Source organism: Brassica napus, chromosome A8, assembly GCF_020379485.1.
Source record: "Brassica napus cultivar Da-Ae chromosome A8, Da-Ae, whole genome shotgun sequence".
Lineage (NCBI taxonomy): Eukaryota > Viridiplantae > Streptophyta > Magnoliopsida > Brassicales > Brassicaceae > Brassica > Brassica napus.
In genome coordinates this window covers 15,786,302-15,895,786 of record NC_063441.1, presented here as the reverse complement: position 1 = coordinate 15,895,786, position 109,485 = coordinate 15,786,302, and the positions used below count along the sequence as shown (strand labels likewise).

The 109,485-nt window shown below is 35.0% G+C and overlaps 19 protein-coding genes, 2 long non-coding RNA genes and 2 pseudogenes across 25 annotated transcripts; 15 read left to right on the top strand and 8 right to left on the bottom strand.

Annotated features, from left to right (window-relative positions):
* The first annotated feature begins 5,248 nt into the window (after nt 1-5,248).
* On the top strand, nt 5,249-8,609 carry LOC106361314 (protein NBR1 homolog). 2 transcript variants are annotated; one of them, XM_013801042.3, is made up of 8 exons: nt 5,268-5,344; nt 5,425-5,466; nt 5,984-6,813; nt 6,909-7,032; nt 7,129-7,383; nt 7,520-7,672; nt 7,765-8,301; nt 8,376-8,609. In XM_013801042.3, exons 2-8 carry the CDS (start codon nt 5,437-5,439, stop codon nt 8,475-8,477), a joined length of 2,031 nt encoding a protein of 676 aa, XP_013656496.2. In that variant the 5' UTR covers nt 5,268-5,344; nt 5,425-5,436; the 3' UTR covers nt 8,478-8,609. The 2 variants fall into 2 exon arrangements, with proteins under 2 accessions (XP_048593733.1, XP_013656496.2); XM_048737776.1 differs by having other exon boundaries at nt 5,249-5,466.
* Nucleotides 8,610-8,712: 103 nt separating this feature from the next.
* LOC106361316 (31 kDa ribonucleoprotein, chloroplastic) lies at nt 8,713-10,288 on the bottom strand. Its single transcript, XM_013801044.3, has 4 exons — nt 9,743-10,288; nt 9,419-9,520; nt 8,992-9,273; nt 8,713-8,908 (listed from the first exon to the last, which is right to left on the bottom strand). Exons 1-4 carry the CDS (start codon nt 10,181-10,183, stop codon nt 8,846-8,848), a joined length of 888 nt encoding a protein of 295 aa, XP_013656498.1. The 5' UTR covers nt 10,184-10,288; the 3' UTR covers nt 8,713-8,845.
* A 939-nt stretch (nt 10,289-11,227) lies between these two features.
* LOC106361318 (probable pectate lyase 18) lies at nt 11,228-13,089 on the bottom strand. Its single transcript, XM_013801047.3, has 3 exons — nt 12,836-13,089; nt 11,985-12,734; nt 11,228-11,887 (listed from the first exon to the last, which is right to left on the bottom strand). Exons 1-3 carry the CDS (start codon nt 12,943-12,945, stop codon nt 11,527-11,529), a joined length of 1,221 nt encoding a protein of 406 aa, XP_013656501.1. The 5' UTR covers nt 12,946-13,089; the 3' UTR covers nt 11,228-11,526.
* A 4,337-nt stretch (nt 13,090-17,426) lies between these two features.
* Nucleotides 17,427-20,420, bottom strand: LOC106361317 (aarF domain-containing protein kinase 1-like). The gene is made up of 12 exons (XM_013801045.3): nt 20,177-20,420; nt 19,959-20,087; nt 19,667-19,861; nt 19,448-19,495; nt 19,241-19,369; nt 19,025-19,149; nt 18,756-18,866; nt 18,515-18,623; nt 18,306-18,424; nt 17,974-18,127; nt 17,737-17,884; nt 17,427-17,659 (listed from the first exon to the last, which is right to left on the bottom strand). The coding sequence occupies exons 1-12, from the start codon at nt 20,288-20,290 to the stop codon at nt 17,604-17,606; spliced, it is 1,437 nt and encodes a 478-aa protein (XP_013656499.2). The 5' UTR covers nt 20,291-20,420; the 3' UTR covers nt 17,427-17,603.
* Nucleotides 20,421-20,508: 88 nt separating this feature from the next.
* LOC106361319 (26S proteasome non-ATPase regulatory subunit 6 homolog) lies at nt 20,509-22,843 on the bottom strand. Its single transcript, XM_013801048.3, has 8 exons — nt 22,532-22,843; nt 22,329-22,443; nt 21,902-21,992; nt 21,685-21,830; nt 21,382-21,601; nt 21,197-21,305; nt 20,942-21,110; nt 20,509-20,860 (listed from the first exon to the last, which is right to left on the bottom strand). The coding sequence occupies exons 1-8, from the start codon at nt 22,668-22,670 to the stop codon at nt 20,686-20,688; spliced, it is 1,164 nt and encodes a 387-aa protein (XP_013656502.1). The 5' UTR covers nt 22,671-22,843; the 3' UTR covers nt 20,509-20,685.
* Nucleotides 22,844-23,478: 635 nt separating this feature from the next.
* LOC106359039 lies at nt 23,479-25,392 on the top strand (annotated as a pseudogene).
* A 2,789-nt stretch (nt 25,393-28,181) lies between these two features.
* On the top strand, nt 28,182-29,657 carry LOC125577074 (annotated as a pseudogene).
* Nucleotides 29,658-32,541: 2,884 nt separating this feature from the next.
* Nucleotides 32,542-33,492, top strand: LOC125577073. The gene is made up of 4 exons (XR_007315394.1): nt 32,542-32,750; nt 32,885-32,970; nt 33,055-33,152; nt 33,233-33,492. It is a non-coding gene; the product is annotated as an uncharacterized LOC125577073 (long non-coding RNA).
* A 12,090-nt stretch (nt 33,493-45,582) lies between these two features.
* On the bottom strand, nt 45,583-47,423 carry LOC106361320 (membrane-anchored ubiquitin-fold protein 3). Its single transcript, XM_013801049.3, has 4 exons — nt 47,249-47,423; nt 46,907-47,148; nt 46,605-46,775; nt 45,583-45,989 (listed from the first exon to the last, which is right to left on the bottom strand). The coding sequence occupies exons 2-4, from the start codon at nt 47,034-47,036 to the stop codon at nt 45,934-45,936; spliced, it is 357 nt and encodes a 118-aa protein (XP_013656503.1). The 5' UTR covers nt 47,037-47,148; nt 47,249-47,423; the 3' UTR covers nt 45,583-45,933.
* A 1,262-nt stretch (nt 47,424-48,685) lies between these two features.
* Nucleotides 48,686-50,636, bottom strand: LOC106359880 (bidirectional sugar transporter SWEET14). Its single transcript, XM_013799502.3, has 6 exons — nt 50,469-50,636; nt 50,310-50,346; nt 49,995-50,208; nt 49,737-49,898; nt 49,420-49,539; nt 48,686-49,079 (listed from the first exon to the last, which is right to left on the bottom strand). The coding sequence occupies exons 1-6, from the start codon at nt 50,506-50,508 to the stop codon at nt 48,834-48,836; spliced, it is 819 nt and encodes a 272-aa protein (XP_013654956.2). The 5' UTR covers nt 50,509-50,636; the 3' UTR covers nt 48,686-48,833.
* A 5,228-nt stretch (nt 50,637-55,864) lies between these two features.
* LOC106359881 (CASP-like protein 1F1) lies at nt 55,865-57,239 on the top strand. The gene is made up of 3 exons (XM_013799503.3): nt 55,865-56,202; nt 56,563-56,677; nt 56,795-57,239. The coding sequence occupies exons 1-3, from the start codon at nt 56,027-56,029 to the stop codon at nt 57,008-57,010; spliced, it is 507 nt and encodes a 168-aa protein (XP_013654957.1). The 5' UTR covers nt 55,865-56,026; the 3' UTR covers nt 57,011-57,239.
* A 172-nt stretch (nt 57,240-57,411) lies between these two features.
* On the top strand, nt 57,412-58,543 carry LOC106359041 (acyl carrier protein 4, chloroplastic-like). 2 transcript variants are annotated; one of them, XM_048737773.1, is made up of 4 exons: nt 57,412-57,833; nt 57,937-58,023; nt 58,103-58,225; nt 58,333-58,537. In XM_048737773.1, exons 1-4 carry the CDS (start codon nt 57,552-57,554, stop codon nt 58,462-58,464), a joined length of 624 nt encoding a protein of 207 aa, XP_048593730.1. In that variant the 5' UTR covers nt 57,412-57,551; the 3' UTR covers nt 58,465-58,537. The 2 variants fall into 2 exon arrangements, with proteins under 2 accessions (XP_048593730.1, XP_013654256.3); XM_013798802.3 differs by having other exon boundaries at nt 57,537-57,848; nt 58,333-58,543.
* A 5-nt stretch (nt 58,544-58,548) lies between these two features.
* LOC125577071 lies at nt 58,549-60,753 on the top strand. Its single transcript, XM_048737775.1, has 5 exons — nt 58,549-58,813; nt 59,087-59,283; nt 59,365-59,481; nt 59,571-59,627; nt 59,742-60,753. Exons 2-5 carry the CDS (start codon nt 59,095-59,097, stop codon nt 59,790-59,792), a joined length of 414 nt encoding a protein of 137 aa, XP_048593732.1. The 5' UTR covers nt 58,549-58,813; nt 59,087-59,094; the 3' UTR covers nt 59,793-60,753.
* Nucleotides 60,754-61,903: 1,150 nt separating this feature from the next.
* On the top strand, nt 61,904-63,123 carry LOC106361323 (oleosin 18.5 kDa). Its single transcript, XM_013801051.2, has 2 exons — nt 61,904-62,331; nt 62,664-63,123. Exons 1-2 carry the CDS (start codon nt 61,967-61,969, stop codon nt 62,839-62,841), a joined length of 543 nt encoding a protein of 180 aa, XP_013656505.1. The 5' UTR covers nt 61,904-61,966; the 3' UTR covers nt 62,842-63,123.
* LOC125577072 lies at nt 62,145-63,604 on the bottom strand. The gene is made up of 2 exons (XR_007315393.1): nt 63,374-63,604; nt 62,145-63,226 (listed from the first exon to the last, which is right to left on the bottom strand). It is a non-coding gene; the product is annotated as an uncharacterized LOC125577072 (long non-coding RNA).
* Nucleotides 63,605-63,968: 364 nt separating this feature from the next.
* On the top strand, nt 63,969-64,415 carry LOC106426457. The gene has a single exon (XM_048737506.1). The coding sequence runs from the start codon at nt 63,969-63,971 to the stop codon at nt 64,413-64,415; it is 447 nt and encodes a 148-aa protein (XP_048593463.1).
* A 480-nt stretch (nt 64,416-64,895) lies between these two features.
* LOC106389173 lies at nt 64,896-66,297 on the top strand. The gene is made up of 3 exons (XM_048737774.1): nt 64,896-65,135; nt 65,255-65,360; nt 65,434-66,297. The coding sequence occupies exons 1-3, from the start codon at nt 64,977-64,979 to the stop codon at nt 65,736-65,738; spliced, it is 570 nt and encodes a 189-aa protein (XP_048593731.1). The 5' UTR covers nt 64,896-64,976; the 3' UTR covers nt 65,739-66,297.
* Nucleotides 66,298-67,602: 1,305 nt separating this feature from the next.
* LOC106361325 (E3 ubiquitin protein ligase RIN2) lies at nt 67,603-71,502 on the top strand. 2 transcript variants are annotated; one of them, XM_013801053.3, is made up of 13 exons: nt 67,603-67,781; nt 68,057-68,376; nt 68,523-68,600; nt 68,856-68,942; nt 69,051-69,172; nt 69,382-69,478; nt 69,580-69,685; nt 69,779-69,936; nt 70,017-70,154; nt 70,235-70,302; nt 70,378-70,596; nt 70,683-71,058; nt 71,156-71,502. In XM_013801053.3, exons 2-13 carry the CDS (start codon nt 68,140-68,142, stop codon nt 71,210-71,212), a joined length of 1,743 nt encoding a protein of 580 aa, XP_013656507.2. In that variant the 5' UTR covers nt 67,603-67,781; nt 68,057-68,139; the 3' UTR covers nt 71,213-71,502. The 2 variants fall into 2 exon arrangements, with proteins under 2 accessions (XP_013656507.2, XP_048593729.1); XM_048737772.1 differs by having other exon boundaries at nt 67,772-68,376.
* Nucleotides 71,503-72,255: 753 nt separating this feature from the next.
* On the top strand, nt 72,256-73,808 carry LOC106361327 (protein SRG1). Its single transcript, XM_013801054.3, has 4 exons — nt 72,256-72,612; nt 72,693-72,940; nt 73,014-73,341; nt 73,428-73,808. Exons 1-4 carry the CDS (start codon nt 72,355-72,357, stop codon nt 73,668-73,670), a joined length of 1,077 nt encoding a protein of 358 aa, XP_013656508.2. The 5' UTR covers nt 72,256-72,354; the 3' UTR covers nt 73,671-73,808.
* A 2,975-nt stretch (nt 73,809-76,783) lies between these two features.
* LOC106361328 (protein SRG1) lies at nt 76,784-80,933 on the top strand. 2 transcript variants are annotated; one of them, XM_013801056.3, is made up of 5 exons: nt 76,784-77,115; nt 79,634-79,881; nt 79,964-80,135; nt 80,190-80,291; nt 80,518-80,933. In XM_013801056.3, exons 1-5 carry the CDS (start codon nt 76,867-76,869, stop codon nt 80,758-80,760), a joined length of 1,014 nt encoding a protein of 337 aa, XP_013656510.2. In that variant the 5' UTR covers nt 76,784-76,866; the 3' UTR covers nt 80,761-80,933. The 2 variants fall into 2 exon arrangements, with proteins under 2 accessions (XP_013656510.2, XP_013656509.2); XM_013801055.3 differs by having other exon boundaries at nt 76,789-77,115; nt 79,964-80,291.
* Nucleotides 80,934-87,294: 6,361 nt separating this feature from the next.
* On the top strand, nt 87,295-91,051 carry LOC106361329 (protein SRG1-like). Its single transcript, XM_013801058.3, has 4 exons — nt 87,295-87,604; nt 89,878-90,125; nt 90,207-90,534; nt 90,619-91,051. Exons 1-4 carry the CDS (start codon nt 87,356-87,358, stop codon nt 90,859-90,861), a joined length of 1,068 nt encoding a protein of 355 aa, XP_013656512.2. The 5' UTR covers nt 87,295-87,355; the 3' UTR covers nt 90,862-91,051.
* Nucleotides 91,052-91,911: 860 nt separating this feature from the next.
* LOC106359882 (phosphate transporter PHO1 homolog 4-like) lies at nt 91,912-96,118 on the bottom strand. The gene is made up of 10 exons (XM_048737771.1): nt 94,824-96,118; nt 94,471-94,780; nt 94,311-94,382; nt 94,107-94,236; nt 93,868-93,988; nt 93,541-93,799; nt 93,365-93,469; nt 92,483-92,959; nt 92,272-92,408; nt 91,912-92,192 (listed from the first exon to the last, which is right to left on the bottom strand). Exons 1-10 carry the CDS (start codon nt 95,339-95,341, stop codon nt 92,093-92,095), a joined length of 2,229 nt encoding a protein of 742 aa, XP_048593728.1. The 5' UTR covers nt 95,342-96,118; the 3' UTR covers nt 91,912-92,092.
* A 5,765-nt stretch (nt 96,119-101,883) lies between these two features.
* LOC106426444 (transcription factor bHLH126-like) lies at nt 101,884-105,084 on the top strand. The gene is made up of 4 exons (XM_013867166.3): nt 101,884-103,628; nt 103,759-104,115; nt 104,192-104,265; nt 104,675-105,084. The coding sequence occupies exons 1-4, from the start codon at nt 103,404-103,406 to the stop codon at nt 104,682-104,684; spliced, it is 666 nt and encodes a 221-aa protein (XP_013722620.2). The 5' UTR covers nt 101,884-103,403; the 3' UTR covers nt 104,685-105,084.
* Nucleotides 105,085-109,485: the final 4,401 nt, after the last annotated feature.

Below are 109,485 nucleotides of genomic sequence, written 5' to 3'. Positions count from 1 at the left end.
AGTAAATGATTATATGGTGGCAACATCACAATCGAGTTTAATTGATTTTAAGCTAAGTTAATGGGGCCAATCCGTAATATATTAAAATTACATTTGATTTACTAAATTCGACCCGACCCAATTCTTTTACACGACCCGTGTCGACTTAAGTATCATGTTTGGATCTCCAATTCGTAAATTAGGGTTCATAACCAAAAAATTGATTTCAAAGAGATGCAATATTGAGATAGTTTTCTTTAATATTTTTTATCTTCTCTGCCATTCTTAAACCTCGTGGAACAGAATACATGAGTCAATCTTCTACAAAAGATACTTTTTTTTTCATATTCTGCAACTTTTGTATGTGAAGAAGCGTAAGAACAAGTGGGTGTGCAAACTCAAAGTTGGGGTTAAGCAAATCAAGGAGAAAACATTATTTTCTCAGAAGTTGGACCAAGTTCTTGACAATGAGAATTTGACATTTCACTTGGCTCACAGATCTCTTTTTTTTTTTTTTGCTGACCAAAGGAAAAGCGTTATGTGAAGGCTCCTTCTCTCTTTCTCGCTAGACTTTCTAACTCTTAATGTACATAACATACATTTGGCTTTGTTCCAATACAGACACTAATCAGTTGGGGTTGGGACCGTTTATAAGAAAGAACAGTAACAAAAACAAGTGGGGAAGATAAAAGTATTAAAGAAAATCTCCTCTGCATTGCATCTCTTTGAAATCAATATTTTTTTTTTGTTATGAACCCTAATTTTGAATTGGGGATCCAAACAAGAGACTTAAGGTGACACGGATCGGGTAAAGTAGTTGGGTCGGGTCGGATTTAGTAAATCAGAGTTAACTTTAATATATTACGAATTGACCCTATTAACTTAGCTTAAAATCAATTAAATCCGTTTGTGATGTTGCCACCATATAATCATTTACTTTGTATATGTGGCATGTATTAAAATAAACATAGTGTAGTTGTTGATACGTTTTCATACATTGGATGGTTTATACCATATTATAGTAAACTTCGCGTAGCTGACAAACTTTTTTCCTATTCGATAATATATGAAGATTTAAAAACAATTGAGAAAGATTGTTCCACGCCATGTTTGAGATGAGGGACTTGAAGAAGTCATGTTGCAGCGAATTCATCTAAGATCTAAAGCATCATTTTCTTTAGAACATAATTTAAGCTAAAATGTATTAATATGAAAACTATATTAAGCCTCTTTTTTTTTTGATCAACATATTAAGTCTCTCAACCCTCTTTTCTCTCTCTATATATTTTTTTAAAAAAATTAGAAAAACAAGTATATATATAACTTGTTGGATTGTTTATAATAGTGAAATTGTGAAACACATACATTGGTTATAATGAGGATGGTGATATGAGTAATGATGAATAGGTTAATTTGAAACAACTATCAAATGGTCAAGATTCAAGAATAGGTGTAATTGAAACTCAACCTCAGATTCGGAGTATTTGGTATAAAAATAAAAATTACAATTCTCACAATATTACAGTAACTCATGATTCCTGAAGAAGGAAAAGGACAAGAAGACGATCAAGTTGATAAAGAAGGAAGGATCTGATTGTGGAAAAAGACAAATTACGAAGGCCGGTTTGACAATGGAATAGCTCCACAAAAAGATGTGCGCGTAGTCAAGAGAAAGTTGATGATGAGTTTTGCAGAATCATCACGTGAATCGTTGTGTGGTTATGTCTCCCCTCCCTTCTACTCTCCTCTCCTCTCCTCTCCTCTCCTCATCCGTATATACGGTATCAGAGCATGGTTTGGTAGTTTTGGTGATCTACTAATATATATATTATTTAATATGCTCTACCCGTTGATTCAATTAATTCAGGTAAGAAACGTACTTAGCGCATTTAATATTATAGAGTGAATTTTTAAATCAACTAATTTAGTTAATTTTGGTAAAAACGCACTTGATGTTATAAGTGGACTTTTTTTTATGAATTAGCACTATACTGTTTGATCCGAATTTATGATACTTTTTGACTAACATCAAAAAGTAATTGACTCACGTGTTATCAGAGTAGCTATGGGACAGATCCATATATCCGAGAAATTTAAGATACCCGGATCCGTGGATTTAATATCCGGATTTGTGGTTTCTAGATATCCGTATTTCGGATATCCGTCTCTATATTCTATTACCCGCGAATATCCAAATCTGGATCCGTAAAAATAATTAAATTTTTTTTTAAAAAATACTAAATTTTTTTTAAAAAATGATACATAAATTAAATATTTATACAAGATTTATAAATATATATTCCATCTGTTCCTAAAAGTAAAATTTTTCAGAGTTATTTTTATTCCAAAATAATAGATTTTCTAGAATTTTAAAGTACTTTTAGTATTTAATGTTGATAAATTATGCTTTTAATGAATTGATTAAATACTATTAGTTAATAGTTATTAGAAAATGTATAGTGAAATAAAATAATTGTAAACATTTATTATATTTTTAATATGCGTGAATACTCTATAAAATCTTTCTTTCGGGAACGGAGGGAGTATATATCTCTATAATATTATAAAAACTAAAATATAATATTATTAAACTAATTTATGTATAAATATTATTATATAAAATATAAATATTAATGAAATTTAAAAATTAATATTTTTAAAAATACAGATCCGGATATCTGGACCTAAAAGTTAAGATATTCGGATCCAGATTCAGTTAGGACGGATCCAAGATTTTACTATTCAGATTCGGATCCGGGTACCCTGGATATCCTATTTTCAGAACGGATCCGGAGCGGATCTCGAATCGAATCAGAATCTCGGATAATAAGTCTTATGCCTATATCAGACTACTATATAAACTGTATAGATCAGGAATTTAAATCAAACTTCCGAAATAATTGTGATTTTGTTTAAAATGAAACTTGAACCCAAAAAAGTACATTCTCAAATTTTACCTACTACTTGACCATGAGGTAATATATATACACTATACAATATGAGAAATGTTTGTCTCTATTTTGGAAAGATGGCACACTTTCATATGTTAGATATTTTTATGTATATTTAAACGCTATCTATTAATGGCTTCTTTTATGTAGAATTTTCTTAACTTTCAATGTTCTAAAATGTATGATGCTTTAAGTAAATACATAACTATTAAAAAATACCTTAAAAGTATTACTAAACAGAATTTAAAACTTATTTAACCAACTGCAAAGTATATTACAAAATAGGATCCTGTATACAGTTTTTTACAAAGTTAAAAATTATCTAGAACAATTAAAACATCTTACACATTGAAACATCAAAACCTTATTTAAAACTCATACATTTCGAAAGGGAGGAAGTATTCATCAAACATTTGTTCTTATAGTCCATGAATCCATAACCACAATAATAACATGTATGTTTATCTTTTCCTTTGGTTAAACTGAAAAACAAATACTAAAGCCGAACCAAGTTTTATGAGCGTCATTCAGTAACCAGAATACCTTGTACCACAACTAACTTAAAACGCACCTGGAACAATGGTAGAGTTAAAACATTTTTTAAATTTTCTTGTTTACTGTCATCTTGATAAAAAAAGCACTATACATCTTTGCAAGATTAGGTAGAAGCATTTCCATGATGAGCTTTCTTTGATGGCTTAACATAATTTATGCAAACGAACAAGAAACTTGTTGATTCATGCTTGATCAACCTTAATCTGCCTATAGTTTGTTAATTAGCACAATCAAAGGTTGGAAGATAAGGTTTGTCCCGCCTTTCCCACGGATCGCAACTAAGAGACACTTCCTTTTTGTTTTGTTCTCACAAATTAAGCAAAATGTAACAAGAAAGTACCCAATACGCATCTCTGCGTGTGGCAATGAAGAGCATTACATCCTGATCAGCTATTGAAGTTATCGGCATATACTGCAGCGCCCAGTAGGCAGTATAGTACGCCAAATCATGGATCAGTATGCCTTTACTACGGTTCACTAGTGATTAGTCTGATTCTCTTAACAGCCCATCAGGCTTGTTAAAACATGTAACAAGTGTGTATGAACGGAACCTTAATTCTCCCTCGTATGACTGTGCATCTCCGCCTCATCTATATAAACCACATTTGAATTTGATGCAATATATAATCAATGGGTATGACTAGGCCTGGGCGTTTTTAACTCAACCCGAAGTACCTACCTAGACCCGAACCGGAAAAACCAAAACCGAATCCGAACTGTTATATCAAAATATCCGAACGGGACTTATGAGCTTAGTACTTTGGTGTTTGGTTATAATCCGAACCGAACCGACATCCGAACTAGGATCCGAAGATATCCGAAATTAGTTAAATATGTTAATGTTTTTATATATTTTAAGATGATTTAGATATTTTAGGATATTCAAAATATTTTTTAGTTTGTTTTAATTGTTATTTTGAATACTTTTTAGTTAATTTAGATAGTTTAACTAATTTTTAATTAGATTTGTAAACAATTTATATATTTTGAAAAAAATTGTCAATTTTTAAGCTTTAAAAATAATATATTTTTGGACGATTTTAAACATTGGTTACATCCAATCCGAACCGAACCAGGAAGGAACCGAATCGAAACCGATCCGATAATTAGTAAAACCCGAATGATACTTCTGAGCATAACACCGAAAATCCAAAAATCCGAATTACCCGGACCGATACCGAACGGACCACCGAACGCCCAGGCCTAGGTATGACTACAATCAAACCGGGTATACATGCTTCTGATATATAAATGTGAAACGAATTAATCAAGAAAGCTAGCTAGTAAGCAACAACTTGGGCATCCGATTCACATTACAGGTACATGATTTTAGAAAGAAATTTTAGGTTTGTATAGTTCACTAATTCCTTTTCATACAAAACTATAGAAAATGCGCAGATGGCCTTGAAATAGTTCACTACTTCCACTTCTTTTATTAATGGTAAGTTTATGATCAGTTGTTAATTGTAAGTTTCAACAGATAAAAATCTAACAAGAAAACATATCATGATATCACAATCATAATATCCAGTTGGGTGAAGGTGAAACCCCCTTGGATGTTCCAAAAAATAAGCTAGTTCTGTGTAAAAGTTGTTGATAATACAATCGTTTATTTAATAATTATCATAATAACATAAATTACCATTTAAAAAAATATCTAGTTAGTTAAGTAAGTGAAATTAAATATTTAAATATCTTCAATAAATAATGAATGAGAAAAAGTCAAATCATAATATCTTAGTGTTGGATAAGTCAAATAACATAATTAAATAAAAGCAATCGTCCGATCATATATAAAAACGCGAGAGGAGAGTCTATCGAGAGATATTTGGGAAGTTGACGACATAAGCGGATAACGGGTACGCTTCCTTCTCCCTTAAAAAGGATTTTAACCTCTCCGATTCTCAGCCCCTCTCTCTCGGTACTCATCGTGAATTAGGGTTTCTTCGCGATGGATTCTGCTACTTCTCTCGTCGTCAAGGTTATTATACAATCCTCTTTTCTTATTTGTAATGATCCTCACAGTTTTGTAGCTGTTGCTGTCCGTTGACCATGTGGCAGCTATCGTGTCGCTTTTGTTCTAGGTTTTACGAGATTTCTTGTTGCTTGTGATCGGTCCTTTCGTTTTTGAATTTGATTTCGCCGTAGATCGAACCGTGTAAGATACGTAACTGTATCTGCTAGAAGCATATAATCCTAAGAAAGATTCAAAATTAGGTTTGATTGTATCCAGAATCAGAACTTGGGATTCTAACTAGTTTAAAGGTTGCTTGATCGTGATTTCTAAGCTTCTTGTTATTTAAGTTTGTTTCTTCCTTAAGACACAGACCAATGTGCCACCACATCTGTTATTGGTCGGTCTTGAGGAAAACTTGTTAGAGAAACATATTAATTTATTTTTTGTTTCTGATATTAAGTGTCTAAGGCGTTGCCACCGCATCTGTTATTCAAGGGTAACTTAAGTTTCATTTAAGTGATGTGTTTTTTAATCATTACAGGTTAGCTATGGAGGTGTGCTTAGGCGCTTCAGGGTGTCTGTCAACGCTAATGGACAGCTTGATCTTGATATGGCTGTTCTTAGGTGGAAGATCATTCGTCTGTTTAACTTCCCTGTGGATGCTGACTTCTCTCTGACTTACTCTGATGAAGATGGCGATGTGGTGGCCCTGGTTGATAACAATGACCTCTTTGATGTCACGAATCAGCGCCTTAAGTTCTTGAAGATTCATGTGCAGTCCAACACTAACTCTGTTGCTCCAGAGGGTACTCGGAGTTCAACAGCTTCGGCCATGCCTAATAGCATAAACCCAGTTTCCCAAATCCAGAAGGGTATCAACGATGAAACCATATCTTCTAGCCCTGTTGTTGGTGAGCTGTTTGATTGCATCTCCAAGCTAGGGACACTCTCTGGTCCTCAGGAAGGTAGTCTTTTATCACCTGTTGCTATTCCCGTTCTTTCGGGTCCTTACCCGAGCAGGGAGGTTCCTTCCTTTGGTGAAAAGAAGAATATCTCTGAGAAGAGCCAAACCGGGAAAAAACCTGTTGATCTTAATGAACCAACTGGCTTTGCTGTTTCAAAGACTTCTGGTCCTGTACCAACCTCCTCTGGACTTGATGCTAGTTTCAACGAGTGTCCCTTCAGTGGCAGTACCGTGAATCGCTCCAGTCCAAATCCAGTGAATTTCAAAAAGCATGCCCGGCGTGTATGCCACAACAAAAAGAGCAGCAATGGTGATTACTGGACCTCACTGGGTGTCTTCCATAAGGGCATCCGCTGTGATGGATGTGGAGTTCTTCCAATTACCGGGTCAAGGTTCAAGTCTAAAGTGTAAGGAAGACCTTTTCTTATAGCAAATATAGAAACTATAGTCATCTTAGAAATTTGGTTTTGCTTATTTGTTTCTCTTGGTAAATATTTTTCAGCAAAGAAGACTATGATCTTTGCACCATCTGCTTTTCGGTGATGGGTAACGAAGGGGATTACACAAGGATGGATAAGCCAGCCTCAGTTCAACATTCACATCCTTTTAGAGGACAACTTACCCCAGTACTGCTCTTCTTCTATCTTTAAGCTTCCTTTTTATCTGTGCCGTCTCTTTCCTTAGTGTAGCTAAATGGAAATCTTACCCTTTTATCTATATAGATCTCGAACCCTTGGGTGGGCCATGTGCCACAACCACAACACGGAGGTTTACACCTCAGGTGCACTCGGCCTAAGCTTGACAGCCGCTTTGTGCTTGATGTGAATGTACTTGATGGGACAGTTTTTGCTCCATCTGCTCAGTTCACTAAGATTTGGAAAATGAGGAACAATGGTTCGCTGGTGTGGCCGCATGGTACTCAGATAGTCTGGATCGGTGGGGACAGACTCAGCAACTCATTGTCAGTTGATTTACAGGTAAGTTCCATTTACAGATCAATTATGTTGTTTGAATTACTCGCAGTTTGGCTTGAGTTATTAGCTTTTTTTCTCTGCTCAAAGTGGCAATAGTTTTTTTTTCTACTAGTTGCTTATTGGTCTAACGTCATTGCAGATTCCAGTGGAGGGAGCAGCGCCTATCGACAGTGAGCTGGACGTGAAAGTTGATTTTGTTGCACCAGAGTTACCTGGTCGATACATTTCTTATTGGAGGATGGCTTCCTCTAGTGGTGCCAAGTTTGGGCAACGTGTTTGGGTGTTGATACATGTACTTACTAGATCTTGCTGCTCTCTCCCTTGAATATTTGTTTCTCTTATCAAAAATGTCTTTGATAACCTTTTGTTTGTTTGCGTGGTCAGGTTGATGCATCCTTGGAAAATTGCGTTGTGAATAAGTTTCATGGACTGAACTTGAATGCCTCCCCTGATGAAAACTCTTCAAGCGAATTTACAGGGATCAATCATAAGCCAACTCGAGCTGGCAGCTCCAGTGTTAACTCTGAGGTAGTGAAAGGTGCTGATCTAGAAGGAGAAGCAGCTGGATCAAAAGTCCCAGAAAAGGATGACCTGCCGGTTGGTGAAGCTGAGCCTGCTACTCTTAGTCCATCTTCATCTTCGTCATCATTCAACATGATCGAGTTCCCAAACATGCCTGCTGTTGAGGCCTTGGGTGGTGGTTCGTCATCCACAAAGGACATCCCTGTTGATCTTCAAGAGGATATTGAGAAGAACGAAGTGGAGATAACCATGCTCAAGGAGCTGGAGGAAATGGGTTTCAAAGAGATTGATTTGAACAAGGAGATCTTAAGGGAAAACGAGTATGACTTGGAGCAGTCTGTTGATGCTCTTTGTGGAGTTAGCGAGTGGGATCCTATCTTAGAGGAGCTTCAGGAAATGGTGAGTGTGTGCACTTTTGTTATTTAAGATTTGAAAATGGTGTGTTGTTATTGACAATGTGGATTTTTTGCCAGGGCTTCTGTGATGATGTGACGAACAAGAAGCTGCTGAAGAAGAACAATGGAAGCATTAAAGGCGTAGTGATGGACCTCCTCACTGGGGAGAAGGAGGCTTAATGTGTCGCTTTTGATTCTGGGAACTTCTTATCTATCAGGTTAAACTATGTTTTAGTACTAATAAACCCTGATTATGCTTGTTTGATGAATGATGGATTTTATTATCGAAATAAATGTTGAGATATTATTATCTCTCTTTTTTTCGAAGAGTGATTACGAGCCAAGACTCACTAACCATACAACACCAACCTTTAGTCTTAGGTCTCAACTAATTTGTATGTCAAGGTACTACTACTGAAGGCAATGATGTGCTATAGAAGAAGCAAGAGTTCAGACAGAACAAAAAAAAATCATGAAAGAGTGTAAGAATCTCGTCTAAACAAAATGCAAAGAGATAGAGGGAGAAGGCACAAGAGAAATCTCAATCCTTAAAATCCACGCCTTGGACGCTCCTCCGCTACATTCACTCTGATTGCTCTACCTTCCATGTTCTGCAAACGTACAAAAACACAGAGAGATCGACTGAGAGATCATCACTCATAACCATGACCTATGTGAGGAAGAGGAAGGTTACCTGTCCATCAAGAGCAGCGATAGCGTCGTTGAGTTCAGTCTCGTTAGACATTGTGACAAAACCGAACCCACGTGAACGACCTGTCTCACGGTCGTAGACCACACGAGCTTCCACAACTTTGCCATGCTCGCTGAAAACTTGTTCTAGACGACCGTTGTCCACATCCCATGGTAGGTTCCCAACATAGACTCTGAATGCAGGTTCGTATACCCGAGGTTGGCGTTCTGGACGTGATCCTCTCGGTGCTGCCTTGTTTACTGTCAGAAGCCGTCCGTTCAAATCCTGACAAAACGTGAAAAAAGACCAATAAGTCGCAAACAGAATCAGAAGTTACAGCATCCCAAACTCAACTCAGTTGCCAAAATGTCTCAGACATAACATCTCCACTTATGAGCCAATATCAAGATCAGATATGCTAGAAACTTACATAACGGTTGAACTTCTCGACAGCAGTCTCAGCTTCTTCCACCGTACTCATTGTCACAAATCCAAACCCACGACTCTGGTCTGTCTCCCTATTGTAGATAACCTTCAACCACAAGAATCGAAAAAAAACACGTTAGGATTAACAACGTTATCTATACGAACATATAATGTCAATAGATGCAAATTCAATCCACACATCACTTCAGTAGTACTCTCAAGCCAGAGATGCTTCAAACACTTAAAAGCCAAGTACTTTACTTTTATCTCAACCACTTAAGCAATGCATAATGCACATAAACACATACACGCAGCAAATAACATTCACCTCAGCGATTTCAACGGTACCAGCTTGCTCAAAGAGCATAGCCAAGGCTTGACTATCAACATCATAAGCCAAGTTTCCGACAAACAGCTTCGCCTCTTCCGGTGGCTCCGGGAAGTCACCTCCTTCGCTCACATCTCCTTCCTCTTCGGAAAACGTCGCCTCTGGCTCGTTCTCCTCAACGGCGACGGAAGCGCTCACGTCCCCACCTTCTTCCCCCTCCCAATCAGAAGTCTGAGCAACGAAGGAGACGAAAGGCGACTTCTTTAGGTTGGTTTTGGCTTTGAGAGATAGGGAGACGCGGGAGAAGGAGAGCGGGAGGTTAGTGAGGAAGGAGCAGCGAGGGGAGATGGTGGAGAGTGAAGGGTGGGAGAAGATGGTGGAAGAGGAAGAGTCCGCCATGGCTAAGGGCTTGAAGCTTGAGGTTACTATTGAAGAAGCCATTGCAGAGGAAGAGAAGAGGGAGTGGGAGAGAGATAGGGATAAGGAGGGACAAGACAGCGCAAGAGAAGAGACTATTGTTCGATACCAAAAGTTAATATCATTTAAGAATAAAATATTTTGAAAATAGAAAAATAATATCTGAATGGGCTAATTATTGGGCCATTCGATTAGGATGGGCTTGGTTTAGTTAGTTTGATTTTTAAGTTCTACAGGTTCTAGCTAGGTCCTGGAATAGAATATGACCACTAAAAGTTAACATAACAGCTTCATGTGTTTGGAACAAAACGAGTCCTTGGGACAGCAAAACAAAATATCCATCTCGGACCCAGTGGTTAGTATGTAATGGGATCATTCGGTCTTCAAACTATATAATCCGATCTTTAAACCCTAATTGTTTTGAGTGTCAAAAATTTCTAACAACTTTGATGTTATATTATTATTATGACAAAAGAAAAAGAAGGGAAGACTTTCTTTGTAAGTTTGTAACTTCATATTCTGCATTACTGACTTTACCGATTTGAACTACCACATAAACAAACCAACTGCATCACATTGTTTGTTGCGACTAGTAACCACAGGATCTTATTGCTTTTTCTTTCCTTAATGAATTAATAATATGTTGCACATGGGACATGACATGGCAAAGAAAAAGGTGTATTATACTGGTTAGTTATATGGAGGAAAACGAATACATTGGTTCGTTAGTTATACTAGTTACAGATTTAAAATATATCCACAATCAGTGGACAATAGTCAATACACGAATATGACCACTCCATCCAAAGTAGGGCTGCTGAGACACATGACTACTTCAGTTTTTCTTCCTTTTGAATTATTTGTATTTAACACAGTCTATGCATCAACCATAGTGTAGAAAAGTCGTGGCTTTTGTCAGGCATTGATTGGTTCGAACAACTTTGACCCAAAAAGCTTCCCATGTTAGAGAACATTCCAAACTTTCTGAGTTATGAATGTGCATTGTGTGCCTACACTTTCCATATGAGCTGTTTGTGTTCATCGTTATGATTTTATAAGAAGATAAAAAAAACAGAAGACATATATTATAGTATATTAATATGAAGATCAACACATCTGCACTTGTTACTACACTTTAACCTAATAAAAGATACCTTAAAACAGAAAATTCCTTAGATGGGTCCTAAGAGAAGTGAAGCCAGAGGTTGTATTCTCCTTAACTTTACCCCAAAAAGAAGAAAAATCAAAAGAGACTAATTAAAAGGGGGTAATGAAAGTTATAACTTAACCCCTTAATTGATGGCTTTAATTGCCTTTTCTATATCATTTTTTAAATTGGCTAAATACACTTAAGTGAGCCACCACAATCAGCAACGGGAACCCTTACGGCAATTCAATGCACCAGAACCAACCGTCAACGGTCCAACAAGAGAAGACGGTCTAGCCCCAAGACTCGAAGCCTTGGCATAGCTAGACGAGGTAGCACCACCCGAAGGCGTAAAAAATGCACCGTTTAGCAATAAATCACCAGAGGATCTCCAGTTCCAGCTCTTCCACTCACTCTCTGGGGCGTCCTCATGCTTAGTCACTTCTTTGCTAAATCTAATATCTGGGGCCAAAAATCTGTTCCCTTGACTATTGATTGTAGGGTTAGCACTTCCACCAATAGCATACATCTCCCAATGTGTATAGTCGTTGTTCACCACATGGAAGTACCCATGTCTACACCTACACACATCAAACAAATGGTCCCAAAATTTTAATCACATATCAAAATCACATTAATTTACTAACAAAAATCTAACATTATTATATACTTTTTTACCTTGGCATTCTTTGAACAAGACCTTCGCCAAAATGGTTAAAAGCAATGGTGATTTGCATGTTCTTGTCACGAGTGTAAGTGTCACTATGACCAAGCAACATGACCTTATCATGATGCGTCATGTAATTGTTAGACAGAGTAATAGCCGTCGAGCCTATTATAGCATCAATAAGCCCGTCTTCGCAATTAGATAACGAACAATGGTCAACCCAAACATGACTTCCTCCAAAGATGGAGACACCGTCACCGTCCGATATCGTTCTCCATCCGTAATGCCGTGGTGAGCTCCGCACCATAGCGTTACCACCTGGCTTACAATCATGGATATGGATACCATGGATGATGATGTTAGTCACGTACTGGATCGTAATGCATGGCCCACCAGCTATGTGTACTGACGCGCCACGACCGTCTATGGTCTTGAAAGAGTTCATGATCAGCTCTTCTTTGAGCTGAATGGTCATGTCTCGTTGGAAAATGATCCATAGTGGCTCGTCTTGAACCACAGCGTATCTTAACGTTCCGGGTTTGGGGGTCACTGGGTCGTCGTTTCCTGAGTCTGTCACCACGTAGATACGACCATCTCGGCCACCTATAGCGTTCTTGCCGAACCCTATGGCGCAGTCTGCGAGACGTTGACGGTTGGTCTCCCAGTGTGGATCGCATCGCCAACAGTCGTCGATGGGGTTACCAGTGGTGCATGAGAGGTAACCTAGCTTCCTTCTTCCAGCAACCGACGCATTAATGCTCCTGCAAGAGTTGACAACCAAGGATATTATTATTACATGAGAAGTTGTGTTACAAGTAAAATGTGCAAGAAGAATATGGAAGAAATAAGATTTAATTTGTACTTGTGAACTTCTTCGACGATAGCTTCTGGGTCTGGTACTGGTGAAGATAAGATCAAATGAGCATAGAGAAGAAAGGAGACTATGGAGATAAAGAGCTTCGTCATCTGCATTTTTCTTTATTTTTTCTTCTCTTGGTTTAAGTAAGAGAAGAGGGAAACGAAGATGGAGGAGAGAAGGTTTGAGTGCGAATAGATGAAAGTTTGAGTGTTTATATAAAAGATATATGTACAGGAAACTCCACACTCTTTTGTTATTGGACTTTTCGGTTTAGGGTCCCACTCTTTTATATATATCTTCTTTAGTAAAGAATTTATATAATAATAATCTTTAGGAAGAACCAATAGAATGCTTTACATCCGTTACAATTGTTGACAAAAAAAAACAAAAGCCTCCAATCTAATTAGGTCGAAAATGTTATACTTTTCAAATAAGTTCCACTTGTCTGTTACTCTGTTTAGCCGAATAAAAACAATAGGAAGTTGGTTTTGAAGTAATGATTAAGGATCCAAACTTAGTAACCATTCTAGTTGATTAAATTACTCCTTTTAAAGAACGTCAAACCAACAACAAAAACACAGCCATGTGGTGAGCACAAAGCGAACTATTCTTTCGCCTTTTACTAAAATGTATCAGTTTATATAACAGTTTCACTCGAAATGAATTTAACAAAAGTTTGAGATGTTATGTAAATCACAACCTATTATAATGATGCAAAAAAAAAAGTCCATAGACTGCTAGTTTTTTTTTCATTTCTCATGCTTTAGCTTAATTTGCATTTCATCAGACTTTACATCTTATGTTTCAGGATATATAGTTGCATATATTGCAACAAACTATAATCTAAAGAGATTAGAAAGTGTCCGTATCAGAACCGTTAGCCTTTATTATTCTGAGAGCTGACTCTCCAACCATATACTATAGCACATGTTAGGGGAGATTTCAACGAAAAGCAAAGTTAAACCGACAGAACAGAACATGTCAAAGTAATCGAGTACCAAAACATAAATGGCAAACATAAAAAAGAATGAGATGATGAAAAAAAGAAAATAAAAAATTTGATAATCAAACTGTAAGCCATGTAGTTTTAGTAGGGTTATGTAATTGTTTTCTTCATTATGGTTTTCATTTTTCTCAAATTTAAGCTCATTTGCTCTTGGAGTTTTTAGTCTTCCTATTTAACTATTGACTAATTATTGCGTAAATCTTCAAATGTAGAGGTTAGTTTCAGCCATTTTCTTCATGATTGGTGTTGGTGAAAATGACGTGAAAACAGTAATATTTTTTGTTTGTTTTCACCATATTACTTTTCCACTTCTTAATGCACCAATCACGGCAGGGGATTTAAATCCAAATCTATGCTCTAAAAGTCATTAGTTAATAGGTATTCGTAATGATAGGTTAATGTGAAAAGCATTAGAGATGTAAAGAAGAAGTATAGTGGGACATGTAGTGTCCCGTGATTTGCAGGTTCTACGGGATTCATTCCATTTGTAATTGTTAGGTTGTTTTTGACAGTTTAGGCATGCTAATCTTCGGACAAACTTAATCAAATGATACGGTTGGTTTACAAGAGAAAACTAAAAACGTGAGTGAGTATTATTAAAAGGAAAAGTACAATAATAATAATAATGTCAAAAATTTGGGTCAAAATAACATCTTTATTCAAAACCAGTGTTCTAAAAATAGATCAAAGTGATAAAATGATTTTTCTGAAAGAATCGGTTTAGGCGTCGTCCAAACGTAAAACGTTCACCTAAGCATTAATCATCTATAAACACTTAATTACCGTTTAACAACTTTTTAGCATTGTTTAAAACACAAATCAAATATAAAAGTGAGTTACAATTTAACAAAAATAAACTGATGAAGGAGTGGGAATCAATCAAGGATAGGCTCAAGATATCTTCACCTTCACTCCACCAAGATAAATCTGACAACGACACTGAAGATTTGAGTAACCACAGCACATGCCTCCCAAAGACTTATTATAGTCTCTGAAAGGAAAGCAGACAGCTCTTACATGCATGCAAGCGACATATCATTCTTTTTTTCTTTTGTTTATTATTTTTTGTTTTCGTCCGTAAAGTACGCCGATAATTTGAACATCTATACTATACTAAAAGGAGGATATAAGCCATGGAGAGGGTGTCCACATAGGATAGAAAAATCAACCAATCAGAGAATCCGAAATTGCCATGTCATCTCATTTTTTTCGTAAAAAATAAAAAAACAATGCGAAGGTGAGAATCGAACCCGAGTTAGTATGATATATATATAGGACAGTTACCACTAAGCCATTGAAACTTTCTTGGACACATATACAAGAACCACTAAGTATATAATCACAAACTCTTATGTACATTTACAATAATATGAATTCAACTTTCAAGACTCCGATACTTTGTTTTGTAAAAAAAAAATAAGTAAGTGACTAAGCTAATATATTCTTAGAAAGTGTGAGAACGTTGACAAATATGAAAAAGCATAGATTTTTGTTTTGGTGACAAAGTTAAGAATTTTGTAAAAGTAAGTTTAACATATAAATTTTCGTGACAAATATGAAAAAACATAGATTTTTGTAAAATTTTGACAAAAGAACTCATAACATACTTCTCTAATGTCTTAATAAAATATTATTTAAGGGTGCAATAATTAAATATATTAATTCAATAAATTTTGTAATTTATAGACAAAACAATAACACAACAAATTTTGAAACATTTGTTTAACCTATCGATTTTTTTCATGAGAATCCAACTAAACAAGATAAAAAAATAATTAGATTTACAAATATTTAATTACCATTTTATTCAATTTTGATTAATTTCAAATTATCATAATGTATCTTTTTGAAGTTACAAATATGAAAAAGCATAGATTTTTGTACAATTTGACAAAACAACTCAAAACATATTTTTCTAATGTCTTAATAAAATATTATTTAAGGATGCAATAATTAAATATATTAATTCAATAAATTTTATAATTTATAGACAAAACAATACCACAACAAATTTTGAAACATTTGTTTAACCAATCGATTTTTTTTTCATGAGAATCCAACTAAACAATTAGATTTACAAATATTTAATTACCATTTTATTCAATTTTGATTCATTTTAAATTGTAATAATGTATCTTTTTGAAGTTACAAAAAAATAATGTTCTTTCTTTATTACATTATCCTTATATATAGATTCTATATACACAAAATAAATATAATATAACAACATAAATTTACCTTCCCCGATTCATATGAAAACTTTTTAAATTATCCACCAAAGCAAATTAATTAAATCAATGAAATTGTTAAAATACAGCAAATTAATATATAATTTTTTTTTAAATTAAATTATTTAAAAAGTGTATTTTCGTTAAAACAAAATAATAAATAAGTAAAACTGATTTGATGGTAATTTTTATGATATATATATATATATATATATCAATTCTGTGAAAGAAATAAAAGCTTAATATGAAAAAAAATCTTAAATACAAAAACCTCTAAAAATTAACAAAAAAAACTAATAAATTAAACTATGATATCACTTAAAAGCTTCTTAGACCATATTAATAAAATATTTAAGCGATAATTAGACAAATTTGATTTTTTTTCCAGCAAAAAGTTTATTATTAATTAGCATCAGTTATTTCAAGATGTTTAAGAAATGGTGGACAAAAAAATAGGATGGACATTAATGATATATGAACTATGAATAGTACTTTGTGAAGCAGACTTAGATAACATATATGCACATACATTTTCAGTCCTTTTTGATGCCTAAATTCAATTTCTTCAGAGTAATTATTCCACAAATAGATCGTATGAGATATTGTTTTGATATGTAGATTTGTTTTTTCAATGTTAAGAAGATTGATAACTGTAAAAATGTCTCATTCGTATATGATATGTCTATAACCGAGTCCCCAACATGAGACAAGTTTGTTTAAAAAGTAAATAATTTTATTTTTCTTATATTATATAATAAATAAATATTATTTATTGATAATAAAAATATAGTTATTCATCTATCACAAATATCTATGCAAATATGTGAATCAAGTACAACAATCAAACAACATAATGATTTCTACAAAGAAAATTTAAAAAATATATTTATGTTATGTAGTCATATTTTATATTTTTTAAATAATATAATACAATATTATACATTATTTTTTAGAATTGAGAAATACATATAATATCTTATCCGCGCGTAGCGCGGTTAAAAAATCTAGTAAGCATAATGTTATGGCATCCACTCACAAATACAGTACGTGGTACATATCATGTTATCCTATCTAGTTTATTTTCGTAGTTGTGGACCCAAATGCTCACTTGTGTTCAAGGGAATCTTGATTGAATTCAAGTTTTTTCTGACATAGAACTTAGAAGGACTCCAGTGTCATCCTTTATGGCTACCAATTGTCTAAATGTCATTCATTTGACATGCAGTTAATATGAAAGGCATATATTAAATCTTTGGAACCAATACACCAAATTAAAGGGATCATATTAAGTTATTTCTCTCTTGAGCATGCATCCATGTGGTTGTTTTCTTGCACTTTTAGGGTCTGAGAATTTTGCAAGGGGGATAATAAGTCTTTTCATGAATATTAACGCATGTTTTCTCTTAACTGAATATGAAACTAACGGCTGGATAGTTTCTGGGTCACTGGACATTTGCGTGTATAGACAACTTGCTGCCTTGATTGTATCATTTGCAAGAGAAAAGAAAACCATCAACTCTGTTATGTGTTTGTGTTCTTAATCTCTTGGGTATAGCCTCCTCAAAGAACTAAATCTACGCTTCTGCTTTTTACCTGAAATGTTGTCACCTTCCATTACAAAACAGATTTTGCTAAACAATAAAAAAAAGTAATACAAAAGAGTGGTAAACCTGGCGAGTGTCTTCCAGATGCAAGCAAAGCCTCTTCTGCGATAGGCTTCCACTGTTGAGCACATGAGTAATTAAGCCCAATCCCTACGCTCAGCCCTCTTAACAGAATCACCGTGCGAAGAACAGAGAATAGTTCCTCTGGAAATCCCTATCCCACAACAAACAAACAAACAAACAAACACAGTAAAGTTTTTGCATTATACCCAAACACACACACACAACAGGTTGTACAATTACCTCAACGGATATCTTTTTGATGGAAGAGTCTTCTGAGAAAGGTTGCAGAACTGATACACCGGGAGGCATCTTTGTGTCGAACATCGTTTTTGCTAACTGGAGAAGTTCTTGCTGCTCATTCTCACACTTGGCAAATGTAACTATACCCAGTTCCCTATATATTCACCACGGAAACAACCAAGGGATCATATGCTACACTAATCTGACCAAATGAATGTAACCAACATAAGTTAACAAAGTCTTATCACCAACTATTTCCTTCTCACTCCATCACAAGACTCTATCCCATAGGACAAACAAGTCCCACAGGTAATAGTGAGTTTTTGAATTACCTAAAGCTCTGTGATGCCAATGAGGCATTGTTATCAGCGATGGCAATGATCAAATTTGCATAACCAAGTCTCAAATGGTCAGGTAGTTCCTTCACTTGACCATAATCTAGCAGTGCAACCTAACAACGAGAAACAAGGTCACAAGTCAAAAATACATAAACAGCAAAACAAATCAGAAGACCCCAGTAAAGTCAATTAAGATGACTTGCCTCTGAACCTTTACAAATCAAGATGTTCCCAGGATGTGGATCAGCATGAAAGAAACCACTCTTCAATATCATTTGCCCATATGCTTTAGACAAACTGCTAAGTATATTTCTGTGGGAGTAAGAGAAAAAAAAAAAGAGAACATTATCCCGTTACACATCATGACAAGATCCAAATGCTAGTCAAGAAACAAGAGATCAAAAGCATAGAGAGAGAGAGATTGTCTGTTCCTAGAAAGCTTACAGTTTTGCTGCCTCTGCCATCCTACCACGAGGATTTATCCCTCTTTTGGCCATCTCATCACCGAGTCTCAAGATAGGGATTCCATTAATGTAATCCATCACCAGAACCCTCCTGTGTGCATTATGATTACCCTCTGATCAGCACTAATTTTTTTAAAAGAATCATGAATGAAAAGAGATTCTGTCAAAACCACATTCATGATCAGTGAAGCAAGACAAGTTAAAAAAGCCTATTGAGATAACTGGAAGGCTAATATAAAGAATAAGTACCTGGTCACCAATTGTGGCAACACCCTGGGAACCAGAACAGGACTCTTCCAGTTGTTATCATAAAGAAATCGACGGATCTTTTCCATTGCATTGGCCTCCCTTTTGAAGTCAAATTCATATCCAATCTTGAAAAAGTTGAAAACACACAAGGAGTTCTAGTGACTTGAGAGAGCAGCAAGATCCTAACCTTATAATCTTATATCTTTACAAGTGTACCTGCTTCTCCATTTCCTTTGTTATGGAGAACAAGTCAAATTTGATATCTGTTTTCTGCATGTATAATGCAAATATTTGCAAGTTCCGTATGTCTGTCATCATTAGTTTCTCAACGCCAGGATGTTGAACCTAAAACATGTGGTTCCACATTCAGACACTAATGAAAAATGCTAGAAAGCTTTCAGTTTGTCTAATGATTATTCTCACCTTTACAACAACATCTCTCTTGTCTCCCTTTACTCTTGCACGATGAACCTAAACCAGAAGCAGCAAAGATAAAAGAGTGAAACTGTAAGTTTTGCTTAAATTGCTGTTACTAAATTTCTCTCATGATGATAGTATCATCATCTTAATCTTGTTTTATAAGCATGCACAGAAGTACACTACAAAGGTTCTCAAACAGTTGTGTGATTAATCTTCTAGTACCTGAGCAATAGAAGCAGACCCAAGAGGCTTATCATCAAATGATTCAAACACTTCATCAATGCTTTTACCTAACTCTTTCTCCAGGACAAGTCTAATTGAGTCGAATGGCGTAGCAGGAGCTTGATCACACAAAGTGACGAGTTTTCTTACCCAAGCAGCTGGCGCAAGATCAGGTTTCCCTAGAATTTGCGCAACCTATTGAAGGAACCAACGGTCTCAGCACACCAGATAAGTAAAAGGCAAGTAAGAATATCACAGTTAGAGTATACTATTATATACACATTAGTATCACCTTAAGGAAGAAACCACCAAGGTCAGAGCACATAGCGTATATTTTGTGAGCAGCAAGTTCATGCTGCGTCTCCCACATTTCCTCTTGTTTCTTCACATCCTTGACGAAGCTCACTCTAAGCTGAAATACCTAAGAAACCACAACAAAGCAACACACTTTACAACTTGCATGCAACAAAGTAAAAACTGTGAAGGAAGAAGAAGAAGGAGAAAGTAAACCTTATATCCAGTGTAGATATCGGAAGCACGAGCCCAGAACTGAAATGACCTTTGCCATGGCCGGAAACCATCAGAGAGCTTTTCTTGAATCTCTTTGAAATCTATCGCATGCATTTTCTCGCACAGGCACAGGTAGTCTCAAAAATAGAAGAAAAGGAGATAATAAAAAGAGGATAAAGGCAAAGACGTGTGTGTGTGTGTGGCAGAACACCGCTTGGCTCATTCTTGGAGAGTTAAGCGCATTAAAAAAAAAATAGTCTTTATATTAGTATGAAAGAAAAGGAATCAGACACAGTTGATATCTGCAACTAACTAATGTGATGATCCCAAAATTTGATTTGACTACGATCTTGTTCAGTTCTTTGTGAAAAATGATTTTAACATATTTGTATTGCGATACAAGTGAAGAAACAGCTAAAAGATAAAAACTATCTCTAACGTTAAGAGTTTCCAAGTTGCAATTTTGAAGGAAAATACAAGGAAAAGAAACATGTGGGTGACATGCTCGCTCACAGATCGATGACTCGAGAGAGCTTCTGGATCCTGTTTAGCAAGAAATCTCCTTGCTTGATTGTTGCCTGGTAAAGTGCATTCTTTGCATCTGGACGGTTAGTCTCCAAAACACCTGCAACTTTGTCTATCTTGCAGTGAAGCTTCCCCGCAGCAATGAAGCGTGACAGCTCCCTGGATTAAAAAAAACATTATTTCATGTCAGTTCTAAAAAAAAAAGAGCTCTGTAATTGAGCGTTTGTTAGTGTTGCTTACTGATCAATGAAGTCCACTGAAACACCAAAGGCATTTGCCATGGCATCAACCGTTACGCTCTTGTAAGATTCCAGAAACTGAGAGTACACCACTGTTCTCACTTCCCTCATGTAGAACCGGAAGTGTGGGTTCAAGTACCGGTCAAACTTTATCTGCTCTGCCATTCCAGCTGAGAAAAATACACCAACAATGGAGCTATTACTTATAACCCAGAGAAAAAGGAGTAAGCTAATCTAGTCACTGTATTGTACTAACCAAATGCTGAGAAAAACGCCTTGTACTGGCACTCGTACAGGGAGTTCAAGAACTCAGAAAGGAACGGTATCTTCCCAAGGACGGTCAAGATCTCAGGTGCATCAACAACCTGTCCCAAATTAGTAGCAATTTAGCATTTTACTCAAAACGATTCACAGAGGAACTGAGACATGGATAAAAAATACCTTTTGCTTAAGAGAAACTCTGTCCAGAGTTATGATGCTGGTCAGGACGGTGTAAAAAATGAAGGTCTCGTAGGGAAAGATCTCATAAGTCGTGAAGGTTGATATAGAATCCAGAAATAAGCTGGCGGCTTTCTTAAAATTTCTGGTGGACATGCAGTACAAGCCTTCATAGACCTTTAGCCTGTTCTTCCTCTCCCAGTCACCGCCCTCTTCAAACAACCTGTCATGGGAGAACAGATCAACGGTTTCATTTTCCCTTTACATTAAGGGTAGTCACAGCCAAAGAGGCAAAGCAACACTTACTTTTTGGCTTTGTCAATGCTTTTTGAAACCAAATCGAAGTCCATGTAGAAAAACGCAAGCTGCAATGTGTAGAACACAAGGTCCATCTTTTGCCCAACAGCAACGGTTTTTCCTTCAGTGAGTTTGAGTTGCTCCAACGCTTTCTCCTGGATTCACAAAGCAAAAACTTTATTGGCCACGGAAGTCCTTTGAAGTGCGTAAAGAATAACTCAAGTACCTTATCACTGATCCTGATGAAATACAGAGCTTTAGCAAGATGAGCTTCACGGACTTCACTTTCTCCCAAATTTTCTTCTGCGTCTGCAATCCTAGACAAAGCAGACAACCGAAGGAACAAAGTAAGTGAACATCAACATTGATTATAAGACACGATGCTATCTATGATAGAAGAGCTCCATCAAAATCTTAAACACAGTCCCTCAGAATCATTACATCACCTACACACGGTAACATCCAATCCAAGACCTAACTCCAACCAATATGCCTCGTATTCTAAAACTGCACATAACTCTCTATAACATCCAATTCAAGACACCAACTTATCTAGGAAGCTGAAGACGCAACAAACTCTCCAGAATGGTCTAATTGGAAACAAGCAGAAACTTAGATAATAGAAGCAAGAGGAAGAAGGAAGCTTAGCTTACTTCTCGTCGAGCTTTTTAAGCTCTTCCTCGTTACTAGCCCGCATAGAATCCAACAAGCTCTGATCCAATTCCAGCACAGAAGACGCCGCTAGGGTTTCGTACAAAGGAGCCATACCTTATTAAAAAAAAACATCAGAAAACGAAAACCCACATAGAAAGTTTCAAACTTGAGTTCAGAGATTAGAGAAAGGAAGCTACTTTACCATCGGATTTGATGGAATCCAAGACGTCAGACTTGAGCTGGACTTTCTCGATGTCTTGAACATCGGGGTGAGTGAGGAGGAAGAGCTTGTGAGCTAGAATCAGGTGAGGCTGCTGAGTTCCTTCTGCTCCACCGTCCATGGCTGCTGTTTACACACTCAATTCAAGAAAAAAAACTTGAGACGGATCTGAGAAAGAGAGGAGATGAATAGTAGTAAAATTGAAATATGTTTTCTTGAGTAAAGAGGAAGAGCGAACCGGACGGACCGGTTATTAAGAAGGTCCGATGAATTTATTTATTATTTTCATTTTCTATATATTAAAAAAAAACTTTTAAAGCAACTAACTAAATATTAATAATTTTTTTTCCATAAAAGATCTTCATATTAAAATAATCATGATTTTTTACAGCTAAAAAATAAAATTAAAGAAAATAAAATAAAAATAAGAATAAAACCACTAAATCAACCCATCCAGACAAATATGATTTAATACCGAAAATCAATAAATCTGAAAATAAAAATCTAACACTTTGTCAAAAAAAAATAAAAAAAAAATAAACTTTAGTCCACGTGTTCTCGGATAATTTAATCATTATTAAAAGGTTTATTTGTTGCAATTGATTTAGAAACAGAGTAAAAGAGTAAAAGAAGAAAGAACGAATCTTCAATCTTTTATTGTGATCTTTTCTAGTGTCCTTATCTCTCTCCAGTTGCTATCTCATCTCTTCCTTCTTTTTCCGCGGAGGAAAGATGGTTGCAGATGCAACTTCAATGGAGGAATTGATTCAAAAGGTCACTTTGCACAACAGGCTTGTTTATGTTGTACCCACTCGTCCATGTTGATGTCATCTATCAAATGCTCAAAACAAACATGTTTAGTAAGATATATATATATATATATATATATATATATATATATATATTTTTTTTTTCTCAAGTTCTAAGGCCCCTTGAGGAGAACCTTACTTCGTCCCTAATGCAAGACGTGGGTAGACATGTGCTTTAGGAGTGACGAAATTAGCTACAGGATTTGAACCCCGAGAAGCTTTGGCTGTGGTATTCAAAAAGATCAGAACGTCCACTTGATATTGCAACTGAGAAATGATACGTACCTTCTGTTAACCACCCATACAGAATCATGTCCTGACATCTCCAAGCCCAGCTGCTCGTTGTCAAAGCTTGACATGGTCCCAAAGGACAAGTAAATCACTGATTCACATCTCTTGGAATCAAGCTATCTTAAACATTCATGCTTGCCTTTTTGCCCATCTCCGCTTTCTCCTTGAAAAAAAAACCTTATTGATAGGGTTAAATCTTATTGAGAAAAAAAGGAAAGAAACATAAAAAAAAGTATATATTATAGTTTTGTTCCTTATTCGGATCCAGAGCACCCTTTATATACAAGTTGGAACAACTACTTTCTCTTGGAAAAGAAAAAAAGAACATGATGTCAGTTTACGGGAAAGAGAGTAGATACAAAGCAAATCAAAGCACGACGAGGAGGAATTGTGGGAAGAAACAGAAGAAGAAATACTACTGTCCGCAGCAGGCCTGTAAGTTATCTATATTACCAGATGAAATCGTAATGAATTGCTTGGCGTTTGTCCCAAGATTGGACCACGGATCCTTATACCTGGTCTCCAAGCTGCACCGCTCTCTACCAAGCCCGATCCCTAATGGGTCGCACCGAACACTGCATCTATTTATGTTTAAGAAACGCTTCAGACCCGTTTGTACGCTGGTACGCCTTCTACCCAAAAGCAGCAGCCGTAAATCATCCTAGTCCGCTGGTACCGATCCAGCCACACTTGTATCAGCCTCCTGCAGCATCTTCCATGGTGGCCCATGGTTGGGGTATATATGTGATTGGTGGGATGATTGGCGGGAAGCGGTCGTCCAGGGTCTTTTTCCTGGATTGCCGATCTCATACGTGGACCAATCTCCCTTCCATGATGTTAGCTCGAGCTTGCGCTGCGGCGGGCGTGGTGGACGGGAAGATATACGTTGTTGGAGGTGTCAAGGAACCAAATCCCCGCAAATGGGTAGTAGAGGTTTTCGATCCAAAGAGGCAGACATGGAGTACCCTTTCAACACAGCCGCAACCGCAGCCACAGACGCAGCCAGATGATCTGTACTCTCCCTCCTTAATGCCCGAAAGCGGGGTGATAGAGGTGGAGAAGACGAAGAAGATTTTCGGTTTTAATGAGAAAGGTAATGTTTGGCTTTACACTCCGAGCCAACGCATATGGAAAACAGGGAATTCGGATACCAACAAACTTAGAAAGGGTTGGCATGTGATAGACAATGTCATCTACTCTTGTGTAGCCGGTGGGTGGATATTGTGGTGTGAGGCAAGTGAATTGGAGGAGTCCGCGGGGGGTGAGATGAACTGGAGACAAGTTATGGGCTTGGAGGATCTTAGGGTCGCCCTTTGTGCCTCCAGAGTGGTCAACTATAGTCGGGGTTTTACGCCATCGGAATACCTCGACGATATGCTTCCCGGTCACAAACTGAGCAACTCTGGTCCCAACATGTTACTCTTCTGGGACTGTCTTGCTGACTGGAAATGGGAGATTAGGTGTGCAGAGATCTCTTTACAAAGGCGCAAGGGAACTGGCGAGATTTGGGGGACTGTTGAGTGGTCCGAAGCCGTCACAAGGATCGATCGTCCTCTAGATCAGTATCCTTATCACTGTAAAATTTTATATTCTAAATCCTTCAATCTTTGAAATCAATCTCTCAACTCTTTTTTTTAAAAAAGTCTCCTATTATGTACTGTCTCCTATTTACAAAGAAAACACTCTACACTTGTAATGGATTTGAAAACTATGTTGTTGTTCCTGAAGCACAACATTTGTGTACTTGTTCATCTATTCTTATACCTTTCAGGTTCACTTTCTAAACGATCATCATCTCCAACAATCCCGTTGCCATTCATGTCCTCTTTTCTTTTTCTCAATCAGTGTAATATCAATAGTGGTATATATTAGCTTTGACAAATCTTTGGAAAAACATTGTTATGTGTTGCAATTCGTAGTCTACATTAGCTTCGTACAATGTTGCTTCGTACAATGTTGCTTGGTACTGTAATAATGTGTAAGATGATATTGAAGAAAATATCATAGCTAGCAAATATGAAAACGTTACAGATGATTTGGACCACCCTGTTTCTTCCTCTCTTTCCATGTTACATAGTGTTAGTTAAACTAAAACTCAGCGTGTGAGAGTAATCATTTATGATTATGGACATTTGACGATGGCATGAAACAAGGTACGTACCATCCCACTTTCCTTGTCTTGCTCAGTTACATCTGTCTTTGTAAAGAAGCTAGTGAGTTTTATTTCACCAACTATTTCTTTGCTCCACATCTTATTATTTAATATCACTAGTTGCTTCATACTCGTGGTATTAATGTCTTCTTTTACCATGTACTTCTTTGTGGCCTACTGCCAAAAAAGTTTACTTTTCACAGTGATGTATATAGATCCTTTGTTTCCGAGCCAACTGTTTATACGGCAACATATCCCCCTTCTTTACTTAACAAGTTTATGTTAGTACTCAGCACTGGAAATACTCCTCTGGTACATGAGAACCAACAAGACAAGTCCCCTGAGGTGGAGATATCTGATTAAAGTGAAGAGAAAGAATACTGTTTGGTCACTGTGTTGTGTTTTGTGCAGAAGACAAAGAGAGGCAAAATTTTAGTTAGTACAGAGATGATCTCTGCAACTAAATAAATCATCAAGTATTTTACATGATAAGTTTGTTTCAAAAAGAAACATAATGCTAATAACTTTGCAGTGTAAGAAAGAAAAATCATGAAGCTCATGTGGTGGGGTCGCAGGTATCGTGAGTGCAAAAGCCAAAACAATGCAAATGAGTCTTGCTCCAAATATTATGACCAAGTTATGATGGCCTAGCCTGTATATGTATCTGAAAACCAAGGGATTCCAAGTTTCGAAAGTACATTAGTGCTCTTGTTTAGATGTCGAGCAGAACAAAAAGCATATTAAAGATATTATACAGTACTTGTATTGTTTTGTCCTCTCTTTTTTTTTTGTCATCCGAAAGATTATATTATCACAGGTGAAATACAGTCGAAACACACCTAAGCCGGCAAGAAACATTTTTCTTCCGGAGCCATAAACCGGCAAAGATCGAAATCTTTCCAGAGCCATAAGAGAAAACTACTAGACAACTAAAAACGATTTACAAGAAACTCTAATACATAAGCCAAAATCCAAAACATAAGCGAAGGAGTAGCGTTGATGATTGCAGTCCAAAACGCAGAGCACATCGATCTCCAAACGAAGGATAGAGACAGGTCCAAAAGACTTCATAGAGAGGGGTAGGGGACCTGAAAAAGATTCCTATCCAAAGAGCCAAAACATAAGGGTGGAAGATCCTCAAAGTTCCCGCAGCAACGATCCGGTACTGTTTTGGTATCGGCTATTGTTTTGTCCTCTCTAATTAAGCTGCAGAAAAAAATTAAAATTTGCGGAATGGCGGAATGTATATTAAATTGATTAATTTTTTTATAATTTATATAAGACAAAATAAATTTCAATAATAAACTAATTACTACAAAATGTGAAAATAACGAGAATTTACTAAAAATACTTTACTTCTTATTATAATTATTTTACTTATTTTCAATACATTTTTAATAATAGATTGACATATTATAATATTATAAAAAAGTTTAATATAATTTTATCATCAAAATATTTATTAATATTTATTTCTTAATATAGATGGATTTGTTTTTAATTAAATTTTTGCAATGTAAATATCCCGCACTTTTTAAAGGAGTAATCAAATTTTCAAATTAACGTTAGTGTTTAATTAGTTGCATAACAAAACGTGTTTTTATATAGTAAAATAAAAAATAAAAATAAACTCATCGGCCTTCTTATTAACTGGTCCGGTTCGCTCTTTCAAATAGTTGTTGTAAAAAGGTAAAGTCTTAATGCAGGGACCACAATGTTCTGAACTCTTTTAATGCGGGGACCACAATGTCGCAAGTAAAAAACTTTATTAAAAAAAAACGAAAAAAGGAGTACGGTATTAAATAGGCCTAGTAGATTTCTAGTTGGATGGTATCGTTTGGCCGGCCGTAGGCGACAGCGATAGATCCGGGGTTAGAAGATTAGGTGTCTTCGGTTTTAGAAGTAGAAGGTATCGTACGGCAGGCTAAGGACAGCTGAGATATATCCAGATCATTGCTATCTATTACATGGGAATGTTGGTTGTGCTGAATCGTCCTTTACCTTTGTGTAGCTAGTTTTTGTTGGTTATGTTTTAGCTGCGGTTCCTAGCTTAGGTTTCGTTTCGCATTTGTGTTATATTCGAAAGTTGCCCCGGTGTGAGTTCTAACTGCTTATCTTTGGGTTTTTGTTTCTGGGGATTCTATGAATCTGCCAGCATCTGTAGTAAAATTTGTGTTCTAATGTTTAATGAATATCATCAGTTCAGAGGAAAAAAAATTAAATAGGCCTAGTATTAAACAACAAAAACGGATCTGGTGGTCGTAAGTTGGATAAAAGAAAAAGTTAAAAAATCTCAATTATTGATAGGGTAAATCTTATTGAGAAATAAAAAGGAAACAAACATAAAAAAAAGTATTATAGTTTTGTTCCTTGTTCGGATAGAATTAGTATTCAGAGTACCCTTTATATACAAGTTGGAGCAAGTGCTTTCTCTTGGAAAAAATAAATAAACATGATGTCAGTTTATGGGAAAGAGGGTAGATACACACCAAAACAAAGCATGATGAAGAGGAACTGTAGGAAGAAACACAAGAACTACTGTCCGCAGCAGGCATGTAAGTTATCTGTGTTGCCAGATGATATCGTAATGAATTGTTTGGCCTTTGTCTCAAGATTGGACCACGGATCCTTATACCTGGTCTCCAAGCTGCACCGCTCTTTAATGCTTTCCCCGGAGTTATACCAAGCCCGATTCCTAATGGGTTGCACCGAACACTGCATCTATTTATGTTTAAGCATCCCTTCAGACCCGTTCGCACGCTGGTTCGCCTTCTACCCGAAAGCCGCCGTAAATCATCCTAGTCGGCTGGTTCCGATCCGGCCACACTTGTATCAGCCTCCTGAAGCATCTTCCGTGGTGGCCCATGGTTGGGGTATATATGTGATCGGTGGGATGATTGGCAGGAAGCGGTCGTCCAGGGTCTTTTTCCTGGATTGCCGATCTCATACGTGGACTAATCTCCCCTCCATGGGGTTCGCTCGAGCTTCTGCTGCAGCTGGCGTGGTGGACGGGAAGATATACGTTTTTGGAGGTTGCAAGAAACCAAATTGGGTAGTAGAGGTTTTCGATCCCAAGACGCAGACTTGGGATGCCTTGTCGAACAAGCCTCCTCCGCCAGATGATCTGAACTCCTCTTCGTCCTTGATGCACGAAATCGCGGTGATAGAGGAGGAGAAGACGAAGAAGATTTTCGGTTTGAATGAGAAAGGTGATGGACTGGTTTACATTCCGAGTCAAGGCATATGGAAAACAGGGAACTCGGATACCAACGAACTTAGAAAGGGTTGGCATGTGATAGACAATGTCATCTACTCTTGTGTAACCGGTGGGTGGATCGATATTGTGGTGTGAGGCAAGTGATTTGGAGTCCGCGGGTGGGACGAAGTGGAGACAAGTTATGGGCTTGGAGGATCTAAGGGGCACCCTTTGTGCCTCCAAAGTGGTCAGTTATGGTTGGAGTTTGCCATCCCTAGACCTTGACGGTATATTTCCCGGTCACAAACTGAGCAACTCTGGTCCAAACATGTTACTCTTCTGGGACTGTCCTGCTAATAAGAAATGGGAGATTTGGTGTGCAGAGATCTCTTTACAAAGGCGCAAGGAAACTGGCGAGATTTGGGGGACTGTTGAGTGGTCCGAAGCCGTCACAACGATCGATTATCCTCTACATCGGCCTCGTCACTGTAAAATTTTATATTCTCTATCCTTCAATCTTTGAAATCTCCCTCTCAACTCTACTTTTTTTTTTTAAGTTTCCTATTATGTACCATTGTTGTTCCTGAAGCACACAACATTTCTGTACTTGTTCATCTATTCTTATACCTTTTAGGTTGACTTTCTAAACGATCATCATCTCCAACATTCATGTCCTCTTTTCTGTTTTTTAATCAGTGTAATAATATCAATAGTTGTTCTATAACATCATTTAGTTTGCTGTAGTTTCCATCTTTCCTTCTCCTGGGTGTTGTCTCCACTATTAGAAGATCCAATTGAAAGCCCATTTTATATCTTGTGAGAAGTCCATTAGCCCATGTAACTAGGGTTTGCCACATGAGTTCTCATATAAATAGTCATGTTATGTAATGAAAACCTTAACTTTCAGAATATCAATATCATTTTATAAATCTCTTTGTTCTTGGTGACAAACTCAATCTCTTCTAGTTTCTTTACTTTCATTTGCATAATAAAGCTCCTTTGAACTATTCATATTTTGCATCAATAAAGCTTTATAAAGCTTCAATCTTTCTTAGTTTAGAAATGTCTACATGGTATCAGAGCACCAGGGATTAGATCTTGGTGTCTCTCAACTTCATCTCAACTTCTCACAAGTTCCATCAGTCATCTCTTTCTCCTCTTAAAAAAAAAAAAAAAAAAAAAAAAAAAAACAAAAAAAAAAAGAAAGAAGAACCAGCGACCAAGACAGATCCTATCAACACTGTCCTGACCAAAACCAAGACTTGCGCTTTTATTTGAAGAAGCTGGCTTGCCAAGTTGTCTCATTTCTCTTTCTGTCGTATGGCACAAGCAAGGAGTTCAAGGTCGAAGCTTTCATCAGATCTGAACACAAGCTGAGACAACAGTGGATGGTTTCTGGGTTCAGAGACACGTGACAGCAAGGGTGATAATTCTTCTGAAGATGCAATCATCAGACATAAGTCACGGTAACGGTTTCTTTTCATCAAAAAAAAAAAAAATGAAACTGCTGTTTGGTAGATGGAGAAGAATATGCTTTATCTTGTGGTTCTGCTGGCTTGGTTAGATATTAGGATTGAACTCGGGAAGTATAGATTGCAACAGGAACCTCACGGGCTTGATAATGATGGGATTTAAGGCTGTGAATTTCTGGTCTGATGAATGCACTCAACGTGTTTGATGGAATGCCAAAGAGAAAGGCACAATGATAGTAAGCAGTTTGTAGTTGGTTTAGTGATGGGAAGCTGAGAGTAGAAAGGATTTTTAGTTGTGGAAGAAGACTCACATTCATTATGAGACAGCTTAGGGGAGTTAAACGAGGTAAAGAAACCCGGACTCTTCGTGAGATAAATAGGCTACAAAGATAGACCTGAATAGATCTCACACTATTGACTGATCTTATGGTGAAGTGAAGTTATTGACTACTTCAAAGGAACACTTCGAGCTCTCTCGTCCCTTTATAAAGCTGCTGCACTTGAGCTTCAAACTTAGCTCCGCACCCTACACTAAGTTTGCGGGGGAGTATTAGAAGATCCAATTGAAAGCCCATTTTATATCTTGTGAGAAGTCCATTAGCCCATGTAACTAGGGTTTGCCACATGAGTTCTCATATAAATAGTCATGTTATGTAATGAAAACCTTAACTTTCAGAATATCAATATCATTTTATAAATCTCTTTGTTCTTGGTGACAAACTCAATCTCTTCTAGTTTCTTTACTTTCATTTGCATAATAAAGCTCCTTTGAACTATTCATATTTTGCATCAATAAAGCTTTATAAAGCTTCAATCTTTCTTAGTTTAGAAATGTCTACATGGTATCAGAGCACCAGGGATTAGATCTTGGTGTCTCTCAACTTCATCTCAACTTCTCACAAGTTCCATCAGTCATCTCTTTCTCCTCTTAAAAAAAAAAAAAAAAAAAAAAAAAAACAAAAAAAAAAGAAAGAAGAACCAGCGACCAAGACAGATCCTATCAACACTGTCCTGACCAAAACCAAGACTTGCGCTTTTATTTGAAGAAGCTGGCTTGCCAAGTTGTCTCATTTCTCTTTCTGTCGTATGGCACAAGCAAGGAGTTCAAGGTCGAAGCTTTCATCAGATCTGAACACAAGCTGAGACAACAGTGGATGGTTTCTGGGTTCAGAGACACGTGACAGCAAGGGTGATAATTCTTCTGAAGATGCAATCATCAGACATAAGTCACGGTAACGGTTTCTTTTCATCAAAAAAAAAAAAAAAATGAAACTGCTGTTTGGTAGATGGAGAAGAATATGCTTTATCTTGTGGTTCTCCTGGCTTGGTTAGATATTAGGATTGAACTCGGGAAGTATAGATTGCAACAGGAACCTCACGGGCTTGATAATGATGGGATTTAAGGCTGTGAATTTCTGGTCTGATGAATGCACTCAACGTGTTTGATGGAATGCCAAAGAGAAAGGCACAATGATAGTAAGCAGTTTGTAGTTGGTTTAGTGATGGGAAGCTGAGAGTAGAAAGGATTTTTAGTTGTGGAAGAAGACTCACATTCATTATGAGACAGCTTAGGGGAGTTAAACGAGGTAAAGAAACCCGGACTCTTCGTGAGATAAATAGGCTACAAAGATAGACCTGAATAGATCTCACACTATTGACTGATCTTATGGTGAAGTGAAGTTATTGACTACTTCAAAGGAACACTTCGAGCTCTCTCGTCCCTTTATAAAGCTGCTGCACTTGAGCTTCAAACTTAGCTCCGCACCCTACACTAAGTTTGCGGGGGAGTATTAGAAGATCCAATTGAAAGCCCATTTTATATCTTGTGAGAAGTCCATTAGCCCATGTAACTAGGGTTTGCCACATGAGTTCTCATATAAATAGTCATGTTATGTAATGAAAACCTTAACTTTCAGAATATCAATATCATTTTATAAATCTCTTTGTTCTTGGTGACAAACTCAATCTCTTCTAGTTTCTTTACTTTCATTTGCATAATAAAGCTCCTTTGAACTATTCATATTTTGCATCAATAAAGCTTTATAAAGCTTCAATCTTTCTTAGTTTAGAAATGTCTACATCCACTTGCCACAAAAAAAAAAATTCCGAGTTTCCAGGTACTTCTAAACACTAAATTTTCCGAGTTTTCAGGTACTTCTAAACACTAAATTTTGCTAACATAAGAGGTAAGGAGGTGGTTCATTTGCCACAGGAAGCTATATCAGTACCTTGGAAAGTGATTCCTCGGAGAACACCAAAGCTCTACTTCGTTATGAGAGAGGTGGTTACTACTAACTAGTTACTACAGCTAATAATTGTTACTAATCATAAACAATTGAGAATGGGAATCTAAGAGAGATAGATAGATAGTTAGATACATACAACACACACTAATCTTTGGTGCTAATATTGCAGTTATAGAAGTGCTTGAGGAGAGTGAATGCTCACTGCTTGATCTTGCCACAGTGTTGGAAATCAAAAAGAAACTCTGTGAGGCTAACGTGAGTGCTTCTTTCTGTTTCTGTTTTCAATTCTTTGTAAACGTCACACAAAGCTCACTGTGAAACTGAATATTGCTGCGACAGTCTGTGAGCTAGAGCCAGATAGTCTCTTGGAGAGGCTTATCAGTTGTACAATCGAATTCCCACCAGCTTGTGCCATTGTAGGAGGAATATTAGCACAGGTTTCTCTCTCTCTTTTTGGCATATTTGTATATCTTCTAACTAGAAACTTGTGATTTGGCTGACATGAGAGGGGTTGCAGGAAGTGATCAAAGCAGTATCAGGCAAAGGAGACCCAGTAAAGAACTTCTTCTACTATGATGCTCAAGATGGGAAAGGTGTGATGGGAGACATCTCCAACTCTTTTTTTTACCTCTTAACCATTGAGTTCTGAACTTTCATCTAACTCTGATGATCTATGAGAATCTATTTGTGTCTGAATCGTTTGTTTGCATTTATGTTAATATAATGTGCAATGCTTGTAGAATGTTTGAATAGTCAAATTTGGAATTTTATAATTCAGTTAAGGAGTAAAATCAAAATTGGTTAGTGAGATCTAATCAGATTTGTCCATTTTATAAACCAAGTTCTGTCTTCATTCTACTCTTTTAGTTGTTAGTGAAGTAAATTAGACGAAGGAGAGAAAAGTCCACACGAGCAACTGAAGCAGCAGATGAGTGAGCTTGAGAAAGAATGGATCCACCGCTAGTGAAAACATGCAAAATCACATCAACAGTTTCGTGTATCAGTATGGAAGTTGTTGAATTTGTGGAGAACTCTCCAAGAAAGCTATGCTCTCTCTTCAACACGATCAGTCCTGTAGAGGCAGAGATGATGCAAATGAGATCATGAAGGAGAAAACCCTTTCAAGACTCTGATGATGATGAACAATACGACACATTTTCTCATTCGACTTGTCGTTCTTGGAATGGTTGTGATAAAGTTATTGGTTTTGGTTGTGGTGATGGATGGTTTTGATCATCACTCATGAACAGACAGAACAAAAGGGTTCCTAATTGATTTGTGTTTGAGATGCTCATCGAACTCAGTGAATCAAAAGGTTAGTTTTCAGTAAAAAAAATAATAGATATTTGGTTTGGTTTATAATTTAACCCAGCGGAAGGTCCATCTGCACAAGAAGACTTATATACTGAGTTGGGAAAACAGCTGCTGTGGATACTCTGAAAATGGTATAGCTTCTGTTCTCCTTCTTTGAGATTCAACCTATAGTAATAAGTTGCATTAGCCTGATCCTTAAGTTTATGCAACTGTGGTTGGTAAGGATGTCTACTTGTCATCTGTGTTTCATTGTAGCGAACATAGTTAATTGTTGTATAAGATGGAACTGATTAGTACTTCTTTAGTCTATCTAATTTGTTTGTCAGTTTACACATTGGTATATAACTCTTGCTTGCAACACAAGTTTGTACTTCATATCCTTCTCCCTATCTCGTTCAACCTACTTAATTTTCAATTGGTTTTAGGCCCCAAAGAAGCTGCTCAGAGATTTACACATTAAGAGATTGAATCCATGTGATGTACCAACTACCACGTCCCTTTATCATTTGTAACATTTTTGCTTGAATCGCTTATTTTGACTGAGGCTTTACAAAATTACTTGTTGACAAGCAACATTTATATAATTAATTATTTACCACATACAATATGCATGCACGTTAGTTAATTAATTAGTTGTATGCATGCATGGTAATACGGAACAAAACCATCTTATAGATGGCTCGTGTGTGTGTTGAAGGCCTTAAGAGCATCTTTATCCCTCTTAAAAAAGGTTGTTTATGGCTTGAGGTCCCACCAAAAACACAAGCAACATCCTTTCAATACCCAAAATAACACTTCCTTTTCTTTGTTACTTCTACTGTTTGCGGGTCCCACCAACACGTTGTAACCCGCGAATGGTGTATTTTTTAATTTTTTATTTTGACAAAAAAAAAAGAAAAAGAAAAAATTTAAGCAACTTTAATGATTGTTGGGATAATGATGCTCTAAGCAACGGCTTCTGCTGCTAATGCTATAGGGCCCGGCTCAATGACTAAATCTAAAAATTTCCAAATTTCTCTAGCTAATATTCCTAAATGACAAAATGTAAAACTTCAATATTCCACCGATTCATTTACAAAAATCACCTAAACTATACATGTATAGTATACATATTTTTTTTTGGGTAAAACATGTATAGTATACATGTCAAGGTATATATATAGTTTGCACCCAAGAAAAAGAAGAAGATAGTTACAATTTTACAAAGAATAAACTTTGGTGTGTGTTTGTGTGCAGGTTGAGACACAGTATGGCTATGGGGACTATCTTCGTAGCCTTAGGCCTGGCAGCCGCCATCGTTGGGTCGATCATTATCAGCGGTTTTTGTGTATGGCTTTGCTATAACGCCAACCCACAAGCACGGATTCAGCCCGATAATGGTCTTGATGATTTCTAATATCATGCATGTACTATTTTATGTTTGTTTTTTTTTAGATTATTAACCTATATAGAATAAGCAGATTGTCAATGCGACACGGCATGCAATAATATTCATCACTTATGTTGGTTTAATGGTGTTGTAACTCTATTCTACTTATTTAATTGATTCTTTCAATGGTTTTATCATACATTGCAGTGTTTACATTACATGATTACTAGTATATATACTTTTTGAGTTACATATTTGATGTGAAGGGAATAATCGTTTTGATCAACAAAAGAAATCAATATGTCGATTCATTGTTCCAGCCTAAACTCAAGATGTTCAGTCTATAAACGACAGAAAAAGAGAAACAAGACTTGAGTTTGAGTTGATATATACCGCACACTTTACTCAGAAAGTTTGATTTTAAAATATACTCTTAGTTTTCTAAAAACCCTAATGCCGTTGACCAAGACCACAAATCCTAAAAGCCCTATAGCACAAGAAGTTTTAAGATATTGTTTTCTCTTCTTGCCACTGCGAAAGAAAAAAAAAATATTCCGCTGTAGTTAGATCGATCTATGGCGATTTCAAACCACATCAGGATTTTCTCACCTCTCTTTCGGTTGTTTCTTGTGTCCCACGTCAACTAAAGTCATTAGGTTTGTTCTTTAGCCGTCTGTTGATATTGATAACGGTGATGCAGTAGAGGATCTAAATAGCTATGCGAGTTTACTTTCTGTAACATGAATTATTAACGGTGTTTCCATCGTTGGACTTGGATATAGGCCAACTTCAACGACAAGTTTGACGAGTACCGGAAGAAGTGGGGAGGTGGAATCATGGGATCCAAGTCTCAGGCCTAGACTATGGAGAGGGTTATAGAAAAGGAGGCTGCTCAGAGGATGAATTAGCCCTTCTCAAGGGTTACAGTTTTGGAGAAAACTTATTTTTATTACATTTACACATTAAGAGTTTGAATCCAAGCATCTCGATAACATTGTTGCTTAATTCGCTTATCTTGACTGAGGCTTTACAAACTTACTTGTTTACAAGATTGAATCTAGCTTGAGACCATTTTTGTGTACATTTGTGTCTGACTTGTATATTGAGGGGTCTAATTGTACATCACATAAAAAGAACTTGGCTATAATTAAGCACATATACTTCTCACATTATATGCTTTACTACACAGCTTCTCACTCCTTTTCTTAAACACACACCTAATGAAAATATCAAAATTATAGAATGTTTTTAAGGAAAATGTTAAGAAAAATATATTGAAAGTAGGCTTAAATTACTACGTGCATATCGTATGTACATTTTATGGTATGACAATCAACATAAAATGTAAAAAAAAATCCATTTTCTTTTTACACTTTCCAGCTACTAATATCAGTCACATTTGCTCCTTAATGACTAAATCTAATACTTTCCAATTTTCTCTAAGCTAATATTCATTAATGATAAAATGTAAAACTTCAATATTCCACTGATTCATTTTCAGAAATTACCTAAAAGATACGTGTATATTATACATGTCAAGGCATATATATAGTTTGCACCCAAGAAAAAGAAGAATATAGTTACAAAGAATAAACTTTGGTGTTTGTGTGTGTGTGTGCAGGTTTGAGACACAGTATGGAGGTTAATATGTTCACAGTCATAGGCCTCAGCGCAGCCGCCATCCTTGTGGCGTGCGCAATCATCGCGCTTTGTGTATGGCTTTACAAAATCGTTATCATACGCCAAGCACAGATTCAGCCCGATAATAGTGCTTGATTTCTAATATCATGCATGTACTATATTTGCTTATTTTATGTTTGGTTTATTGGTTTTGGATAAGTTTTTTTTTCAGATTAGTAACCTATAAGCAGATTGTCAATGCGACACTGCAATAATATTTATCATTTATGTTGGTTTAATGGAATTGTAACTCTATTCTACATATTTAATTGATTTTCTTATAATAATTTTATCATACGTTGCAGTGTTTACATTACATGATTACTAGTATGCTTTGTCAGTTACATATTTGATGTGAATGGACGTTATTTTACGGAAATAATCGTTTTGATCAACAAAAACTCAAAATATGTCGATTCACTGTTTTTTTTTTTTTTTGAACATAGCTTTCATATTAAAATGCAGGAGAAATAAAAAAAATACAAGCCATAAGCTAGTGTTTTAGAGCCCAGAAGACCAGTTAGTTAGACACACAATAAAGGACCAAGAACCTTTTTTTTTTTAAAAAAACCCATTAAACTAGAGATTGAACGGTTTCTGGAGCAATGATCACGATGCAGAGGAACGTAGGGGTGGAGGAGGAAACGACTACGCCAGCCATTGCTGCATGAGAGAAGAAGCTACTGCAGGGTTTGAATCTCTTAGAGAAGAGATCCTATCTGTGATCTGCCTCACTAAGGTCCGCGAGACACTTTCTGGTGTCCGGAAAGTCTGTCGATGCAAACGGCCGTTTCTCTCTGTCCAAGTCCAGTAGATGCAAGCCTGCCAGCAGAGACGAAGCAGAGTTCCCGTCAACGAATTTCTGCTCTGCGCCTGAAGTTGTCCCAATACACAATCCCACGACCTTTCTGGCTGAAATCCACATCGCGAGGCTAAGGTTCCCCAAATACTCCAGGCATAATGACAGTCAAAGAAGAGATGGTTACGACTTTCTGGAAAACAGTTGCAGAGAACACATGTAGGAGACGTTTGGAGACCCCAGCCCAAGATTCTGTCCTTAGTCGGACAGCGATTCAGTACAAATAACCAAGCCAAGAAGTTATGTCTAGGGATTCCACCTTTGTTCCAAACAGAGTAGAGCCAAGATACTAAGGTTCCTGCATCACAGAGTTGTTCGTAAACAATGCCTGTACTATAAGTGGAACTCTTTTTTCCATCCACTTCCCATTCATAGTAATCTTGTGAATCGGTGAGAGTAGTGGCTGTGAGTAGAACATGGATGTTAACGAGATTCTCTGACCTTGCAGGTGGAATTCGCCAGTGATTACCTCGATGTAGTGAAGCTAGTGTCGCATCTAAAGGAATACCCAGGCCCGAGTCTCCATTGATGCCCAAGTATGATCGCAAGTCTCCATAGGGTGACCAATTATCAGTCCAGAACCTGCAGGACCGACCATTCTCTACACGCAGCTTGATCCAACCATACAAGGACTGGCTCAGTTTAAGAAGCTTATTAACCTGCCAAGAGAAGCGTCTGCTCGGGGCTGTGATCCAAAGGTTACTTAAGCAGCCATCTATTACCTCCTCCTTGAACCAAGCAACCCATACTGATCCCGCTTGAAAGAACAATAACCATATTAACTTCAGACAGCACGCCTTGTTCCACACTTTAAAGTTTTTTATTCCTAAGCCTCCTTCCCGCTTCGGTTTAGTTACAAGGTCCCATGACACTCTCGCTGAATGATGTTCTTCTATGTCCCCTTTCCAAAGGAAAACACCACATAAGGAGTTGATGCGCTTCACACAAGCTTGAGGTAGGATGAAAGTGGAGCACCAAAACGTCATGATGCCAGTAATGACCGTTTTGATCAGCAGTAGCCGACCAGCAAATGATAGAGATTTGGTACTCCAAGATGACAACCTGCTTTTTATCTGTTGCATCAGGACCTCGCAGTGGAGCATTGACAGTTTTTTTGTGCATAAAGGAACACCGAGATACCGAACCGGCAAAGCACCCATAGGCATGCCTGTTGAGAATTGGATAAGGTCTGTTTCAGCAGTGGTGAGGCCTGATGCGAAGAAGGAAGACTTTTGCACACTCACGGCTAGACCAGAACGAAGCTCAAACTCGCGTAGTACTTGAAGCACGGCTTGGACAGAGCTGAGAGAACCATCTATAAAGATAAGCAAATCATCAGCAAAACATAAATGAGTAAGTTTAGAGCCTTCGCATTTCTGATGATAGTTGAATTTCATGTCTCTAGCAGCCTGGTTGAGCATGAAGGAGAGAACGTTCATGGCAATTACGAACAGATAAGGCGAAAGAGGATCTCCCTGACGAAGCCCCCTAGTACCTTTGAAGTAGCCATTTACATATCCGTTGTAACCCACAGTGAAGTTCGTGTGACAGATGCAAGCTCTTAGCCACCGCAGAAGCTGAGTAGGAACGTCTATAGCTTGAAGGCAAGAGAACAAGAAAGGCCATGATAAGGTATCAAAGGCCTTTGCTATGTCTACTTTTATTGTGATCCTCTTTGGCTCAGTGTTCTTATGGTAACCTTGAACCAGCTCTCCAGCCAATGATGTATTCTCAACCAATAATCTCCCTTTCACGAAGGCGGTCTGATTCGGGACGATCAAATCTGCTAGGATTGGCTTCAGTCTCTTAACAAGTAGGCGTGAGACCACCTTATAAATTGTATTCAGACAGGAGATAGGCCGGTATTCCGTGATCAGAGATGCGCCAGGGTGTTTTGGGATCAGAGAAAGTATGGTTGCGTTTGTGGATGCAGGCATGAAGGAGCTGATGAAGAAGTGACGGATTGATTCAGTGACTTCACCACCTAAGATGTTCCAAGAAGCTTTGTAAAACCCAGAAGTGAGCCCGTCAGGTCCGGGCGCCTTGTTCTGATTGAGCTTGAACATGACTGATCTTATCTCATCAGCTGTGGGCAACGCGGTCATTTGAGCAGCGAGTTCTGAGGGGCAGGCGAAGTCTGTCAAAGAGTGGAACCATTGCGTAGTGGAGAGCACTCCCAATACAGGCGCAGGGGATGGTCCGAGTATTTGTTGGAAGTGAGTAACGGCATGGACGCTCATCTGGATGGGGTCTGATATTATGACACCTGAAGAAAGTAAGAAGGATCGTATGAAATTGAAATTCATCCGTGTTTGGACCATCCTAAAGAAGAAGGTGGTATTCTGATCCCCTTCCTTTAACCAGTTGACTCTTGAGCGTTGTCTGAAGTAACTCTCCTCTATGCCTCGTAGGAAGTTCCAGGTTTGTAGTGCTTGTTTCTCCATTTCAAAGAGATGAGTGGAAGGAGCATTCAGGGCTTGTATCTGCACATCTAAAAGTAAACGGTTAGCTTCACTCACTCTCACTTGTATTTGTGAAAAATTCTCTCGATTTAAGTGTTTCAAGTCACTCTTTATCTGTTTTTGTTTCCAGTACAAAGCAGTAAGGTTCCAAACAGTGTCTCCGGCCTGTGTCCACGCATCGATCACAACCTGGTTGAAGCTTGGGTGTTTGGTTAGGTAATTATAGAACTTGAAAGGGCGGTTTCCAGCGGCTGGGATTTTTGTGGCTAGGTCCAGGGTACAAGGGCAATGGTCTGAAGTTAGGGTAGGGTGAAAGAAGGCTGAGCAATTGGGGAATAAGGTGAGAACCGGGTTATTGATCAGAAGCCTGTCGAGTTTTTTGGTGATAGGATCTTCTGGTCGATGATTAGACCAAGTAAACAGAGATCCCTGGAACCGCAAATCATATATCCCCATTTGAGTGAAGCAGTCTCGGAGTTCAACCATATCACTTGTGAGAGAGCTAACTTCAGGAAGGGAATGTTCAGCAGGGTGGATGATTTGGTTGAAGTCCCCTCCTAGAATCCAAGGTACCGTGTCCAAGGAGTAGGTTTGATATAAGCTTAGAAGCTCCACCCAAAGATCATTTCGGTCTGCTCTCTCATTTTCTGCGTAGATAGCAGTGAACACAAATTGAGGGGAGCCAGGAAGCTTTACTTCACAAGTAACAGACTGTCTAGATTGCTGCAGGACTCTGACCGCCACCGTGTCTTTCCAGATGAGTATAATCCGTCCGTCTGCATCTTTCGAGTGGTTAGAGGTAAAGTTCCAGCCTCTGCAAACCTTGCTCATCACGTAGTTTAAGTTATGGTCCTTGATGTGTGTCTCCAAAATAGCTCCAAAAAGTGGCTGATAGGTAGATAACCAATTAGATAATGGCTTATGCTTATCCGGGTCATTTAGACCACGGACATTCCAAAAAAATAGTTTACTATACATAGGGATTAGTCAATGGTCTCTTCATGGGGAAGAGAACCATCAGGATCCAAAACAGTAAAAGGGTTAGAAGAATGGTTTACAAAAGAGGGAGCAGGAAGAGCTAGGGGGAGGGAATTAGATGAAGAGATGGTGGAAAAGTAGGATAGCTGGGCGGTGAAGGAGGGGAAAGGTTTTTGGTCAGGGTCAGGGCGGGGCCGTTTTAAGGAAGGGGTAAGGAAGGTGTCTGGTGGGCTTGGAGGGGTAGAAGGGATGATAGAAGTTAGTGGCGAAGTCAAAGGCTTGGGGACATGGGCTAGAGCAGGAGAAGGAGGGAAATTTTTCCGTGGGGTTTGAAAGGAAGTGGCAAAGGTTGCTGGTTTGGGAGGGAGGTTTACTTCAGGTTGGAAGAAGGAGGAGGAGGAGGTGGAGGCAGAGGCATGGGTGGAACCTGAAGCTGAATGGGGCGGGAGATTTGAAGTAGAATGAGCGACAGTAGGAGCGACAGAAGGAGCAGCAACATTTTTTCCTTTTTGGGAAGCTGATGGTGCATTTTGCGCCTTCTTTGCAGGAGTTTCCGAAGATTTCGGTGCTGGCGGTGCTTGGAGACAGTTTCTAGACACATGACCGAGTTCTTTGCAGTAGGTACAAGTCGGTGGAACCCAAGGATAAGTCACCTGAACCTCTACAACTTCACCACTTTGTCGCACAAACTCTACAACACTCGGAAGGGGTTTTGTGAGGTTGACAGCGACTTTAACATGTGAGAGTGTAAGACTCACCAAGTTTTTTGTAAAGTCATCCGTCTCTTTTGGTTCGCCCACAAGTCCTGCAACCAAACTCAATCCTTGTTGGTGACGGAGATCCAGAGGAACACCTGTTAAATGCGCCCAAATTTGGATCGATTCAAGGTTAGGTGGCGAAGTCGAAGCAGAGGAGGACCATTGCACTGCCTGAAACATGGAGTCGCCCACATACCAAGCAGATTTCTCTAGTATTTTTTGTCTGAGATAATCAGAAGGTATCCTCACCAACATGGACCGTGATAATGGATTCATGTGGATCTCGACTCGCTTTCCTTTACCCCACATATGGCTTAAAACACTCTGTATTTGGGTGTAGGGGGGAGTCTTTCCGTTGAAGTAACAGATTATAAAATCCTTGTGGATTTCAGCACCTATTTGGAATACACTATCAGGAATGAGAACTCGAGGAACGCCTTTCTCTGACAATGTGACCGGAGCTAGACGTTTCAAGGACTTATCCTCTTGTTTCCGAATCTTTTCTAGCAGGGGGGAACTTGAGGCAGTCGGTTGATTAGGGGGGTTATCTTGAGTGGGCTCAGCTGTAGTTGGTGGGGCTTTTTTAGTGGGAGGGTTTACGGTAGAAAGGGTTGTAGTGGATTTACGGTCAGTTGCTGGAGGCGGATCTGCAGAAGCGCTAACAGGATTAGGGTTCACTGTAGCAAAGGGGTTTTTTTCAGAATTGAGGGTAAAGTTTGAGGTTGCAGCAGATAACGGTTTGGAAAGAGACGCAGTTGTTTGGTGAGGAAGATTAGAAGATGGGCTTGAAGCTTTATTGGTTTGGATTGGGGATGAGTGCTTTGGTTGGAGAATTTTGAAGTTCACGGGGAAAGAGATTCCAGATCTGGGATCAGTAGGTTTAGAGGAGCCAGTTAGTACAGGAGCTGGTGAGAAGGAATTGGGACCAGCAACAGTTTTGGGGGTGGAAGACTTCACCGCAGGCCAAGTAGGTCTGGCAGTTTGCGATGAGGCTCGGGTGGATTTGGGAGAGGCGGAGGAGAGGGGGGGGAAATCGGGGTCAGGGGGGTCTGGGGGGATGAGGGGGAAGGGGCTGGAGCTGTCACCAGAGGTGAGATGCGACGGAGACAGGCCGGAGACACCGTTGGATGGGAACCAGGGGTTCACCATTACTGTTTGAGAGCTTCTTTCGTCTTTTTTGCGTGGACTTCAAGTTTTTAGTATGTTTGATATGTCGATTCACTGTTTCAACCTCAATTCGAAGATTTCCAGTCTATAAGGGACAGAAAAGGAGAAACAAGACTTGTGTTTGAGTTGATCTCTACCGCAGACTTAACTCAGTAAATTTTGATTTTAAAATGTACTCTTTGTTTTCTAAAAACCCTAATTAACGCGGTTGACCAAGACACAAACCCTAAAAGCCCATAGCACAACAAGTATAAGATTTTGTTTTCTCTTCTTGTCACTGCATGCCAACAAAAAATACCCCGCTGTAGTTAGATTGATCTACGGCGATTTCGAACCACATCAGAATTTTCTAGCGGTGGAAATTCACCTTTCTTTTGGTTGTTTCAGTAAAATGAATTCTCAACAGTATTGGATATAGGCTAACTTCAATAACAAGTATGACGAGTAACGGAAGAAGCGGGGATGTGGAATTATGGGATCCAAATCTCAGGCCAAGACTAAGGCTAAGGAGAGGCTGCTCGCCAAGGAGGCTGCTCAGAGGATGAATTAAACCCTCTCAAGTCTCAAGGGTTTCAGTTTTAGAGAAATCTGATTTTTATTAAATTTGTAGATTTAAGAGTTTGCTTGAATCCAAATATCTCGCCCTTTATTAATCATCTTGAACAATTTTGCTTGAACTTCTAATTATTACTGGGGGTTTGCAAAGTTACTTGCTGACAAGATTGGATCTACGGTCTACCTTGAGACCACCTTTAACTTCAACTCGCCGTAGATTGTGTACACTTACGTCTGATATATCTAACTTGTCTACTGAGGGATCAACTTGTAAAGTACGTATGTGAGAAAAAGTTCTATTAATAAGCATCTCACTTTCATATTTTATGACTTGTACACATCTTCTCACTCCTTAAACGCACCACACCTTATAAAAATGTTAAGAATTTAGAATGTTTTAAACAAAATGTTAAGAAAATATATTGAAAGTGGCTTAAACTATGCATACCATATATTCATATACATATGTGATGCTATAACGATCAACATATTATGTAATTTTTCCAGCTACTATATCAGCCACATGTGCTCCTTAATTACAAAATCTATAAATTTCCAATAGCTAATGTTCCTTTTTTGTGCAACCAATGTTCCTTAATGACAAAATGTAAAACTTATATATTTCACCGATTCATTTTCAGAAATTACCTAAACGATACATGTATATTATATATGCCAAGGTATATATATATATAGTTTGCACCCAAGAAAAAAAAAGAAGAGATACAAGATTAGTGATACAAAGAATTGGTGTGTGTGTGTGCAGGGTAAGAAACGTGCAGTATGGAGCCTGATACCTTCGCAGTCATCGCAGGCCTCATCGCAGGCACCATCGCTGGGGCTATCATAATCGTCACGGTTTGTATATGGCTTTGCTATACCGCCGACCCAGACCAAGTACGAGTTCGGCCCGATTGTAGTCCGTGATTTCCACTACACCTATTTTTTTATGTTTGGTTTCTTTGTTTTGGATAAGTTTTTTTTTTCTTTTCAGATTAGTATCTTATATAGAATAACCAGATTGTCAATGCGACACTTCAATAATATTATCTTTTTTTTTTTTTGGTTTAATGGTATTGTAACGCTATTCTACATATTTAAGCGACTTTCTATGGTTTCATCATACGTAGTGATTACATGACATGATTACTATTATACTAGTTGAGTTACTCATTTGATGCGAATGCCTTTATTCTATTGAAAAATTATTCGTTATAATCAACAAGAAAATCAATATGGCTATACATTATTGTTCCAACCTAAACTCAAGATTTTCAGTGACAGAAATAGAGAAACAAGACTTGGTTTTCTAAAATCCCTAACGGTTGACCAACACATAGGAACCACATCAGAATTTTCTAGCGGTGGAAATTCACCTCTCTTTCGGTTGTTTCTTGTGAGCCACGTCAACTAAAGTCGTTAGGGTTGTTCTTCAACCTTCCGTTGATATTGATAATGACGATGCTAGGATCTAAAAAGAGTGTAGAGACCGTCGCCGATACGGAAAAATACAGAGCCTTTCAGATACAGAAGATTAATCATATTCAATTCATACCATACATCCTTTCTTTTCTTTTTGGGATGTGAAAGTTTTGAGCAACAGTGATGATACAAGAATACATATTAGTAGCTTGGAGAATGTCAAAATCCTAAGGATGGTTGATTGATCCCCTAAGAACACTAGAAGAGGGAATCTGTATTTTATAATGATGTGGAAGGAAATGATGAAAAGGAATAAAAACACTTCTTCTTTTCTTTCATAGATACATAATCATCTTCATCACACAATCATTTTCGAGCTAAAGTAACCTATACAACTTCCGTTTATTACAGTACAGACACGAATGAAGTATACCAGATAGTGTGGACAAAAACAAACAAGGGACAACAACAGATGATGGGTAATTCAAAAGAATCTAAATCATTTTCTACACGTTCAAAGCTTTGATTTCGAGGTTATGATGATGATACTCCACAGCTTAAAGGGGAAGCTTTACTTTTACTTTACTTAACTTTTTGTTTTCTTCTGTACTTGAAGAATTGAGATTGGTATGTATGATACATGTCTTGCTCCTTTCACAAAATGGTGCATGTGCATATAACCGCCTTGGGTGCTTTATCGACTTTTTTCTCTGTTCAATCAAAACCGGCATTCAAGTGTTAGTTACAAAGCAAAGACTCTCAGCTTCAGTCATTTGATCAAGTTTTTTTGTAAATCATGATGCAAATGTTTTATAGTTGGCAAAACATTGTGAGCCAATTCTCTAGAAGGTTTGAATAAACAAACATCATACTAGTTGCTTATAACGATGACCGGCACAAAAGGCAGACTATTTTTCCCATATGACATGCCTCTTTTAAAAGTCTAGAGCTTGACTTTGCCTTGTTTTGAACAATAACAAAAACAACAAACCAGAAACTTAGGGATCCTAGTCAATGACTAACTTGCTCATGCATATAGTGATCTTACTCTCACAAGCCAAACAAATAAAAAAAATACTAGGAAGCATTTTAATTATTTATAATCACCCTAGTCACTAACTAACTTGCTGATGAACAAAGTGCTAGTGGATACACACTTGTTATCAACCTCACCAGTGATACAAATGATATTACAAGAAGTAAAATTGAGCCACAAAACGAATATAACAATCAATACATGTGACAAAATCAAACATAGACTCTCCCTGAAGAGAACATTTTCTGACAAGCAAGAGAGGTAAAAAAAAAAAAGCAGAACACTTTACCTGTTTTAGTTTTGGCAAGAGAAGGCTGTACGACAACATGCATCACAGTGACTCCACCAGCAACCTCTCCAAAGGGTGTCTTACACTGACCAACAGTCTTGCTATTCTCCAATATCTTACCCGAACTAATCAACTTCACTTCGTTTATCCCTTTCGGAACAACTGTTTTGCCTTTAACCAAAAACACAGAAACAAAACATTAAAACAAGCTGGATACTCCTCTGGATCACCAATTTTGTTCTCAATCATCAAAGATCATAACTTTCAATAGCAAAATGGAAACTTTGATGAACCGAACTAACCTTTGGGCCAATCAGAGACGACCCTTTGCTTCAAAAAGTCGACGGTCGAGGAAGACGAGTAGTGGAAGGGTCCGATGTCGGAGCCATCGTAGAGCCTGAATTTGATATCTACCGACTCCTCCTCCGGCATATCCGTTGACTTTGAAACTTCGTTAAACGCTAAACCCAGCTCCGATTACTTATCCTGATTCTCAAAGGAACAGACTTTCAGACAAATCGTTCAGATCTGAAACAGTTGGAATCTGCAGCGAAAAAGGAGAAAAAGTGAGAATCAGAGGTTGCTTGAAATTGGAACACACAAAAAGGGGAATATGAAAAGAGAATCGAGAGGGATCAAATTACAGAACAGTAGGCTCTTCCTCTCTCTGTGTTTCTCTCGAGAGAGTTTCGGGTTCGGATCTTTTGATGAGGTGAGGAAGAGGAAAGATGAAGAGTCCACCAAATATCCAACTTCCCTTTTACGAACTTCTTTCTCATCCCCAACTTTCCTTTTTCTTCTCAACTCAACCGACGTCGTTTTCTTCTTCTTCTTCTTTTTTTTCTTTTTTTATTAGTTCTAGTGGAAACGGTGAAACGTTTTAATCGAGTTAGGAATTTTACTTTACCCATCTCCATTTTAACTGTTTCGTTTTAGATTCAGCTTTGCTGGTATTGCAGTTTATAGCTCTCTAATGTTACACAATAATTTTCTTTATTTTTCACTATAAAATATAATAATTTTATTATAGGATTAGATTTGCTCTAATATTTTATTATATAATAGAATTACTTTATAATAAAGTGGAATATGGAGTAATGTTATTTTTTACTCTGATTATTGTGAAATATAGAAAACAAGTTACTGTATATTATTAGAAATGGTCTTAGATCTTTTTTTGGTCGACATGCCATTTTTTTTATTATGTAGGAGTGTTACGAATTAACTTAGTTTTCTAGAGAAAATAAATGAGAAATGGAAAGAGAGAGAGGATAGGACAATGATAACGTTGGATTAAGAAAAGTCATTTTTCTTCCTATTATTCTGTCTGCTTCTTCTCTCCATTGGCATTTATCATTTATCTTGACACTTCGAGAGCAACGTTTAGGAAACGACGACACCCCCTTGTCACATCTGATTTCATCTTCGAACTTCGAAATACAATAAAATCACTAGTTATTCAAAACTGGTTGTAGTTTATTAGATTTTACTTATGATGGATTTTAGTGTATTCCCTTCATTTTATTTTTACCACAACTAAACCAACATTAGAGGTGGTGTTATTGGATTAAGTCATTCTTCTTATTCTGTCTGCTTCTTCTCTCAAAATCTATTAAAATATTCTGAAATTTCAGATGCATTGGAAAATTTTGAAAACATCAAAACATGTAACACCAACTTATGTCAAATCTGGGCTCCTTTGCACAAGGTTTGTAACGATTGAGACAGTAGATACTCTTCTAGGAAAACCAGTACACTGAATAAGTATGTGGTTTGGGCTGTTAAATAGTGATTGGGCTGTAACGAAAATCTTTTCTTATTCGATAACTTCCTTTTATTTTTGGCTAATAAAATCTATGTGCATGAATTTAAGGGTAGTCCACATGTCGAGGTTAATGTGCCCATATTTTGTGAGTAGAGAATTTTTTTTTTTTCAAAAACTTCACTTGCGAATGATCGAGTACTTAAATTACTAGAGTTCAAAAGAAAAAATAGTACTTAAATTACTTAGAATTTAATTTTCCCTTTTTTCATTTGTCACTAGAAGGATTCAAGTATTTGTGAGTAGAGAATATCAGAAGTATTTTAAAAGAACTAAAACATACTTTTTGAATTGGATAATACAATTTCGAAATAATATGGTGAGGAAAAAGACAAGGCGCCAAATACAAGCTAGTGAAACACGACTCAACAGTACAAGACCGATAAAATCACTAACACAAAAACTACTTAGGTTTGGATTTGGTTTGCCATTTCCTTTTCAATCTGACCCTCTAAATCACCACCATGAGTTTGAGGAGGAGCCTTCAAATCACCGGAAGCTGGAGTTGATGCAAGCTTGACCATATCGATTGAGTGACCCGACACCGTTTTGGGTTTCTCTGTGTCGTCAGTTTTTGGAGCTTTGTAGTACTTGTATATGATGTAAAGAATCATTTGAACTGCTCCGAGAAACGCACCCATTATATTTGGAAGCTTCAATCAAAAATACAATCACATCACTAACCCCATTAATCATTTGTTGGGAACAGTACACATCCCATTAGTCTCCGACAGATAAAGGAAAAATATGTATATAATTGTACTCGAGGTCTCCCTGACGCAATCATATAATATATGATTGTAATCATAAAGCAAAAGGTGATGGAATCTCTTTTCCCTTAAACATGAACCACCCATAATCATATATATATATATATATATATATATATATATATATATATATATATATATATATATATATATACATGATACTACGTTGCGCTCCATTATTATATGCTTATAAAAGATTTAATATCATAAGAAAAAGACTCACCGCAACGTAGAAGTCTTTAATAGCAAGACCGTAGAAGAGCCATGTAATGGCACTGAGGGTAAGAAACAATGATAGAGAGAAGGGCATAAACTCCACACTCTTTGTTCGTATCACCACTCTCTGCATCAATTTTATACTTTTCACATGTTAAACTATATAATATACGTAAACATAAAAATATTCTAATACCAGAAAAAAAAAAGACAAAAATTTTGAGCTATTAACTAGTTTCTTTATGAAGTCTATTATATTCTTGCTAGGCACTAGCATGCCTCCTTGCAAACATATATGTGTATGTAGTGGAGCGAGCACATTACCATGATGCTCAAAGGAGCTGCGAAGACGCAAACGGAAAATCCGACGCAAATCCCTCCAAGGACTTTCTCACGGTTTGATCCTTTGGTCAATAGCTCACAGACAAGAATAATAGCGGCAAACCCCAAGAAATTCAAGAGCCCAAGAACCTTCAAAGTTGATATCTACAGGTTGTTTATATATATCATCAGCTAACCAATTTTTATATAAGTGCATTTTAAATATAACCAAATAGAATGATATGGTTCACACGCTCGTACTCTTGCTTTCTTGTTGGCATATGTTATGAAGAGGACAATGTAGATGGTTTCGATAAAACATCCCACAGAGTTTATGGTAATCAGGAGGAAGCCTGATCCATCTTTTTGCATAGCGTAGTAAATCCATAGCATCGCACTAAAGAGCGCTGACACATAGGGAAGTGATTGAAAGCCTTCTGTCGATTTTTTCTTGCAGATCCTAACAAAAGTTGGCCTGCATGTACATGAAAAATAAGATCCAAAATATATATTTTTAGGGAGTCGATACAAAGGAAACGAAAAAGAAAGAGTGAGTTTGAGATCGATGTTGCTTACACTGGTGCTAAGAACACGATGAACGATATGATGTTGCCTACAAAAAAATGCATATAGCATTGATAACATGAGTGAAAATGGACATGTACGTATATTAACATGTATATATTGTATATGATAAGTTTGATGTTTGTTGATGAAAGCTTATTATATACTTACCCATGATTCCAAATGTAAATGCCAATACGTTTAGAGCCATTTTGATCGTTTTGTGAATTAATGATCTCTCGAGTTGAATGAGACTATCGAATAAATGAGTAAGGAAACAAGAGGAGATCTTTAACCCTTGACAGCTCTAATTGAGTTTTCTTCGATATGAATTTAACTGCAAGGCCAATGGTACACACTATATATAGAGACGGTTATGTGCAAGGGTACAATATTAATATGTTTGCGACGTCGTCGTTCTGTATACGAGAGAGAAGAACATCGCATTTTTTATGGTATATTTCTAAAGTTTTCAAAAATGAAAATGATTCGATCATTTTATGTGGTATGCACTCTTTGGCGTGTATTATATTTATGTCAAACTTTTATGCCGAACCATGGTTAACTATTATTATTATAGTAGTCATTTAAGTGAGCTTTCTTTCTTTTAAACCAAATAAAATAATTGAGCTATACTTATTGGTGGTAATTTGTTCTTTTGGCCTGACCAATAAAATAAACCATTGATCGGCTATGAGTTTTCCATAAATACACTTGGTGGTTATTTTTCATCAGTCATCACTATATTTGTATACATCACCTAATTTTCAGTATTCTACCAGGACTTGAACTAGCTAATTAAATTAGATCTTTATTTCAATACCCATACGTATAACGTATACGTTTGTAAATTACTATTCCACCAGGACTCGAACTAGCTAATCAACTCCTATGTTACATTCTGAAGTTCCATTGAGGTACAACCCATGTTGGCTCATTTCGGACGTCGTACAAGTGAAAGCTGAAGTTTAGGTCTCCGCCACGTGTGACATATTTTATGTTGTATCTGAGAACTTCATCATTTGGCAGCCAAAATTAGGTCCGTACCTAATTTTAGTTTATTAGCTCTCATAACAACAAATAATAATGCTATGTGTTCCGTGTAAACCGACGAGAGAAGAAGCTAAAATTAAATGTATAAAACAAAGAGTGGTGCGTATAGGTAAGATTCATCAGAATGCTTCTTGATGATGGTAATTTGTACTTTTGGTAAACCGTATAGGTAAGATTCATCAGCATGCTTCTTGATGTTCCACTTGGTTGATTCCATGTTAATCTAATCATCTATGCAAGTATTGTCGTATCCAACAACAATCTTCAGTTTATTATTAGATAATCTATTTTGTTCTATCATAAAATATCATCAAATTTTTAGCAAAAAAAAAAAAAACATCAGATCAAAAATTTAATTTCTTAAGCTGATATTACTGGAATTATTTGATATAAATCAGTGGATGCAATCATCTTCGTTTTGTGGCAAAGTGTAGTATTCATTTTATAAGCTTGTACGTAGTATCAATTCATCACTTAATGTATTTGTTACTTTGTGAAAAGTAATTATACAGTAAACAACAAATAACCTATCAAATGGCAAACAGAAAACGTATGGTTGAAACAAAAAGCGTATCAAAAGCATTGACTTGTGAATCTTGATTATTATTTCCACCTTTCGTTTTTGGTCTCACTAGCTTCAAAGACTAATTGACTCATTAAATAATATATGCATTAAAATAAGTATATAATTAGCAATGAAATTTTTTACTTTATGAAGTATCTGTGGTTCTTCTACGGTCAAAGGGAGTGGTTCCATCCAACCATGCAGATTCCTAATTAGATGGTTAACATTCTTTCCCAGCCATTACTCCTCGTCCTTACTTTTTCACTCTTTTTGTATCGTATATTCGAATTCAAATATAATTAACTGAGAGTCTAAAATATGTCAGAAAAATTGAGTAGCGTATAGGAGAAGAGCATCTGCTTCAATGTCCCATACATAAGCAGTACATCAGAATCGGAATACTTCTTCAGACATCTCAGATTAAAATAACACACTTACAGTATATTATACAATCTTACGAATGTTGGTGCATTATGTAAATGATAAAATGAAGGATATATAAAAACTTATTAGAACTTTTTTTGCGAAGGATGTGAGTTTCACATAAAATGAGAAAGGTTTGTAAAACTGAGAGCAGCACCAACGGCAGAATCTTTTAGAGTGTCTAGATAATTTAAATAAAGAAAAAATAGAAAAAGTATGAAAGATAATAGAAATTGTTTCTCATATAATAAAGTTTTTATAGGCCATCAACAGTGGGGAGTTCTCAACTCATCTGTGCAGGAAGCTTTCTCTCTCTCTTCTTCGTTCTCTCCTCAAAATCCTTCACGAAGAAGAAGATGAGATAAAGCTTGTATGTCACCGTTCTTTTTCGGTGACTGTTGACTTCGGTATATCTCGGTCAATTCGACGAGTATATCCGGCTTTTGTCTCTGGCGGCTCGCGATCTTCTCGACGGAGCTGTTCGGCTTCTGTTTCCGCGCCGCGCTCTCTTCGATGGCGACGGCGGCTTTTCACCGGATCTTTCCGGTTATCGTTGATTCCGTTTGATACTTGCTCAACCGTCTCTCTTCCCACATCTCTGATTGATCCTATTCCTTTTTAAGGCCGATTCATCTTCGGGCTCATACTTATCTTTAAAGGTGACTGTTTTTTTTTAAAAGCAGGAAGATCGAAGTTTGTTGGGTGGATCGTAGATGATTGATTTATCCTTGAAGCGTTGATCCGGTGTGCGGCTTGGATATTTGGGAAGATTGCTCTGCGTGAGCTTTCTTCATCAACCTGTCTCCGCCATCGGCGGAGATCCCGTCGTATCTCCTCTCTGCCTCCGGGAGAAGCAAGCTGACTCTCAGTCTGACGCGTGTCCATTGAGCGCCGGGCGTTCGAACACGTGGTGCTGGTTGTCGGGTTTCTTTTCGACGGTTTTGCTTCTTTGGGCTGACGGCCTAAGAATGCTTTGTAAAGTTTAGCCCGTGTTTTAGGCCTTTTGTCTTTCTTGTATTGGACTTCTCCCTAGTTTGGACTTAGTTCCATTAATAAATTCCAGTAGACAAAAAAAGAGTTCTCAATTCATCTCTCATGAATATAAAAATAAAAAATTACAAAAAATAAGAAAGAGAGAGGGGGTCATCCCTCGCAGAAGAGCTGAAGCCCATTTGTAAAGAGACAATTTCTACACCTGTCTTACTATAACTGGATAAACAAATTTCAGATTACACATGTCATCTTGTGATAATTTTTCTTTTTTTTAAATATTTTCTTTTATTTTTAAGAAATCAAGGTAAATCTCTTTCCACGGTTGATGACTCTTCTAGATACTTTTTGCCACATGTTGTTTTATTACTGATTCAGTGCTATAGTTTTAGTTATGTAATTTGCTTATACTGAAATTACTATTATTTACTAATCAGATATTCTACATAAGATACTTAGAGCATCAATAACACATGATATTAAAGGAGTTTTTAGCCTTTGGATCCCACAAAAAACATAAAAACCGGTCCCAAAAGGCTTCAGATAAGGATCAATTGTTGTTGGTTCTTTGCACTGTTTACGGGCCCCACCGATACACGTGGCAATCCACGATTAGTATGCTTTAAAATAAAATTAATTAGACAAAAGAAAAATTAAGAAACCACAATGTGAGTTTTAGGGATAATGCTACTCTTAGCTATAAGGATGCTCTTACAAAAATTTTTTTTTTGTAAAAAAAGCTTTCATTGAAATTTAAAACAAAGTACAAATGTGATTTGTTAGATCACATAGTTTGAGAAAGTGTGATACATGAAGTAGACATAAAAAAGAGCTATAAAAGTTTGAAAACTTAGTACAACTCTTAGCCTAACCAAACTAATATTAGTGCGCTTGATAGGAACCTCGACCTCTACAGCCTCGTTTTCCTTTTCCACGAACTGTCATCCATCCCATATCTTGGTACTTTTGTGTCGGTTTGATCAACCGACCCCCTCTTGTCATGCTTCCAACTTCATCCAAAAGAACTATGTCTGTAACTCACTATAGGCTCGGGAAACAAAGAGAAGATGTGTACGAACGATATATCCAGCAACAAGAAGAAGGAAAATGATTGAATAGAGGACCTCACGAACATTTGGCGATCTCAGATGTGTCGATATCAACGATGACTCATTATTTCGATGAATCATTTCTTTGGACAGAAGAAGATTATGTAAAGACTTACTCGAAATCTCACTTATCAGATTCCTTTGTGGAAGACACAATTTTTTCTGAAGAATTTGTTTAGTAATATGAAAATCACTTTCCATGTTACTAACATCTTGGATTGACTCGGTTGAAAGAGGAGTCATTTTTAAAGGATCACTTGCTGAGAGTATTGTACCCTCATCCATGATAATTTTTGATGGAGCAACAAAATTTTCTTCTAGGGTTGTCTCGATAAATGGGCCCGGGAGCGTTTTTTTTTTTTTTTTTTTATGTCTGCTCTTACAAAATTGAAGAACAAGATGAGATAGACTTTGCCCTATATTAATTACCATTAAAATACAGCTCGACGAATAGAACTTTACTTTAGTGAGTGACTTAATAGCTATACAACAATCCATTACGACATGTAGCGTGCTATGAAACAAGAATTGGTGCTGCAGAACAGTATCGAACTTCATAATGAATCACGCGACCTTGGACCATTTGTATTCGCTATTGTAATTGCGTCGTACAAGAAAACGTACAAGAAAACTAATTGGATACGTTATGAGTAACCTCTTGGGACCTCATTAGATGTTAGTTTAACCTTGTTTATTTTTTTGTCAAGGCTTACCTAATTTAGCTCTAAAACTTTTGTAGCATTACAAACTCGTCTCATTATATATATAAAATTCACATTTTGGTAAAAAAAAAAAAAACTAATAAGGTTGGAATGTATCACTACATGACTTTGATACGCTCTTACCATTTCTGATAAGTCCCCTAGGTATCAACTTTGTTTCCAGAAAGTTGAGTTTGTTTCTTTTCCGAAAACTTACTATGTAAAATAATAATTAAAACTTTACATAAAAAAACGGATGAGTAAAATTCAACGTGATAACGTCTGACCATCATAGATTTATTTTATTCTTTACGGAAAAATGTATGTTTTGTGTAAGCATGTTAAGGAACGAACTAGCTGCTTTGTAAATGATAACAATTTTTTTTTGCCAGCCTAGAGACTATACGTTTGCCAAAATAAGATAATTTTGTTTAAGTTCATTTAGGAGAATTTGTGATCTTCGTTGTTATTAATAGAAATAACGTTCATTATATATCCCAATTCTTTTCTAAAGACCAAATACTATAAAAAACACGTGGAACTCTTTTCTAGAAAAACAATCACGTGAATATACAAAGTTTTGTGACCAAAATTGATGTATTCAAACTGAAAGTGGCCATCTGTTTAGGCAGAGGATTCGATCATCCAACGTCCTCAAATATATTTTTTTGTGATCCTATCCACATGCTAATTTGCTATAAATTCCCTTCCTCTATCTCTTATTTTTCAGACCATTTCTCTTATCTTTCTCTTGTCTTCTTGGAGTATTGGGATCTTACACCACACCAAACAAACAACAACAACAACAACCATATCTTTGTCTTATTTGTATAATTTGTCCCCTTTTCAGCAATTAACAAGGAAAGTAAAGTTTGAATCTGAGTAATAATGGGAGACAGTGTTGGGAAAAGAACATTAATGAATCTTAAGGTTCAAGTGTCGATGAGAGTGTTAACCCTTGGCGCTGCACTGGCCTCCATGGGGCTCATGATCACTAACCGTGAAGTTGCCTCTGTTTATGGTATTGCATTTGAGGCTAAATACAGCGACTCCTCGGCCTTTAGGTACTCTCTTTTGCTCATTTTATCAAGGTGCACTTACTGATCTAATTAGTGAAGATGATGGAATGATAAATCATCAATCCGCATGAAATTGCACCAAATCACACGTTTGGAAATTAATACACGGATGCTGGTAGAAAGATGCAAAAATTGAGAAATATTATAGACGAAATATCCATCTACTATAACGTAGAAGAATATGTAAAATAAATTCATTATTGAATTTCTCATATCTCATTCATATATCTCACTTGAAACCTAGAACATGGACCTTAAACCATTTAACCCGAATCATTATGGGAGACACAAAACCAATTGTTACAATAAACTAAGACATCGAGTATGGTTTGATATGTTACACAGGTATTTGGTGTTCGCATATATAGCTATCTCCGCCGTGACGTTGTTTACGCTTGCATGGGCTTGTTTGGCTGTCCGTAGAGGAGGATTTATTTTTGCACTCTTCTTCTTTGATTTGGTAATTATTTTCTATATGAAATATATATATATATATATATAATTGATACTAAACCAACTAATCTAATCAAACCACTAAACCGATATACATAAACCAATAATATGTAATGTTATACAGCTTATGACGTTGACGGCGTTATCGGCTTTCTCTGCGGCCATGTCGGAGGGATATATCGGAAAGTATGGTAATACACACGCCGGTTGGCTTCCGATCTGCGGTTATGTCCATAATTATTGCAATCGTACTACACTCTCACTCGCTTTGTCCTTCGTCTCTTTTCTACTCTTGTTCGTTCTTACAGTCTTAACTGCCTCCGCTGCTCGTCGTTCCTGAATATTTTCTTCACATTTTTTTACTATTTGCTTGTTCGTACTGTTGAAGTTCTTTTAATCTTTCTTGTATACTTAGATTTTATCAGAAGAAAAGCATAAAAATAAATTATATTGATTCCGTTTATTTATCTTTGAGGTACTCTTGTTACTTGTCATGTATGTGTTCATCTGTTTTTATTCTAGAAGAAATAGTTAACAAACTACTAAAAATGACAGATTGAGATTAAAGATTTATTATAAATCATTTATAGCTAGAAAATGAAATATTAAACAAGATACCGCCGAAAAAGAAAATGATTACTAAAAGAACATTTGTCAACTCTCCTGAAGTATTGACGAAATCATTGGGTTTTTATAATACAATGTGAAAGATAGAATTCTCGATGAAGAAAAGAAGACCAAACACAACTTTTGTAATTTCTATAATGACTTTGTAATTTCTGTTTAATAAGAAGTTTAGCTATTAAAAAAAAAAACAAGATACGGCCGAAAACCAATATAGGTCTTTGAAATAGTTAATTGGGATTGGGTCTAGTTGCAAAATGTGGGACCCCATAGCAACATGTTCCGAAGATAGGTCTGGATCCGCGATAACAAACCTCGGCCACAACATAACAGAAGACTTTTGTTTGCGTCTCAGCTCAGGGAACGGAGCCGTATCCGTGTCCTCTGCCTTAGAACAAAAAGATTCATCTTCTGTACTGGTGGTTGCGTTAGGTCTGTGTACTGCCTTAATCTCCCTCCTTTTAATGGCTTCCCTATCAACCACTTCTCTTAGCTTCAAAGCTCCCTCCATACAATCCACCACCACCAGAATATATCAGGTGACGTTAAAACGTGTATGCTCAACGTATTCCATTTTTGTTTGCTTTCTTAGTAATGTTCAAATATAACGTAATTAGCTTTGTATACTGTAATCATCATCAGGTGTTGCGTAAAGCGTCGAGTTTTCAATCTATCTCCTTTGGTCGTTTCCAGTCTTCAAAGAGGCTCCGTCTTCAAATCAGTTGTGCAGTACGTATAAAAGATTTGTCTGAGTCTCAAAAAGTGAACTATATGAGAAATGCAATAAGTTAGATGGTAATATGTGTAGGCAAAACCAGAGACGGTACAGAAAGTGAGTGACATTGTAAAGGAACAATTGGCTTTGTCCGCAGACACTGCACTCACTGCCGAGTCAAAGTTCTCTGCTCTTGGCGCTGATTCTCTAGACACCGTATGTTATTATACTCTCTCACTCTCTCTCTCCTTTCATATCAACGATTATTTTGTTAGTTATTTAGTTTATTCAAATAATATTGTCATGTGAATATATGGTTACAGGTGGAGATAGTGATGGCTTTGGAGGAAAAGTTTGATATAAGTGTGGAGGAAACTGATGCTCAGAACATTACGACGATTCAAGAAGCAGCTGATTTGATAGAGGATCTTGTTCAGAAGAAACCTGCGGCTTAGGCTTCCTAGACTCTTTTTTTTTTTAATTTCCTTCTGTCCTTTCTTGGTTTCAGAGCATTTATTTTTGCTATATTAGACCATCCGCAACGCGGGTACGTCCGAGTAACTTAGCGCGAAGACCTATGTAAATCCGAGTATTATAATAGTTTAATTTTTTCTTTAGCTAAGAAAGGGTCCGTAAACAAGGAGTTTAAGGACTTAATCCTTACGTATGTGGCAACACCTGATAGGCTAGGGGGATTGGGATGTTTTCGCGTGGGGAAAAAAACCGAGTCAGTTTCTTTCTACTTCTCAAAAAAAAAACTCTCCGCGACATCGAAGGCGATACGGCGACAGGAGAAAGCTTAAGGTAAATCGGAGATTTCACGTCAATATTTGTGCATTTGGAGTTGTTGCATGTTGATTTCATAATTTAGGGTTCTATTGAGAGGTTTAAATCGATTTAGGGTTGCAAATCGATTTGGGGATTTTTTTCGAATTAGGATTTTCATCTGGTTTTGTTATTTTCTTCTTCGCGATTCCCTTTTTTCTTGTTTTGGTCGTTATTAAGGTTCAGATTGAGTTATATATCGTCATAGGGTTGGGTATTGAGTTATAAATCGAGTAGTTTTTGTTCTTGCAGGTGTTGAAATGGAAGAAGAATTAAGAGATATGAAAGCACGGAAAGATTACTACAACATGCTTCATTACGTTGCAGATGCGCAACAGGGTATTCCTCAACTCTGTCCTTGTGGATCAATCACGAAGGAAGTCGTTGATGAAGAGGACACGTACGACTACCTACCGGGGAAAAGATATTTCATTTGCAAAGATTTCGAGGTATATAGTGTAGTCTGTTCTTCACATTATTATTTTTCGAAATGAATTAGCGGTTTAACAATGGTTATTATGTTTGGGCAGAATGACGGGTTGCATTTCAGGCAACCATGGGTTATGGGAATGCAACAAGAGGTTGAGAGGCTTAAAAAAAAATTCTACGAGCAGGAGAAGCTTCTAAGAGAGTGCCAGTCGCTTAAGGTGAGTTCAATAGAAATTGTAACATGAAATTGATAGTTGTTAGTACAACCTTTCGAACATAATGATTGGTTTCTGTGATATATGTTCAGGAGCAGGTGAGGATGCTGCTTAAGCGTGTGACTGAACTTGAGAGAGCCCATTCCGAGGTTAGTGTCTACACTTAGTTATAGTTTTAGAAACCATCATTTATTAAACTTAAGGTTCTAGTTGTAGATAATAACACTAAATCTCTTCCTTGTTTGAACTTTAAAACTTTCTAGTTCAAACGTAAGTTTAGCATATCGTATGCTTGCTTATGGGAGCGCAGCTGACGCCGCTGACGAATATCTCCGACTTGGTGAAAGCACAGCACTTTCGTGTTTAGTTAATTTCACCGAAAGCGTAATACATTTATTTGGAGAGGAGTATTTACGAAAACCAACTCCAGAGGATCTTCAACGACTACTGGATATTGGAGAGATACGTGGCTTTCCGGGAATGATAGGAAGCATAGACTGTATGCATTGGGAGTGGAAAAATTGCCCAACCGCTTGGAAGGGACAGTACACACGTGGATCAGGAAAACCGACAATTGTCTTGGAGGCGGTTGCTTCACAAGATCTTTGGATATGGCACGCTTTTTTCGGTCCTCCAGGTACCTTAAATGATATTAACGTCCTCGATCGGTCACCTGTTTTTGATGACATTTTGCAAGGTCGAGCTCCAAGGGTGCAGTACATGGTCAACGGACACCAGTATGATATGGCGTACTACCTCACGGACGGTATATATCCAAAATGGTCAACATTTATCCAATCTATCTCACTCCCTCAAGGTCCTAAAGCAGAGTTATTTGCAAAATATCAAGAATCAACCCGAAAAGATGTGGAGCGCGCTTTTGGAGTATTGCAAGCTCGATTTGCAATAGTGAAAAATCCAGCTATTTTGTGGGACAAGAAGCAGATAGGGATGGTTATGCGAACATGTATCATACTTCACAATATGATAGTAGAAAATGAACGCAACGGATACACTCAGTATGATACATCTGAGTTTGAAGAAGGAACCTCGACCAGAAGTTCAAATGTGGATGCACCCAGTACTTCCGAGATGCCTCCAAATCTCGCTAATATGCTTCTTATACGGACTCATGTTCGTGATAGGCGTTTACATGAACGATTGAAAAATGATTTGATAGAAAATATTTGGAACAAGTTTGGTAATGATGAAGATGAATAATTATTGTATGTTTACATTTAATCATTCAATAAATAAATTTAAGCTTTAAATGTTTTGCAACTTTCATAATTTTTAATTTCTTAAAAAAAAAAATTCATACAAATTTCTAAGGACTTCATAGTGGTAACACCATTGGACAGACAATTTGGATCAGAGTCCTTAACTATTTAAAAAAAAAAAAAAAAAAAAAACATTAAAATATGGCTAAGGACTCCAATGGTGGGTAACACCATTGGAGATGCTCTTAGACCGTTGGTTACATTTCTTTTTCTGGAAGTTACGATTGGATGAGACAACTTACTGAAGCTGTTCCATTGTAGAGTTGGAAAAGGTCACTATTATTATTATTTTTTTTTTTTTGAATGAATGTTAAATTTTATTCAATCCAAAAAACCCCTTTGTTTACATATTTACAATGCTACATATATAAGAAATTTTTCACTCTTTTCTTAATCTATACTCATCTATGAACTTGCATCTAATCTTGTTGAAAACCAGAAACTGAGCCCATTCTCCATCTTTGCGTCTCCCATTTGCTGAACTGAAGCAAATCTGTTTCTATTATAATATTATTATTATTCTTATGCTGATTATTCTTCAGGTCATGTTCTATCAAAGGTGTATCAGCTCACTGGTGTAGGTTAGCAACATGGGTGTATAACAGTATAAGTGGTGTACATATAAAGCTTATGTTAGCGAGATTGTATTAGAGTATATATACTGAACATACTGTACAGTTTTAATTAATGAGAAGTTTCAACATTCATAACAAATTTTCTTCCATCTCATCTTCTTCAAGCTCTCGTTGCTGTGAATCTTGATATGGTATCTTGATATAGTTCTTCCTTGTTATTGTAATCAATGTAATATGTAACTTTATGGTATGCTCAAAAATAGTCTTGGGTTTACGTTCGATATTTGACTTTTTGTTGTTAAGAAGAAATTCATGGAAAGGCCTTGAAAGCCCTGAAACCACCCTCTGATAATCAGCCCAATGGTCCGTTTTTTAAGTTTACGTTCGGTTCATTGCCAACGCCACATTCACAGGAACGAGACAAAAACACAAACGTGTCCTCAAGTAGACCCCTCTAGTTTACACCTGCAGCGTCTGCATGGTGACGCCACCAACACGTGGATACTATTGCATGATGACGCCATTGACACATGACTCTCTTTCCCCCTCCCTTCTCTTCATATATCTAATCAATTTACAACAATCATAGCTACTTCAAAACATAAACTCATCTCTCTCTTCAACAAGATCATAATGGCGGATACTGCTAGAACCCATCACGACATAACCAGCCGTGACCAGTACCCGATATTGGGCCGAGACCGAGACCAGTATCCTTACGGACGATCAGACTACCAGACGTCGGGCCAAGACTACTCCAAGACTAGGCAGATTGCTAAAGCTGCTACCGCAGTCACCGCCGGAGGGTCCCTTCTTGTCCTCTCCAGTCTCACCCTTGTCGGAACAGTCATTGCTTTGACTGTTGCCACTCCTCTGCTTGTTATCTTTAGCCCAATCCTCGTGCCGGCTCTCATCACCGTAGCACTTCTCATCACTGGCTTTCTCTCCTCTGGTGGGTTTGGCATTGCAGCTATAACCGTCTTCTCCTGGATCTATAAGTAAGCAAAAAAATTATCACAGATATAAATTTTCAATTTGTGTTATATGTATATCTGCACCTTACCAAAAGGTAAGGTCTTAACTAAAGATAATATTTAACAATAATCATATATGCCATGAGAGGACACTAAAACTTAAAAGCATATATACGTAAACATCTAATGAATAAAAATCTGGTGAATAAAATCTTAAGTGTTCATGTGTGCATGTATGCATCAGACCACTATCTTCGGATCAAAGATTTTGGGGTTGCCATTTTACAATATAAGCTCTGGCTAATTGAACATAGACGTTCACTTTTATGTGTGTGTGTGTGTGTGTGATTGAATAGGTACGCAACGGGAGAGCACCCACAGGGGTCAGATAAGTTGGACAGTGCAAGGATGAAGCTGGGAACCAAAGCTCAGGATATTAAAGACAGAGCTCAATACTACGGACAGCAACATACAGGTGGTGAGCATGACCGTGACCGTACCCGTGGAACCCATCACACCACCACTACTACATAAATCACGCAACAGCCCCCAGTAATGTCGATGTCAGGGGAGTCTAGTTCATGAGGAATAAGGTGTTTAGAATTTGATCAGGGTGGGTAATAAAAGGGGAAGCATATATCATCAGTTTTTTTTTCTTTTTTTGTTATAAATAATGTGCAAGTGTGTTTCTCTTGTCAAATGGTACCATGTTTTGTTGTGTTATTCTCTTTGTGGTAAATTGTAAACCTTTTGCTGTACTTTCTTTGCCTTGTTTGTAAGTTGTAACGTCTATATGGAGAAGTCTTGTTCGTCCAACTTATGTTTGGTCTGCCTAGCTTCTTTTTCCTCTTTGAGTAACTACCAAACAGTACGACCACATGGCTCGTCGCACTAAGAGATGGTATGTTCTGAACCGTGACTACAAAAACAATGCGGTTCAATGTGCTGTTTCCGGATTGATAAACCAAAACTGTAAACCGGATTGTTCCCTAGCATTCATATTCTAACCAATTAATTCACTAGCAAGTAACCAAAGACGTAAAGAACAAGCATTATAGAGAGTTACCTCGAGTAAAAAGGCAGAGAAAAAGTCTTCAATGTTGGTTTTCCCTTTCCCTTACGAAATGTCTTCTGGATTTCAAATTGGTTTTCGTGTTTTCATGCTATTGAGTACAATATTTAAATTCCTAACTTTTATGCATATTACTTCAGATTTTCAATCATATTCATTTAAATTCTGTGCTACTTTTTTTTGGTTTATGCAATTATACTAAATGAGAAACTACTTTTATGACTACTACTTATTGAATTGAATGCAATAGAAAACATAGAAATGGTAAGCGTTGTCGTGGAGAAGAAAGGATCAAGCAAAACAAAGCAAAGAAAATCAAGGAAAGTCAAAATATTCTGAGAAAATCCTTAAAAGCACATTTTGTATATATATAACCTGATCTGTCTCCTGGAAATCATCAAACCGTACAAAGAAACCTAAGACACAAGCAAACTCAAAACAGAGCCATTCATTACAACAACAACTTCTTAATTGATCCGAACCGGTAGACCAAAAGAAAAAAAAACAGTTCACCGAGTTAACGTAAAACTTACGAAACCTGTCGGAATAACGCAAGTTCAATTGTCTCATGTTAGATAGAGGAAAAGGGATGCTACGCGCAGCCGGCAGCGGGATGCTACGCGCCGCCGGGAGAGGGATGTTAGGCGCCGCCGGAAGAGGGATGCTACGCGCCGCCGGACGAGCGATGAAGAGAACCGGCGTAGCCAAAGGCGGTATTCAAGATCCCTTTGGTTCATCACCGTCGACAGCAGCTGGGAACGCTTCTGTCTCGCTAGGTGGAGGGTATGTCCATAGAGTTGGATCAAACAATCTGAGAATCTCGGCGGCATCAGGGTCGCTGTTGAATCTTCCGGTGGCTATAACCTCCAGATGGACCGGGGGCGCTTTTTCGTTTAACAGTTACGGCGCTTACGAAGACTTTGAGTGGGTTACGGTGGAAGGAACCGAAGAAGAAGAAGAAGAAGATGACTCTGTTTTTAGCTCTGTTCCTTCTGTTGATGAAGTCGAAGATGCTGTTTCTGCTCTTAAGCAGTAATCATTTTTTTTCTCTTCTGTTTCTTAATTTTTCTATACACTTGAAAGTAATGTGTTTGGTTATATGGATGAGACTATTTGAGTTTTGATTATTGTATCAATGATTAGAATTGACAATTAATCCCATAAAAGTGTGTTCAAAAAAGAAAAAGAAAAAAAATCTCAGACATGTGGATGAGCTTTGAGTGGTAGATAGATATTTTAATACTCACGAGAATTGTCTTGGCTTAGGATAGATTATTTTCAAAGTTAACTTTTTTTCTTTTCCCTATTTCTTTCCTCTGAGTGTGATTGAATTGTCTTGATTTGATGAATTAAAATAAGATGGAAGCTCTATCCAAGTCTATTTCGTTTTGTTTGCTTCCGGAATTAGTATCAATTTAACCAATCATTCCTAGTACCTGAACTTAAACTACTTTGAAAAGTTGTTTGCTAGTTCAACTGCATCATTGTCTTTGTTTATTATTAATCTTCAAAACCTGCGTTCTTGCTTAATGGGAATACGCGTAACTGTTGATTCTTGTTTTTAAGGGTATTCGATGGTGGTGGAAACCAGAGTCCCATGCCCACAGGAATGGTTCATCAAGTTCCTTCGTTTGGGACGGAGTTGGACTGGGTGGAGCCTTCAATGGAACTATGTCATTCAAGAATCTTACAGCCTCATGCTTATGATCACGTTTACAATGCTTTTGACCTACTGCGAACCGAGCCATCCGTTCAGGTGATCTTTTGTTATGTTTTCTTGATTCACTAAGCTTAAGTTTCTGTGTCTTATTTTGTTAAGTATTCATAAAACCCTAAATAGAAACACAATGTGTACCTGAATAACGTTTTGTGCAGAGAATGGTGTTATCATTGTCATCTGACAAAGCAGTGTGGAAGGCAGTGAGGAACAACGAGGTGGTGCAAGAGATTAAGGATTTGTACTACAATGGCATTAATCAAGGTATTAGTATTAATTTAAAGCCTTTTGTTTGAGAGAGTTCTCATTGGCTTGTTCGGTCTTTCTATATTAACAGACGAGGAGAGTTCAGATGATGAGAGCTCAGATGACACTCCACGGAAGAATAACACACCAACAGATTTCATAAAATGGGTATTTGACAGCACCGTGGTTAAGGCCACGGAAGTGTTGAAGAAGATAATAAAGCTCGCGATAGAACTCTTAAATAGTTTCAAAGTTAACAAAAAGAGGGAACGTGGCAAACTCAACAATTGGTTCGAGGAAGATCTCAAGACTTCGGTCTTTCTCTCCATCTTGGTCATGTTGGTCGTGATGGTGTCCCGAGCCTGCAACAATTCTATGAACGATCTAAATTGTTAATAGTTTGCTTTTACCCCCCACCCAATGCATTGGATCTCTTACAAGTTGTAAGTTACAACAGAAGAAGACACTTAGGCACAAATGAAGAGTTTGTTCGATCATGGTTAAAGATTGGTTTGTAGTTACTTAATCCAAGGAGACAATACTCATCACAACAGCTGTTGTCACCCACAAATCTCTCGAAGGCAATGGCTAAGGGATTGGACCGGTCCGTACCAGTTACATCTCTGAGATTAGCAGAGATTTGGTGTTTTACATGTTGATGACTGCTGCAGCTTTCATCTCAGGGTTGTTGCCCACTCAGCTTATTGGAACAGAAGTGAAAGCTATGTTGTCTGGATCATCTGAGGAAGATGTACGTAGTGGCTACATAATCGTCACCAGGACACAAAGCTCCCATTGATGTCATCCTATGAGTTTTGCAATCTCCTTTTTCGATCTTCAATATCATCACAGGAGAGACCATTTTAATTGATTTCTTTTATCATTGATCAATCTCCAAATTTGTAAGGTTTTTTTATCATCGATCACTCATTGTAATTTATATATTTTCACACTATGATCAATTATTTCTAGCATATGCAATTCTGATGAACAACTTTATAGATAACCATCCTATAGTTTTTCTGTAACATTTATATCCATGCACAATTCTGTAGTATAACATTTTCGATGGACATGCTTTCTCTTAACACAACACACGACCACAACCACAACGAAAGATAGAAATAATCTGAAACTTCCGATAAGTTTTATCCTATAATTAGTAGAAAAACATTTCTTCTATCATATCGAACCAAAAACCGAATATAAAAAACTTTAAGCTTTAATCATTATACCACAATACTTCTATAGACTTGCAAGGTTTGAATGAGAATAAAATTACCTCCCCCTCTCCTTTAACTCTGGTAGCCAAATGGGTTAAGATCAAAACTCTTGCCAAATTAAAACAGAAGGATCTAACAAATAATGGTTAAAGCTATATCCGAATCACTTTTATATTTTTCGGCTAAAACAATGTATTTATATTAGAGAAATTTCTTAGGATAATACTTTTTAGTTTTTTCACAAAAATAACATTCAAATAGGAAAATAACTAAATTTTTTTTATTAAAGAATAAAAATAAATTTATCTCTTATGGTTAGTTAACTAATCTAGATTTAGGGTTTAAAGTTAAGGATAGAGACGAACCCACTTATGTACTATGGGTGCATGTGCACCTTTGATAATATTTATACTTTAAAATTTGTGAGGCAAATCATTTAATAATTTGGTAGATCAGATGGTAAAACTTAGATTGTGCACCCCCAATTTATTCAGGTTCGAACCACTCTTATGTCTTTTTTTTCTTTTTAATAGTGCACCCACTAGATAAAATTCATGTCTTCGCTCCTCGTTAAGGAGTAGACTTTTGAAGGTATAGTTTCAAATTAAAAAAAAATAAAAACATATTATTAAAATTTTCAAAATAAAAAAGAGACTATTTTGATCATTTTCCTCATTAAAAACTATATTTATAATAAAAACATAAAAATGACTATTTGAGATAATCATCATTTATATTATACAAGTGGTTTTAATATAGAAAATGATATTCTTTTTTTTTATCAAATATAGAGATAAAATATAAAATTTTCAATTTTTTTCTCACAAATAAAAAGTTTTATTATAAAAATATACATTGAAATAAATTTCACATAAATAATATTTTTATATATTTTAAAATAAAAATAGAAAAGCGAGTTCGAAATGCTATCCAATACTAAATACTCCAACTTAGTTAAATAGGACATTATGCTTTGATTAAACATGTAATTATTTTTCGTAAAACATAATGTTTAAAAATTAAGAAAGAAATAATTTTATTGTTGACCGTATCGCTCTAAATTAAAAAAAATAAAAATAATACTTTCTCTCTTTCTACCTGGAAGAAGATATTGATTTTTCTGCGCTTCCTATACTTTTCCTTGTCCCGATCGAGAAAAAGACAGAGACGCCTGTCCTAAAGAGAATTTTCAACCGACAACTTTGCAGATAATCAGGTTAACGATCGATCCATAGAACTTTGATCTCTTGTTTGGTAATATGCATTTGTTAAAATTGAATCTTCCCAGCTCATTTCTCTCCTCTTCCACGATCTTTACCAGTTTTCTTCGATCTTTGAATTTTGAATTGTTTATGTTTCTTATAGATTCAATTCTAAAAAGAATCAATCTTTCCCTTGTTTTCCGCTGATGGGTAGCTCAATTGTGTGTTGATTCTTCAAAAGTCTCTGCCTTTATGGTCAAAAGAATCTTCTCTTTCTATGTGGCTGCAGATGGGGATCTCGTGCTGATTTTGATTAAATGAGATTCTGGGAGTTACTTTTTGAGTGAAAAGGCTGTTGTTATATAGTTCCTAATGGGGATAAGGTACTTGTCGGTCTCGGTGGCATCAACAGCTCTGAGCTTTGTGGGGCTTCAAGTCTGGACAGAGTTGTCTTTGGATAGGCTTAGAGCTGATGGGCTGATTGCAAAGAACATTTCTTTAGGAGACTCCGAGCATGCGCTTGAGCTGCTTCTGGGATCTTACTTTACAATCGCCCTGTTGACCAATTTTGTGCTCAATGTGTATATTCTTCTTATACTCTCCCTCAAGGTAAGAGTTAAACATTGTTTACCACTTGTTATCATTGCTGTTCGTTGCCATAGTAATGTGTACAGGCGTACTGATTGTTTAATTGTTTCTGGAAATGTTCTTTGACCATTTTCTGTGGTTCTAATGTCTTTAAGCATGTTTTACAGACTCTATTTTTTGGAGATTTATATGGCGTTGAAACTAAAAAGTTGGTGGAGCGACTTGCCAATTACATCATTTACAAGGTAGTGCTGTTCTTACTTTCGTTACTTAATATCTTAACAGCTGCAGGAAAAAAATGTATTAAATGTACTTATAATGTATCAAAAGGAACATAATAGGTTTTGAGGCTTAAGAGAGGTCTTTAATGCCCACTTTCTCCTTTCACTTGTGCGCTCTCATCTTTGTGTAGTGCTTCCGTAATTTGATTCAGATGCGTATGCTGTATGTGTTCTGGATGTCAATAGATTAAATCCCCATTTAACATCCTTTTCTCCTAGGGTACATTTCTGCCGCTGGTGATTCCCCCAACAATATTTCAGGGTGTACTGTGGACAGTTTGGCTGACTGTTCTATGCACTTTAAAGGTATGGTTGTTGACTTTTTGGTAGGAAGTATTGGCGTTCGCGATATACCTAGTTATGAATTATCCTTTTTAGACACCCTCCTAATGTGAATCTTGTAATGTCATGTAGATGTTTCAAGCTTTGGCTAGAGACCGGCTTGAACGATTGAATGCATCTCCTTCCTCTACACCTTGGACATACTTTCGTGTGTATTCAGTTCTCTTCTTGGTTCTCTCTGTTGATATGTTGTGGTATTTCCTTAACCTTTGTGGTATATTGTCAAATATTATCTTCTATCTCTTTATGAACTTAAACCAGAAAAGTCAAATTGACATTCTTGTTTCTCTCTGGACTTCATATATAGTTGAGTAATGTGTATAATCGAGTAGGTAATACCAATAGACCTACATGGACAACGCTCTTCGTGAAAAGGATTTAATTTTCTTCACGTATGTTGCAGGATAAAGCTTTCCCTTATGACATACAATACAATTGGTTCTTCTGTGTATCTGTTGTTACTTTTTGAGCCATGCAGTATTGCTTTTGAGACCTTGCAGGTACTTAAGAAATATCAGTTGTTTTGTCTTGTCCTTCTTCTTGTTGTCCTTTTTTTAGCCATGGTCAACAAAATATAGAGCTGATCTGGATTATTCTGCAGGCGCTGTTAATTCATGGGTTTCAGTTACTTGATATGTGGATCAATCACTTAGTAGTCAATAACTCGGACTGCCAAAGATCCAAGTTTCTTGATTCCATGACAGCAGGTCTTTTATTTTCTGGTGTTATGCCATGGCTTTTTCTGTTAACCGGGAAATGAATTTTCATGGATATTTTTGGTCTCTTACCCTTTGGGATAGGCTCACTGTTGGAATGGAAGGGCCTTCTCAACCGAAACCTTGGTTTCTTCCTGGACATGGCTACTTTGGTAATGGCACTATGTCATTATTTGCATATCTGGTGGCTCCATGGCATTGCCTTTCATCTGGTGGATGCAGTTTTGTTTCTCAACATACGTGTAAGTTTGTCAACTTTCTTTGATATTGTGTCGCCCTCAGGGTTACTTAGCACCTGATTTTTCTATTTTTGTTTTGGCAGGCATTGCTCAGTGCAATTTTGAAACGAATGAAAGGATACATTAAACTGAGAATAGCTCTGGGTTCTCTCCATGCAGCGCTTCCTGATGCAACTTCTGAAGAGTTACGTGCATATGATGATGAATGTGCTATATGCCGGGTATGCTTCTGCTCTATAGAGCTATTTTTTCATACACCTTTTCAATACCTCAAGCTCTTGTATACATTCTGAATGGCCAGGAACCTATGGCTAAGGCTAAAAGGCTTCACTGCAACCACCTTTTCCATCTTGGATGCCTGCGATCCTGGTAGATACCTACATCCTCGGATATTTATAACTGAAACTAATGATCCTGATGATGATGCTTTGATGGTGCTGGCAGGTTGGATCAAGGTCTAAATGATGTTTATTCTTGTCCTACATGTCGTAAGCCTCTTTTTGCTGGTAGAACTGAAAGTGAGGCTAACCCTCGCACGGTTGAAGTCTCAAGGGATGAGCAGCTAGCGCGTCAGCTTGAAAGACAAAACAGTCCTGCTCATCCACTAGCCACTGGTTTATTCCCTGCTGAGATGCCAAGTTCTGTTGAAACTGATCCTTCGAGGTTCACTTCATTCTTCTTCCATGGTTTACTTATTAACTAAATATATGATTGTAAAAGTTCTCACCCTTTTGTTTTTCACAAAATAGGAATTTAGGATTGGATCCAAGCTGGCTGCAGACATGGTCAGACCAGGGCATTGATGTGGCTGGTCCCTCTACTACCGCTTCTAGGTCCGTTGGACTGGGGAGGGTTCAGATGATGATGAGGCATCTTGCATCTGTTGGGGAAAGCTATGCTCAAACTGCACTTGACGATGCTGCTTGGAGTCTATGGCCGATGAACCCTTCACAAGCTTCCACTTCTACTACAACAACCATACCTCCAGGTGCTGGTGGAAGGACAGGTGGTCTGCATCTAAGAACTGTATCAAACGTGACAAATGAAAGCTTGGCAAGTATACTAGCTATGGCCGAGACAGTGAGGGAAGTCATGCCACATGTGCCTGATGAAATTATTTTCCAGGTAAAATTTTAAGTGCATATTTGAATACTCTCTGTAACCTTTGATAGGAAGTGCATATGTAGTTGATACTAGAACATGTTGCGTTTTTTTTTTGCAGGACCTGCAGAGAACAAACTCTGTTGCTGTTACAGTAAACAATCTTCTCCAGATGTGATGATAGTTTGTGTAAAAAATACTGAGAACTTTCTGCACTTTCATTTAAACCTTTAGGTATAGATTAGTTGATTCGGGACATATCCTTGTCCTTGAGTTTATACACCACCCAACATTGTGCATCACTCTTTACTATAGAGAAGAAGAGGCTCTGTTGCTCTGGAGATATCTTGTCACAGTCTCCAGTCTCGAGGGAGAGTGACCACTCTATGCAGCTACCTCTCTTATGTAAGAATGTGTAATTTACAATAAAAACAAGTTAAATTAAAGAATCTACGGTTATTGATCCAATAGTATATCATTAAATGTGTAATAGTATATCATTAAATGTGTAAACTCAGTTTTTTCCTCTAAACTTGAATATATCCTCCTACTTCCTGTATAGTCGCTTTGATACGGTCGGCCATGTCCATATGCTAAGTCCAGAGACCATGTGCTAAGTCCCGAAACCTTATCCTAAGACTTTTAAGAACATGATTAATGGAAATTTTTAAGGTTGGATTCTTAGCAGAATATAAAAAACTCTCTCTTAGATGTCTATCTTTTTCTTATCTAAACACGCTCGTAACGTGGGCCAATATTGTCAATTCAAAGAGATTAAAGAACTATACTGTTATGAGTCTCATAATCTCTGATTACCTTGCGTAGGGTATATACATATATGCATTTATTTGCTTTTTGTAAATCCCTTGTTTAAGTTTTCCGAAACTCCATGGAGCATGCGTTGGAATCCAGATAACGAATCGTTGAATTATAAGGATTACGGTCGTACATGTCCATGTACTAGTCCAGAGACCTTATCCCAAGACTTTTAAGCCTTCCCATATATATTGTACTTAATGTTACAAAACGTTGAAAAGTAGCCATAACTTGCTTTGCAAACCAAGAATATTCTTAGATGACACCAAGTAAACATCTAGATGTACATCTCTTTCTTATGTAAGCACACTCGTAACGTGGGCCAGTATTTTTCAATTCAAAGATATTAAAGAATTATACTACTGTTTTCTATTTCTTGCATCTAAAATCATATATAAATACTTGTAGACCTTTGTAGCTAGTTACCGATCACCATCACAGACTCCCATCAATCATTGGATTTGGCACTGTTAACATTTTCTTTCTTACCAAAAAGAAGCAGCCATGGAAGCCAATGGAGCAAGTAAGCATCACAGCTCTATTATAGTCCCATCTGTTCAAGAGATGGTGAAGGAGAAGCTGATCAAGAAGGTTCCTCAGAGGTATGTACGGTCTGATCTAGACAAAGCTGAGATTGCCTGTGAATCTGGTCTAAAAGCTGAGATCCCAGTCATTGACATGAGCCGCTTGTGTTCTTCAACCACCATGGATTCTGAGATTGAAAAACTAGACTTGGCTTGCAAAGAATGGGGATTTTTCCAGGTAAGTTTCAAAAGTCAAAGCTTCACTATCTTAAAATCATTCTTTACAAAACAACTCCACTTCTTGTATCTTATCTCCAGCTTGTAAACCATGGAGTGGACTCAGGCTTCCTGGAGAAATTCAAGTCTCAGATTCAAGATTTCTTCAACCTTCCCATGGAAGAGAAGAAGAAGCTGTGGCAAAAGCCTGGAGACATCGAAGGGTTTGGACAGGCTTTTGTGGTTTCAGAAGAGCAGAAACTCGATTGGGCAGACATGTTCCATCTCACAGTGCTACCTGCTAGGTTTCGCAAGCCTCACGTGTTCCCCAAGATACCTCTTCCCCTTAGGTTTGCTTCAAAACCATTCTTACTTGCCTCACAAGTCTTTCTCTGTTCTTAAAACTATGTTCTGTTTCTTCAGAGATACACTAGAGACGTATTCAGCTGAACTGAAAAGCATAGCTAAGATCTTGTTTGCTAAAATGGCGGTGGCATTGAAGATCAACCCTGAGGAGATGGAGAAGTTGTTTGATGATGATTTAGGACAGATAATGAGGATGAATTACTACCCTCCTTGTCCTGAGCCTGACCAGGTTATTGGTCTGACTTCACATTCAGATTCTACAGGAGTCACCATCCTTTTACAGGTTAATGAAGTGGAAGGTCTCCAAATCAAGAAGAAAGGCAAGTGGGTTTCTGTCAAACCTCTCCCAAATGCTTTCGTTGTCAATGTTGGAGACATGATAGAGGTAAGTTTTGTGAACTAGAGTAGAGAGAGACCAAATGATATATACAACGTTTGTAATTTGTAAATGGTTTTGGTTTGTCTATGTAGATTGTTACAAATGGGACGTACCGAAGTATAGAGCATCGTGGGGTAGTGAACTCAGAGAAGGAGAGGATTTCTATAGGGGCGTTTCACAATATAGGAACTGGTAAAGAAGTTGGTCCGCTGAGAAGTCTCGTGGAGAGGCATAAGGCTTCATTTTTCAGAAGCATGACCACTGATGAGTACTTCAAAGGCTTGTTCTCACGTGAGCTCGGTGGAAAAGCTTACCTTGATGTTATGAGAATCTAAAGACCCATTGCCTTGTGACCTAAGAAAACTCTTATCTTCTACCACCGTTCTTGCATGTGGTACTATATATATATAGATAGTATATTTTATCGTCTCTTGTTTCATGCAGAGAATTAATAAGAATGTCCTCTTTTACGATCGTTGTTTGAAAAACCGGATCGAGATTTAGGAGACCATAAACATTTTTACCTTAATTCTAACTAGATTTTGACCCGTGCAACCGCACGGGTGTTTGTTTTCACTTTTCTATACATAAATTATTGTTTTAGAACATAAGTGGTATATATTTTTAATGTTAATCATATACTTAAATATTTATATAACTATTTCAAATACAATAATTTTATAATTTACATGTTATAATTAATTAATTGTTTAAACCTTATGTATTTACCACTTCTTATTATATATTTATCTTATTGTATTTGCATTTAGTTATTAAGCAAATTAATATATTCATGAGAAAATATATTTAAAAAATATTTTGAATTTAATTTATGCTAAATTCTGACCCGTATTTCAAAACTGGATTTCTTTTTACCAATATTTTTATGCTTATTCATTTTAAATAATTTATTATTGTATATATAAAAGTGTAAGATATGTTAATTTTTAGACATGTATTATATAGTTTGTTAATTTTAAGTCGTTCTATCATCATATTATATTTTTAATAAATAGTTTATATTTATAAAAATAAAATTTATAAATTTATCAATTGAATATAATTTTATCATATTTATTTTAGTATAATAATTATATTTTAACATGATCATGACTATAAAAGTAGATAAAATAAAATATAATTTATTTATTTTCATTTCTAAACGATAACTTAAAATACATTAAGTTATTTTTTAAATATTACAAGAATTTATTAGAATTTTTAAAATATAATATATAAATATATATTATATTTAAAATGAAAATATATTATGATTAAAGTAGTTACGAAGATTTTATTTTATTAACTTTAAAGAAATACATGTTAATTTTTATACATGTATTATATAGTTTGATAATGTTAACCCATCTTACCAACATATTAGATTTTATTTTTGAACATAAATATTTTATAATTACGAAAATAAAATATATAAATATGTAAATTTAATACAATTTTATTATATTTAGCTCAATATAATAATTTTAATTTAATATGATTGATTATGATTATATAATAACTAAAATATTATAGATTTTTTTTTATTTTTTATTTTATATAACTGAATATATTAATGTATAATAATATTTTTTAAACTAATTTCAAAATTAGTGAAAATATTTAAATATAATTTCAAAAATGAAGATCTTGTAAAAATCTTTTTAAACAGATTTGCTAGAATTTTAAAATAAATATATTTATATTTAAAATGAAAAGATATCAAAAGATACTATGATTAAAATATTTTAAAAATTATATTTATTATTAGTCTGAATTAAAATATAGTATGAATTTCTATGAACAGGTCCATTAAGTCCATTTTAAAAAAAATCACACATGAATCAAGGTTGTGACTTCTGTTTTAATATATAAGATTAACAAAATAATTTGGAGATCATGCAACCTAAGTATAATACTTCGCGAATATTTCATACAGTTGTGCCGAGAATCGGGTCTGGTTGTCAGGGAAGGCTCAACATTATTAAATTAAACTCATTTTGGAATAAAATCTTCTCTAACTCTATTTCATATTCTATAAATAGAGTAACCCTAACCATTATTCCATTTTTGAGTTGAACTTTTTCTATTTATGAAATAGTCTTTTTAATCTTTAATGTTTTTATTTCATACTTAAAATAATACAATAACATGAAAAAATATAATACTCCGCAAAAGATTATTTAATAGTTTACATAAAATATGCATAAACTCATACAAGTCAAAACTAAGAATAAATAATATAAAATAAATATAATATAATATAAATAAGTAATTTAATAATTCGGTAAATTGTTTTCAAAACTACCAAAATCTTTGAAGTATTATTCAAACGGAATAGATGTGTTTTTTTAATTTTGTGGGTCAAAATTTTGATTGATAACATTTGTACTAGTTGAACTTGATATATGCACAAACAATGAGACCCAATACATAATTCAAATTACAAAAAAAACTTTGTTTTTTCTTTATGTTCTTTTAATGCATATAAATATTTTTGAATTAGAAAATTTGCATATGATAAAAACTCCACGAATTAAAATTGGAAGATAATCTCTTAGTTTTATTTTTAATGATAAATATTTAATTTAAATAAAATATATTATTATGAACATTTTGTAAACATAAAATAGTTGGGTTAATTGTTAAATTTTTATAAGTCGAAAGTACTATTAACAATTATTAATTAAATAAAAAAGAACATTTTTTTGGAGTAAAAAATAGCGTAATAAATTAGAGTAAAATCCAATTCTATTTTGAAGGTACACCATTTTGAAATAAAATTTGTAGTAATACATTGAAAATGTTTTTATAAACCCTCGGACAAAACAATGTCCTAAATTGCTTCGCATAAGTAGTTTCCATTTCTGTACTTAACGGGGCTACATGGTTTCTTGCTTTATTATTCAGCTTCTGGACCATCTTCTTTGTTCTTCAATGTCAAATCAAGTCATGTTGGACTTTGGTTCTTGGCGATGCGATCGCCCATGGTGCTAACCCTCGAGTTCCAAAAGCTCAAGGTTTTCTCCGCTATTTCAACGCTCGTTAGAGCTATTTCCGGCAAACTCCAGTCTAAAGAAATCATCGGAATTGTGAAAGACACCCGATTGATCTCCTCTGGTTTTGCATCAATCTACGTTTATCATTTTTCTACTTTACCCGCAGTTGTAGCAAAGAAAGACTCTTCAAGTCTTCTTATCTTTGTAATGGACTTCATGAGTTGGGCCATCTTTGGGTCCATTCTCTATTTCTAAGTTTTTAATGAAATTTCTGTGACAAAAAAAAAAGAAAAAAAAAGTAGTTTCCATTTTAGTTTACATGCAACCACCTAGTCACATGCAAAAACACACGGGCATACAAAACGACGCAGTACTTCACTTATCGCCACTTGCAAAACGTGTAGCAAAACGCCAAGGTCCATTATCTTTTTCTTTTTGTAAGTGTTTGATCAACAAAACAATATCTGGCATTTGTTACAAAAAAAAACAATATTTGGCATTATCAACATTATTTTTCTTTCAAGAATAATCCGCCATGGAAGCCAAGGGAGAAAGCCAGCATAGCTCTATTATAGTTCCATCTGTTCAAGAGATGGTGAAGGAGAAGCTGACCACGACGGTTCCTCCGAGGTATGTACGGTCTGATCTTGACAAAGGTGATATCGACGGTGATTTAAGAACCAAGATCCCAATCATAGACATGAATCTCTTGTGTTCTTTAACCTCCATGGATGCTGAGATTCACAAGCTCGACTTGGCATGCAAAGATTGGGGATTTTTCCAGGCAAGTTCTCAATATTTCTGTATATCGAAATTTCCACATAATATTTTCTTCTTTACAAGATAAACCCTCTTCGTTTTTTTGTAGTATTAAACCCCCATATAGATGTAAAATATATATGAGATTTTAGAAAGATAACCACAATATGAAATCAACAAATAAAAAAGACAATGTGTTCATGTTTTCTATATTTTCTATAATACTTACCACTAAATTAAGTTAAGATCCACACCTTGCGCGAGATAAATATTTTATATACAAATTATATTTATGTATTATTATTTTTATATTTTCTACCAATTATGAAATAATAAAATAATAAATATATATTCAATAATTGAAGAATCAATAACTATTACGTATATAACTAAATTAGTGAGTGTGTTTAAATCAAACGATCAATCTTGTTTATTAACGATCTATCAATTTTATCTAATTGTATATGATATATAATTAATTTAAATGAGATCAACATAGATATATAATATATTTTTAATATGGTTATTTATTAAAGAATATTTGTCAAAACAAACCCAAATATTGATTCCAACCATAAAAGTAGACTCCATATTTAATCAAATGCAAAACCAACCTAAAGTGGTAGTAAAAATACTATTTAATCCTTATGATCAAACAAAAAACCAGAAAGTTATCTTACAATTATGTCTTTCGTAAGTCTACACGTAACAAAAAAAATCTACATATTTGTAGACTTCAAAACAAATCTACATCGTAATTTGATCTTATAAATTAATTTTAAAAATGTAAAAAGTAATTTTTGTGAAACTTTAAACTAATCATTTATATAAGGGTTAATATGAAGTTTAGAAATTAAAATTTTGTATAATTGAACAATTTAAAAGAATACATATTGATTTGGTGACCATGTGTTAGACATTGTTTATGGTTTGGAACAAAAGGTTATAACATGTTATGTCTTTTAAGGTTATATTCTTAGGATTAGATTTTATAGTGATATTTTTTTGTTTTATTGATTAAAATTTGCATATTAGTGTTAAGTAGTTTATATTTTGTATATCTGATACAATAATTGATACTTCTTTTTATTATCAAGCAAACATTTAGGTTTTGAGTTTTGTGGTTTAGGGTTTAGTAGACTTATAATAAAATCTGCTTCATTTGGGTTTTCTAATCATATGGTTTTATGATTATCAGCATCCTTTTATAACAAAAAATTAAATCATTAGTAATTTTATTTAATGTGGGATGTTTAATAGTTTTCGTAACTTATAATCATTTTTAAAAATTCAATGCATATTTTAAAATAAAAATATTAAATTCTAAGTATTTGGTCAATGCAAATATCAAAATATAAGTATGTATTTTTATATGATATATAATATAATATAAATGATATATATATATATATATATATATATATATATAAACAATTATTAAATAAAACTTCTTACTCATGTGGTTTTATAATCATTTGTATCTTATTATAGAAAAAAATTTAAATCATTGATCACAAAAGTTTATGTGAGACTTTTAACATTTTAGTAATTTATACTCATTTAAAAAAATTCAAAATACGACATATACGAAAAAATGAAATTTTTTATTGTATGGTTAATGTAATTGTATTATTTATTTTAATAAAAAAATATTTAAACAACAATGATAGAGAATATATAATTTTTTAGCAAATCTTTATTATTGAAAATCATTAATTTTCATATATATTTTAATCACATTAGATAATTCCGTAGCTTTTATTTAAGGAAAGAATGAATAATATTTTTTTAGATTAATAAGAGATTTTATTGTTAGTTTAAAGCAAACTCTAGTTTATATTTAGATGGACCAACTTAGTTTTTTAAAGACTGTCAAAAATTATTCTCATGACGACACGCATCATGACTCAAATGTTGTAATGTTTCTCTTTTAATATATAGGGGATTATATCTTTTCGTCAAAAATCTACCATAATATATTTTTCTTTCCTTACCCATATAAAAATTTCTTTTTGCTGTAAATGTTAAATATAACAATTTTATTTTATTTGTGGTATATAGTAGTTTCATTTATTTTTAGTTGGAAGATATAAAAAATCACATAGGGATATTTGGAAGATATGTAAAATCACATAGGAGTATAGGACCACAAGCTATAAAGTTATTTCTTTTTATACTTTATTTTGTGTTTATAATATGAACCCATCAAATAAAACTATATCAAACTATTTCTGCTAAATAAATAGTTTTGCATAGTATAACAATGGCTATTATTATGCAGTGTATTCTTACTGATGTAGTAATCAATATATACATAGAAGTTGAATGAAATTACACATATAAAAATAATATAATATTGTTTTCATAACTTTAAAATATATATTTTGTTTTATTTAGAATATTAACTAGTTTCTTATGAAAGGTTAAATATTAACTAGTTATATATTTATATATAGTTTTTTTTGTTTTACAGTAATCTTGTTTTACAGTAATTTGACACTATAATTATTTTCATTGTGGCATGTCTTTATGATTATCTCTAGCTTGTAAACCATGGAATGGAAAAGGGCTTCTTGGACAAATTCAAGTCAGAAATTCAAGATTTCTTCAACCTTCCCATGGAAGAAAAGAAGAAGCTATGGCAACAACCCAGTGAGATCGAAGGGTTTGGACATGCTTTTGTGGTTTCAGAAGAGCAGAAACTCGATTGGTCAGACCTGTTCCTCCTTGTAATGCAACCAGTCCACTTACGCAAGGCTCACTTGTTCCCCAAGTTACCTCTTCCCTTTAGGTTTGCTCCAAATAGTAACGCCATTCTTATCAAGTAACCAACAACTCTTCTTTGTTTAAAACCTGGTTATTGTTTCTTTCAGAGATATACTAGACACGTATTCTGCTGAAGTGAAAGGCATAGCCAAGATCTTATTAGCGAAAATGGCGAGCGCCTTGATGATCAAACCCCAGGAAATTGAGAAGTTGTTTGATGATGAGTTAAGACAGACAATGAGGATGAATTACTACCCGCCTTGTCCAGATCCCGACCAGGTTATTGGTCTAATTCCGCATTCAGATTCTACAGGACTCACCATACTGTTGCAGGTTAATGAAGTTGAAGGTCTCCAAATCAAGAAAAATGGCAAGTGGGTTCCTGTCAAACCTCTCCCAAATGCTTTCGTTGTCAACATTGGAGATGTCTTAGAGGTATGTTATACATGCACAAACATATTTCTAGACAGAGCCGGTCATTGACATAGTTAAGTGAAACATTAGTTTTGGGCCTCCAAACTTTTCCAAGTATATTTTTTTACTAATTTTTAAATAAACTTATTTACTAATCTTTTTGATAAATTGTTTAAAATTCTCAATATCTCATGATTGGCTCTGATTGTAAAAATGGTTGTATTCATGATATTGGCAATTAATGTAGATCATAACGAACGGGTCTTACCGGAGTATAGAGCATCGTGGAGTTGTTAGCTCAGAGAAAGAGAGGCTTTCTGTGGCGGCATTTCACAATTTGGGAATGGGTAAAGAAGTTGGTCCCGTGAGAAGTCTTGTGGAAAAGCAAAAGGCTGCATTTTTCAAAAGTGTAACCATCGAAGAGTATCGCAAGGACTTGTTCACACGTAAGCTTGATGGAAAAGCTTACCTTGATGCTATGAGAATCTAAGGGGGTGTTATTGGTTTGTGTTTTATAAGGAGTTTTAAAGATTTGAGAGTTACAATGAGTCTAGTGTTATTTAATTAAGACTTTCTAAAACTTTGTTAAACTCTCGTGTTATTGGTTTATAAATTTGTAACAAATATTTAAAAGTTTTTAAAAGTCTAGAGTTATTGGATTCATTATTTAATAAAATCAGTAAAAGTCTTGTGTTATTCAACAAAAATGAAAGTAAATGACTTTTCCATTGTTTTTAAATATGTTGTTATTAGTTTATGATTCTACATACTTTTCGTTATAAAAAAGTATCGCAAGTTAATCATGTATTGTCAAAGTTTTTTTTTAAAATTGGATGAGATATAATTATAAATAATAGGTCAGCATCGTTTCTTCTGAAATCATCCCAAGTGAATCATTTTGCTTCGTGCTCCTCCACTACCAAGTCTGGTCTCACACCATATAAAAACAATTTACCATATCACGAGTTTGTTATTGTTGCTTTCATGATCGGAAACCTGCAAGAATATCTCTCAATCCTTTGTGTGTTTTCTCTGTTATTACAACAACTATAATCTGTCACAGGATACAGCCCATCACTTTTGCAAAATCTCCAGTCGTTACTGGACCACAGGTTGTTCTCTTCGCTACGTCCGCATCAATGGTGATCTTGCGGACATAGAACGTGACACACAAACTCAATGCAAATACAAATGATAACAATTAACAATGCAAATAAGTAAATCATTGAGAACAGGCAAAAAATTTTGTTCCACCGTGAACTTGTTTATTAAACCATTAGCATCACGCCAATTTCGATGAATTGCATCAACAAGTAAATCAATCAGAAGTTTTGTTTCCTCTGGTCCCCATTGACTATACCCACCTTTTTCTTTATTCTTTTGTGAATCCCCCATTAGCTAGTTATATAATAATAATATCACAAGATCAACATACGAAACTAGAAAAGAACCATAAATGAAATATGAATGAAGAACTAATGCATATAATCATAGAATTATACATGACATAAATGTACCTCAGAGCTACAAATTTTGGAGAAGCTTCTGAATTGTTGCGTCTTCACATGGATATAATTTATAGAAAACATATAGCCAATGCAACAAATAATGGATAATTACGAATATGTTGCAACACAATATTGAAACACGATACTATCTTTATTATGCAATACTTCAAGATAAACTCTACAAAAGTTTATAATTATCTCCTCCCTAAAAATCTACACTAATCTATGAAACTCTTGGTAGAATTCTAAGTAAATCTAAATTCTGTTAAAATTTGGTAAATTGTTTTTATAATAATAATAATCATCAAAACTCTTTTATACTCATAAACCAATAACAGCCCCTAAATAAAACAAGAAACTCTGCCTTCTCAGACCACTACAAGAAAACACGCCGAATTCCGACGGAGATTCCGACGGACGCCAAAGGCGTCGGACAATTTGGACGGAATTCTGACCGATTTCCGACGAAAACAAAAAATATGAAGTCGTCGGAATTCTGTCGGCTAATTCCGACGAATTTCCGAGAAAACAAGGGTCGTCGGAATATTCCGACGACTTTTCGACGACATTCCGATAAACAATATAACCGTTGTAGTCGTCGAAAAGTCGTCGGAATATTCCGTCGAATTTCCGACGACATTCCGATTAAAAGATATAACCGTTACGGTCGTCGGTATTCCGTCGGAATTTTTCGACGAATTTCCGACGAACCAAGTGACCGTTGCCGACAAATATATATGACCGTTTTATAGCCGTTTGAGATTGGAAAATACCGACGGAATTCCGACGGAATGCTTTATATCTGTCGGTATTCCGTCGGAAAGTCGTCGGATGTCCGTAAGCAATTTCCTATAAATGCAACCCCTCCTCATTCAACTCATTCACACATTTTCTCTTTAGTCATAACAATTCCGTGAAAATCATGTCTTCAGGAGCTTATTATCGTTCGTGGATGGATAAACCTCATTTGGATCCCAACACCAATTTGCTTACGGAAGAATACGTTCAAGGGATTGGAGAATTCATGAGGCTTGTTCAACAGCAACCGGATGCAAAAAGTGGTATGTTAAGATGTCCCTGCTCTACTTGCAATAATAATAAGGTTATAAAAGAATTTGATGTTTGGACTCATTTGTATATGAAAGGGTTTTCACGTAATTATAAAGTTTGGTACCTTCATGGGAAAACTGGTTATGAATATGGTAGTACTAGCGAACCTCAGCCTGTTAGTGAACTTCAGCCTGATATTAGGTTAGAAGAACCTAGAACGGATATAGATTATGGTGTAGGTACTGAGCAGATGGTACATGATCATTATAGAGGGGAAGAACCAAATCCCGAATCTAGGAGATTTTTTGATATGTTAGATGCAGGAAAACAACCTTTGTATCAAAATTGTAGAGATGGTCATTCAGTCTTATCATCTGCAACTAGATTAATGGGTATTAAGTGAGACTATAATTTGGCTGAAGAATGTATGGATGCAATTACTGATTTTGTCAAAGGTATTCTACCTGAGGATAACCTTGCACCGGGTTCATACTACGAGGTTCAGAAACTTGTAGCCGGTCTTCAACTACCGTACGAAGTGATAGATATATGTATTGACAACTGTATGATCTACTGGAGAGCGGATGAGACACGAAATGTATGCAAATTTTGTGGGAAACCTAGTTATCAGGAAACGAGGGGAAGAGTTCCGATTCCGTTCAAAAGAATGTGGTATTTGCCTTTGACGGAAAGATTGAAGAGGTTGTATTAGTGTGAGCGCACAACAAAAGCAATGAGATGGCATGCAGAGCATTCCACAAATGGTGAGATTTGACATCCTTCAGATGGCATGCAGAGCATTCCACAATGAGATGGCATGCACAGCAAAAGCAATGAGATGATGTACTCCATGCTTCGTTTTGGATATTCAAAGTGGAGTGTGATTCCTTTCGAAGAACGAGAGTTGTGGTTTCGTCAGTTTGCTGTAAACTCTTCATTTTTTAAAGTATTTACATTTTTTAAAATATATTTACTTATTAAATTATGTTTGTTTTGTAGCAAGAGTTCAACTGGCACTCCGATCTCACGGAAACAGTCCGTAAGAAATTCAACGAAAAGGCCATGGACTCTTATACGAAGCAGATAAACGCGTGGAAGACAGTTTGGCAGAAGAACAAGAGGCCACGGTTCATCAACGGGACGGTGTGGGAGCAGTTGATAGCTCATTGGGAGAAGGAAGAAACTGCAGAGACGTCTTCTAGGAACTCCAAGAACCGGAAGAGCGATTGTGGCGGGAAAGGTATGTATGTGCACAACCTCGGCGCTTGCTCTATGTCTACTAAGGAAGATGAACTTGTAAGTTTTTTTTAATTATTTATCTTTATATTTTTTAAATAAATATTTTATATATTCCTTGGCTAATAATGGCGGTTTTTTAGATCGAAGAAAATGACGGTAATCCCGTTGATCGTCTCCAACTCATTAAGGTGGCTCACACTAACAAGAAGACGGGTCAAATTCAGGATCTCGTGATCAAAGGTGTCGTTGATTTGGTGGAAGCTGAAATAGCAACTCAATCTCAGCCTCTCTCTGATGACGGCGATTCTACGGGAGCTTCAACCAACTTGTCCCTATTGCAAATAAATGAGATGGTTGAAAAGGTAATTTTTTTTATTAATATATTTTTTTTATAATGTCGATTACTAATTTGTCCATATTTACTAACTTTAAATATTTTTGTAGGCGGTTCCTAAAAGGAAAGGAGGCCGTTTAGTTGGGTTGGCCCGCCGTGCTTCTTCGTATCCGGCGTCTTCTTCGCAAGCTCCGTATGCCGATCCCATGATTCTCGAGGAGCTACATGACAAAGATGAACGGATTGGGGCATTGGAGGAGCAGAACACCACTATCCTTTCTGAGAATGCCACTATCCGTTCGGAGAATGCCACTATCCTTGCTGAGCTGGCATCCCAGAAAAAGTTCAACGCCGAGATAATGCAGAAGCTAGATCGTTTGATGTCTTCGAGTTCTTAGTTTTTTTCATCTTTTTAAAACTGTCTGAATGTTTTTTTTTTTTCGTTTTGCATGAATTTTAAATTTTCTGAATATTTTTTTTCTATTTCGGTTTGTATGAATTTAAATTCTATAATATTATTAGTTTTAAATTTCAGATTTTATTTATTTATTAATTAATTTTTCATATAAAATATATATATATAAATGCAAAATTAATTCGTATTAAAATTGACATATTCCGACGAACTAAGTCCTCGGTAAATACCGACGGACTATGATTCGTCGGTAAATACCGACGGACTATTATTCGTCGGAAAATACCGACGAATGATGAGTCGTCGGAATTTACCGACGAATCATAGTCCGTCGGTATTTACCGAGGCCTCAGTTCGTCGGTATCTTCGGAGGATCCGTCTCCGTCGGTATATAGTTTTTCCGATGAACTCTGGTCTCGTGTGTCCGCATCGGAATATTGTCGGAAGTTCGTCAGAATGACATTTCTCGGTATTCGTCAGAAAGTCGTCGGAAGGTCTGACGAAATTCCGACGAATTCTTTTTTTCCGACGAAATGATACCGACGAACGCCTTCGTCAGAAATTCGTCGGAATAGGCATTTTCCGACGAATTTCCGACGATTTCTGCCATCAGAATCCCCCTGTTTTCTTGTAGTGGACCGTTCATGTTTCATCTTTTGTTCTTTTGTTCTTTTGTTCTTTTGTCTTCTGGAAGAGGTTAAATGGCTACTCATTGATGGTTTAGCATTTTTTTTACTTGTTATATATACTTCATTAATACATTGAAGACATTTTAATGTATACTAGATTTTGACCCGTGCAACCGCACGGGTGTTTGTTTTCACTTTTCTATACATAAATTATTGTTTTAGAACATAAGTGGTATATATTTTTAATGTTAATCATATACTTAAATATTTATATAACTATTTCAAATACAATAATTTTATAATTTACATGTTATAATTAATTAATTGTTTAAACCTTATGTATTTGCCACTTCAAATTATATATTTATCTTATTGTATTTGCATTTAGTTATTAAGCAAATTAATATATTCATGAGAAAATATATTTTAAAAATATTATGTATTTAATTTATGCTAAATTCTGACACGTATTTCAAAACTGGATTTCTTTTTTACCAATATTTTTATGCTTATTCATTTTAGATAATTTATTATTGTATCTATAAAAGTGTAAGATATGTTAATTTTTATACATGTATTATATAGTTTGTTAATTTTAAGTCGTTCTATCATCATATTATATTTTAAATAAATAGTTTATATTTATGAAAATAAAATTTATAAATTTATCAATTGAATATAAATTTATCATATTTATTTTAGTCTAATAATTATATTTTAACATGATCATGACTATAAAAGTAGATAAAATAGGATATAATTTATTTATTTTTATTTCTAAACGATAACTTAAAATACATTAAGTTATTGTTTAAATATTACACAGATTTATTAGAATTTTTAAAATATAATATATAAATATATATTATATTTAAAATGAAAATATATTATGATTAAAGTAGTTACAAATATTTTATATTATTAACTTTAAAGAAATAAATGTTAATTTTTATACATGTATTATATAGTTTGATAATGTTAACCCATCTTACCAACATATTAGATTTTATTTTTGAACATAAATATTTTATAATTACGAAAGTAAAATATATAAATATATAAATTTAATACAATTTTATTATATTTAGCTCAATATAATAATTTTAATTTAATATAATTGATTATGATTATATAATAACTAAAATATTATAGATTTTTTTATTTTTCATTTTATATAACTGAATATATTAATGTATAATAATATTTTAAACGAATTTCGAAATTAGTGAAAATATTTAAGTATAATTTCAAAAATGAAGATCTTGTAAAAATCTTTTTAAACAGATTTGTTAGAATTTTAAAATAAATATATTTATATTTAAAATGAAAAGATATCAAAAGATACTATGATTAAAATATTTTAAAAATTATATTTATTATTAGTCTGAATTAAAATATAGTATGAATTTCTATGAATAGATCCATTAGATCCATTTTTAAAAAAATCACACATGAATCAAGGTTGTGACTTCTGTTTTAATATATAAGATATTTCATAGAAGGTTGGATCCGACATTTAGGAGGTCATATACATTCTAAAGTCAATTTTAATAAAATAAAGGATTTCGATAATTTAGGAACAATGGAACTTATATAATAGCTTTAGAAATTTAGGAGATAATGCGAATGTTTCACTGGATGTGAACCGGCGCTGTTTGTTACGGCAGGGACAACATTATAATAACCCTAGAACAAAACAATGACCTAAACTGCTTCCGCATAAGTAGTTTCCATTTCAGTTCCATGCAACCTAGCCAGTAACAAAAGATGGAACATACAAAACGACGTAGTACTTCACTTATCGCTCTCGTAGCAAAACGCCAAGATCCATTATCTTTTTCTTTTTGTGAGCGTTTCTTCGAGAATATTTGTCATTATCAACATTCTTTTTCTTTCAAGAAAAATCCGCCATGGAAGCCAAGGAAGCAAGCCAGTATAGCTCTATCATAGTTCCATCTGTTCAAGAGATGGTGAAGGAGAAGCTGACAACGACGGTTCCTCTGAGGTATGTACGGTCTGATCTTGACAAAGGTGATATCGACGGTGATTTAAGAACCGAGATCCCAATCATAGACATGAATCTCTTGTGTTCTTTAACCTCCATGGATGCTGAGATTCACAAGCTCGACTTGGCATGCAAAGAATGGGGATTTTTCCAGGCAAGTCCTCGATATTTCTGTTTATCGAAATTTTTCCTTAATAATTTCTTCTTTACAAATAAACCCTCTTCTGTTTATGTAATATTAAACCCCATCATATAGATATAAATAAATATGAGATTTTAGAAAGATAACCACAATATGAAATCAACAAATTAAAAAGAAAATATGCTCGTGTTTTTCTATATTTTCTATAATATTTACCATTATATATTTTGTTTGTCAAAAATCTACCATAATATCTTGTTGCTTTATATACCCATTTAACAATCAATACTATTAAAAGGGAAGTAGTCTAAAAAAATATACCTATAAAAGTTGTTTGGACCCTTTCATTTAACTTATTATTTTTTGGTCTTACCTTAAATTTATACTAACAATATGTTACCATATATTTCTCTAACAATAATTTAGTCAATTCTTTTATTTATTTAAATCTCACTCCTAAATCCTAATCATTACTATTACTATATTTATCATTTTGATTTTTAATCGTAAAAGCATTGAAACTAATGTTTTATATTATCACTTTTATCATATAATATATGATTTAAAGCAAGATAAATTACAAGACATATATGTGTACATTCTAACTTCCTCTTTCATTTATAATAAAGTAATCATATCATATATAAACTTTCCCACTAAAATCTCATATCATATACTAAACTTTCAACCATCTATAGTTTGATAATATTTTCATATTTAAAAATGATTTTTCTGAATATTCATGTTACCTTCACAAAAATGAAGAAATTCATTGGTTCTATTAAAGCTAACCTAACTTCACGATATCAGTATTGATTATTCAAAATTTTGAAAATTATTTATTTAGATATTATACTTTTATATACTTTTCACTTAAAACGAATCAATACTATTAAAAAGGAAAGTGTTTTAAAAAATATAATATAAAAAAGTTGTTGGAGTTATGTATGACTATTTATTATTTTTCTGATAATACATTAATATTTCTAAACATACAATATTTTAAATATTTTTAACAGATCTTAATATTATTTCTTATGATACCTTTACTCAGAAAAATATTTCATCAACCATGTTTTTGTACAATAACGTTAAAAATCTATATCAAAAGGTTGTTGGACCTGATATGGACGTAATGGGTCCACATCTGTTTGGGTATTTAAAATCCTAAAAGAATTTGAAATATATGAAAAATCTGAAAAATATCCGAAACACGAAAAGTATTTGAAACTCCAAACAAATACCAAAAAACTTCAAATATTAAAATCTTATTCAAAATCTGACACGATGAACTGAAAAATATCCAAAATTTTATCCAAATACCCAATTTTTTTTTAATTTGAAAAATTTACCTGAAATCAAAACTCTAATCGTAAACCAAAAACTTAAAAACAATATCCATAATACCGGAAACATATTCGGAATATCCAAATATACCTAATAAACACATATTTATGATCGGGTCTAGGGTAGGACCCGGACTCAAACAAAGCCATGCGGGTCAAAAAAACCCAATAGGTTATCTTCTCTGGACCTGAACTAAACCTATAATTTTGGGTCTGTTCGGTTTGTTTTTTGATCCGGATATAATTCTCATGTCGAAAAGAAACTTACATAAAAGTGTACATATAAAATCTCAAATAAACTAATTTGTAGATTATATAGCCGTTAAAAATTATGTTTTTCGATATAATAAAACTTTGTATTATAATATAATCCAACAACCCCGCGCTTTCCAAGCGCGGGTCAAAATCTAGTTTTATCTTATTTGTGTTTATATAGAAGTTTCATTTATTTGTAGTTGGAAGATATATAAAATCACATAGGCATAGTTGGAAGATATGTAAAATCACATAGGACCACAAGCTTTAAAGTTATTTCTATTTATACTTTATTATATGTGTTTTGAAATGAAACCCATAAAATAAAACTTTAGCAAGCTATTTTACTAAATACAATAGTAGGACTCGCATAGTATTTCTATTTTTATGGAGTGTATAATTATTATTTATTACTGATGTAGTAATCAATATATATATATAATACATAGAAAATCGAATGAAAATTATACATATAAAAAATAAATTGAGGGATAATATTGTTTTCATAACTTTAATTTTTTTTATTTAAAATATTAACTAGTTTCTTTTTGAAGAAAGGTTAAAAATTAACTAATTACACCTTTGTTTATTTTCTTGACAACGATTTATTTACTTATTTGTTATACAGTAATTTAACCTTATAAATATTTTCATTGTGGCATATGTCTTTATGATTATCTCTAGCTTGTAAACCATGGAATGGAAATAGGCTTCTTGGACAAATTGAAGACAGAGATTCAAGATTTTTCAAACCTTCCCATGGAAGAGAAGAAGAAACTGTGGCAACAACCCAATGACGTCGAAGGGTTTGGACATGCTTTTGTGGTTTCAGAAGAGCAGAAACTCGATTGGTCAGACATGTTCCTCCTTGTAATGCAACCTGTCCAACTACGCAAGCCTCACTTGTTCCCCAAGTTACCTCTTCCCTTTAGGTTTGCTTCAAATAGTAACGCCGTGCTTATCAAGTAACCAACAAGTCTTCTTTGTCTAAAACTTGGTTATTGTTTCTTCAGAGATACACTAGACACGTATTCTGCTGAAGTGAAAAGCATAGCCAAGATCTTATTAGCGAAAATGGCGAGCGCCTTGATGATCAAACCCGAGGAAATGGAAAAGTTGTTTGATGATGAGTTAAGACAGTCAATGAGGATAAATTACTACCCTACTTGTCCAGATCCCGACCAGGTTATTGGTCTACCTCCGCATTCAGATTCTACAGGACTCACCATACTGTTGCAGGTTAATGAAGTTGATGGTCTCCAAATCAAGAAAAATGGCAAGTGGGTTCCTGTCAAACCTCTCCCAAATTCTTTCATTGTCAACGTTGGAGATGTCTTAGAGGTAAGTTATACATGAACGTGAGAGGACATATATGGTATCGTTATACAAATGGTTCCATTTATGGTATTGTTAATCAATCTATAGATCATAACGAACGGGGCATACCGGAGTGTAGAGCATCGTGGAGTTGTGAACTCGGAGAAAGATAGGCTTTCTGTGGCGGCATTTCACAATTTGGGAATGGGTAAAGAAGTTGGTCCTGTGAGAAGTCTCGTGGAAAGGCAAAAGGCTGCGTTTTTCAAAAGTGTGACCATCGAAGAGTATTTCAAGGGCTTGTTCTCACGTAAGCTTGATGGAAAAGCTTACCTTGATGTTATGAGAATCTAAATAAAACAATGCATAATAAAACCATTTCCCTGTGGCACAAGAAACTCTGCCTTCTCAGACCGTTCATGTTGTATTACGTACACTTTGTTTCTTCTTTTGTTCACGCATTCAGTAAATATGTAAATCTATCCCTCTGTATGATTCAAATCTTGTCAGACAATCGATTTGTTAGTAAAGAATGTTTTCGCTTCTTCATGTTACTGTTTCTCTAAGATCTTCTCTACTAATAGGAACACAGACCTATATTACCACAAATAGCAAGCAAGGGCTTATGACAGAAGATTTATTACCAAATTCAGTAGCTTTCGGCTGTTAGCTCGTACAATCCCATAGACTTCCGACTCCTACCATTGAGGATATGTCTGATAGCCGTCTCAGCTCTAGCTAGTTTTTCGAAGGGTGGTTTAGGCTTTCTGAAGAAAGGCTATTGGAAAGAAAAAAAACAGTGGCTCTCCTTTGGACAGCCTTGAGCCACTTTCAGATAATAAGAATCTCATTGTGTTTACTCTAGGGATCATGATTATCAAGAGCTGTGTCTTCTGAAAGAGGTTAAATGGCTACTCATTGGTAATTTAGGATTTTTTTTACATGTAATAATGTTATATTTACTTCATTAATAAATAAAAGCTATGAATAATTATTTGGCAAATACATTGAAGACATTTTTATCTAGTTAGATCTGAAGAAGAGAAAAAACTTATAGTAGGATGATGATAGTCTTTGTGAAACAATTGAAGATAGACAGACCCTTTTGGGATTCTATCTGCAGCTAAATGATTGTTTTACAAAAAAGTAAGTCAAACGTGCGATGATGTAATATCATTCAGCATAGACCTGTAACAATGTATTCTGACAGGTCCAGTCTATGTGAATCTGTAGGAAAGGACCCGTGATCACAGAGTTTGTGGGAGTTAGGGAGGAATATTAGTCAAACTTTATATGTTTAATCAAAGATATTATACCAAAAGAGATGTCTCTATATCTTTGTTGACATGGCTCAAACGTTGCGTTTTCTCTTAAGTTTTACAGCATTGTTTATAAGCTGGTCTATAACTAGGTTTCTCTCCTCTTGTGATTGTTTTAGTAACCAAATAACAGAAGGTTGTGTCTGCTTTTTACAACAATAGCTTATTGAAAAGCCTAAACATGTGAACGTTGTGCATGTAACCACTTTCGTTAATCGTTTGTCTTAAGATCGTATAACCATGTTACATGTATATATCTTGCTCAGCTAATTGTCTTGATCTCTATCTTCTTGGTAGTTGAATGGTAATGGAACAGATTTGAACGCCCTAAACTTCCCAACATTGTTTAAATGCTCATTCTCCAGCCTAGTCAACAAAACTTCTCAAAAGTATTTAACTATGTATAGATCCATGGAAACAAACATTTCTTAGACTCGGAGCTTACCTGAAGAAGTTCCATATACCTCTGCGTATGATCTCAAGGCAAGCCAGAAGCGCGACAAGAGTTTCTCTATGTAAGAAAGAGAATTTCAGATCCAAAACTGTTTGCAACCAAACTAACCTCAACAAAACATTCAAAACCTGTAAAGAAGATGAAGAAACATAAACCATAATGTAACAAAAAACACAAAGTATCAGAGGATATTGCTGCTCACCATTGCAGCGTAGTAGACGGTTTTGTGAGGAACAAGAAGCTTTTCTCTCAAGAAACTGTTCTTACATCCTCTCTGAAGCAAACCCCAGTCAATAACAATGTCCCAGTAAGTTGCGTAAAGCGTTGCAACTCCTGAGAAAATCCAAGCTGTGATGTTCCAGGTGGTTCCTCTGTTGAGAGTATATGCTGTTCTAAGACAAGCAGCGACTATGGTCAAGAGATACTTGATGGCATTGTACCCATGACTCAGATCATTTTCTTCGATTATTCTTCTGATGCACTGAAGAAACCTTAACCAGTAGGGTATAACAGCTACAATGAAATAGAATGTTGTGAAAACATCGTTTGATCTGCAAGTGTTTCGTTGTCTTTGTCTGAAATCTCCAAATCCATAGTAGCATATGTAGAACTCTAGACTCCTCAGTGATTGAACCTGGCTTGTTAGCTGATCTGCTAAGAAAAAGTCTGGAAGATTCACCTGCAAAAAAAATGCAACCCGTTTTATTGATGATGTTGTTCATGTGATGGGCATTCGGGGTTCCGGTTCAGATCGGATCTGGTTATTCGGGTTGGGTATATAAGACCCGTTTAAGAACAGAGCATTTTTTGAATCGGATCGGTTTTGGGTAATGTCAGCTTTGGGTCGGGTTTATATTTTTTTACAAAAGCCGAAACAGAACTGAATTACTAATTGTTCGGTTTCGCTCGGGTTTAAGATAATTTAAAAAAAAAAAAACCGTAAAGACGGAAATTATTTGAGTAATTCGGTTTTTTCTAAAATAATTATTGATTTATAAAATTATATCAGTTTCGGTTTCTTCGGTTTGGTTCTGATTGGATTTCGGATAATATGTCCATGACTAGTAGATGATATTGTTGATACCGTATAAAATGGTGCAGCGATGCAGCGGAACAGAACCGTGAGGAAGAAGAACCGGCTTGACCGATAGAGAATGTTGAAGGGGCAAAGAGTAATGGCAACCACTAGCTGAGACGTGACCAAACACAAAGGCATTGAGTTGTGAATTGTAATGAGAGAGGCAGACTTAAGGAACTTACAGCGAGGAGGAAGAGGGGAATAAGTTCAGTGACTATTCTGTAGTCTTTGGTTTGAGAATCCATTTCCATGTCAAGGTTTAATAAGACAGCACACAAAGAAAGTGTACCAAGACCAAAGCTTAGAAGTAGAACATGTCTATAACCAAGTTCAGTGCCTTGTTTGAAACCAAAGATGAATGAGTAATTCACACGGTATATCCCCCAGAAGTAGATATTAGCAGCGTACATAACCACATGCAAGACTACAAACCCAAAGAACCTGTACATATCTCAAGATCATCACATGAAAGTTACAGAGAGATTTAGAGAGTTTGTTTCAATGGATACCTGTAGAGAGGGAACATTGTTTCCATGTAAGTTCGTTGTCCTGGTGTGCCCATGATATTACGAGCATGGATGATCAGAGCAAGAGCTATTATGAGAGATGTAGCACAGCCAAAGAAGAAGCCTGACAATAAAACATAACAAAATGATGAACTACGCCTAAAACACACAAACCAAAGATTTATTATATATACCTAGCAAAAAAAAAAAGATTTGTTATATATAACAGTTTAGTTATATACCGGTGGAGAATGTGGTTCGATGTAGTTCTTTGTTCTCTTTTGGCCTTAAGAGATTCATCCCTTGTCTCCGGTTTGAGTTGGAGAAATGTTGAATGAAAGTAGATTCAACTCTTACCATCAGCTTATGAATCTGGAGTTGTTTAAAGATTCAAGTTAAGATTTGTTTTAGAATATAAGCAAGTGTGTTTTTAAACATCTTCTTACTTCATCAGAGCTAGTGAGGTAAGAGCTATCCACCATTTCCATGTACTGCTTCGCAGCATTTCTTGCTGATATCTAAAACAGTAGTGCATATCAGCCCTTATATATACTAAAGTTTTAAACGTCATTAATTAATTGATAAATAAAATCCAGTAGAAAGTACCTTATCATACTTCTTCATGATCTTGGAAACCGCTGACGTGTTCAAGAAGCTATAGTTTTTAAGATGCCCAAGTTTCTGATAAAACTCGATGAACGCTCTCTGAAGTCTCTCCTCGACTTTCTTTAGATTCTCTCTTGTGAATTTAAGCTCTTCCTGCTTATGAACCTTGAGGATGGTTTTAATTGCTGACAGTGGAGTTTCCAGTGTTCTGTTCATCCTGATACCCTCAAGAATACTCTCATTGGCCTCGTTCTTTATGAGATCACCTACTGTCACTTCTGAATATCCAAAATAATAAAGATTCAGTACACTGTACTCACATGCCAAATTAGACCTAGAAGAATCAGAGAAACTCACTATTTTCTTTAGACTTGGAAGATAAGGCATTGATGTCTACTGAGACTGAATCAGTGGAAGACGGTTTCTTCTCCTTAACTCTGAATCTGAAAGCAACCAAAGCTTCCATTTGTCTGGTCAGAGCCAAAGACTCGTGCCTCGCTTTCTCCACTTTCAACTTGTAGAAGCTATTCACTTTGTTGAATTCTCGGTCTAGGGTTCTAAAGAAGGCAGCCTCAGAGTCTCCACCTGGCTCTCCCGCCTTCAAAAACGCTGTCTCGTAAGTCATATCGTGCTCGAAGTCGGCATGAGTGACTGCGTTGAAAACAATGACGTGATTTTCAGAGACAGAGGCGTTGCGGGTGTAGCGTTTGGTTAGGTTACGTGCGAAGGAAGGTTTGCTCTGGCTGTTGGAAACTGAAATCTTCCGGGTGGCTTGGATGTCTTGAAGAATGGTTTTGAGGTAAGCGTAATCTATGTAAGCTTCTTGCCACTCTGGGATCATCTTAGACACAAACTGTCTCCCAAATCTCATTTTCTCGTTTCTTTTTGTTTTGTTTAGCTAATCTTCAACCTTGTTAAGGCAAATCTCTTTATCTGTAGAGCTTGTAAAGTCATAGACTCATTTAAGAATCTTGGTTTCTCTCTGTGTCTTTAAACCAAAGCTGGAAAGAAGACTTCACATGTTCTGACTTTTGGGTTTGAGTGATGTTTAATGCTTTGTTTGCGAAATGAAGACCTCTCTAACCAAAACTTTAAATTGTACCAGTTGAAAGCTACCAAGAACACTATAGTCCACAATTAAACCAATAAAAAAAAGGGTATTTTATTGACCACAATCTGCATTGTTTTGCTATATACTTTTTTTGACAAGAGATGTACATGTACATATGTAAGATAAGATAAAACTCTAAAACTAAAACAACAACAAAAATGTTCACTATTAAAAAGGCAAAAGATAAAAAGATATACATGTCGTCAGTGAAGAGTTATGAGCAGACTTATCCAGGAAGATTCATACTGAAATCTTATTACAATGTTAGTGTTGATCCGTACGTAAAGTTATCTACGGACTCACTTGTAATACAGGGCAATTTTCTCTTGCACTCCTATATCTGGTGATTAAAGTTCAAAACCACTCAGGCCGGCTTAGATAGGGGGCGAGTGGTGCGACCGCTCCGGTTCAATCCGTTGTCCATTTATTTCTTAATAGATAAGGATCCAACTTTTTTAAAAAATATAAGTATTTTTATATTAAAAATAAAAAAGGGGTCCAATTTTTTTATATAAAAATATTTTTTATTTCTATATATTATTTCTAAAAATACTTTTGGTATTTTAAAAAAATATATATCTATCAGATTTTTTTTTTAAATAATAGTTTGGAAATTAATTTTGTTTTTTCCAGGATCCATGACGCCAATGGACCGGCCCTCAAACTATTTAATCTAGACGTGTGGTTATATTCTTCTAGTTATTAATTTTATATTAATATTTTTCTACGTTCTATATTTAAATTGCATGTATGTAAGTTGCATAAAACATGTAGACTGGGTAAAAATATAGTATTTAAGTTAGGGAAAAGATCTTGTGGAGTTGAACCTAGACACGTGACATATCATGGTTTTTAGTGTTTCTATATTGTTTAAATCGAATTGGATACAGAACTGTGTAGATGTATTAAAATTTGGCAATAGATGAGAATTTTTCTACCGATGGACGAAGTTCAAATTTTGACACAAGGTATATAAATGAATTATCTTTCCGAATCCGAAGGTTTGAGGTCAACTCATCAGTAGGATTAAAAATTATGCTTTGTTCTATCTGCCAGTTTAATACGAGAAAAATTGAAAACTTCGGTTTTTTTCTATTTTCTATTTTTTTTTTTGAAAAGGAAAGGCCTATTTTCTATTTAGCTTTACCTAAAATTCGACCAGAACGTTTTATACCTTATTTTTAGATGTTGTTAAATCATTGTTTAAGATAAAATTTATTTTAGATTTAGAGAAAAAGATCGGGATCCCTTCTAAGATTGACTTGGAAATCTTTTTTTATTATTTTAATATAATTATGCAAACTTCATCATTAATCATGTATTCTTTGATTATGTCTGAATAGATCATTTGTTAGATTTAGAAAATTTAAAGCAATCAATTGTTACAGTTTATCTTTTATTTTTTGGTCATTTTTCTTAATGCTAGATTTAGACTGACAACTCTGATAATCTAAGATCATATGATAATGGATAGAAACAAAAATGTTATTGATAACTTTTAAGAATCTGTCAACTTTTAAAATCACTTAACTCCTTTTAAATTCTGATTCTAATAACTCCCTAAAATAATGTTTAATGAGTTAAATAACTATTGACAAAGAAATTTGGTTGCGAAATTTAATGAACATATCAAACCTAATCTTAATACTTGTTTTAATTCTTTAAATTCACAAAGAAATTTGAGATTGTAGGATGTACACATAGATAGTCTCTGAAGCAGAAACTAACTGACTTAATTATTGTGATTAGAGTTTTAAACTGTTTTTAATAACCGTAATATTCGTTACTTCAAACATGATTTTTTGAATGATTTTCTTGGATCTACCGACTTTCTTACATTCCTCACAGACCGATTTACTTTATTATTGTTTATTGCTTTCTGATTGATTACACAGTTTAATCTGATTACCTATAGTATATTTTGTGGTTTAGTCTCCGTGGATTCAATTTCGAAATATTACAACTGACTGGTGATAAACGGTTTGCAGCTGCAAGTACGGCTCCGGATTCGACTCCCACTGGTCACCAGAGAATTTACATGCGGACTTGCTCTGGCACCAGAGACCGAAGACCGTTGTCTGGCCATGACCCATCCTCGAGTGTGCGTCCGCGCCGCTAAAAAGTTCGGTCTCTAGTCTGGATTACCACGGTGGAGGCCAAGACACTCGGTTATCAAAAAAAAAAAAAATTACAACTGACCAATGAAATTGTAATGTTTCTCTTAAGATAAATTTGTACATGTTATCACGTTTTGTGTGTGTTTGTCGAATGATATTCACAAACACAAAAGAAACAACACTAAGTCGAGGAAAAAAAACAAGCAAGTGCATAAAAGTAAGAATACTGTAATTTATGCTGCTACGTTGAAAACCGCTCTCTGGAACCGATGACTTTTCTTTAAGACATTTGGTAAACAATTTCAGCTAAATAATGAATAATCAAATCTGTTTAACCTTGGGATTCGGGTGAATTAGGCAAGTAGGGTCTGTAATGTATAACACATGTCCAAGTCATGGATATTTTGCTGTTTCTATTTTATTTTGAAAACTCATCTTGTATATCGGGTTATATTTTTTTAACATCTGATTAATTATGCTATTACAACGATGAATTATGGAATGTAAAATTGTCTTTGTAATATTCTCATCGTTGTAATAACAAAGTTGTTATTCAATTCAAATTTAAATACAAGTATAAGTTATGTTGAAAAATCTCAGCAGATCAATTATTTATAAATTTTGAATACAGACAAGATAAAATTTAAAATTTTAGAAGTAATAATTATGTTTGAATAAAGCATGTGTTTTGAGTTTGATTCATATGGTTTAACTTCGTTGCCCACTCCAAGTTGGTTTTGAGTATTCTATTTCACTATTTTTTAAAATTTCATAAATTTTTTTTATTTGGTTTCACTTTATTTTTAATGAATCTATATTTATTAGACCGACATATATATATATATATATATATATATATATATCAAGATAAAAACATGAATGTGATTGGCAATTATGTAACTACCATTTATAAAAAGTCAACTAAATTTCTGAGCGTTTTCATAAAGTTCATTAACATAGGAACGTCTTGCTAGACTCTTTAATTGGCAAGGTCATAAGATCGCTCTATTTGGTCTAAAAAAAAGATCGCTCTATTTTGTACTTGTTTGGTTGTAACATAATGTGTTTAATAGAGTTACTCATTTTGTCAATACCATAATAATAAATGAAACATTCAAAGTATAATTATTTTGTTTAAATTCGAAATTTTTGAAAAAACAAAAAATTGGAATTTGGAATCTTTTAATAGATTTATATATTATTTAAAAATCAAAAGTTTGTAGTATTTTGAAATGCATTGTCATCAGATAAGATTAATATTAAACAAAGAAATACAACAGACCAAACTATTAAGAAAAACACCAGACCACCACAGACGAGGCCCAACCAAAAGGCCCAAAAACAAAAAAAAAACACCACTAAAGACACATAAACATTACGTATACTAAGGGGGTGTTAGTGGGAGTTAGATTTATGATGATTGTTAGAATTTATAGAATCTAGTGTTATTAGTTTACACAATTTCACATTCTCATTAAAATCTAGTGTTATTGGTTTCATGATTTAGTAATTCTATACACAATCTTTTGTTATTCAAAAAGTCTAGATTTTAATGATTCTTTAAATCTATTAAAGTTGGTGTTATTGGGAGTTGTATTCTTCACCATTTAACTCATAATGCAAGATTTTGAGAATACTACTTATATACTTTAGATTCTTAGAATCATTATATCAATGTATTTTCATAGAATTTCAAAATATACAAAACTCTCTACAACTCTTTCCAAATTTAACAAATCTCTGAACTTTTAAAATTAACAAACTCTATATAAATCTTATTCCCACTAACACCCCCTAAGAGAAAAAAGAGACACGCGTCAAAAGCATACCACCTCCTTAAAAAAAAAGAATAATATTTTAAAAGTAATCATAATAGGTAGTAGTTAGAAAGAATTTCATGATAAATAAAGTATTTTGTGTCAATATATACGAATAATATAGCTGGATCTATAGTGTGTGTAGTTTCTGTTTGTCAACAATTTATTACAAATGACAGATTAACTATTACCATTATTAAGAACAAGAATGCATAGTTGTATTTTATAAATACAGTTATACAGGTACTTATAATTCGAAAACCATATTTTAATTCATTTGAACGAACTTAAACAAAATTATTAATAATTCGGACGTTACTGTACATATTGCGGCTTTTGTTCGCAACCGTCTGATTAGAAGGCACTATTTTCTGTCATCATGAGGAACTTTGCATAATCTTTTTTCCTGACAGTGGTGGACTCGGTGAGAGATATCTGGTCATACATACATAAAAACGTGCGCCTTATTTCTAATTTTATAAGACAGGAACTAGTGCATCAGATACTTCCACATCACACTACCAATCGACCAGCCTTTGGTACTTTTTTAATATGTTGAAATGGTTTTAATATTTTACATTAACAGTAAAAAAGCACTAGAGCAAGAGAGAACCTTATCTGAGTAAATAATGATTATAAGCCAAAATTCGAAAAGTTGTCAATGTAATGACAGTAAAATGTGAAAATTCAGAGGTAATATGCAAAGATCCAGACTGTCCAACCAACAACCATTCTCGCTCGCCAGTGTGCTAGCATGACTAGGTCTAGTGGCGGAGCCGGCCACATTTTTAACGGGATCAATTTGATTTCAGCCATATGTTATAGTGATCACTTTTGTTTTAGTCAGTAGCGGTCCTGATACCAAGCATTAGAAGCTGGAGTTTCCGGCCCAAAATAATATATGTACTTTACCGGCAATAAATTGATTATAGTTTGTCTATAGTGCAATGGTACTTATGGGTGATATTTAGTCTAATGGTAGTGATTTCGAGTCTCTATCCCTACAAAATCTTGTAAGTTTTGATAATATATTTATGATCAGGTCCTAAATTTTTTTAAGCTTCTGGTCCTCAAATTTAGTGGCCGGCACTGGTTTTAGTGGTAGCTTCTCCACTGACTAGGCAGCACCAATGCTAACTCGACCAGACCTCCAACCAAAGCGGTGTGGTTTGGTACAAAATAGTTTGGAAAGTAGTTTAAGACACTTCAAAGAGGCATATATATCGTGCTAAACAAACAGCCAAAAAAAAATTTGAAGTAAGATTCGGCAAAAACTCTGAATGCTAGCGTGCCAAAAAGCAAAAGGAGAAAATCACTATTTGAATAGCTTTTCTCACCATACTGCGATCCTCGTACATACCATATTGATTTTATTCACAAATCAGGTTCTTCATTCTGAAAGAAAAAACATAATCATGTACCACCACACCATTCATGAAGGATGCTGCTAATTATATAATCTGAAATAAAATTGTGTCAACCGGCATACACATCAAATAAATGAAGTAACCTAAATTCTACCTACCATCTTCAAAGACCTAAAACACACCCGCTGACGCCGATAATTTTTCTTGAATAAATGAAAGCACATGTTGTACGAAAATACAATAAACGTACTTGCATACTATGCACTGATGCAGACACATCCACAATAAATAAATGTTGGTCAAATATCAAAAACAATTAAAGCTCTAAAGTCCACATAAATATAAATATTGTGTATATATATAATGTAGCAGAGGATTCGTGACAGAAGGAGGATTTTGCTTTACGCTTGAAACGATAACTTTCACCAAAATGCTTCTTTTTAAAAATAAGAAACAAAAAATGGGCCTTTAATTTTAATATAATCAGTTGTTCAAAAAAAAGAAACAAAAAATGGGAACGCTGGAAGGATATCATAAAAGTTCGTCTCCCTTATGTGCATATGGCTCAAGCATTCTTAGAAGTGTGTAAGTGCTGTCGAGGTTAAACCACCTCTTCATGGAAGTCTCTTTGATGTTTTTTATTCTTTTTTGGCATCATTAGGCTTTAAGCTTTATCTCTTTTGTACATGTACAAACCTGTTTCATTTTCAATGATAATTCACATACTTATCAAAAAAAAAAAAGGATATCATCGTATTTTTAGCCAAAACATATTATATTGTGTAATATCTTCTTAAGCAGAATAAATATACAGTATCTCTGATACGCAATGGATATGGGGAGTTTAAATAATAATTAATGTGATTAACAACGGTAGTTGCAGTGTGAGCAGGTGCACAGGCCCGTCCTAGCCATAAGGCACATAAAGCATTAGCTTTAAGCCACATTTATAATTGATATTTTTAAGGCCACAAATCTTAAATTGTGTAATTGTCATAGATGATTGTTTAAAACCTCGAGATTTAATATTTAGTCATTTTAGTTTTTCATACTTTCTTAGTCTCTGTTTCTAAACTAATTTTAATCTATTTGTCTGAATTTATAACTTATAACCATTTATATTTCATTTTAACTATCAGTTATTGTTATGTAACTTACTATAGTTAAATTCAGTGATCTTTTATATTTCGAACACATTTAGTAATATACATTTTTGTTATATATATTTGTATGATTTCTTTGGTTCTTTATATATTTGTAAAATAACTTAACGAAGGTTCACGTTAAAAATTACAGCAACAACTTCATTACTAAACAATTGAATTTTTTTTTAAAGAACATAAAATTAGTTTTAAAACAATAAATTTTCTTATATAACAAAAAATATTCTTATGTAAAAAAGTATGTTCATATTAGAGAATTAGTAATGATAAACCAGATTCAAAATTTCTGAAAAAAATTAAAGGCCACATTTTTTTATATTGCTTTAGGCCACCGGATATTTCGGGACGGCACTGCAGGTGCACATCAAAAGCTGGTAGCCCACAGGCGACCATAACAAGACCAATGGCTGAGATTTGATCACTTATCTGTCATGTATCCGAATATTAGGACACGATTGGGCTTCCACGTCCACAAATGTCAAATAGGTGTATCCTTAGTGTTGTGAGATCATAAATTCTTAAAGGCAAATGTGGATAGGGACATATTTTCACTTTTGTTTCTATGCAGTTTTGTCGGTTTGACATTTTTATGTACATTACCTCTTTTTGTTTAACGCTGATATTTGATGGCCGGAAGGATGAATTTGCCTAATTTTTTTATTTTTTTTCCCCTAAGGGTAGCTTTGACCAAAATTGTTAACATACATGATTTGTCTAACTCATGGAAATTAGACCTAGCTCAAATTTTGCAAAACAGATAAAAGTATCATCGTTTCTTTTTATATGCGATTATCGTCTAAAACTCATTTACAGCTCTTATCTCAGTTTTTCAATAGTTGCCTTTTATTTTGTGTACAGTTTCAGTATAACAATGTATATTGTAAACATAGTTTTGATAAAATAATACATTTATTAAAGTGTTTTAGTATAAAAAAAGTTAGGTAAAAAATTGTGGCTTAGTAGTTTGTGTTAGTATACCAATTGTTTTACTATATTCCACCATTCATGAATGAGCTATGTATACACATCATGCCTAGTTTTCAAAGTGGTAGAAAATGTTTTTTTCAGAAGGTCCAAGGACACAAGCTGAGGCTAAGCCCAAAAAAAAAAGTTTTAACTAAATTTCATAGAAAAACAAATTTAGGTTAAAAATGTAATTCCTGAAAGCTGCATTATTTGGTCCTCTTAATAGTTTATATATTAAAAGAATGGTCCTGAGAGAACCATTTGTTTCTTTAAGGCACCATCCTCCACAATATAAAAAGCTAACGAGTAAACAATAGAAGAAATTGAAATATAGGACATAACCACAAAATCCTAGGGAGATCTGGCATTATTGAAGCTCAAAGTGTCAAACTATGGATCCTTATAAGAATCCTAATCCGAAAGGGTACCAGCGACAGAGACCATTTGGCTCAGCCGGCGAAGGTGGAAGCAGCGGCGGCTCCGATATGCCCCATGATATAGATGACAATAAGAAGAAGAAGAAGCTGCTTCACCGCGACATCGAACGCCAGAGAAGACAAGAAATGGCTACACTATATGCTTCCCTTCGTAGTCACCTACCTCTCCAATACATCAAGGTTCATATTCTTACTCACTTTTTCTCAAATTTAATTATTTTCTTAATATCATTTGTCCGAACAAGAAACAAGATTTGGTGGGATTTGTTTTCTAGGGTTATGAACATGTCTTTTTCTTGATTTTTTCTAGGGGAAGAGAGCTGTTGCGGATCATGTAAATGCAGCGGTTGGTTTCATTAAGGACACAGAAACACGGATTAAAGAACTCAGTGCAAGAAGAGACGAGCTAAGCAGAGAACAAACATGTCAGAGATCGGATCCTAACCTAGCAAGAACTGGATTCGAGTTAGGCAAATCGGATCCAGCGAGTTTGATTGTGCAACCATGCGTGAACGGTTTCGAAGTGGCGGTGAGCAGCAACTCTTCAGGTCCTGACGCTTTGCCACTTTCAAGAGTGCTTGAGGCACTTCAGGAGTTAGGGCTTGAAGTCATCAACTCTCTCACCACACGAGTAAATGAAAGGCTCATGCACACTATTCAAGTCGAGGTATGATTATATGCCATGTCAACTGCACTTGGTCTAGGGTTTTCACTATATATGTATATAACTATATTCGATACAGGTTAATACTTTCGGATGCTTGGACTTAGCTTGGTTGCAGCAGAAGCTAGTCGAGGACTTGATCCTTTCGCCGGGGTACTAATAACTAAGGAACATAACATATTTAGTTTTAAAAACTTCTTCATCGTATGATCTCTTTTCCAAGTACTCGTTTTTGTTGTTGTTATATGTATGTGGTGTTTGAATTTTAGCCAAATATAAAGTCATTTCAAATTTATTTCTCTTTTTAGATTTGGTGTTAATATAAGCAAAGTGTTTTGTATTCTCTTGCTCATGAACTTTATATGTGTGTATTTAACTAATATGAAATATATATATATATATATATGTATATATATACAAAATTTTGACATGCTTTCTAGCTAGGGTACCAATGAAACAAAAATATATGCTATATACGTTCGATATGGCATATATTGTTCATGCATTTTACAACATAAGTATAGTTTATATTCTAACTAATTTCATGGTATGCTAAATGCAGAAATATCTAAAGCTATCTTGAAACTTCATCTTGGGAGCGGGCCTTGAAATTCACTCGTGGATGGAGGCGTAGCTTCGGTTTAAACAAGTTCAAGTGTGTGCTTTTGTTATGTTTCAAAAGACGTTAGGGGTAGCTAGGTCATAAAATTCACCATCATTCACTGCCCCCACCGTAGAGACCAAGGGTTTGATGTTTGCAACATTGCATTTTACTCACCATCTAAGGTTTTTGTGTGTTTGCTTTACATTTTGCTTCGATTTATTACCTCCAAATTTCAGCTATCATGTTTCCCTTTCATTATAATGTTTTGTATCATTCCATAGCTATGTTTTCATGCGGAATATTTAGTATGAATCTGAGGGTTTTATATAATGTATATCCCATGAATCATTAAGTCTTATTGGAAGGAATATTCGTTAAGGGTAGCTTAGTGAAACAAATGCGATAGCATAATATACCACCTAGTTTTAACCAGAAAGATATAAAGAGACCAACATGTAGTCTACTTATGTATGCTAATGTTTTAATTGTATCGAGATTCAAAGCTGCATAATGCAAATATTATATTTACTATATGAAGCAATGGTAGGTGGGAACCATCTTTTGGGCTCTATTGATCATAATCTGCAAGATTGCTCTCGACCTAACTACTGATTTTTGTTCGTTATTAATATCTCCTTCGCTATCTTCGATATTTTATGTGATGTTTAATACATATATAGGACTGAAAATTGAGAAGGAACAACCTTATTTCTGCGACATAGTGAGTTATCAAATACGAGAAACCATATATGAATTAGAAATACAAATCATGATCTAGAAATCACACGTTTGAGCAATTCGAACGTGCCAAACAAAGGATCCAAATGAATATCAGATAGTAGTTCTCGTTGACTATACGTAAGTTGATTATCTTCTTTTATTTTTTTAAGAACTAAGTAAGTTGATTATCTTAACACATGCATGCTTTCACACAATCAAATAAATTAAATGTCATCGGTGTTACGAAACTTTTAATGGCTATGTACGTGTGTCAGGATACGTGTATCTTAATCACATGACCTCTCATCAAACATTGCTCATAAAAACATACTAAACATATAAAGGAGCCCAAGAATCTTGCATGACATTGACATGCAAGCAAAAATGGATGAGACCACTGTAATATTGGTCACTTACACAAATACAGTACTAGGTTTGATATAAGGAATTTGTTAAACGCTTATGATTGTTCCGAAAAGGAAGAAGCATATTTTTTTTTCTGAAAAAGGGCTTAGGAAGAAGCATATTGCCCATAAAGAAAATCCTAAATTCAATGCATATAACCACCTTTGTATTGTCTGATCTTCATATTAATTTGTTATTCAAGGATTTAAAATATTATCATACTCTAAGAAACTATAAGAAGATTATCTAATATACAATTACAAAATCTTCCATTCTATTGTAATTCACGATACGGCACAAAAGTATACATATCCCCAAGATCTTGGTTTCTTTTGCCTCCTCTTTTCCTAGTATACACACCCATAAGCATATTAATAAGAAATAAGAATCACATCAGTTCTAATGTTTGAATCACTCATTTAAGAGATACGCATTATGAGTTGTTGAGATCTCCCAAATATTCGTTTGATATCCTTAGTTATATCATTATTGGTGATTAAATTAATTTATTATCAACTTTGGGATGCCGTCCAACAAAATCATGATCATGAAATCAGATTGTGTTCCAATAAAGATTGTCTCATGACGTTTAAATTAAGAACAACTAGATTTTGACCCGCGCAGGCGCGCGGGTGTATATTTTGAAAAATATGTTGATATTTGTTTTTCATGTAATTATTAGGATTTGGAAAAATGAATCCGAGGAACATAACCGATACCGATCCAAAGATATAGTACCAAACCCAAACATAAATTGATTAAATATTCTAATTATTCAAAATTTTGTTATTTAGAGAACCGAATCTGATCCGAACCGAAGTATTTGGGTATCCGAATTTATCTAAAAATAGATTTATATACTTATATATATTAATTATTTTTAGATTTAACGTATATAAAACATCAAAAATGATACTTTTAAATTGGTTTAAATACTTGAAAATATATGGGTATTTCTGGGTCTTCAATCTGTTGGAGCTGAAATCTTTGGCCCCAAAAACCCAAAATACAAACCGATCAGAACTAAACCCGTATGGGTATCCAAAAGCCCATCCCTAGTCATTATTATATATCGTATTTTATCATCATATAATTAATCGTATTTTATATGTACCATCATATAAGTAATCATATAATTAAGTATTTTATACATACCATCATATAAATAATTACATATATTATATTTTTAAAACTTAATATGAAATATGAAAACCATAATTTGAGTTGGTATTTTAAATTGGGCTTTGTATTATATTTTTCTTATATATATTGACAATATTTTTTTATAATGGTTATTGAAAAATAGTTTAGTAAAAATCCATTTTTGAATATATGTATATTTTTGAATCAATTTTTGATATAAATCAAATTTGAATTATTATTTTGATTTGAAATATGTATATAAAGTTTAAATTTTGTTTTATGGTTAGTTTAGAAAAAAAAATTTTAGGGAATTAGATTGACTCATTTTGGTATATTTTAAAAGTGGCCTAGATAACTTTCAATTTTTTAAAAAAACATAAGCCCATTACTTTTTTTCTTAATACTACTATCCTTGTTTTCAAACAAAAATATTTTTTTTTAAAAGACTGCAATTCATGTTTCCAAACACTCAAAATTTTTAAAAGTCCTATTCAAGTCTCCAAACACTCCAATTTTGTACTTGAGTTTTAATAAGATAGATGGGGTATATATTAAGAATTTATAATACTGAAAGCCGATATTATTTCCAACCAGTATGACCATACAAAGCATTAACAACAATCGAAAATCAATTAAAATTCGATCTTATATAACTTAGAATGCAAATTACATTAATCGAAGAGCTTGAATGGTATTTATATTTTGATCCGAGCTTAGAAAGCGCGGTTTTGTTTGTTTTTCATTTATTAATCGAAAACTAATTTACAAATTACCATTATTTTTGTTTCGAACCATAACAATTGAGTTTTTAGGTTTTTATCATTTGTTTCTTTTTCTCTTCAAAATATAGTATTTGTTCAAAATGTGGTATTTGTTCTATAATAACGTTTGAGTTTTAAGATTTGTTTTCATATCTGACCTAGATTCATGGTTGAACCTATAGACTCGATACATTGTATATAATCCGGTTCGGATTTACCGAAAAATTCGTTAATTAAAAATCCGATATAACCATGCAAAAACCCAAAAACTCACTATTAAACTGCGATCTAATACCATTGATTCGATAAAAAAAACAAAATATCTGATAGTATTTTTTTCAAAAAAATTAATTAAATTACTCATATTTTTTAATATTACATAATTTAGTGATTCCTTAGAATTTGATAAAAAAAATTTATGTTATCCAAATAAAAAATGATAATATAAAAAAACTTATTGATAGGACAATATTAGTTTATTTTCGTTATTAATAACCTATTATAAGTTTTTGTTTTTATTTTAGATTTAAAAATTGATTTTAAGATAGTTTTTAAAATATTCTTGAACACTCGTAATTGCCATATCAATATTATGTATAAAATGATATTATACAAGGAAAAATGATATTCAAATATGTATATGATATATGGTGTAGGATATAGGAATTTGGTTTGTATTGAAAATCTGTATAATATTCAAATGATCTATTTTGAATATTGATACATATATTTAAGAAAATAATATTTTCATGTTTCTTAATTTTATAGTTCATAATATATTTATATTTATATTAAATTTAAAGTTAGTATATCTTTTAAATATACTCTCTATGTTCTGAAATGTAAGATGTTTAGAATACTTTTTATGTTTCAATATATAAGATGTTCTCATATTTCTAGGTAACTTTAAGTTTATCAAAAACTATGTAGCGAATCAAATTTAATAGTTTTATTTTGTAATTGGTTGAGTAGTTTTTAGTTTATAATTTTAATGATACTTTCTAGGTAAAAAGTAATTTTTTTAATAAGTGTGTACTACCCAAAACATCTTACATTTCAGAACAGAGAGTATATATTTAGGATCATTGTTTATAGATCTATTTAAGTGTATCTGTAGGCCAAAACCAAAAGACTTAAATGCCATTAATGAATTTTATTAATCTCTTGTAAAAATAAGGGTATTTTTGAGAAAACTGTAATTTTCATTAAGGGTATAATTTGGGAATGAGCATCTTTTAATGGTATTTATATTAATTTAAAAACTTATAACATATTATTGTCTTTAACATTTTAAGAAGAATATAATAAAAAACCAATCAAATGAAAAAAATATTTTTTTCCAATTGGCTAAATTGATCTAGAACTATGTTTGTATACGTACGGATCTAATGGTGAACTAAATAATTAAGAGCAAGAGCCAAGACAGCCTACCTCATAGTGTAACATCGTTTTTAGCTTTGTACCTTATAAGTGTTGACCAAATTTTGTGTGTGTGTGTGTGTGTGTGTCCGTGTGGAAGTTAATTTAGCCCCATAATCATATGATACTGATTTGTAGCCAAATGTATCCTCATGTACGTCCATGTACTTCTCCATCACCAGGTGCCATGTCCTCGAGATTCAGATATGGAATCAATGATCAAAAAGACTATCATCCTACCTACCCAAACAATTATTTTTGGGTGAACAGTCGTCATATATATATATGATTCTAAAAGGTTCTATAAAACAAGCACAAATG

Excerpts from the sequence above, each read along its gene's own strand:
- LOC106361314 (XM_048737776.1), top strand. The coding sequence starts at position 5,437 with ATGGATTCTGCTACTTCTCTCGTCGTCAAG. Across the intron at positions 5,467-5,983 it reads CTACTTCTCTCGTCGTCAAG|GTTAGCTATGGAGGTGTGCT; the intron begins GTTATTATACAA and ends TAATCATTACAG. Across the intron at positions 7,384-7,519 it reads CATTGTCAGTTGATTTACAG|ATTCCAGTGGAGGGAGCAGC; the intron begins GTAAGTTCCATT and ends ACGTCATTGCAG.
- LOC106361316 (XM_013801044.3), bottom strand. The coding sequence starts at position 10,183 with ATGGCTTCTTCAATAGTAACCTCAAGCTTCAAGCCCTTAGCCATGGCG. Across the intron at positions 9,521-9,742 it reads GTACCGTTGAAATCGCTGAG|GTTATCTACAATAGGGAGAC; the intron begins GTGAATGTTATT and ends TTGTGGTTGAAG. Across the intron at positions 9,274-9,418 it reads TCGAGAAGTTCAACCGTTAT|GATTTGAACGGACGGCTTCT; the intron begins GTAAGTTTCTAG and ends ACGTTTTGTCAG.
- LOC106361318 (XM_013801047.3), bottom strand. The coding sequence starts at position 12,945 with ATGCAGATGACGAAGCTCTTTATCTCCATAGTCTCCTTTCTTCTCTAT. Across the intron at positions 12,735-12,835 it reads ATCGTCGAAGAAGTTCACAA|GAGCATTAATGCGTCGGTTG; the intron begins GTACAAATTAAA and ends CAACTCTTGCAG. Across the intron at positions 11,888-11,984 it reads CTTGTTCAAAGAATGCCAAG|GTGTAGACATGGGTACTTCC; the intron begins GTAAAAAAGTAT and ends TGATGTGTGTAG.
- LOC106361317 (XM_013801045.3), bottom strand. The coding sequence starts at position 20,290 with ATGCATGCGATAGATTTCAAAGAGATTCAAGAAAAGCTCTCTGATGGT. Across the intron at positions 19,496-19,666 it reads GGTCTGCTTCTATTGCTCAG|GTTCATCGTGCAAGAGTAAA; the intron begins GTACTAGAAGAT and ends CTTCTGGTTTAG. Across the intron at positions 19,370-19,447 it reads AGAGAGATGTTGTTGTAAAG|GTTCAACATCCTGGCGTTGA; the intron begins GTGAGAATAATC and ends CACATGTTTTAG.
- LOC106361319 (XM_013801048.3), bottom strand. The coding sequence starts at position 22,670 with ATGGACGGTGGAGCAGAAGGAACTCAGCAGCCTCACCTGATTCTAGCT. Across the intron at positions 21,993-22,328 it reads CTTAAAAAGCTCGACGAGAA|GATTGCAGACGCAGAAGAAA; the intron begins GTAAGCTAAGCT and ends TGCTTTGTCTAG. Across the intron at positions 21,306-21,381 it reads GAGTTTCTCTTAAGCAAAAG|GTTGTTGATGCACCTGAGAT; the intron begins GTATTTTTTATC and ends AATTTGGGACAG.
- LOC106361320 (XM_013801049.3), bottom strand. The coding sequence starts at position 47,036 with ATGCCGGAGGAGGAGTCGGTAGATATCAAATTCAGGCTCTACGATGGC. Across the intron at positions 46,776-46,906 it reads CGTCTCTGATTGGCCCAAAG|GCAAAACAGTTGTTCCGAAA; the intron begins GTTAGTTCGGTT and ends TTTTGGTTAAAG. Across the intron at positions 45,990-46,604 it reads TCTTGCCAAAACTAAAACAG|AGAAAAAAGTCGATAAAGCA; the intron begins GTAAAGTGTTCT and ends TTGATTGAACAG.
- LOC106359880 (XM_013799502.3), bottom strand. The coding sequence starts at position 50,508 with ATGGCTCTAAACGTATTGGCATTTACATTTGGAATCATGG. Across the intron at positions 49,540-49,736 it reads CAGCTCCTTTGAGCATCATG|AGAGTGGTGATACGAACAAA; the intron begins GTAATGTGCTCG and ends AAATTGATGCAG. Across the intron at positions 49,080-49,419 it reads TTAAAGACTTCTACGTTGCG|CTTCCAAATATAATGGGTGC; the intron begins GTGAGTCTTTTT and ends TTTTGATTGAAG.
- LOC106359881 (XM_013799503.3), top strand. The coding sequence starts at position 56,027 with ATGGGAGACAGTGTTGGGAAAAGAACATTAATGAATCTTAAGGTTCAA. Across the intron at positions 56,203-56,562 it reads AGCGACTCCTCGGCCTTTAG|GTATTTGGTGTTCGCATATA; the intron begins GTACTCTCTTTT and ends TATGTTACACAG. Across the intron at positions 56,678-56,794 it reads CACTCTTCTTCTTTGATTTG|CTTATGACGTTGACGGCGTT; the intron begins GTAATTATTTTC and ends AATGTTATACAG.
- LOC106359041 (XM_013798802.3), top strand. The coding sequence starts at position 57,552 with ATGTGGGACCCCATAGCAACATGTTCCGAAGATAGGTCTGGATCCGCG. Across the intron at positions 57,849-57,936 it reads ATCAGGTGACGTTAAAACGT|GTGTTGCGTAAAGCGTCGAG; the intron begins GTATGCTCAACG and ends AATCATCATCAG. Across the intron at positions 58,226-58,332 it reads GCGCTGATTCTCTAGACACC|GTGGAGATAGTGATGGCTTT; the intron begins GTATGTTATTAT and ends ATATGGTTACAG.
- LOC125577071 (XM_048737775.1), top strand. The coding sequence starts at position 59,095 with ATGGAAGAAGAATTAAGAGATATGAAAGCACGGAAAGATTACTACAAC. Across the intron at positions 59,482-59,570 it reads GAGAGTGCCAGTCGCTTAAG|GAGCAGGTGAGGATGCTGCT; the intron begins GTGAGTTCAATA and ends ATATATGTTCAG. Across the intron at positions 59,628-59,741 it reads TTGAGAGAGCCCATTCCGAG|TTCAAACGTAAGTTTAGCAT; the intron begins GTTAGTGTCTAC and ends AAAACTTTCTAG.
- LOC106361323 (XM_013801051.2), top strand. The coding sequence starts at position 61,967 with ATGGCGGATACTGCTAGAACCCATCACGACATAACCAGCCGTGACCAG. Across the intron at positions 62,332-62,663 it reads GTCTTCTCCTGGATCTATAA|GTACGCAACGGGAGAGCACC; the intron begins GTAAGCAAAAAA and ends GTGATTGAATAG.
- LOC106426457 (XM_048737506.1), top strand. The coding sequence starts at position 63,969 with ATGCTACGCGCAGCCGGCAGCGGGATGCTACGCGCCGCCGGGAGAGGG.
- LOC106389173 (XM_048737774.1), top strand. The coding sequence starts at position 64,977 with ATGCCCACAGGAATGGTTCATCAAGTTCCTTCGTTTGGGACGGAGTTG. Across the intron at positions 65,136-65,254 it reads GAACCGAGCCATCCGTTCAG|AGAATGGTGTTATCATTGTC; the intron begins GTGATCTTTTGT and ends CGTTTTGTGCAG. Across the intron at positions 65,361-65,433 it reads CTACAATGGCATTAATCAAG|ACGAGGAGAGTTCAGATGAT; the intron begins GTATTAGTATTA and ends CTATATTAACAG.
- LOC106361325 (XM_013801053.3), top strand. The coding sequence starts at position 68,140 with ATGGGGATAAGGTACTTGTCGGTCTCGGTGGCATCAACAGCTCTGAGC. Across the intron at positions 70,155-70,234 it reads ATGAATGTGCTATATGCCGG|GAACCTATGGCTAAGGCTAA; the intron begins GTATGCTTCTGC and ends CTGAATGGCCAG. Across the intron at positions 70,597-70,682 it reads GTTGAAACTGATCCTTCGAG|GAATTTAGGATTGGATCCAA; the intron begins GTTCACTTCATT and ends TTCACAAAATAG.
- LOC106361327 (XM_013801054.3), top strand. The coding sequence starts at position 72,355 with ATGGAAGCCAATGGAGCAAGTAAGCATCACAGCTCTATTATAGTCCCA. Across the intron at positions 72,613-72,692 it reads AAGAATGGGGATTTTTCCAG|CTTGTAAACCATGGAGTGGA; the intron begins GTAAGTTTCAAA and ends TCTTATCTCCAG. Across the intron at positions 72,941-73,013 it reads AAGATACCTCTTCCCCTTAG|AGATACACTAGAGACGTATT; the intron begins GTTTGCTTCAAA and ends CTGTTTCTTCAG.
- LOC106361328 (XM_013801055.3), top strand. The coding sequence starts at position 76,867 with ATGGAAGCCAAGGGAGAAAGCCAGCATAGCTCTATTATAGTTCCATCT. Across the intron at positions 79,882-79,963 it reads AAGTTACCTCTTCCCTTTAG|AGATATACTAGACACGTATT; the intron begins GTTTGCTCCAAA and ends TGTTTCTTTCAG. Across the intron at positions 80,292-80,517 it reads ACATTGGAGATGTCTTAGAG|ATCATAACGAACGGGTCTTA; the intron begins GTATGTTATACA and ends CAATTAATGTAG.
- LOC106361329 (XM_013801058.3), top strand. The coding sequence starts at position 87,356 with ATGGAAGCCAAGGAAGCAAGCCAGTATAGCTCTATCATAGTTCCATCT. Across the intron at positions 87,605-89,877 it reads AAGAATGGGGATTTTTCCAG|CTTGTAAACCATGGAATGGA; the intron begins GCAAGTCCTCGA and ends GATTATCTCTAG. Across the intron at positions 90,126-90,206 it reads AAGTTACCTCTTCCCTTTAG|AGATACACTAGACACGTATT; the intron begins GTTTGCTTCAAA and ends TTGTTTCTTCAG.
- LOC106359882 (XM_048737771.1), bottom strand. The coding sequence starts at position 95,341 with ATGAGATTTGGGAGACAGTTTGTGTCTAAGATGATCCCAGAGTGGCAA. Across the intron at positions 93,989-94,106 it reads TCGAACCACATTCTCCACCG|GCTTCTTCTTTGGCTGTGCT; the intron begins GTATATAACTAA and ends TTTTATTGTCAG. Across the intron at positions 92,409-92,482 it reads CCGTCTACTACGCTGCAATG|GTTTTGAATGTTTTGTTGAG; the intron begins GTGAGCAGCAAT and ends TCTTCTTTACAG.
- LOC106426444 (XM_013867166.3), top strand. The coding sequence starts at position 103,404 with ATGGATCCTTATAAGAATCCTAATCCGAAAGGGTACCAGCGACAGAGA. Across the intron at positions 103,629-103,758 it reads TACCTCTCCAATACATCAAG|GGGAAGAGAGCTGTTGCGGA; the intron begins GTTCATATTCTT and ends GATTTTTTCTAG. Across the intron at positions 104,116-104,191 it reads TGCACACTATTCAAGTCGAG|GTTAATACTTTCGGATGCTT; the intron begins GTATGATTATAT and ends TATTCGATACAG.